This window comes from Capra hircus, chromosome 17 (genome assembly GCF_001704415.2).
Source record: "Capra hircus breed San Clemente chromosome 17, ASM170441v1, whole genome shotgun sequence".
Taxonomy (NCBI): domain Eukaryota; kingdom Metazoa; phylum Chordata; class Mammalia; order Artiodactyla; family Bovidae; genus Capra; species Capra hircus.
In genome coordinates this window covers 5,992,932-6,136,249 of record NC_030824.1, presented here as the reverse complement: position 1 = coordinate 6,136,249, position 143,318 = coordinate 5,992,932, and the positions used below count along the sequence as shown (strand labels likewise).

The window sequence follows — 143,318 nt, the reverse complement described above, 5'->3', positions numbered from 1 at the left end:
GCAGGCTGAAACTCCCCCCAAACCACATAATTCACAGTGTGTCCCTGGGTTGTCCACTGCCTCTTTGTTCAATCAATACATCTGAGCCTGCGGTCAAGACTCTTTATCTCACCATTGTGTGACCTCACCTCGCTGAGCCTCAGTTTCCTCATCTGTAAAATGAGGATGACAATAATACCGCTTTCATAGCTCTTCCAGAATTTATTGAGTAAATAAGTAAGGCCCTCTTATTCCTGTTGACGCTCTCCTCCACTCCGCCCCCTCTCCATCCCCTCAGCCCAGGAGACCCCCTGTCTGTCTACCCAGAGGCCCGGCTCTGCTGGTATTTGGGGTTGTGCAGGGAAAATAGCTAAAGCCACAGCTGAAACCAGCAAGATATAGTCTCTGTGACCTTGGACAAGACACTGGCCCTCTCTGGGTCTCAGTTTCTCCATCTATGGAAGACAAGAGCTGTACTATACAAAGTGAGAGACAGCTGTGCCCGGTGCATCTGTGAAGTGCCAACTGTGTGCTCCACACTTCACCTGCATCCCAGCAACCCTAGGGGGCTTCCCAGCATCAGCAGCAGCCGCATTGTACAAGAAGAGAGGCTCAGAGAGGTGGGGCGATGTGTCCATGGTCACACAGCCAGGAGTAGGGGTTCTGGGCTTGAAGCCCCACACTTTCCTGTCTGAGGAGCTTGGGCCCCTGGGAAAGCAGGGCTAACTCTGGAGGGGCTTCGTCTTGCCCTCCTTCCCAGTGCCCACTGGGAGGTGCACCCTGGAGAAGCAGCCGCCACCCTGCCTCCACCAGGCTCAGCACAAAGCAGGGGCGGAAATGAGATGGAAAAACACAGGAGAGCTGGCCTGGGAGGGGAGGGTGCTCAGGAGCTGGTGCTGGCTCTCTGGGGCTGCAGCACAAAGAGCTGAAACAAGATTCCATTCCTTTGAGCGTGTGAGGACCTACTGTGTGCCTGGCACTGAGCGGGGCCAGAGGGTGGGTGGGAGAATTAGGAGCCATCCCCGCCCCAGAGAGCTCACTCTCCGTCACACAAGCCCTCCAAAGCATCACTTACATAGGACGCTCACCGTGTCCCTTCACTCTCACCACCATGGAGCTACGGGTCCTGTTATCACCCCCAAGGAATGTGTCTGGAAAATGAAGCCCAGAGAAGGAAAATGATTTGTCCAAGGTCACACAGCTAGTCTATGTGGAAGTAGAGAATTACAATTCTTTCCTTTGAATTATACAATTTATTATCAGGTATTGACCTTTTAAAGACAAAACAATCCTTTTGGTCTCCAAACATATTTAGTTTTCTATTTATTAATGTGGCCTCATTAATCTTTCTCTCTCACTAGTGTTTGCTTAGTATAACTTTCAAATTTTTTAATAAAAAATACATACGTGTACTTATATTTAGACGTGTCTTACGTGATTTATCTAATCTGGATAAAAGTTTTTAAACTCTCATAGCAAGCCCATTTAAGTTAAGTATAAGTGAGTATTTTTATATTCATTTATTTCTACTATATTTTTATATACTTGTATTTATTTCTACTGGTTTTTTCTATTTGTGCTTATGTCACTCTGAACAAAAGGAGAAGTCTTCAAGTCTGATTGCTGTCTTTCTACCCCATGCATTACTTCTGTCTGGTAGTTCACTTCTAACTATTTTTTTTAACTCCAAATTTGAAAAATAGTGTTATTTCATTTGGTGAGCACTTCATTTCTGTTCACCAGTCTTCACTGAACATCCCAACATCTCAGACTTTTATTCTGAGATCATTGCCCCTTTAACTACCTCAGTTTTGTCTTGAAGAATCATCTTTACTCTTTTCACTGTTATTTGAATAACACATTCAGGCGTACAGTTCTACACAGACCTTTTGAATCTTAGCACATGAAGGTGTTTCAGTTCCTTTTGGGTCTACTTTCGCTGGTTGTTTTTATGGAGTAAGAACAGCTCTTTCTCATCACTCCCTGTGTTTTTCTTGAGACACACCTGGATGTAGCTCTACATGGATTTTTAAAGTGAATAAAAATTTTTATTCACATGCTAGGGTTTTCATCTGCCTGTCTGAGGCTGATACTTTTTGTCAAATCCAGGAAGTGCTCAGCTGTAATTACTTCCAATGTTTCCTTTCTCCCATTGTCTCCATTTTCTCCTTGGAATAAAATTGGAAGATGAGCAAAGCTTCCCCCCTTCTGTGTTTCATATTGTTTAACCTCTTTATTTGAACATTCCATTTCTTTGTATACTGAATTGGGAAAAATATGCCAGACCTAATTTTCATTTCTATGTTTCTTTCTTGACCTATCTCTAATCTTCTGCTATAGCTCATTAAAGGAGTTTTAAATTTTAACTTCTGTATTTTTCACTTCTAGCAGTTCCAGTTGTTTCCTTTAACAATCTGTCTGGCCTTTTCTGATCCCTGGGGTATCTAACTAGACAGGAGAACATAGGTGAGTTTTCAAGGTAAAGAAATTTGACCGTGTTTCTATAAGCTGTTGTAGTCCTTTTATATGGCACAGATTTGTGTCCTGGGAGTGGGGTGTGTCTGTGTGTGAGCTTGTGCGGTGCGATTGTGCATGTGTATTTGTGTCTTTCCCCTATATTCCTTTTACAGAGCAAAATTGCAAGTGCCATCTTTCTGTAAAATGTCCTATCGCCATTGCTTCTCGGGTATTTGCATTGGGTATACTGCGACGTCATTCTGAGGCTAACCACCCCATCTGGGGATTGGTATCTACCACCTGGTGCATACGTTTCAATCCACAGTCAGTGTCTGTTCCTGCCAGGACTTAGCTATAAGCCCCCTGGGGCCCCAACATTAGTCCAGTCTAATCCACTTTCCAATTTTCCTCCTGGGGAATCTGCCCCATGGTCATCAGCAGTTTGTGTCTCCCCTGTCGACAGACAGAACAGTTCTTGGCATTTTGCGTCTGAGGGTGCAAAAGGAGTGTGTGCAGATTGAGCCCATCGCTTACAGTCCATGGACCAAGGAGGCCCCCTCAAACCAACACAGTAGCATAGCCGCTCATCAGTTCCAGTCATCTTACAAATCTGAAGAATGGTCTTTCTGAAGGGCATTGACATATCCTACTTTAAGTCAATCTTCATATTTCCACCCTGATTTACATAGGGCCGTGCCCCGTCTGGGCATCCTTCCAGGAGGCCAGTTTTCCATTGCCTTCTGGCCTGACCACATGGCCAAGCTATTGGTCACCACCCATGCCTCAGTGAAAAACCCAAACATAGGGGCAAACAGATGCAAATTATAGCCCCATGGAGCTAATTTATTTTTAACTTCTTTGATCAGAGTGATGGTTTTTCAAATAGGACACTGTTCACCTTGGAACTGTCATCCGACAGTTAATCTGATCTTTGTTGGTTGATCAAGAGCTATTTATAGGGCACTGTCCCGAGTGGCAGTAGACTCAGTGGCTCCTCACGTGATCCCAGAGTCTGTCTGGGGACAATGAGTGCGCTTGCCCACAGACACAATGCACAAGTCTGTGCGGCTCCCTAACAGCATATTCCTGTGCAAGCCATTGCTATTTTATTAGGGAACTCATCTGGGTGGTTCCTTCTGTTAGAGGGTCCCTTTTCCATCACCTGAAATACTATGGTATTTTGGGTTTCGAGGTTATTTAATGTCCATCAGTTGTAGGACAGAGTTAATTAATGTCTGAGAATGAAAGAATAATTGTTCCTCATGTACAAATTTTCTGGTCAGTGATCCCAGCAGTGATCACTGGGAGGGAATCACAGGGTTTTGCTGTAAACCCCAGTGTCTATACTCTCATGGGTCTATTCCATCTGTACCAACACGTCAACTTCCATTTTATACTCTGTAGCCTCTGATGTCTTACTGCTTCCCATTTAGCAGTTAGGATTGCTTGAAGGGTGTATTTATGTGCCCTTTTTTATAATGCCACGCAGGGGAAACACTCTCTAGTCAGACCCAGTGTCCATCACCATAATATATTCAGGTAAAACAGATGTGGCCACTTCACACACAGCCTGCATAAAACATTCCAGTTTTCATCCAGTTTTCTATCTTAATCCTATTAATTCATGCAGTTCTATTATTTTCTCAGTTTAATTATAGGCTTCGTGAGGTCCTGTGTCACTCACAGGTTTGGGTGCTGCATAGTACATGAAGTTCGTTTGTCAAGGAGCCCGAGAAACTTCCCTTCCTCCCTCCCAGTCATCCCACCCACTGACGTGCATAAGGCTTTGGGTCCCTGAGCGGAGGCTTGAGCCAAGATACACTGGCCACTTTGTCAGTCTTTATCTAGGTAACTAGGTAAGTCTGCTCCACTGTCATCCCAGCTGACCCCCCCGGTGGGTTTCTCATTGTAATCTTTGCCTCCTGGCTTTTAAAATTACTCTGCACTGGGTTAAATAGAGTGGAAAGACATGTTTGAGAACCCATGTCCCCTTGGTCCACTCATCCTTTGATGGTGTTCCATTAACACTTTCGTTTAAATCCCTTTAATGCCTGCTTTATTCATCCCATTCTCAAACACCATGCAGAGATTTCCTTTCTGCAGGGATTTGTGCCTTGATTTTCCTTTCTGCTTCTTGCTATTTTTTTAGTCTATTTCTTAATTAGCATCTATAAGACTTATAAGGGGAAACAGACAGAAACATCTAACAAGTCATTTTGGGCTGTTGTTTGATTTGACAGCAGTTAGGTTACACGGCATGCCAATGCAAAAGGGGCGCTTTAATCACAGCGCTTACCATGCCCTGAGTAAGGGTTAAAGTTGCGATTGCCATAAAGCCGGGGCAGCACGGCGTGTGTGCAGAGCACTTCAGCTGCTTCATCTGAGGTGCACCGCTTGGCGTTTATAGGGGGAGTCAGACAGCCTTTGTCCTCAGGGGAAACAAACTTTCAGGGCCTTTAATCCAGCCCACAAGGCTGACTGTTCCATCGGGAATAACCTTTGGTGTGTCTGAGTCACGCATTGCCTTCTGTGATTGTTCTTTAGTGATGTGTAAGTCCTGTGTCAGACCAGACACACTCTTCCACTCTGCAGCCTTCAAAACCAAAGATGCATCCCCCGCATTAGCCCTCGCACGTTCCATTTCAGCACAGGTTTTTCAGGAAGCCGATGAAAACCCAAGAAGGAAACCGCTTCAGCCTCCACCCCCTGGTGTCAGTGGGTTCTTGGTGTTGCCATCTTCCTCACCAGGCTGACCTTTTTGATGACCAGAGGTCGCCTCTCCCAGCCCACAGCTGAGCTTCGTCAGCACCAAGACCTGACCCCAGCACTTTGTTTCAATTCAGTTTTAGCTATCACAGGTAGCAGTAACCCCAGGGACTGCATACTTAACTGTTTTCTTATTCTACAATTCCTATACATCCACTGAGGCCCAAACCCCAGGAGCTGGGTATATCATCTCTAAACTCTGTTCTTTACTTTTGAGTAGGAGACGGCAGCACAGCTGCTACTTCATACCGTGAAAGACCTAGTGGCCGCCCAAGGATCAAACGATCCTCACTGCCTCACCCACCCTCTCATCCTTTCTCTTTCCAAACCGCATGTCTCAGTGAGTCAGGGCCTTGTAGTAGATCCCTCATTTTTGACACAAAATGCTGTTTCCTCCCTTTTCTGGGCATACAGTAATACGAATCTGATGTTCACCACACTACTTGGAGTTAGCATCAGATCCCACAGTGGGGGACAGAGTCCCCGACAAGACGGTCCTTTCATCGGAAACCATATGCAATTTGGGGATTCCTAGCTGTTAGGGGAAGCACACTGATTGAAACCGCCCACCCTGGCCAGGCACCATAGTAACTATTTGCATAAGTTGTTTTATGACAGGAGATCCTGATAAGGAATACGCAACTAATAAGCCACCACCAACCGGAAGAGTTCAGGAAAGGTCGAAAGGAGACACCACGTGTCTATCCACTTCCCAGCATCCCTCTCGCTAGCATCCATCTTGGCTGAGTGATGCGTGCACCACCAGGGAAGACTCTGAATTAGAGTAATTGACCAAAGACCACCTGGAAACTAATCCCATCACCATAAAACCCCAGACTGCAAGCCACGCAGCAGAGCAGTTCTGCTGGGTTCCCTTAGCTGGTGCTCTCCACCCGGGTGACCTTTCCCAATAAAATCTCTTGCTTTGTCAGCAGATGTGTCTCCTCAGACAATTCATTTCTGAGTGTTAGACAAGAGCCCAATTTCAGGCCCTGGAAGGGGTCCCCCTTCCTGCAACATAGCCACCCACACTTCTGATGGACTAGCTATATATTTAGGGGTTCCCACAACCCCTGGGGTGCAATAATCCCTGTGAAATAATTCCTACAGTTAAGGGAAGCACTCTCTTTACACTTAGAGTTTTATTATAAAGGATACACACAGGTGAGGTCGAAGAGGGTTCTGGATGCAGAGCGTTTATGCCCCTTCCTGTGGAGTCCTAACACATCCACCTCCTGCCATGTCTATGTGTTCACCATCTTCGAAATTCCACTGATCCCAGGTGTCCAGAGATTTTATTGGTGTTTTATTAGGATGTTTTATTATGTAGGCTTATGGACAGGGACTTCCGTGTAGCTCAAATGGTAAACAGTCTACCTGCAATGCAGGAGATCCGGGTTCAATCCCTGGATCGACAAGATCCCCTGGAGAAGGGAATGGCAACCCACTCCAGTATTCTTGTCTGAAGAATCCCATGGACAGACAGAGAAGCCTGGAGGGCTACAGTCCGTGGAGTCTCAAAGGGTCAGACTCGACTGAATGTGCCAGATTATGTGGGCACGATTAATCAAGTCATTGGCCAAGTGAAGTCAAACTCCAGCCCACTTCCCTCTGCCTGGAGGTCAGTTTGGCTTGAAGTTAAAACCATCTAATCCTGCAGCTGGCCTTTCACTCCCATCTTCCAGCCATTCAGGGATCCACAGTGAGCCACCTCTTTGGCATAACAAAGGCTATCTTAGCACACAGGAAGTTCCAGGGAATTTTGAACCTTTGTACCGGTAATCAGGGACAGAGGCCAGACACCATCTTTAGTATACTAGGGTATGTATGTCCAGATTTATTACGTTGTAAAACCTTCAGTATGTGCAGTATAGTGTATGCTGAGCACACCTTAGTAAACCAGGAAAAATGACCACTGCCATCCCGGAAAACGTTCACCGAATTCTAAAGGGGCAGAACTGCATCTCACAGTCCCCGTAACTGGGACAATAAGCACTCTGTTTCAAGGACAAATCTCCACTCTGAGCTGGCTTTTATGTTCCTCTCTTGGTATTTTGGTTGATCAGACACAAGAATCTATAACTGCATTTGGCTTTAGAGAAAAAGGGCGGCGGCGATAGGGAGTTCTGCTGAGTTGTTCAGCCAGCAAACAGGAACCCAGGGCCTATAGATTAACCCTTCAGTTCCCAGTCCTGTATACTTTCTCTGGGGCTTCTGCTTCCTTGGGACAGACTCTGAACTTCTGCTGTGAACCTGGCATATAAATTATGACTTTAATCCTTGGTCCCAATCCTCCTTGTGCGCCCGCTCAACAGGCCTGAGACTCTGGTAACCCCAGCCCTTGTTCCCCCAGATACTCTAACATTAAAGGGATGCCTTCTGAAGGGTGCATCCTTCCTGTCTCTCTCCCCATTTCCAAAGTGTTTTGTTTTGTTTTGTTTTGTTTAACATATATATATATATATGAAGCCTCAGAACTGATCTTCCCCATCTCAGCCAGGGCACTTGGGCAGCCTTCCAACCCATGCATCATACCCAGTTCTGGAGGAATCTGAGAAAGGAGAACCCTCCAGGGCTAAATGGGGGGGGGGGGGACTTTTAACTCCAACTTTCACCAACTAAGGTCTAGTATTTTCCTTTAGAAAATGTTGCCAAGAATAGGAAATGCCATTCTGGTATGGAAAATCAAGTCTCCCATCACTCATGCCACCCCTGGTTTCTGTGTGCTGGGTGCAAAACATGGTTCACAGATCTCCTTCAGGGACTGAGAGCATCAGGGTGGGCACTGGGCTCCTTTCCCTGGGAGGGGGAAGGGGAACTCAGCAGCTGGACAGGAGCCTTGCCATTCACGCATGTCCCTGTCACACCTGCCAAGGGAGATAGGGTCTGCGGCTCCTTTGGAAGCTTTAGCAAGTGACAAGTCAAGGGAGTGGTTTAAAGCCCATGCAAATATAAAATGAGGAAAAGCCTGACTTGAGGATCCTTTTGTTTCATGGCTCCTGTGTGAGATGTGTGACATCTTAATAGAATTTAATTGTCCTGCAGGGGTGTTGAAAGTTTTACCCACAAAATAAAAAGAGAGACTGCTATATTACGAAGATCACTTTCCCCCCTGCCTAGATGCAAGAAACCCTTCATCTCTAGATCACAGATTCCCAGTGGTGCTTGGTGAGACCCTGGCCGTGTGCTATCATAAAGGCTCCACCGAGATTCCAAGAGCAGTTGCCCAGTAGGTTCCATAGGAGGCATCCAAGAACCTTAGGCAGCACCTCAAGAGGGAAAAGACACAGAGGGACAGAAGGAAGACACAAAGAGTAGCCAGGCCATGGGAAAAAAGAGGGGGGTGATGGGTTCCAAAGTCTCCAGTCTGTGCTCCTTCCAGGTGGGGAGGGGGGAAGATGTTGGCATAAGGCTGCAATGAGAACGGCAGGGGCATCTGCCTCAGTGTCTGCAGAGAGGAACAGGAACTTCCTGCCTCTTTTGCAGGTTTTGTGGTATTCTCCATCAGTTGACGTGTGACCAAACACTTCACCAGAGCAGCTGGTGAGAGGCAGAGACGAGGAGTCAGGTCTGACGTGGATCAGCAGGAGTGGACTGCAGGGTCCCGGCACAGAGAGGAGGCTCGGAGACCTCTTCTTTCTCATGCTGAGACAGGGATTAGTGTTTACTTTTCATCAGCTTCCAGAGGTTGCCTGTCCACTACTCCTCTTCTAGACAATATCAGCCAAGGATTGTCTGACCCAGAAAAGCACTTAAACAGAAGAGGGCTCACAGCGTGTGGCCCCACATCTGTAGAACATTCCAGGTGCAGTGGAAGTGGAGGGGGCAGTGGGGAGCAGGCCCAAAGTGCTGGGCAACCTCAACAGAGACATGCAGCATGACCCCAGAGTGCAGGTGGTCCTCAATATCCTCTTGTGACCGAGAAGGCGTCAACTGTTTCTCTGAAATTGTTTAGCACAGGTGTGCCCCACACCTCACTCTTCACCTCTGCTGACAGGTGAGACCCCTAACTGGGAGCTGGGGGTTGACCTTTTTCCTGTCTCTGCCCCCAGAGCCTCTTTTAGTGCCTGGCACGTGTGTGTGAGTCTCGGAAGAACTTACAAACGCATCGTCAGATGAGACCAGCAAACTACACTTTCAGGGAACCCCCAGAGGAGGGGAGACCATGTCTTCATCTTTGGGTTCTAGAGCTGCGCCATCATCCAATGTGGGTGCTCCCTAGCCAGATTTGTCTATTTATAACTAGCTAATTATAAATAAAATGAACATTCAGTCCATCTATCACACCAGCCACGTCTCAGGTGCCTTAGAAGTTATGTGCTAGCAACCGCTGTATTCAACAAGGCAGAGAGAATATTTCTATCCTCAAGGAACACTGTGTCTTCCGCAGCGGCTCTGATCTGGGCCCAGGGTCTGCTGGTTGAACTCATCTAATTCAAAGCATATCCATCACAGGTGGAATTTCAGGTTGATTATTTGCAGGTGAGTGTGGTGCTTATCTGGTGGGAATGGGGGGCGTGAGAAGTTGAGGAGGGATCCTCTCTCTCTCTCTCTCTTATCTGAAGACTTGCAACTGTAATCTTGGAGAAGGGCTCTGGCTCTTGGAAGCCCAGGGAAGGCTGAGAATCCAGAAAAAAAGAGGCAAGTGATGCTGAGTGAGCCAGCTTGGCCCCAGGTGGAGTAGGAGGAATGAGTGAGCCACTCTCTCTAATATAACTCGATCGCTTCAGTCGGTCTCTATAAAGAATGGCTTGTGGAGCACAGGTGTGACTCCAGGAGCAAAGGTGGAGGCTGAGGCTCCATGTAGGAAATGAGTCTCAACTGAGGAAGAAGGGTGTAAAATCAGAAAGAAAAGTAAACCACGGAGGGGCTTGTTTGGTGTTTTCCCTATTTCAGCAACTTAATAGGAAGAGGTTGAAATTAAAAGATGCTTACTCCTTGGAAGAAAAGTTATGACCAACCTAGATAGCATATTTAAAAGCAGAGACATTACTTTGCCTACTAAGGTCCATCTAGTCAAGGCTATGGTTTTTCCAGTAGTCATGTATGGATGTGAGAGTTGGACTGTGAAGAAAGCTGAGCGCCGAAGAATTGATGCTTTTGAACTGTGATCTTGGAGAAGACTCCTGAGAGTCCCTTGGACTGCAAGGAGATCCAGTCAGTCCATTCTGAAGGAGATCAGCCCTGGGATTTCTTTGGAAGAAATGATGCTAAAGCTGAAACTCCAGTACTTTGGCCACCTCGTGTGAAGAGTTGATTCATTGGAAAAGACTTTGATGCTGGGAAGGATTGGGGGCAGGATGAGATGGCTGGATGGCATCACTGACTCGATGGACGTGAATCTGAGTGGACTCCGGGAGTTGGTGATGGACAGTGAGGACTGGTGTGCTGTGATTCATGTGGTCGCAAAGAGTCGGACGCGACTGAGCGACTGAACTGACTGACTGAACTGATTATGTCTACAGGCCTCGAGGGTGTTTGTAATCACCTTTTCCTGCTTTGTTCTTGAAGATAATCATTTCCAAGAGACCAATTCTTGCTGCCTTTGCCACTGCCAGACACCAAAGCCTTTGCTTACGTTTGCTTGGCATCTCTTGGGAATAAAGCACAAGCATTACTGGTCGGGCTTTGGGGGTTGAGCTGGGATGAGGCCTTCTGGTGGGACATGACTCCCTCGCCAACACTGGAACCTAGAGACACAGTCCCTCGTGTGCGCTCCAGGTGCTGGGGGAGAAGCAGACGCCCTTCCTCTGCACGTGCAGGTCTCGCGGCAGCCCCTCCACTGGGGGGCTCAGGTTTCCTGTCCTCAGGTTTCCTCCCAGTTTGAGGGGGCTGCCCCCAGGGGTGGGGAAGTTAGAGATGACGTCCCCCCAGCTCCCTCCACAGGCTCCCAGGTCCTCCCACAGAGCTGAGGGGGAGCACACTCTGGAGCACCTTTCTCGCCTCCACTCCTCACCTACATCCCGAATCCTGGGGCCAGCCGCCCCTCGAGCCCCTCCACAGCCAGCAGGAATTCTCCAGGACGGTGTGAATGACTGCGGGGTCGACTGCACACCCCTGTCCTCACAGTCCTGCTGACCTGGTCCCCTGGGAGTGACCTGCCCCAGGACAGCGCCTCTGGGCAGCAGGGCTGAGGGTCACGGCTCTTCTCAGAAGCCCCTGCTCCAGCCAGACAGTGCCTGCTCCTGCCCCGCTACACCCCAGCCCGGCTGGCCCTGCCACCTTCCCCCAGGCTGGCCCCGGTCCCTGCCTCCCCATCCCCAGTCCTTCCAAGGCTCTGGGACTGACCCTGGCCAGGACTGGGGATATTTATGTGACCAACACCTGCTGGAGGACAACCCTGTTGCATCGCTTGCAGACCAAGAGAATTTGGACAAGTTAGTTTACCTGTAATTTTGTGTTCATCCCCTGTAAGGGGCTAGAAAACTTACAGGGTTGTTGTGAGGACTAAGTATGTCCCAAGTAACTAGGGTTGTCGCCCCAGGCATAGGATGTGTGAGTCATCCATGGAACTGGCCTCTGTTCTCTTCGAGGGGGCCCATCCATCACACACTCCCTAATCTGTGACAGGTGCTCCCTGTGTTTGGGCGGATTGGTTCATCAGTCCATTGATTGACTGGGGAGGGTGGCAGGATACTCACGATCATGCCTCCAACGTTCCCATACGGTGGAGAACAGTATGGCTGGTGGAGGTTGTTGCGGAAAAGGACCTTGAGGCAGAGGAGGAAGAGAAGGCATGGAGGGAGCCAGGAGGAAGGCAGCGTCATGACCAGAAACCCCGTGGAGATGTGGCTGCCTGTTGGTGGCGCCGGTGAGACAGAGAGGGCACCTGGTCATAGTTACAGAGTTTGAGGGCTGGAAAGAGGGCCCTAGAGATTCTAGACCCCTCTCCCTCATTGCAGAGGTGAAGCCATCAAAGTCCTGGGATAGATGGGGACAGAAAGGGGCCCCGAAGTGGGGCTACATAATTCCCCGATTGCTGAACCTGACGGCGGACTTTCAGCTCTCCTTTCCTGTGCCCACCCCACGCCCCTGACACCACTGCTGCCCTTGGGCTCTAGAACACTACTTTGCTGACAGCGAAGACTGAATGAGAGGGCAACAGTCTGCATGTCATTTACTTATTACTCTTTTCACCGTTTCCTTTTCTCTCTTTTTCGAATCCATAAAGCTTTTCTAGGTAGCTCTTCCCTGTCCCCTCCCCATTCCCTCTTTTTATTGAGTCTCATCCAGGAGGACCTGGTCTCATCCAGGTACCTGAGGTCATGGGATCGTCTATAAAATCTGAACAGTCTCCCCTGCAGTCCCCCTCCTCCACTTCCTTAGCATTACCCTGGCTCTTGATTCTGCCCCACCACCCACCACCCTGTCTGCATCAACTCAATCGTGCTGAGCAACCCAGACTGCCCCCTGCTCCTAGGGCAGGAGGCAGGGCTGGGAGTCAGAAAGACTGGGCCCACCCAGCTGGAGCTACCCCACTCCCACCTCCCACCCCAGTGGAGTCTGGCTTTGCCCTGCCCCTCCCACCGCCACCCACCCATGGGTATATAGTTCTGTCCTGGGTGCCTCTGACGTGTGCCATTGTCTTCTCTCCAGCTGTCAAGAAGCTCTCTCCTTGTCTGCTAGGATGAAGGAAAGAGATAAAGTGGAAGAGGAAATGGGAGTGGGAAGCAAGCAAACTGCAGAGGGAAAGGCAGATAAGGCACCTGGGCTCCGCTGCCTCCTTTCTTCCTGGCACTTTTAGAAGAACCAGCAAAACCAAGAAGCACCCTGGGTAGCCAGTATTTCACACAAAGGAGACACAAGAGGATGGTCGAAGTCCACGCAGACAAACGAAGGGTGCCCTGAGAACATCTTCCTGGACACGACAACCCACTCCACATAAACTTTTAAGGTTGCTGGGCCACACCCTCCAGGGGCTCCTGCGTTTGGAGGGCTGTAGGTTCCTGCAAAGCCGCCCGTGCCCAACTCCAGGCTGCGTTGTTCACATCATACATGTTTGGAAGAGTCTCCCAGGGTTTACTGGCCATCTTGGTAGTACGGGACCCAACTCTCCTACTCCAAACCCCTCTAATGCCAACAGGGGGCGCATCCCCCACTCAGCAGTTGAGTGCTAGATCCACTGAAACTGGCTATGATGAGATAGCGTGGGATGACCCTGACCCTCCCCCTCCTTCAGGCCTCCTGGGAAAATGATGAAGACAGAGACAGAGCCACCTGGGGTCCCTTCTCATGCAAGCAGGGCAGCTCATCTGGGCCAGTTTTGAACCCTGCCCATGCTTAGTAGTCCTGGCATCAAGACTGCCCCCAGGATCCACACACAGCTTGGAGGGAGCCAGGCCCTGGGCGCCCCCCACCCCCACCCAGCCTCTGCAGAGCCCTGTGAGGGGCCCAAGTCCCCTCAAAGCACCATTTTTCAGGCTGAGCTTCGACCAATTTGTCACATGTATGTAAAAACAAAACAAAAAATTGAAGCAAACTCAATGCCATTCTCATTTGAGATAGGGTAAGGGGGCAGAATACAAATTGCTTATGTTTCTTTAATTTCCAAATTCATAAGTAAAGAAACCCATATTTCATTCTATGTTAAAGAGCAGTGTTTTCTGTTACCTTTTTGCATTGGAGTATTTAGGCCATAAACCTTATTGGTTTTTGTTTTTTTTTTTTTAACCACTGCATAATCTTTTTAAAAAATTGCAAAACAGAGGCAAGCAAGACTGATGGGGAATGTTAAGCAAAAGATTATTGGGGAGGAAAACGTAAGTTAAGAATTAACTTTCCACCGTGTGGGTCTCCCGATGAGCCGGGTGAGTAGGGCTGGAAGGACGGGGTTATTTACCACGCCCACCCTCCTCAGAGCGCCCAGACGGAGGGACCCAGCCTTTCTTTTCATCCTGGAGCCCACAGCCTCCCCTTTCCTCCGCATCACTTACTCTGTTTCATAGGACCAGTCACTTGAACACTGCCTGGCCAAACGCCCAGGTTAAATCACTGCTCAGAGAACATCTCTCCGCTACTAGACAACATGTTTAGTAAAGAGCAACAAGCAGGCCCCAGTGCCCTGGGGATGTGAACCCTGGAGGAGCCAGGGCCCAGGTCTGACTAGCCCCCTGGGTCCCGCACACTGACCAGAGCGCCCACCCACCTCTCCACTGAGTCCAGCACCTGCATGTGTGGGGCAGGTTCTGGGGCGACACCTGCGAAGGAAGGTCCATGACCCAGAGGACTCATCCTGAAACTCAGAGGGGATGGAGCTTCCAGTGTCTGGAAGCTTAAATGAGACACGTGAGGTGAAGGAAGGAGGGCCGCCTCCCTATGCCTCCTGAGTCAGCTGTTTCGTGCCCGTTTTCTTCCCTGATATGATCCGTATGGGTTCAGCATTAGTTTCCTATATATGTTTTATATTTAACCCTTTTAATATCAAGCAAAATCGAGCCCCTGCTGGGTTTATTTGGCAAACATTTGTATGTAAAATAACACACAAGTATAGAAAAAGCACCCTCACCAAAGGGAGGGCTCAGTGGACTGTGATGAGCACTCCACTCTGGGGACTGAAGTCACTGTCGGACTCTTTGCAACACCATGGACTGTAGCCTACCTTCTCCAGGCAAGAGTACTGGAGTGGGTTGCCATTTCCTTCTCCAGTGGATCTCGCCGACCCAGGGATCGAACACGGGTCTCCCGCATTGTAGGCAGGCACTTTATTGTCTGAGCCACCAGGGAAGCTTCCCACTCCGGGAAGTAGTCGCATGTTCCTCTGTAAAAGCCCAGGTGCTTCTGACAAGCTCCTCTCACAGCTTCCTAACCCTGACCTCAGACATCCACAGCAGAAGTCCCAAAGGCATTGGATTCTCCCAACCCTCCAGCTCCCTCCACTACTTTCCAGGTGTGCTGCCACACTAATTTTGAGCTAACTGTGTGTAAATCATTGTGCTTGCAGTATGCACGGATAACTGATTTTCATTCTTATAACCTGATAAGTTAGTGACTCCTCTTCTTCCCTTCTTCAGAGGGCTGCCAGGATTCTGGGGATATCCTGTATACTGAACTCGGTGTTGGACAGATGGGCTTATATTTCCAAGAAACCATAAAGTTCTGCACTTACGGTTTGGGTACCTTGGCAAAACCACAACGAGATACCACACCTCACACCTGTTAGAATGGCCATTATCAAGGAGACAAGAAACAATAAGCATTGACAAGGATGCAGAGGAAAGGGAATTCATGTACACTGTTGGTAGGATTATAAATTGGTGCAGCCACTATTGAAACAGTACGGAGTTTCCTCAAAAGATAAAAAAATAAGAGTTACCATATGACCCGGCAATGCTATTTCTGGATATACTAACTGGAAAAGATATATACACCCTCATGTTCATTGTAGCATCACTGACAAGATATGGAAGCAACCTAAGGGTCTATTGATGGGCGACAAAGACACGTGATATACACATATAATTCAGCCGTTAAAAAAAAAAAGAATAAATGAAATCTTGCCATTTGTGACAACATGGATATACCTCGAAGGCATTATGCTAAGTGAAATAAGTATGACAGAGAAATATGGCAACAGTCTCGTTTACATGTGGAATCTAAGCAAATAAAACAACAGGCTTGTTGGTACAGAGAACAGATTAGTGGTTGCCAGAGGTGGGCAGTGGGAAGAGTTGAATAAATACGGGTGAAGGGGATCAGAAAGCACGAACTTTTCCAGTTATAAACTAAGTAAATCACGGGCGTACAAAGTACATCATGGTGACTGTAGCTAATAATACTGTATTGTGTATTTGAAAGTTGCCTAGGAGAACAGATCTTAAAAGCTGTCATCAGAGAAAGTTTTTTCCTCGTTAGCATGTCATATGATGGGTGTTAACTCGTCATTGTGGTGAGCATTTCACAATGTGTATACAAATAGTGAATGATTATGTGGTACACCCAAAAGCTAGTGGTATATATGAGTCACATTTCAGTTAAAGAGAATAAATGCTTAAAAAATATTTGGGTACCTTATATAAATTGTCATCAATTGAAAAACAATTGAAACGCAAAAAAAAGTTTTTCCACAAAACAGACTTAAGGCCCAGGTGGCTACCTCCGATTTCTACCAAACATTTAAGGTAGAAATTGATGCCCATCTCCTAACACACTCTTCCAGAGAGAACAGATATAGAGAGAACACACCTGACATTCGCTTTATCCAACCAGGAGAATACTCTCTCACCCCAGCAATAGACATAAGAGAACAAGGAAATTACAGGCCAAACTGTCCTGAATGTTGATGTCAAAATCCAAAGTTAAATATTAGCCATCTGAATCTGGAGGCATTTAGAAAGGAAGGAAGCTGGGATTTTCTGGCAGGATTTCCGTCAGTTGATGTGGACAGGACCACTGGGTGTTTGGATGCTGCCTGGGGGAGTGAAGGGACAATGCCATCGGGTTAGAGGAATGAGCCTTTAGTGACAGGGGTGAGGAAGGCCTGGGTCATCCTCAGAGACAGTCTTGGGGTGGAGTCTCCAGGCTATGGCTATGGAAGGTCCCTCTGGGAGGACACAGTCTCCCATGTCACTGCAGGGTCGAAGGATGGATGAGGAGCTTGCACGGGCTGGATTGTGATGAGGAAGGATGAGCAGGGAGGGTGAGCCCTCAGACCCGGTGCAGCCACGGACCCTCCCTGGCCAGGCCGTAAACCGAGGATGCTCAGACAAGTGCTCGCATCAGTAGTCGCGAGACAGTGGGGCCTACCAGCTTCACCCACTAAACCACCAAGCGCAGTGCAGCAGGCCGCTTTGCTCATGAATCAGCACCAGCTGCGCATCCAGGGCTGAATGGAGGCCAAGCTGCTTCGTTACAGACGTGCCATGCGGGGCACTTGGCTTGGAGAGGTGGGGCTCTGAGGCAAGCCGACCACTAGGCAGATCACCAGGAGGGGCTCTCTTTGAGGTGGCTGATGTGTGAAAATGCTGGGGGAAGAGGGCCACATGGGATGGGACCCCCGATCCTTCAAGGAACTTCTTTCCAGACTATTGGACGGCTTTGGGGTCAGGGATCAACACATTAAGGAGGGTCAAGCTGGGTCAGACATGCGCCATCCTGTTGGCTAAGACCCCTTTTGTCCTTGGAGCAACCGTGGGGCAGGAGGATTGGAGGGCTGGAGGGGGAGTGGAGTCCTGGGCTTTGGGGTCCAGGGCACCATCTAGAGGATTTAGGGGTTCAGAGATTTCTGTCCCCAAGGAACCAGCTACATTCGTGTCCCACATCCATCTGTCATCAGCTTTGAGACTCAAAGTCACTAAAAATCTGGACATTTTAGTGCCATGTATATATGGATCCCAGTACCTGCCCTGAGAGTTTCCCCCTCACCCCCACGGCTGATGTGGGGATCACAGGAGATAATAACAGACATTCACAAGTTGAAAAGCATCACACCCATAACCTCCCCCCATCCCCTGCCCTGTGGCACCCAAGAGGCTGTACTTCTACGTTTCTTGCTTATGTCCCAGGCGTTTAACCTTTGAAAACTTCTGGAGAAGGGAACAGCTACCCACTCCAGTATTCTGGCCTGGAGAATTCCATGGACTGTACAGTCCGTAGGGTTGCAAAGAGTTGGACATGACTGAGCATATACCCTCTTGTTTGCTAAGACCCCTCTTGTCCTCGGAGCAACCATGGGGCAGGAGGACTGGGAAGGGCTGGAAGGAATGGAGTCCTGCGCTCAGGGATCCAGCGCACCATCTAGAGGATTTAGGGGTTCAGAGATTTCTATCCCCGGGGAACCAACTCCATTCATTGTCCCACACCCATCTGTCATCAGCTTTGAGACGAGACTCCAGGGAAGTCACTTGAAATCTGGACATTTTAATGCCATGTACCATAATGTACGGCTCACAGCACCTGCCGTGAGCACCTGTGAAGGACCAGTCATTCTTCTTCAGGGTCTACCTGACGTTTTATATCAAGCTTCATCATGTAATAGTACTAATAAGTGGGTCCTATTAACATTTCTGTATCAGAGAACAGGGGACTGAGGACAGAGAGGTTAAGTAACTTTCTCAGGTTCACGAAGCTTCTGGTATGATTTGAGCCCAGACCCTCAGGCACCAGCCCCAACGCTCTCAGTCACTGTGGTGGGCGCCGTTTCTATTAATGTATTATCTCACTGAATAAAGCCACGTCCCCATGCAGTCAGCCGGCTGGCTGTCTTAAGTGCACACCACACGGCTGCACCGCTCTCCCCAAGCCCAGCTTTGATTCAGTTGACCTCCCTGCACAACTGGTGATCAAAGAAAAGAGAAGTGGGACCTGGGGACAGACTGACACTCCTCCATCGTCTTCTCCTAGCAACGCAGCAATAGTTTGTCTCAAGGTTTGTTCTGTTGTCCATGAGCATGGCTCGCGCAACAAGAAAAGGAGGAGTATAAGGGATTCAAACACAGAAAGCAGATGAATACCATGTGTGGTCAAGATGATCTGTTGGCCACTCCCAGCAGTGGTTCAGACACCTTAGAATCCATTTCTGGCCACACAAGAAAGAGGGTAGGGGCACAAGTGTACCACCCCCACTAACCACTCCATTGCAGGTACTGTGGAAATAACACCAGCGGCTGTTTATACAGCAGAGCCTGGAACCAGGTGGAGGGAGGATTGGGTACCACTGAGGTTGGTGCCCACTCAGAACCAGTTCAACCACTGCCTGCCCTCAACCAGGCCTTAGTCCAGGCTGCTCAAATGACTGGTCAGATTCTAGTCAGTGTGCCCCTTGGAGGCCTGTTAGACCTCATCTGTTAAAGCCACCAAGGCACCAGCTCAGGAGACCCTTTTCCCAGCTAATGAATATTCATTCCTCATTAAAAGCTGTCAGTTAAAGTGAAGCTAATTCTTTGCTAATCTGTCATATGGATGTTTGGTTTGAAATGTACTGGGTTCTAAGCTATTAGGGAGTTATGCTGATTACTGACTATTCAGAGTATTTGATAGAGCGCCAGGAAAGCATTTATAGGATGAAGATGCTGGGGGAAGAGAGAAACAGATTGAACACCCCTGATGGTCAGAGGGGCCCTTTCATTGGGACAAAGTGTGTAATTTGGGGTCAGGGATTTAAATGTAGAGTCAGGAGACTGGGTCAGACATGTACCATTTTCCTGTCTTGGGCACCTCTTCCAAGTCATCAACTGTCTCCCTGCAGCAACCTTGGAGCAGGTGCAGGAGGGTGTGGGAGAGGAGGCAGAGAAACTCTTGGGTCAGTGGTCCAGGGCACGAGCTGGTGGTCTCGGGTGTTCAGGGATCTGTGTCCCAAGGTGGCCAGCTACATTCATGTGTAGGATTCATTACTCATCAGTGTTATGTCAAGTCACTTAATCCCTCAATTTCTGTGCCCTGCATCATAAAATGTGGGTTACAGCCCTTTCACTGCCCACCCCACAGTGCGATGTAGAGTTCACAGGAGATAACAGGCTTTGCCCATGAACTATAGTGTCTCACCATGTGAAGGCTGATAACCTCTCCTGACTCACAGTCATTCCTCTCTGGAGGAACCACTGCTGTATTTCTTATTCTTTCGGGCTAGGAATATTTTGAATACTTCTGTAGTGCTTAGGAAGTACTGATAATTTTTCTTCAGGCTTTATCTGTATTCACTTAAAATTAGTCTCATAATAGCAGTAAGTAGGCCCTACTAAGGAGAAGGCGATGGCACCCCACTCCAGTACTCTTGCCTGGCAAACCCCATGGACGGAGGAGCCTGGTAGGCTGCAGTCCATGGGATCGCAAAGAGTTGGACACAACTGAGCGACTTCCCTTTCACTTTTCACTTTCATGCATTGGAGAAGGAAATGGTAACCCAGTCCAGTGTTCTTGCCTGGAGAATCCCAGGGATGGGGGAGCCTGGTGGGCTGCCATCTATGGGGTCACACAGAGTCGGACATGACTGAAGTGACTTAGCAGCAGCAGCAGCAGACCCTACTAACACTTTCCTATCACAGAACAAGAAATGAGAACAAGAGGGTCCACATAACCTTCCCAGGTTCACGTGACGCCTGGTATTTGAACCCAGACCATCAGGTACCAGCCCCCACGCCCTCAGTCACTGTGCTGTGCGCCCTTTCTATATTATCTCATCTGAATAAAGTCATGTTCCAGTGCGATCGGTGCTGAATAGTCTGGAGTGTATTAACTGCACGCCACATTGTAACATTCCTCTCCCGAGCTGCAGCTTTGATTCAGCTGACTCCCCTAGGCAGCTGGCGATCAAGGGGAACAGAAGTGGGACCTGGGAATGAATTGATATTTCCCCATGGTCTTCTCCCAGGACTATGTCAATAGTTCTGCTTTGAACGTATTTTCCAGGATTGTGGCCCGGTTAACCAAAAGAAAAGGACCACAAGGGATTCAGACACTGGATGCACAAGAATATCATGTGCGGTCAAGATGGTCTATTCACCATTCCCAGCCGTGGTTCAGACACATCAGAATTCACTTCTGGCCAAACCACAGGTAGGGGCAGACATGTGCCACCCCCACTAACCACTCCATTGAAGGTACTGTGGGCGTAACACCAGTGAATAGGTCCAAGAGTAAAAAGGCTGTAGTGGATACAGCAGAGCCTGGATCTGGGTGAGCGAGGACTGGGCAGAGATGGTGCCCACTCAAAACCAGTTCAGCCACTGCCCGCCCTCAACCAGGCCTTAGTCCAGGCTTTAGTCAGTGAGGCGCTGTGGCCCACAGACTTCATTCATTAAGCCCCCCAAACACCACCAGCCCAGGAGATCCCGTTCCCAGCTAGTGAGGAGCCACTGCTCCTCGTCCAGGTTTGGTCAGTTGAAGATGATGCGAATTCTCTGTGCAACTGTCGTGTGGGCAGTCGGTTTAGAATGTCCTGGGTTCTGAGCCAGTTTGAGTCAAGCAGGTTACTGGTCATTCAGGGTGGTCACCTGACCACCAGGAAGTCTCATTGCAAAGCAGCAGTGGACAGAATCATGTGCTGAGAGGGGCGGGGCAAGATGCATGTTCTGATCTCCCGGTCCATCAGGGGTCTTCATCTGAGGGAAAGGCAGTGTATTTGGGCTCAGGGATTGAGTCAGGAGTTGGGCTGAGTTTTGAGCCATTCTCCTGGGCCAGGCACCTCCTCTGGGTACCAGCTGTCTCCCTGCAGCATCCTTAGGCAGGAGGATGTGGGAAGGGAGTGAGGAGAGCTCTTGGTTTGTGTATCCAGGGCAGGATCTCATGTCCAAGGGTTCAGGAATCTCCATCCCCAGGGAATCCTCTCCCTGTCTTGCTTCAGACCCATCACTCATGAGTGTTGTGACTCTGGGCAAGTTACTCAGTCTCTCTAAATTTCAGTCTCCTGAACTGTAAAATATGGGTCACAGCCCCTACTCTGCCCGCCCCATATTGTTGATTCCGAGAAATAACAGATTCTCACCACTACTGACAGCTGAGTATTGAAATTTCCAACTATTATCATTAAAGAGTTTCTTGTCAGTTTGCTTTATGTATTTTGGAGCTATCTTGTTCAGTGCAAAAAAGGGAACTGTTTCCTCCTTGAAAAATGGACACTTTGTCACTATAAAATGTCCTTATTTGTCTCTAGAAAAAATTGTCCCAAACTTTGTTTGAAATAATGAAGCCAGTCAGACTCTCTCTTTTTTAATATTTGCTTGGTACACGTTTTCTCATCCTTTTGTTCTCAGTTCCTTTGTATCTTGAATTTAAAGTTCAGCTCTAGGTAGCACATAGTAAGATCAGAACTTTTTATCCATTCTGCCAGTGTCTGCCTATTAATTGAACTATGCAAACCATATACATTTTGTTTAATCTCTAGTCACGTAGCACTGAAATCTGTCACTTCGCCGTCTGTTTTCTGTAGGAGTTGCATCTTTTTGTTCTCCCATCCCTCCGGTACTGCTTTCTTTTGTGGTTATTTTCTAGGGGACCAATTTAATCCCCATGTTGTTTCTTTTACTATAGATTCTGGACTATAGTCTTAGTGGTTTCTCTGGGGACAATTAACATCTTAATTTATAAAATCCTTATTTGGATTAACACCAAATTAATTTCAGCGATTCACGGAGACTTGGCTCATCTGTGGATCTGTTCCATTACCCTCCTGTATGCTGTTATTGTTGTAGTCATTATCCACTTTATACTTTTTGTGTTCAGGAACATAGATTTACAATATTCTTATAGTGTCCTTTTTAGCCAGATAGAATAAAATAGTACATGGTTTATATGGACTTTCCTCATAGCTCAATTGGTAAAGAATCCACCTGCAGTGTAGGAGACCCCAGTTCGATTCCCAGGTCAGGAGGATCCCCTGGAGAAGGGATAGGCTACCCACTCCAGTATTCTGCCCTGAAGAATTCCTCGGACTGTTTATGTATAGCCCATGGGGTCACAAAGAGTCGGAAACGACTGAGTGACTTTCACTTTCACTTTCTACGTTTGTCCTATATACATCTTACGTACTTACATTTACACATTTGCCTTTTCAGCATAAAGGACTCCACATTTCTAATAGGTAGCAATGGATTCTCGCAGGTTTTATTCATCGGTAATGTCTAATGTCTCCATCACTGAAGGGCGTCTCTACTAGAGAGTTCTCGGTTGACATTCAGTGACTTCTAGCAGTGGTCTGTTTTGTTTTTTTGACTGCACGGCATGTGACTTGCTGGATCTCGGTTTCCCAGCCAGCGATTGAACCCCAGGCCCTCGGGCAGTGAAAGTGCGAGTCCTAACCATTGGACTGCCAGAGAATTCCTTCTTCCGACGCTTTTAATACACCATCCCACTGACGCTAATAAAAAGCGGCCCTTACACTTAGTGGGAGGCTTTGCACGCAATCTGCCCCTTCTTTGTTGTTGCTTTCATGATTCTTTGTCTTTGGCCTTGAATTATTTTATTATGATGCAAGCTTATTCATCGTATGAGGACTTCCCTCATAGCTCAGTTGGTAAAGAATCCAGCTGCCATGCAGAAGACCCCAGTTCAATTCCTGGGTCGGGAACATCCGCTGGAGAAGGGATAGGCTACCCACTCCAGTATTCTTGGGCTTCCCCTGTGGCTCAGCTGGTAAAGAATCTGCTTGCAATGCAGGAGACCTGGGTACGATTCTTGTGTTGGGAAGATTTTGATTCCCTGGAGAAGGGAAAGCCTACCCACTCCAGTATTCTAGCCTGGAGAATACTCACAAAGAGTCAGAGACAACTAAGCAAGTTTCACTTTCACTTTGGGCTTCCCTGATAGCTCAGTTGGTAAAGAATTTGCCTGGAGTACAGGGGACCCAGGTTCAATCCCTGGGTTGGGAAGATCCCCTGGAGAAGGAGAAGGAAATGGCCACCCATACCAGTATTCTTGCTTGGAAAATCCTATGGACCGAGGAAGAGGAGCCTGGCGGGCTACAGTCCATGAGGTCACAAGAGTTGGGTACAAGTTAGTGACTAAACCACCAAGCTTATTCAACTTGATGTTTGTCAGACTTCCTGAATACTGTGATTGTGTTTTCCATTAAATTTGGTGAGATTTTGGCTGGTACTTCACATGGCCTCCCTTTCTCTCTCTTGTGTCTTTTAGGAACTCTCTTTATGCACGTGGTAGCATGCAGGTCTAATTAGGCTCTGTTCATTTATCTTCCCTATCCCCCTGCCTTTTTTATTTAAAAAAAAAAAAAAAAAAAAGACTTCATCAGACTGGAACTCAGGTATCCCGATGTCTTCAAATTTGCTGATTCTGTCTTCCTCCTATTGAAATCTGTTCAGCCCTATTGTGGGTTTGTGTCCCCACCCCCAGTTAGGTATTAGTTCCTTATTTGGAAAGAAGGTCTCAAGTTTGGAAACACAGACACAGAGAAGCCCACATGATATTGAAGGCAGAGATTAGAACTATGCAACTGGAAGGCAAAGGAAACCGTGGAGTTCCAGAAGATGCCAAACACGAGAAAGCAAGGAACTCATTTTCTAGTTTTTCATAGGGAGCTGAGCCCAGCCTATAGCTTGACTCCAGATTTCCAGCCTCCAGAAGAGTGAAACAGTAAATTTCTATTGTTTTAAGCTATGTGGTTTGTAGTGATTTGTTACAGCAGCTCTGAGAAAGTAATGGAAGCCCCTCCGGTGAAATTTGCAGTTACTTCTACCCTTTTCAACTCCAGATATTCCATTTGGTTCTCTTGTATAAGTTTATCTCCTTTATTGCTATTCTGTACTTCAAAGAATATAATTTTCATACTACCGTTCACTTTTTAAAGTATCATTTCTTTTGATTCTTTGAACGTACTTAAATTATGTCCATAGCAGCAGTATTTACAATAGACAAGACATGGAAACAACCAGGTGAGTGAGGGTACAGAGCAGAACAGAAGGGGGTCCCCCAGAAATCTTGCACCCAGAGCAGGTCAGCCCCCACATATACTGACAGGGAGGAGGAGGAGGAGAGCGGGGTGCAGGCCGTGGAGCAGGTGCTTAAGAGGTGTGCCCCTGGAGACTCCAGCAGGGGGCTGCCCCAAGCCTCTCTTATTCTGAGGCACCCATGGGGGAAGGAGTCCCTACATTCACATATTTCCCTTGTTCCCGACAGTCTCAGCCCTGGACAATGTTTCTGGCAGGACAATGGCCCGTCTAAAGATGTCCATATTCTAATCTTTAAATTCTACCCACATGTTGCCTTATATGTTTGGGAAAGAGAATCAAGGTTGCAGACAAAGTTAGGCCGGTAATCAGCTAACATGAAAATACGGAGAATATCCTGGATTATCCAAGTAGTCCCAGCATCATCACAAGGGTCATTAAAAGTGGAAGTGGGAGGCCAAAGAGCCAGGGTCGGTGCAATATGAGAATCACTCCACTGAACACTGCAGGCTTTGAAGCTGGAGGTGGGGCCAGGAGGTAAGGAGTGCAGACAACCTATAGGAAATGGAGTGGAGGAAACAAGACTCCTGGAGCAGGAAAGGAATGCAGCCCTGCGGACACGTTAAGTTTAGCCTGGCTAGGCCTGCGCCAGACCTTTCACTCAGAGTCAGGAGGTTCGTTATTCTGAGATTATATATTGTTATTGCTACTTACAGCTTCCCAGGTACAGAATTTGCCCTGCAGGATGTGCAAGAAACACAGGTTCAATCCCTGGGTTGGGAAGATTCCCCTGGAGGAGGAAATGGCAACCCACTCCAGTACTTTTGCCTGGAGAATCCTATGAACAGAGGAGCCTGTTGGGCTACAGTCCATGGATCTCAAAGAGTTGAACACAGCTAAGCGGACACACACACACACACGCACGCACGCACGCACGCACGCACGCGCACACACACACACACGCCAAATTCATTCCTAAAAGACCTTTAATTGGTCTGCCAAAGCAGAGACATTACTTTGCCGACTAAGGTCTGTCTAGTCAAGGCTATGGCTTTTCCTGTGGTCATGTATGGATGTGAGAGTTGGACTGTGAAGAAGGCTGAGCGCTGAAGAATGGATGCATTTGAACTGTGGTGTTGGAGAAGACTCTTGAGAGTCCCTTGGACTGCAAGGAGATCCAACCAGTCCATTCTGAAGGAGATCAACCCTGGGATTTCTTTGGAAGGAATGATGCTAAAGCTGAAGCTCCAGTACTTTGGACACCTCATGCGAAGAGTTGACTCATTAGAAAAGACTCTGATGCTGGGAGGGATTGGGGGCAGGAGGAGAAGGGGACAACCCAGGATGAGATGGCTGGATGGCATCACCGACTCCATGGACGTGAGTCTGAGTGAACTCCAGGAGATGGTGATGGACAGGGAGGCCTGGCGTGCTGCGATTCATGGGGTCGCAAAGAGTCGGACACGATTGAGCGATGGAAATGAACTGAACTGAACTGAACACCTGCTCAGTAACATGAAACTTAGGTAGTACTGTGATATATTGGAGAAAGTTTATCTGTTAGGCCTTTGGAATAATACAGCTTTCCTCTAGAAATATTTGATACCCAGTTTCTTTCATCTGATTTTATAAAGGACTAGTAGGCTGGAGAAGGCAATGGCACCCCACTCCAGTACTCTTGCCTGGCAAATCCCATGGACGGAGGAGCCTGGTGGGCTGCAGTCCATGGAGTCACGAAGAGTCGGACATGACTGAGTGACTTTCCTTTCACTTTTCACTTTCATGCATTGGAGAAGGAAATGGCAACCCCACTCCAGTGTTCTTGCCTGGAGAATCCCAGGGACGGGGGAGCCTGGTGGGCTGCCATCTATGGGGTCACACAGAGTCGGACATGACTGAAGTGACTTAGCAGCAGCAGCAGTAGGCTAATAAAATCAGATGGTGTCCTGGTCACAATATTTCTATTAATCTTAGAAAAGCAATAATTTTTTTCTAATCAGTAGATTAAGAAGCCTAAGACCAGCATATATTTTTAATAACAAGACTGAATTCAATGATTTTAACATGAATACCTTTATTGAGTCACATTTTAAATTTATAAGTCTAGAAATTATAGTGTTACAAATGATATTTGTATTGCATTTATAGGAAACATTCAGAAAGTTATTACTTTGAATTTGTTCCTTCCAAGTGATTTCTGTAGATCTCTAGAAACCTGCTACCATAAATGTATTATCATAAATCAAATTCTAGTTTTAGAAGAGAATATGTTATCTTTAATCATGGAGACCATATCCTATATTTATCATTATTGGCAATATAGCTAGGTAGGACATTACCTGGACTGAAGTATATTTAAATAACTTGTTTTCATTTTCTTATAAGACTGTTTCAAACCTAAATGAATAACCTATAATCAAAGCAATTATATTATTTTTAAGCATATCCTTGTGGATATATTAAAAGCCAGTGTATTCTCCCTAACCACCCCACCTCAAAAAAATATATATATATACCACTCCATTTAGGAGTATAGGAAAATAAAAGTTTCACATACTGTCTCAAGTATATTTAAAGGTAGATTTGAATGGAGAGAGAAAAAATGTCTGCTTTCAGGAAAAACATGACAACTTTAAACAGCTTATCTTCTGATGATGGTACAGCTATCATAATAACATCACATTTAGAACATGCAGAAGAGAATGAATTAAACAAATGCTAACAAAGCCCTTAATTGACCTTAAAAATGACAAAATGTTATGTTCCTGAGCTTCCAACTTTTAAATCCATATTACAGCTCCACCAAAAAAAAAAAATTGATTCTTACATGGTTACAAAGAATAAACTGTTTCACATATAGGTTATTTCTTCCTTACAGAATATTAAACATAAATTCCCATTTAATTTTGCCACTGTTAAATCTTCTCTGTCCTTAAGGAAAAGGTTGTTTCAAAAATAAAGTAGGTATGGTTTTTCCAAGTATAATTTACTTGTTCATAGACATATTCTCCATGTGACTAATTCCCAACCTTTACAATTATAGCAGCTTTACTTGGAGTAGAGGATTCAGACACATTGAATCATAAAGTCTTTGTAACACATTTGAGTGGTAAATTGTGAGTCAAAACCTTCATTGTCAGTTCTCCCACCTGGAGAAGAGAAGCCTCATGTTTAAGTTAGTGATCCTGTTGAAAATAGCTTAACATCTCTGAATCTCATCCATGTCAAGAATGGTTTTAAATTCTGATCATGCATCTGGAAAAAATATTTCAGATGTACAGATACAAAATGAGAAGATAAATGTATAAATTATGTTTTTCAGCATCCCATTGTGCTTTCTTCTGTAGGTTAAAGGTAAAAGAGAGATTTTGACAGAGATTCGTGTGGTTGTTGATGAAGACTCTGGCCCACCAAGTAAGCCAGTTTATGGGCATAATGGCAAGGAGCAGGAACTCGGATGATACCCTTTAGGAGAAAGAAAAAAAAACATTTTTTTTTAACCTTTATGTTTACTTCCCCAAAGTTTCAATTTTTTTTTATAGATATCCAAGTGTCAAAAAGTAGATTCAATTTTGTGCAGTTTCACAGACGTGAAGGAAAATCAGTATCAAAAAATTCCACAGCCACTGTGGAAAACAGTATGGAGGTTCCTTAAAAGCAAAAATAGAGTTAGCATACGATCCAGCAATCCCACCCCTGGGTGCATATCCAGGAAAGAAGAAAGCTTTAACTCAGAAACATGCATGAACCCCAACAGCACTGTTTATAACAGCCAAGACGCAGAAGCCACCTGTGTGTGTGTCAGCAGACGAATGGACAAAGTCGCGGTGTGTTTCTCCGATTGAACACTCACTCAGCCGTAAAGAGTGAAATGAGGCCATTTGTGGCCACGGGGATGAACCTAGAGACTATCATGCTACCTGAAGTAAGCCAGAAACAAACATTACGCTGTATCACTTATATGTAAAATCTAAAAAAGCAGGGTACAAATTAACTTATTTACCTAGCAGAAATGGACAGAAAACAAATCCGTGGATACCAAAGGAGAAAGGGCAGGGGAGAGGGTTAAATTAGGAGTCTGAGATTAACAGATACACACTACCAAACTGAAGAAGAAAAAAAACAAAAACTTACCGAAAAATTGTAGTACATGTGGCAGAGTCTGTAAGTGAGACCCTGTACTGCATCCGGGCTCAAGTAAAGTGTGTCGTGGATGACGTTATAATGAGTGGGGGTGACAGTACCAGTACCTTCTCGCACAGACTGACTCACAATGAAAAAATCATACCTAGAATTATAGAACGTGTCGGTCTCACGCTTATTTTAGAAGAAAAATGATGCAGCAAAGCTAGTCTCTGGAGTAACATTAATTTATAGAAGTCCATTCTACCGAGCTTCCTGTGTATTTAGAAGCCTGGCTAACTGCTGAGTGGTGACTTGCTAAAGCACATCTGCAAAAGACAGGGAAATCATCGACGTGATTAATAACACTCACGAGATCCACACTCAAAAGCATATGTGCTGATGCCTAGAGGCAGCACGCTTCAAAATAGCACGTTAGACGTGGTCATGGGGAATGTGATTCAGGGAAAAATAGAAGTTACCTGTCTTTCAAGTCACCAGAATAGATTCAAACGCCCTAAATTACGTAAGTGGTAAGGTTAACCGGTTTCCTGTTGGTGCTGAATGTTCATATCATCTTATGCTGTGTGTCACATTTATCCTATTCTCCACTGGGTGTGTTTTCTTCAGTCCTTTCCTTCCTTCTACCAGAAGGATCAATGTTTCTGCCTTTCTTCAAATTGTGTTCATTTCTCCCTCTCTACTGGTATGAACGTCCTGTTTATTTCTCGCTGTGCGTTTTGCATAACTTTCTTATTTGCATAATTTCTTGAGACATTCAAAGTGAACCAGAAGCTCTAGCATTTCTGCCTAACACCTGAGTCATCTTAGAATGATCGGTATATCTGTCTGGTTTTTAAATTCTGAGAAACAAAATGAAGACCAAAAAAAACTTAACCATCTAACACACAAATCATTTTTAACCCTCTTTAGGCCAATTCTTCCTTTCTCATCCAAATCATTCAAACCTTGAAAATTTCTTACTATTTAAATAAAAGGGAACCTTTGAAATAAAGAAAGGGGGCTTACCATTCTGTCCTGGTCACCTTTAGGTCAATAACTGTTCCTGGGGATGGATTGTTAAGTCTCCCTCCATCCTTTTCAATAAAAAATCTGGTATTTATTCTTTTCTTGACCACGATGAAAGTTAGTCTGACCCTTAAAAGATTACGATCACTTGTCACTACTTGCTCTGTGTTATCTCAGAAGCATTCAGAATGTCAAAAACAGCCCACACTTAGGAGCCAATAAAGGGAGACGGCAGCCAGCTTTCTGCCCACCCGTTTGACTGTCTTAGCTCCACTAGCCTTATGCAGTCAGTATAGGAGGAGGTCTCGACTCATAGCCATTCAGGTCCTAGGGGAAGGGTCCTTTGCTCCCAAGGTCAGAATTATTTGTACTGTCTATGCTGGGCACCAGGCTTCACGGACAAGCAGATGGGGTCAGAGAAGAGAACTGTGAGAAAGCCTCAGCCCTGGTCTGTGCAAAAACTCCAGGATTGAGAAGCTGGATGAGTACAAACTACTGACAGGCTGTATTCATGGGTGCTAAAAGCCCTCCTCCATCAAGGTTTGGCAGGAGATTAGATGAGAAAGATTCATGGGTTCCCATGTGGGGAAACCACCTGCTATTCAGGGCTTCTAGGGGAAAGGTATGTTCTCTCCCCAACCACCCACTGAAGGCTGCTGTGTCCAGCTCTCCAATTCACACACCACAATGGTTACAGATACTCCTCCCCGCCCCTTGCCCCCCCAAACTAAAATGCAAGACTTATGAAGTCTGCCCTTCACGATGTATATACCTACTTTTGTCCTCTGTAAGCGTTCTCTAAGTAGGTCTCCATCTGTTTTACTTCTTGGTCTATGAGTGCTTGAAGCTGTCCGTCTCCCACTCCATCTCGATACACAATGATAGAATGTGGCGGAGATGAATTTTGCTCACACCAGAGCTTCAGGGCAGCTGAAAGGAAGTCAGAAACCCATATAAATGAACCATGACTTTTAGAACAAAGTGGCCACTATTTCTGACACCGTCTGGATTCTTCTGTCAATACGGCGGCTTTCAGGACACTGCTAAAGTCCTCCGTCTAGTCCAGACTCAACAAGAGTATGGACATTTTGAGCCAGATCGTTCTTTGTGAAGGTCAGAGGCAGAAAGTATTGCTGTCCCATGCATGTAAGACATTTGACAGCCTCCCCAAACCTCTATCCACTAGACTAGATGCCAATAGCACCTCTGTGCCCCTGTGAAAACCAAAAGCGTCTTCACTCATTGCCAGATGTCCCTGAGCTGGGAGTTGGTGGGGAGGGGGGGTGGGGGGCGGTGCAGGGGAGGGGCTGGGCACAAAATCTCCACCCAATATAGACTCAGGCCCTCCAACCTCCACCAGACACTGACTATACAAGCAGGTCGTCAGCCCCTTGACAAGCTCCTGCCCCGATTGCTGGATGATACACTCAGAGAACCACCTGTTTGGAGAAAAATAAACCATTAGCTTGGAAAACAAGATTAATTCAGAATCAAAATGATGAAGTTAATCTATGCACGCCACCCACACCCCCCCCCCACCGATAAATTCACTGTCAGTAGCTGAGGATCCAACTGAAGATCCATGTGTTCGTGCCCCTGCAGTGATCCAAGTATTGGTCTCTCCCATATTGTAGGCATTTTGTAACATTTTGAATGCAAACAAATAGTAAGAGAGAATGGAAACAGCCATTAACATTAGCTACAAGTTATACATGCTTTGAATACATATGGCTCCGACTGTTGCAGCTCCTGGGAAATCCACTAGGTACAAACCCTGGGTTTTTCTGGAGACTCCTCCTCATATTTCATAGGTCACGAGTCATCCTTATGAATCGATTAAACAGCAGTTCATCCATATGAATCTGCTTGGAGGGAACAGTTTTCTTCAAAACAGCAATAGATACCGTGACTAGTGCTCAGCGTATTAAGGACAATCACCTCTTTGCCTCGCATGTCTATCCCCTTACTACACTTTTGAACACTTCAGAGTCTTGGGATGGCCTGGTAAACGGTCATGACATGTGTTTGCCTCATCATCTGAATGTGCACTCAGCGGATGGGGTGAGGCATTCCGGCTCTACATTTTCACTGCCTTCTCAGGATTTGCATGTAGCAAATGCTTGCAAGGCCCCGAGAGCCCTGCCAAGACCACCATCTGACCCTCAGGGCTGCCTGTGCTCATGCGGGCATTGTCTTAAGCGGCCACATTTGCCACCGTTGTTACGCAGCAAAAGAGAATGGCCAGAAGCTTCCACACAGAACGTTCTGGGAGCCTAACTTTGCCAGAAGGTCAGGAAAGCCCATTGCTAACCTATCCATAGATCTTGCCAGCAGTGTGCATGAGGGCCATCTCTCTCATCTGGCCTCCCCACTAAGCACTCCCAGAGATTTAACTCACCGCGTCAGGTCTGGATCGATGCTTGCCACAAATCCTGCGACCGACTTCCGCCGACGTTCAATATCGTGGAAACAATCGATACCGATGAACATTGCATTCTGCAACTTAAGTTTTAAACAGGGTAGAAGATTGAGTTAGAACAGAACACAAAGCAAATTTACAATTTAAATAGGACCTTAACAAATTCTGCCAAAGATGGATGAAAGGAAGAGAAGCCAACAGAATCCCCTCGTACTCCTATGTCCACCTTCCAGAGGGCACCTCCCAGCTTGCAGTTCATCTGCAGAGCAATTTTGGTAGCTATGGTCACCGGCGTCTTAGGTCTGTCCAAGGTCCGTTTCAACACGCACTGGCTTGGAATTGGGTAATTGATGCACAGGTATCTTTTTATGCCATCGTAAATTTCCTTGTTGTCAGTGGGCAGCAGGCAAAGGACCTTGAAAGGAAGCAAACGTGAAACTCCCCAAGATGCAAGGACACGATGACGCCAGAAATGGATGCTGTGTTGAGGAAGCTACGTAGGCGGATCACTGACAAAGTAGAGCCTGTTTAAGCAGATACCTGAGTGCATGAGCGTAAAGGGTCTAGAGTCACACTTCATCCAACAATTGTTAGTGTGAACATACGGAAGAGACAGGCTGTGAGGTATTATTTGGAAATACGCATCAGTCCCTTAAACCTACTTAAACACTTTTATGCTGGTCATTTGATTTCCAGGAGTTTATCATGAAGTTGACATAGTGGGTTAAGAACATGGACTGTACTATACCATCATCAGGACAGTCACCATCGACAGATGACCACTATGTGTGGGGCACTCACCAAGCATTTTACTTGATTTGGTTAATTATCTCAACAGTCTACTTAGAAATACTATTATCCCCATTTTACCCTCCCCCCAACACCAGCAAACAAATCTGGGGAGTTGTTATGGAAATTGCCTGATTTACAAGGTTCCAAACTCTCACCAGGACCTCTAATAGGATACTAAGCAGTTAGGAAGGGAGGTTCCTGCTTGACTTGTTTCTGACTAATGGGAAAAAATCATCAATATATTCTTTTCAACATAATGATACTTACAGAAGTTTTTGGCCAACATTATCAGGTTAGGGCAATTCTTTTCTCATTGTAGATTTAGCAAGTTTTTCTTTTTACATGAAAGGGTGACGTGAAAGTGGCTCAGTCCTGTCCGACTCTTTGCAACCCCATGGACTGTACAGCCCAGTTCTCCAGGCCAGAATACTGGAGTGGGTTGCCATTTCCTCCTCCAGGGCATCTTCCCGACCCAGGGATTGAACCCACATCTTCTTCATCTCCTGCACTGGCAGGTGGATTCTTTACCACTGAGCCACCTGGGAAACCCATGTACATACCTGTAGCTGCTGTGAATAGTGACCCATGTGTATGTATACACATACATTACATATATAATGAAAAGGAAAGAATGGTTATATGTAGGTAGATACAGAGGGCTTCCCAGGTGGCACTACTGGTAAAGAGCCTGCCTGCCAATGCAGGAGGCTTTAGAGATGCAGCTTAAGCCCCAGGTAGGGAAGATCCGCTGCAGGAAGGCACGGCAATCCACTCCTGTCTTCTTGCCAGGAGAATCCTCATGGACAGAGGAGCCTGGTGGGCTACAGTCCATCAGGTCACAAAGAGTCGGACATGACTGAAGAGACTTAGCACAGCGCAACACAGGTAGGTCTAGAGAGGGGAAAAGAATGTTTATAGAAATGTGATAAAATTTACCGAGTGGGAAACCTGAATGATGGTTGTAAAGAGAGCTGTACCTTCCTGTAAGTCTGAAAATATGAAAAGCAAAAAGGTTTCAAAACCTCACGAAAATAGTGGAGGTTTTACACTGGATTGATGTGCACTCATTTTTAAAGCAGAAAAATGATAAAAGATCCTCTATTTAAAACAATGGGCACTGTGTTCACAGTTGGCATTTTTACTGCCAATATTGGATTTTGAGGAATAGGTGGTATTATGTATTAATATAAGCTGATTACTTTATTCTTTTTGCCTTGAATTATAAACTCAATAGTAGATTTCTTTTCCCTCCTAATTTAAAAAATCTATAGTTTAAATGTGCTTTTATTTCCTGTATATCTGCCTTACTCCTCCAACTCACACGTTTATAGGAATTAAATTATTTATTATTCAAACACTTATGCTTCCTCATCATGACCTGTTTAAAACAGTGATCTATAATCTTTTGTCTGCACACGCCATAAGGAAAATATTCCCAAACTATGTGAGTACTTATGAACTCTTCTAGTATCACCACCAATTCACTTCAACATTTGGGAAGTTAACATGTACTTTTAGATATAAATATGTGGCTTGATGTCTTCCCATCACATTCAGTGGATTACTTTACACAGACTGGTTCTGGCCCCCCACCCACCCAGTGCCACACAGACTTTGAAATTTGTGAGCCACGTGGCTTCACCCCTGCTTATACACATGAATTCCCCTCTGTTTTGAGTCTAGGGAGACTTCTGTTTATGCCTAAAGATATTTTGCACATAATTTCCAGTTGCTGTTTCATCAGTCATTCCAGTTGTTTGGAGTGTAGGATTATAGGCATGCTCTCCCCACCATCTGAAACAAAAAAATACCTTAAAATATTTAAGGGGCACCTTGAATAAGAGATATTGTTCCAAAAAGCAAAGCCAGGATAAATGGGTAAAAGTGGGACACGTTCCCATTGAAGATACAGATAAGCTTTCTTAAAAGACATCCCCACAATTAGAAAGGCAGTCTCTCCCTTTCCAGGCAGATGCTCAGTGGACAAAGTCATGTCATGAGTTGGGATGCAGACCCACCACCATGGCCTCTTCAATGCCCATTCTAACATGTGAGTCTTTGCTGAGTCCCACCAGAGGCTTCCCTGCCCTACCGGAGAAGAATTAAGCATGGTGTTCAATCACAGTGACAGGAAGCAAGCACACAAGACTTAAGAACAGGATTTCAAAAGTAAGACATTTCATTTGAGTGTGATAATGGCTCACAGAAAGCAGCCACCGTGTATGTGTGCTAAGTCGCTTCAGTTGTGTCTGACTCTTTGTGACTCTATGGAATGTAGCTCTGTCCATGGGATTCTCCAGCAAGAATACTGAAGTGGGTTCCTATTTCCTACTCAAGGGGATCTTCCCACCCCAGGGATCGAACCTGAGCCCCTTCTATCTCCTGCATTAGCAGGCACGTTCTTTACCACTAGCATGGTGACTCACAGAAGGTAGTATTCAGTGTAGCCTAAAAGGTTCCCTGGTAGAAGCTGAAAGGAGAGAGAAGTCTAGGCTCTGTGGATAAGACAATAAGAAGAATAGCCTGGTTTTGTGATCAAGAAACAAAAGATCCCTTTTAAGAGCATTTTGGATGACAAAGGAACAATGTGAGAGGAGTTTGAACAAAGCACCCAAAGGAAGGAAGGAAAAAGAAGTAACTTTAGTAATTTAGGCACAACGCTTGTTCACAGTTTGGTCTAAGACACTGGATGGGGAAAAGGAAAGATCCCAAGAGAAATACCAGACAAAAGAAAGAACACTTACTGGAAAAGACCAGATCATAGACTTTGCAGGTTATAGCTGGAGAGAGAAATAGTACACGTGACTACCATAATCCATATTACTTAATATTTTTATGGTGTTTTTCAGTTTGAGACTTAAAAATTAACTCTTAAGTCCTCAAGCCTGAAAGAATGAGCATAACACAGTGACATTAGGTAGTAGTTAAAACCCCAAAGTCTGTATTGAGCTACATTACAGGGGTAAATTTCTATTTTTTGGCCGATCTGGGAAACCAATGGCAACATCTCAATTCAAAGATATTAATACATACAAAGGCAGCTCACTCACTAAGGAGGGGGCACACATCACAGAAACACTTACCATCTGTGTTTTTTGTGAAGCATGTTTTTCTAAGGTTCTTATGTAAGATTGGACTGTATCAGCTGCTTCAAGCCTAGAAAATAAGTATTTCATATTTCAAAAATAATGAACAGTGAAACATGTAACATTTTATACGCCAATGACACATGATACAAAACAAGATAAGCATTTCAGCTGAAAGTTTTTAAGGCAAAACCAAGTTCAGTTTTTGGAAATAAGACTGGAAACTAGTTTTTACCATCTCCCCCACTCCTCGTCTTGCTAATTCTCGTGTCTTCAAGATGAAGCCCAATAGCCAGAAATCTACAGATCCCAAGGGTCTGATATTAATACATGCAGGCTGGAGCAGACTTCACTTTTTTGCTCACACACATTTTAGAGTTTAGACAACATGTCAGAGTCCTACAGTTTCAGAAGTCTTTCCCCTTTCAGATTGTCAGCAACCAGTTTTGAAATCACAGATAATTTCTGCTCTACTTACAGTTTTGCATTTCTGACAGTTATGCCCATTCTGGGTGTCACTCTCTGTAGATTCTGCTGCAAGGTCAGGGCTGTTTCATAATTTCCCTTAGTATAGACTATCAGCCAATGATCCAGTGACACTGCTCTAAGTAATGGCACCTCCCTTGTGTTTTTTGACCAGTCTGCTTTATGGTTGTCAAACTGGAAGAGAATTCCAAGCCATGGTATAAAATTCATTAAAAAAGAAAAACTGACATCATCTATATTTCCTATTGAAACATTATCATTTTAAACTTCAGTGATGATAGGATAAGTTTATTATAACTAATATAAAATCTGACATGTTTTCAAACATGTTTGCTAAAAAAGTAACCGCCACCCTCCCCCCCGCCCCGCCCCGCTTCCCCCATCCCTATAAGACAGAGTTATAAGAACTTGGACAGAGTTCAAGTTTTAAACGTGAGATTCTCATTCATTAGTTGATCCTTGAAAGCTCCAAAACATTATATTCTAAACAAACGTCCATTAAAATCAAGAAATCAACAAGCCACTTGCTTTCTGCTGTCATTATGACGCTTATTCAAAATGCTGAGGGATAAGGACAGGTAACGCCAGACTGCATAAGACAAATATTCCAACTGCACGGGCTGGGACTTCCCTTGTGGTCCAGTGGTTAGGACTCTGTGCTCCCAATGCCAGGGGCTCAGGTTCAATTCCAGGTCAGGGAACTAGATTTTTCATGCTGCAACTAAGATCCAGTACAGCCAAATAAAAATTGTTAAAGTATATGGATCTATGAAATCACAAACAGTTGAGATGAGAATATTGGGAGTATTAAACATTGACTTAAAAAAGCAGTCTCAAGGAAATCTTTGTCCATTGTAGACTTCAGCAGCTGATCTAAAGTATTAGCTATTTTTCCTCAAGATATAGGTTAGTAACACTGGAGTTCTACCATCGGTAATTCTGGGTTATTTTGATTTTAGATATTTAAGGATATTGTGACTCTTTAAGGATACATTTGGTAGATTATTTTGCCACGAGAGAATGTATACAACACTATTAATAACAAAGGTATAATATGTAACACGAGTTTACTATATGCCAAGCATGTTACATGCATTTTTATTGAATGTTGACTTGTCCTCTCATAGAGAAAGGACAGGTAGTCTGGAAAGAGTTATTGACACGACCAAGTTAGTCCCTCTTTGGGTTGTTAGTAATTTGACCCAACTCTGACATGACAATTCTGAAGCTCTTACCACCCTTCTTCCTTGGTGAATTCTTACATCTTGCAGAGTTCTTCCAGAAAGGGACAAAAACCCCTCCTCGAGTTCCAAATTCCAGTCTCGAAGCTCCTTCTGCACAGTATTATTTCTGAAAGAAAAGACATTTCCACGTGACCAAACCCAAGAAAATAAGCAAAGACAATTATCCATTTGCAAAACACAAGTCAGTATTTCTCTCATCTAAAGATCCTCATTGCTTGTCCTTTGTGTCAAGATGCTACCAATAAATTCCCTAAACTCAGCAATAGTCTTGTCTTTGTTCTCACATTTGTGCGGGCACTCAGAATCTATTTCAGTCTTACCCTCGCAATGACAGAAGAAAACTAGTTGCCCTTCCCTCCCCCGTCTCCTCCCAAATATAATTTTCTTTCCAATCATCACTTTTTAATTGAAGAAATCTGAGATGCCAAGTGATCCACTCAGGTCTTTACTTCATACTCCCAGACAGAAAAGTAGCACTTACTCCACTCGGCTTGTGGGATCTTAGCTCTTCAACCAGGGGTCGAACCTGTGTCCTCAGCAGTGAAAGCAGAGTCCTAACCACTGGATCAGCACGGAATTCCCAAGCACTTACTTTCTTAAAGAGTCCATAAACGTCAGCAGCTTATGCTGCCTTCTATCAGGATCCATCCTCGTGTGGGTGGACAAGTCTCCCATCATTCTGGAGTCTTTACGCATGTCATCCGTTAAGCCTTTAAAAAAAAAAAAATCTGAAAGATAACATGCTCAACAAGCAAGGATAGATTTGTATTAGAGGAGACTTAACTGTTGTGTCCGGAAGGAGGAGGAAATCAGAGAGCACACAGGTCTGGGTCATGTGGAATCTTATGAAAAAGCCTGTAAAGTAATATTGGTGACTTTAAAGAAGGGGTGTCTTTTATGAAGATGGGATAAATCCACAGTACCTGTCAGGTGGCACAGCTCAGGAACCAGCATGATAGGCTGATGAGGTGTGTCCTGTCGGCTCTTTTTCCATTTGCCTTTGGTGATCAAAAGTGGCTGATTTAAGGTAGTGACCACTGTGCCGTACCGCTGTCAGACAGAAGAACAAACGCTGGCATGACTATTAGCAAAACCTTAGTAACGACACATAAATAGGTGCAAAGGTATATTTTCGGATCACAATTGGAGGCCCAGAGGTGTAGCGATACAGTTTCCCCAAGTTCAAGAAAGCACCAAAAATATTCTAAATGTTCTCTTGATGTGATGTCCCAGGGATCACTGATGGCCAAGAAGAGTAGGACACCCACCAAACATAATGGAATTATCATGCTACCCTTTTAATATAGACGTAGACAGGTGAGAGCCTCTCGGAATATGTATTTCTCACCACAGTAACGCCTTGAAACTTTCTAACACACATTGAGAACTTTCAAGAGGATTCCCATTAGTAAAGCAATAGGAAACAAAAAAGCCCTGGCCACTTTTTAGAGTGGCAGTTATACATCTATGCCCAGCATTCCTCCTTGTTTATTTGCCCTAAATCCTTAGCCCTGCTTCCAGTAAGGAAGTTCAGTTCAGTTCGGTTGCTCAGTCGTGTCCGACTCTTTGCGACCCCATGAATCGCAGCACGCCAGGCCTCCCTGTCCATCACCAACTCCTGGAGTTCACTCAGACTCATGTCCATCGAGTCAGTGAGGCCATCCAACCATTTCATCCTCTGTTGCCCCCTTCCCCTCCTGCCCTCAATCCCTCCCAGCATCAGAGTCTTTTCCAGTGAGTCAACTCTTTGCATGAGGTGGCCAAAGAACTGGAGTTTCAGCTTCAGCATCAGTCCTTCCAATGAATATTCAGGACTGATCTCCTTTAGGATGGACTGGTTGGATCTCCTTGCAGTCCAAGGGACTCTCTAGAGTCTTCTCCAGCACCACAGTTCAAAAGCATCAATTCTTTACCGCTCAGCTTTCTTCATAGTCCAACTCTCACATCCATACATGACCACTGGAAAAACTATAGCCTTGACTAGACGGACCTTTGTTGGCAAAGTAATGTCTCTGCTTTTGAATATGCTATCTAGGTTGGTCATAACTTTCCTTCCAAGGAGTAAGCATCTTTTGATTTCATGGCCAATAAGGAAAGGCATCTGCTAAGACATCACATACAGAAGTTCGTATCCCTAAGGCAGCAAATTCTTGTACAACAGGGCGCCTGTACTCTAAACCCAAAGTGGAGATTCTTCATAGATTTTGTTCTTAAGCTGCTTGTTAGCAAGGTCCTCATCAGTAATAAGCTAGCCACATGAATTGTGGTATCATCTGGCACTTAAAGGCTTCCCTGATAGCTCAGTTGGTAGAGAATCCGCCTGCAATGCAGGAGACCCTGGTTCGATTCCTGGGTCAGGAAGATCCCCTGGAGAAGGGATAGGCTACCCACTCCAGTATTCTTGGGCTTCCCTTGTGGCTCAGCTGGTACAGAATCTGCCTGCAGTGCAGGAGACCTGGGTTTGATCCCTGTGTTGGGAAGATCCCCTGGAGAAGGGCAAGGCTACCCACTCTGTATTCTGGCCTGGAGAATTCCATAGACTGTATAGTCCATGGGGTCGCAGAGTCGGACACAACCAAGTGACTTTCACTTTCACTCACTGGCATTTAAGCTTCTGGGAACTTCAAAAGGAGCTTGTTCCCAAAATGAAAACTCCAGGCTGTACACCCTGTGACTCCAGACTCATCAACAGGCCCAGAGAGCATGCTTTAACTTACCCACTTTGGCAGAGAAATGATATTGAGCTCATCACATTTGTTCATGGAAGAGAACTGTTCACTGAGTTAGGTTCAGGCTATAGGACTGAATTTTAACAGGTATGACCGGAAGTAGCACGCCAGCCTACAACTTTCAGCCTAAGGGACCTAAGGGCCAGTAAGCTGCTTCCACCTCTCTAATATCACAACCTTGGAGTCCACTTGTTAGGATGGCAGAGCCACAAAATGGTAACAGATGGGATTCAAAGAGCCAGAAGTATTCAAGCCAGAAGTAAACCTTTTAAAATGAACTCACTGATATTTCAGTTTGCAACTCCATAGTGCCTGTCTCATCCCAGAACAGTCCCCAAACCAGCTCCTCCCACAGACTTCCCCTATTTCAGTAAATAAAGCCACCCTCCACTTACTTCCTCAGATAAAGCCCAAAGGGTTACCTTTCAGTCGTCCCTTTCCACCACTTATCACATCCAAGCCTTCGCTATGTCCTCTCCATACTTCTCCCACTCTACTCCAGACCAACCACCATTTAAGTCAACTGACTTAACCTCACGGGTTTCCCTTCCTCCATTTTTACCCCCATGCAGCCCATTCTCTGTACCTTAGATGAGACATCTTACAAATATCTGCATAAGTTGACTGGACGATAACATCCAATTTCTCTCAAGAAGACTCCACCCTTGTTTGGGCTCTGGATACGCCATGCCCATCCTGAAAATAGTGTCTTTATACCATCTCTTTTCTTTCATCTACACCCAGCTTGCTCCTTGCTGACACTGGGTATCAGCTTCTCGAGGAGCTTTTGAAGAGTATGCAAACCAAGTAGCCACCGGACTCTCTCCATAATGCCACCCAATTTTAGTTGTCTCCATAGCCCTTGTAACTGTTAGAATAGCTTTCTTCTTTCATCACCTTTCTGTCCACAATGAGAATGCAAGTCCTTTGAGAGCTGAGAACTCAACTGTCTTACTAATGTATACCCAAGATATACAATAGGCATCCACTAAATGCTTTAGGGATTGAAATGAACAGCCAAGTGTGAAACAGAAATGAAGATGTCATAATAACCACCCCTTGAAGGGAGGTCAGAGGTCTATGTACCTACAAATTCCAAGCAGCTTTGGGCCCCAATATAATGCAGGCTTTTTAAGTGTCAATGTGTAACTTTTAAAAATCTATCCATTTATAAGTTCTTTCTATTTGTCACCTATATCTACCATTCCTTTAATTATCTTTCTTTTATGAGCCAAAACTAGAAAAAGTCAAAGACTGGCCTCAGTTTTTGTCTTTGTGAGCACTCAAATTAAAAATAGAGGAATCCGTGAATTAAGAGATTTAACACATAACAGGCATCGTTTCAGATTGCAGCTGGTCATTCTTTTTTGAACCAAGTTGTGTAGGGCTGAAGCTCCTCCGTAACGTTCTCATTTCTGAAGCTCTACCATATTTTATATTTTCTACCTAACAGCTCATCTACGTATTTAAAACTACCATAGCCACATCTAAAACTGACAGGGAGGGCCATCTAGGAGCCATTCTCTAATTATGTGACTTTACCCGATACAGAAGGCACTGGGATACTCGCATGATCGACATAAGCCAAGCTACAATGCCCCAAAGGGAGAATATATACAAACATATGCATATGTATATCTAAATAAGACTTGAGACATCTACTTAACTATATAAGGAAAAAATTTTAAGACGAATGTGTTTAAAGCTAATTTCATACCTCCTTATAGTAGTCTACAAAGGAGATCTCACTGCCATCTGATTTGGTAAATGTAGAGCTGGGAGACATCTCCCAAATAATATCATCCACTCTGTAGGTTCTGTTATTATACCTGCAGAATAATCATGGAATATATGGTATTATTCCTGACTTCAGCGCATGGAACCATGTAAAAAAGAAGTGGTTTAAAATCCTACTCCACTTGTAGGATGTATCAGCTTTGTTAAGATTAATTCATATAACATGCAATTCACCCATATAAGTGTGAAATCTAGTGATTTTTAGCATATTCACAGTCATGCATCCATTAACGCAATTTTAGAATATTTTCATCAACCAAAGAAGAAACACCTTAACTATGAGCTTAACTATACTTGACTATGAGCTTATAGTCAAGTATAGTTAAGCTCAACTCTACTTAACTATAAGTCACCCCCTTTTTCCACCCAGACCTTAAACCACTACTAGTTTACCTCCTGCCCCTACGTGTTTGCCTACTCATCACATTTCATATAAGTTGAATTATATAATATGAGATCTTCCCTGACTGGGTTTCTTCAGGGTTCAGTCACACTGTAGCATGTATTGCTACCTCCTTGTTTTTACTGACAAATAATATGCCATTGTATAGACATACCACATTTGTGTTTATCCATTTCCCAGGTGATGAACATCTGGGTTGTTTACACTCAATCTGTTGTGAATAGTGGTGTTGTAGATATTCATATACCATCTTTGGTGGACATGGTTTTATTTCTACTCTAGGAGTAGAATTGCTGGGTCATATGGTAATGCTGTATTTAACACACTGAGGAAATGACAGGCTCTTCAGCGAGGCCATACCAAACATATGATGGTTGGTTCCAATTCTTCCACATCCTTGCCAACACTTGTTAACATCTTCCTTTTTCAACTTTAGCTAACCTAGTTAGATAGGAAGTAGCATTTCATTGTGGTTTGAATTTGCATTTCCCTGATAGCAAATGATGTTGAGCACCTTTTCATGTGATTATTGGCCATTTATATATTCTAGGTGGAGAAATGTCTATTCAGACTCTTTGCTCATATTTTAAAGTCAAGTTTCTTTTAATTATTGAGTTGTAAATATTCTTTATGCATCTAGACACAAATTATTTACTACATGAGATTTGCAAATATTTCCCCATTCGCCAGTTGTCTGTTCACCTTTATGACAGTGTTCTTTAAGAACATTTTGTGTTTGGTTAAGTCCAATTTGTTTTTTTGGCATCACTTGTGCTTTTGGTGACTTTTCTGATAAGGTTTTTGCATAACTCAAAGTCAAATAATTTACTCATGTTTTCTTCCAAAATTTTTACTTAGGTCTATTTTGAGTTAATTTTTTAGTAAATTTGAATTAATTTTGTATATCCTATGATGAAGAGGCAGGTAAATATACAGCTATCCCAGTAATAGTTGTTGAAGACTATTCCTTTCTTGACTGAATTGTCCCCATACCCTTGTCAAAAAGTCAACTGACTTTAATAGTGAGGGTTAAACGCATGGATTCCTTATTCTGTTTCACTGACTTTTATGTATATCCTCACACCAGCATCACACTGTCTTGATTACTGTAGCTTCATAATAAGGTTTGAAATTAGGAAGTGTGAGTCTTCCAACTCTGGTCTTCTTAAGATTGGTTTTACACTTACTTAGTCAAAATGTCCTCTTATCAATTTAAGATTTCTGGTGTAGAGGGAGATTAAAAATAAAAACTTCCTTCAAATGGGAATTTGCTAGATTATAATTGAGCACAAATTTTTAAAAATAGCTATAGGCAAAGAGAATGGAAAATAAATTTGGAAGAAGCATACATACCCTCATGTGCAAAAAGGGTTCAGAGCCAATGACCGAATTAGCAGTAGGACATACAAGGACTGCAGAGTTTACAATTGACTTCTTACATACTTACATACTTCTATGCTGTATAACTCCATGAGAAAAAGTATCTAATGATTCTTACCATTTTCATGCTATTTCTGCTTCTGAAGGTCAACATTTAATCATTTTAAAATCCTAGGAACTTCTCTAATGAAAAAAAGTAAAAGTGATTGCATAGGTTTTCAAAAAGCAGACTTACTTTGTAAGAACAGACGACCCAACTAATTTTCTAAGAATTTTCTCTTTGGCATCTTCTCCTCTGGTTTTTTCACGAGTGTGTGATATTAAATCATAAGCAGTTTCCATTCGGAGCAGTTTATGGCTCACATCAGCACAGAGTGTAAGACCAGTTTCATATGGAAGAATAGAAGTAACATAGCCAGGCCATATTTCCAACCTGCAAACAAGTTAGGTGTGGGTGTCAAGATCCCAGCTCCGGACATAAAGCCAAGTGGTAGGGGACCTAAACTCACTGCCTAAAACGCATATTGATGGTGTCAGTTTTAGTCTCTTATTTTTAATAATCACTGATCCTTTGAAGGACCTTCAAATAGAGACTTTTACCGGATGTGCTAGTTAGAAGTAATACATCTTCATTAAATCATTTTTATTACCACTTACAGCCTTAAACTATTATATATACTCATATGAGAATATATGATATATAATATGTAAATTATATACACATATACCAATGAAGAATTGATGCTTTTGAACTGTGGTGCTGGAGAAGACTCTTGAGAGTCCCTTGGACTGCAAGGAGATCCAACCAGTCCATTCTAAAGGAGATTAGTCCTGGGTGTTCTTTGGAAGGACTGATGCTGAAAAGAAACTCCAGTACTTTGACCACCTCATGCGAAGAGTTGACTCATTGGAAAAGACCCTGATGCTGGGAGGGATTGGGGGGCAGGAGGAGAAGGGGACGACAGAGGATGAGATGGCTGGATGGCATCACCGACTCGATGGACGTGAGTTTGAGTGAACTCTGAGAGATGGTGATGGACAGTGAGGCCTGGCGTGCTGCAATTCATGGGGTCACAAAGAGTCGGACACGACTCAGCGACTGAACTGAACTGATACCAATAAGTAATAGACGCACATAGAGGCAAGTGTTGGACTGACTATAATTTCAGAGAAATTATCCGAGTTTCAGATGATTGATTTCCTAAGGTTTATACAATAACTGACCATCTGAAAAGTTTATGCTTATCATGCTAGGAATTTTTAGGGTAAATAAATTAAGTTTAAATTATAAATTCAGTTGTAACTTAGTTGTTCACAGTCATTGGATAGTATTTAAAAAGATCACTTGTAAATCATACACCAGTTCAGATGAGCAACTTTCTCAGACGTTTCTGTGATTATGTCTACAGAATGTGAAACTTTGCACTTCATAGACCACTTCATACATACCTATACTCGTTGAACTCAGTCTTCTTATTTTTATTGTAATAGTTGCGACCAATTTGGTCCAAATCCATCTTCTGCAACATTCTAGAAATGTAAGAATAGGTTTTGTTGAAAGTGCAGTGAATATTAGTAGGCATTTGTTAACACACATAAGAATTGGAAGCGTAGCTTTTGTTGAAAGTATTAGTAAGCATTTGTTAACACACATAAGGATGCATTAGAGAGGGAAATGATCTGTCAGTGGTTTTCTTTATACTAACAACATAAAATACCTGATAATGACTATTAATGACAAGTAAATTATTAATACATTGCTGAGGTGAATACTGAAGTTAATTTAATGTCAAATTTTCTCTTTCATAATATAAAACAGTATAACATGGAAAGGCCATCAGTATGTCCTTCATTCCTAGAAATGGATCAAAACATCTTTTGCAGTCTATGTGTTCCAAGTTTTAATTTTGACTATTTATTCATTATAATGAGTCTAGAACAGAAAACAAGTACATTTTCTCTAGAAAGAAATAAGCATGGATATACATAGTTGATGTCTATTACCTCTTCTAGACAGGCCCCCGACAGGGAAAGTAGAGGTGGGCAGGAAGTGGAATACTGAAGAAACCCATGGAATTTGCACATGCCTCGCTAAAGCTCCAGTGTCATTTCATCTCAGAAGATCCCTCACCCTCTCATAATGTGGGACTTGTCAAGAACACAACGCTAGAAGCACATGGCTGTTTCAGCATCACTGACGCAGAGTAGTGTGTGTCAACTGCATCCGAAGGAAACCCTCTTAGATACCTTCTAAAGAGAATGTTGTAATAGCGGAGGCAGTCTGGAGAAGTGGTCTGGAGTTCTCTGGAGAGCTCGAAGGTTATCTTCACAGGTTCATTTTTCAGCTTGCTGACCACTTCCTTTTTCTGAGAGGAAGGGAAAAAAAAAATTCCCTTAGTTCTTCTAAGGAAAGTAAGCTCCACCATGTGATAGATCAAATTGTCACTTGGCTGCCCAGCACAGCACAAGGGCAAAGAGCAGTCTCTCCCACAGAAAGGCAGACGCAGGCAAAAAATGGGATGGACAAGACCAAAGAGAAGGGTCAGAATTAAATGTGCAAGTCAAAACTTTCATTTAAGCAAGTTCCTATGTGACCCTTTACTGGAGAAGTTTCTAGGATAAAACAGTAAGTCCCTCTCCTAATGTTTTTTTTTTTTTTCCTGTTTAAGAAAAAAAAAAGGGAAGAGGGGATTTTAAAAATTGTTGCTGCTGTTAAATTGCCCAGTTTTATCTGACTCTTATGCAACCCCATGGACTCCAGCCCTCCAGGGCTCCTCTGTCGATGGGGTTTCCCAGGAAAGAATACTGGAGTGGGCTGCCGTTATTCAGCTTCAGTATCAGCACTTGAAACATATTGTGCCATCAAAAAAGGTAAAAGTTATATCTTACCTTTATGTCAAATAAATTCAGTTTAGGCAGTAAAGATGAGACCCTAGAGAGTGTCAGTGAAAATTAAACATGGTTTGTGGGTTAGTTACAAGTCCTATGGGCAAGGAGTGTTCAGGATTTCTCCACAGACTGTTGCGCAGGAATGGTGAGAGTTTGGCTACTCCAGAGTGACAAATGGGAGAGAAGAACAAGGTGGAATACTACTAGAGATGTAGCGGAGAAAAGCAGGAAGACGCAGAATGCTACTTAACTGTTTCCCCTAGCGAGTGAGGTAACAGCAAAGAGTTTCCGTCGTATATACAACGATTTCCCAGTAACTTTTCCAGTTCAGAGAGTAAAGCTTCCCGTTTGCTTCCATCCTCTATGTCTGGCGTGTAGATGACGTTGTACTTGTATAAATGCCTCTGAGAGTGAGACTTGAGCCGGACATGATTCGATAACAGCATTACCGGCCTACCTTGCGTGCCTGGGAAAATGGAATCACGTGGCAGTCATGAGACAGTCCGGCTGATCAGACCCCAAACAGACGATCTGGACACCACGATACTGAGAGCCAGAGTTAGATCCAACAAGGGAGGTGGTCAGCAAACGACATAAGCAGTTATATACGCCCGGCATCCAGAAGTCCTCACGTGAGTTTAGGTGACCCCTTATCCAAGCCCACACTTAGGAAGTTCAAGGAGAGAGGTATTTAACAGAGGTATTTAAATACAGGTACTTAACAAATATATTTCTATATTTAACAGAAATATCAAAAGAAAACCTCTGCAGCACAAATGTCCCAAAAGCTGGGGTTTGGGGGAGGGGAGCCGCTGTACATAATACTGTTTTTTCGGGGGGGGAGGGATGCAGTTTATTGATCAGTATGTCTGAGCACAACCAAAGAACTGGGTCATTCTATCTTAGTGTCTATAAAAGGAAGAGAGGAAAATGAGTACCTCCAAGACTCTTAAGTAAGTCTTAATTTCTGCAAAAGTGAATGTTATTATAAAATTGTAAGAAGGTGAGAGGGTACCTCCACTTAAAGTGATGGTATAAAGCATCAGAGACACTTAAACAACTCCATAAAACTGTATTGTTAATGGCCAGCATACCTTTTGTCGACTCTCTTACGTGGACCAAATTCTGCCGAGTATTTACCACAAAGTCTTGAAAATCTCTACCAACATCCCTCCTCTTCCTCAGCAAGGATCCCTGTGATCCAGATGCCTGTTGAAGTTCTTCTATGTACAAACAAGCATAACAGTTGTTAATTTACACAAAAAGGGAAATGGAACTAGAAAGGACAATATTACACCCCAGCTATTAAGATTTTTTTGAGGTAGAAAAGAGAGCAAAGGAACCAAACATTACTTAGCAATGGGTCATCAGAAAAGAGGGCTTCCCTGGTGGCGCAGTGGTAGAGAATTCGCCTGCCAATGCAGGAGACCCAGGTTCAATCCCTGGGTCAGGAAGATTCCCTGGAGAAGGAAATGGCAACTGCTCTAATATTCTTGCCTGGAGAATCCCATGGAGAGAGGAGCCTGGTGGGTTATAGTCCATGTGATTACAAAGAGCCGGACACGACTAAGCGACTAACACTGTCATGTACTAAACATTCTCTGCCCTTCACCGAATCTTTCTTCTTCCCTCTTTTTACCTGAAGGCTGAGACGTCGCTTCTGCTCCTGCTGGTGGTCCAGCCTCAGCCACGTGTCTAACACCTGTCAATGACTGGAGTCTAGGCTGGATTTGACGAGGTTGCTGAGCCTGTATGTTTTGGGGAGATAGAGTAATGTTATCCATATGTTCAACCATCATCCAAAAGTTATCATGTGCCTGCCATGTGCCATAATTCATGTATCAGGGCATAAAGCAAAGGAACTTCCTTGAAAAGCTCATATTCCAGTGACAGAAAATAAATCAACAATTAACTTACAAAGCATGAATATGATAATTGCTGGGGAAATGAAAAAAAGTAGGAGGAAGCCAAGTATGAAAAATCCTGGAAAGGTGGGGTGTGAAGAAGGCTGGTTGCCTTGACTCATGGGGGACAGAGCCTCAGCGAGAAGTTGACCCTGCAACAAAGACTTGGAGGCAGCGAGTTAACAAACCACACAAACCTCAGGTGGAAGAAAAAGCAAAGCTCCTAAGGAAGAAAAGCTCAAGGAAGAGCGAGACGAACAAGGAAAGGAGAAGCAGGAGGACTCAGAGGGGCAGTGGAAGGGTGGCCAACTAAAGGCATTTGCCTCCGACTCAAACAGGAGCCCTTACAGGGTGTGGGCTGAACGTGAACCCAAGATACTTGGTTCGATGCTGGGAAAAGACTGAGGGCGAGACCAGGGCAAAAGCAAGATGAGTTAGGAGGCTGTTCATGGGGTCCAGCCAGGGATGCTGGTGGTTTGGTCCAGAGGGTAGTAATAGGGTGAAAATGATCAAAGACTGGATTTTTTTTGTAAGTCGGGGGGGACAGCAGTACTTCCTGGTGGTTTCTGTGAAGGGTTTGAGGTCAAGAGAGGATACATCCGAAGGTTTCAGCCTCAACAACTTGAAGAAGGGGACTTCATCAAGTGAAGTAGTTAGGAATTGTCTGGGAGGGCAAATCAAGAATGTAGGACATCCACGGGGATGTTCCTTTGTGCAGGAGAAGGGTCTGGCTGGAGATATAAACATGGGAACTTGTCCACTTACAGCCATGATACGGATAAGATGACCAAGGGTGTGAGCACACAGACCACAGAGAAGAGGCCCAAGGATTAGGTCCTGGGCATTTCAACAGCACAGGAGGAGAATCCAACCAAGGGAAGCTTACAGCAGTGGCTAGTGAAGTCAGCAGAAAGCCAAGGGTGTGTGGTGACGGGACCACCACACAAGAAGGAGATGACCAAGGAGAGAAGAGGGCTTGACGATTCCAAGTATAAGCGATAGGCAAGACCATGGAGGACTGACCCGGAGAACTGACAAAGTAGAGGATACTAGGAAAGCCTGACCAGAGCCTTTTCAGCAGAGGGATGGGGGAGACCCCTGACCGGAGTGAAGAAACAAGACGGAAATAAGGGCTGGCGTTCGGAGTAGACACCAGACTTCTTTGATGAGAAGCAAAGAGAAAGAAAGTTAACTATGGGGAAAGTGGAATCCGGGAGAGGATTGTTGTTGGTGGGAGTCAGCTCAGCCGGCTGTGGGCAGATGGGAATGACCTAGGACTCAGGAGATAAGAAAGGAGAACCGCAAAAGAGATTCAGGGGATGGAGAGTTGGCTAAGGGACCTCAGGCAGGAGCAGAGCCAGTGCCCTGGGGTCTCGGGTGAGGGGCCAAGGCCAGGATGTGGAGATTCAGTGAAGACAGAACTGAAGTTCTGCTTGGGTGCCGTATTTGTCTCAGGGACATAGAAGCGGATGTTGGAGGCTGAAAATGAAGACAGAGGAGGAGCCAGAGGAGGGATGGAGCAGGCAGCAGTGGGGGAGGATATGAGATCAACAGTCCTGGAGGAGAAAGAATGGGACCGCTAGGGTCATGGGACTGCCGGGCCAGCACCAGGATCAATCAGAGGTTGTAAAAGCCAGACCCACCCCACCTCTCCTCAGCACACAAAGAGGATAGGGGATAAGAGAAGACCGAAATGCCTCGAGACAGCAGGGATACTGGGTTTTAAACAAAACAGAAAATTCTGTCCAACTCAATCTGTTCACACGCTTGAATAAAATCTCCCGCTCTGAGGTCACTCCCCAAAGAGGAGTCACCGGCTGAGGCCAAGGGATCTGAGTGCACTTCCATCCACTCAGGGTTGGAAGAAAGCCTGTGTGCACCTGTGAAGACACACATAAGAAAGGGAAGCAAGCAGTGGAGACAAAGCCTGCCCACACGGGCAGCCCAGCCGTGGAGTCCAACTCTTCTCGTGAGCTTCTGTCTGTTCTCTCTCTCGGCAGAAGCGAACTCCATAGCAGGAGAGGAGCTATACCGGCTGAGCAACCAATCTCCCTCTTTTCTGGAAAGGCAGCATTTTTACATAAAGGGAACAATGCGAGGGAGCTCACCGCCGCCGTGCCGCGTCTCACTAAGTCAGCGAAACTCAGTGGTGGGTCGGTCCTGGGCACTGGAGGCACTGGGCGACCCCTCACCGCCTCGGGCTGAGCGGGCTCTGGGGGTGGTGTGTCCCGCCGTCTTCCTCGGGCGTGAACTCTGGCCCTGCCGGTCATTGCTGTCCTGAATCCGATGGCCCTGAAGGAGAGGCCCTTAAAGAACGCAATTATGTTAGACACCTCTGCACTGTTGCCTGGGAATTTTTTTTTTTTAATGGTAAGCGTCTGGTTACTAATTACATGATTGCCAACCACACCAACAAAACGGACTGCCGCTAAATTAGTCAGAGGAGTGTCCCGTAATAAGAGACAGGGGACCTGGGAAGATACTCATGGCAGTTTAAGAAGATTGTTCATTGTGAGTCTTTTCTTCACATGGATTCACGAGACATTATGGTCAAAGTGCTTGCTGGCATTAGCCAGGTGTGTCCTGAGTTCTTACCTACGAGGCATCCCCACAGCACAGTGAGGAGCCCAAATGTCCCCTAGACTTTTAACACACTCACACACTCATACGTACCCTTACCACACACACACACACACGCACACACACACACACACGCACACACACACACACGCCCTTAAACTGCGACTCCACCTGTCTCCGGTCTCAGCCCTCTGGACTCGGCCCGCACAGCTCACCTCCCGTCTCTCCTCCTCTGGGATTAGGAAGATCTGTGTGATGCTCCCACAGTTCTGCGCCCTCGGGTCCCTCTCCTCCAGCCCCACGGTGTCCGAACACCGATTTCTGCGGGGTTAGAGGTGCAGACCTCCTTTCCAAAAGAGTTATCCCTTCCTAGGACACAGCCCTGCTCCCCGAAAGCAGTCACCAAGCAAAGGTGGGACCAGAGAGAGGACAGGCCTGGCCGCCTTGCAGGATGCGCCTCACTGCCCCCACCAGCAGGGCCCACCCCGATTTCAATTTCAACCCTGCTGCCCCGCCCCTTCCGGCGCCGCCTCCATCGGGGCCCAAGTGCAGCTGACTCTGAGTCGCCCCTGGCGAAGCTGAGCGGTGCTCTGAGTGGCTCTGAGTGTCGGTGGGAGGGGTTGAGCGGCTGCTCTGCCTGCCCTCGGGCCCACCTGATCCTGCCTCTCAGCCATTCACCGATTAACCTGCCAGGTGACTTTACCAAATGAGGTGCACTTGAAACTCCAGAAACTGAGGTCCTTGGCATTTAATTGTTTTTGTCCTTAAGCTGCTAAGTCATGTCTGACTGTTCTGTGACAACCCCATGGACTGCAGCCTGGCCAGTTACAGCCCAACCCTCTGTCCATGGGATTCCCAAGCAAGAATACCAGAGTGGGTTGCCCTTTCCTTCTTCAGGGAATATCCCCAATCCAGGGATTGAACCCACATCTCCTGCTTGGCAGGCAGATTCTTTACCACTCAGCCACCTGGGAAGCCCTTAGCACTTAATACTTGAACTAAATCCCTGATGTTGCCAATGTAGCCAAGTTGTAGCTGCTGTGACCTTCTTTGGACTCTTAATGTTGGCTCCTCCCTAATCATCTCCTTGGCACACACGTCCCTACAAGAGGATTTGAAGTGATTTGTAAGCCAAGTATTGGAGGTCGTTTTTGCAGATGATATTTGTCGTATTCTGCCTGCAATGCAGGAGACGCAGGTTCTATCACTGGGTTGGGAAGATCCCCCCAGAGGAGGAAACAGCAACCCACCCCTATTCTTGCCTAGGAACTCCCATAGACGGCCTGGCAGGCTACAGCCCATGGGGTCGCAGAGTTGGACGCGACTGAGCACATGTGTTCATTGTTTCCAGGTTTTGTCGTTCTCTGGCTTTGCCACTTAAAGTAAAAGAGGAAAAGTGAAGTGAAAGTCGCTCAGTCGTGTCTGACTCTTTGCGACCCCATGGACTATACAGTTCATGGAATTCTCCAGGCCAGAATACTGGAGTGGGTGGCCTTTCCCTTCTCCAGGGGATCTTCCCGACCCGGGGATCGAACCCAGGTGTCCCGCATTGCAGGCAGATTCTTTACCAGCTGAGCCACGAGGGAACAAATTTTTTTAATCATGAAATCTTTATTTTAATATTTTCATAGTTGCATTGTTCTGCGTTTAATTCCTTGATGTACACACTGAATACCCATTTTAATTATGAGAAAGTTACTGACACCTGAATAACCCTCACCTTACTCACTGCTTTGAAATTCCATTGTTATCCAACAGAAACCTGTGCGCACACTCAGCTCTAAATCTAAACGCAAGTCTGCACTGTCCAGGGGGCTCCAGTAACAATATTTTGTTTGCTGTATCTTGAAATGATCCTAAAGATTAAAAAAGCTCAAAAATTTCTGGCTGTTCTTTGAAACGTATTTTTTCAAATGAACTTCAGAATGCTTGCAATGAGTTCTAGACTGTAACAAACTCTGTCATCCTGTTAATTTGAGGTTGTATTGAATTTAGATGTTGATTTAGTTCTCCCAAGTTGCAGAGTCCTCACTAAGATTTCCCTGGAATATCCGTGCGTCCAGGCTTCCCAGGTGGCTCAGTGGTAAAGAATCAGCTTACCAATGTAGCGGATGCAGGAGACGCGGGTTTGATCCCTGGGTCGGGAAGATCCCCTGGAGAAGGAAATAGCAACTCACTCCAGAATTCCTGCCTGGGAAATGCCATGGACAGAGGACCCTGGCGAGATGTAGCCCAAGGGGTTGTAAAAGAGTCGGACACGCCTGAGCAACTGACACTTCCACTGTTTTCAGGCACCTCACGTTAATGAATTTAGCTCTTTTCTAAGGAAGATGCTAGAGTCTGGGCTCCTTGACATCACTCCTTGATAAGCACCTGGGCTTCCCTGGTGGCTCAGAGCTTAAAGCGTCTGCCTGGAATTCGGGAGACCTGGGTTCGATCCCTGGGTCGGGAAGATCCCCTGGAGAAGGAAATGGCACCCCACTCCAGTACTCTTGCCTGGAGCATCCCCTGGAGGGAGGAGTCTGGTAGGCTACAGCCCACAGAGTCACAAAGAGTCGGACACGACTGAGCGACTTCACTTCACTTCACTTTGCTGTCTAGGGCTGGAATCCTGTTCTTCCCCATCCTGAGTCCCCATCTGGGTGCACAGATGGGGGTGCCTGCAGTGGCTGAGGGCTTGGCAATGAGCCGTCTGTTTCCATCCTGAGTCCCCTCGTGGCTCATGGCAGGAGGGCAGCTGCCGTGACTGATGGTAGCAACATCTTTTGTTTACTGATACGGCAGTAAAGGATTTTCATCCGCAAGGGAAATAAGGAGACCGAAGCTGAGATTGACACAGCAGTGGAAGTGCGGAGCCTTAACCACTGCACTCCCGGGGAAGTCCCAAGAAATCACTTAGCCTTAACTAGAATGTTCAGTTCAGTTCAGTTCGACCCCATGGACTGCAGCACCCCAGGCCTCCCTGTCCATCACCAACTCCCAGAGTTTAGATTGATGAAGACTGAAGATCAATCAGAAACAGATACCAAGGAGTGTGGGACTTGAGATACAAATTAGATCCACACTAGATCTGCCAGTTCCTGAAACAAGTGGGACAGAGCTGGAAGCAGCCCCTAAGCCTCCTAGCCCAATGGGATGGCCTTTTGTTGGAGGAGTGGGATGAGAAAGCCAGGGCAGTCATTACTAATTGATTACTGTGCTCTTCCCAGCCAGACCCGGATGTGGCCCCAGATTTTCTTAAACAGAGCTCCAGAATTCCAGAACCAACCAACTGGAGGTGGACATCAAGATGAAGCCTGACCCAACAAAAGTATAACTCAAACAGATGCGTACACCCTATGTTCATAACAGCACCATTCACAAGAGCCATGACATGGAAACAGCCCAAACGCCCACTGACAGCTAAGTGGATAAAGAAAATGGATATACATATATACATTGAGGTCACTGCAGATGGTGACTGCAGCCATGAAATTAAAAGACACTTACTCCTTGGAAGGAAAGTTATGACCAACCTAAACAGCATATTGAAAAGCAGAGATATTACTTTGCCAACAAAGGTCCATCTAGTCAAGGCTATGGTTTTTCCAGTGGTCATGTATGGATGTGAGAGTTGGACTGTGAAGAAAGCTGAATGCTGAAAAATTGATGCTTTTGAACTGTGGTGTTGGAGAAGACTCTTGAGAGTCCCTTGGACTGCAAGGAGATCCAACCAGTCCATCCTAAAGGAGATCAGTCCTGGGTGTTCATTGGAAGGACTGATGCTGAAGCTGAAACTCCAGTACTTTGGCCACCTCATGAGAAGAGTTGACTCATTGGAAAAGACTCTGATGCTGGGAGGGATTGGGGGCAGGAGGAGAAGGGGACGACAGAGGATGAGATGGCTGGATGGCATCACCAACTCCATAGACGTGAATCTGAGTGAACTCTGGGAGCTGGTGATGGACAGGGAGGCCTGGCGTGCTGTGATTCGTGGGGTTGCAAACAGTCGGACACGACTGAGCAACTGAACTGAACTGAACTGACATACACTGAAATACTACTCAGCCACAAAAAAGAACGAATAATGTCATTTACAGCTACATGGATGGCCCTGCTGCCGCTAAGTCGCTTCAGTCGTGTCCGACTCTGTGGGACCCCATAGACGGCAGCCGTAGAGATTACCATACTATGTGAAGTAAATGAGAAAGAGAAAAACAAATACGGCATGGTATCACTTATATGTTAAATCTAAAATAGGACACGGAAGAAAGTGAAAGTGTTAGTCGCTCAGTTGTGCCCCACTCTTTTGCGACCCCATGGACTGCAGCCCGCCAGGCTCCTCCGTCCATGGGATTTCCCAGGCAAGAATACTGGAGCGGGTTGCCATTTCTCCAGGGGATCTCCCTGACCCAGGGATCGAACCCGCGTCTCCTGCCTCTCCTGCACTGGCAGGTGGATTCCTTACCACTGAGCCATCTATACAGAACAGAAACAGACACAGGCAGAGAGAACAGACTCATGGTGGCCAGGGGGTGAGGAGGCGGGGGAAGGACAGACGGGGAGTTTGGGATTAGCAGATGCAAACTGCTATACAGAGTGGAAACAACAGGGTCCTACTGTACAGCACCGGGAGCTATATCCAATATCCTGTAGCTGTAATGGAAAAGAAGAGCAAAAAGAATATGTATGTATAACTGAATCACTTTGCTGCACAGCACAAATTAATGCATTGTAAGTCAGCTATACTAAAGTAAAAAAACAAGTTTAAAGAAGCTATAACCGAGAATGTTGGAAAAACTAATATACATATGTAAGCATTTTCTTTATTCATTCGTCTGCCAATGGAGACATAAATTGCTTCCATGGATTAGCTGTAGTAATTGATGCTGCTATGAAAATGGGTGTACAAATATCTTTGAGATCTTGCTTTCAATTCCTTTAGGTATACACCCAGAAGTGAAGTTGCTGGTAATTCTAAGTTTTTTGGTAACCACCACAGTGTTCCTTAGTGGCTGCAGCATTTTAAGTTCCCACCACCTGTGTACAAAGTTAACAATTCCTCCACATCCTCACCAACACTTGTCTTTTGTCTCTTTGATAGCAACCCTTGTGATGGATGTGAGGTGGCACCTCATTGTAGTCTTCTGATTGTGTTTGCTAACGATTAGTAACGCTGAGCATCCCTTCACGTTTGTTGGCCACCTGTATATACTTTGGAAATCATGTCTATTCAACTCCTTTGCACGTTTTTAATTGTAACGTTAGTTTTCTGTTGTTGAATTCTGAGTTCCTTATAGATCCTTCCATTGTTCCTGTACATCCTGAATATTAACTCCTCATGTTGTTGTTTACTCGCTAAGTCGTGTCCAACTCTTTGCAACCCTATGGACAGTAATTCTCCAGGCTCCTCAGTCCAAAGGATTCTCCAGGCAAGAATAACTGAAGCGAGTTGCCATTTCCTTCTCCAGGAACTCTTCCCAACCCAAATGTCGAACTCGAGTCTCCTGCATTGGCAGCCAGATTCTTTACCACTGAGCCACCGGGAAGCCCAACCCCTTATGAATGATTTTCAAATATATTCTCTCATCCTCTCAGTTGCCTTTCTTTTTTTAAACTCTGTGTATTGTGTCCTTTGATGCACTTTTAATTTTGATGTAGTCCACTTATATATTTTTATTCTGTTGCCTGTGCTTCTGGTGTCACATCCAGGAAATCGCTGCTAAACTTTGAGGACCTACTTGATAGCACAGGAGACTCTATTTAATGTTGTGTGGCAGTCTGGGTGGGAGGGAGTTTGGGGGAGAATGGATCTAGGCACACGTATGACGGAGTCCCTTTGCTGTTCACCTGAAACTATCACAACAGTGTTTGTAAATCGGCTATACTCCAGTACGAGTAAAAATTTCAATAAAAATAAATAAATACATTAAAAAAGGGGGAAAAAAGAGAAAGCATTGCCAAACCCACTGTCATGTAGCTTTTGCCCTGTTTTGTTCAAGTTTTATAGATTTTGCTCGTATGTTTACATATTTGATCAGTTTTGAATTAATTTTTGTATATGGCATAAAGTGAGGATCCAACTTTATAATTCTATGAATATTTATGGCCTTTCTTCCTGTGTCTCCCGCAACCTTGGCCATTACACAAGCTTTCCACTCACTGCCCATGTGGATGCCTCCACCGAAGCCCCTGTCTGCACCTGGAATACAGAGCCACGAGGTGGCGCTGTTGTCTCCTGTGAATATTGGTGACGATAACTCTATATCAGCATAATTATGGACTGGGCTTCCCTGATAGCTCAGTTGGTAAAGAATCTGCCTGCAATGCAGGAGATCCCAGTTCTATTTCTGGCTCGGGAAGATCCGCTGGAGAAAGGATAGGCTACCCACTCCAGTATTCTTGGGGTTCCCCTGTGGCTCCGCTGATAAAGAATCTGCCAGCAATGCGGGAGACTTGGGTTTGATACCTGGATTGGGACGATCCCCTGGAGAAGGGAGAGACTACCCGCTCCAGTGTTCTGGCCTGGAGAATTCCATGAACTGTATAGTCCATGGGGTCGCAAAGAGTCAGACATGACAGAGTGACTTTCACTTACAATTATAGAATGTGCTGCAATGCAGGAGACCCAAGTTCGATCCTTGGGTCAGGAAGATCCCCTGGAGAAAGGAATGGCTACCTGCTCCAGTATTCTTGCCTGGAGAATTCCATGGACAGAGGAGCCTGGCGAGCTACAGTTCATGGGGTCGTAAAAAGTCAGACAATGACCGAGACTGAACGACAAGCACAAACAAGGCCTTTCCATAGGCCTTCGCATCACTTGGTCCTCTCAGTGACCCGCAGAAGGAGGTGGTAGGTCACAGAGAGGCGAAGTTGCTGAGCCAAAGTCACAGAGCTAGGAAGTATCAGAGACAAGATTCGATTCCATAAGCCAGAGGCAGAAGATTTCTGCAGTGAAATTGTTGGTGTACCAACACCAGCTATCCCTGCCTGGGGAAAGGCTATTTTTTTTTTTCCCTTTTTTCCTGAAATTAGATGCTTCCTACCCTTTAGGTGTTAAAAGATGGTTTTTCTTCTATGGAATATGGAGACAGTAGATTCGTGGTGGCTTTTTGTGTCCTTAGTAACCAAAATTAAACATTCCTGGAAATTCCCTAGAGGTCCAGTGGTACGGTAAAAGTGCAGCGCAGGGGTAAAGGGATTTAATAGATGGATACACACACATATTCTTTTTCAGATCCTTTTTCATTACAGGTTATTAGCATTTACTTTAGATATTTATTTTTAAATTTTTAAATTATAGTTTATTTACAATATGATGTTAGTTTCAAGTGTATAGCATGGTGACTGAGTTACACATACATATGCAATCTGGTTTTTTTTTTTTTTTTTTTCAGATTCTTTTCCATCTATGTGGAAAGAAAATAGGCCTTTTTGAATCAGGAGTTTGTGACGAACCGCAGCAAGGTGCTTGCATGGCATTAGGACATTTGAAAAAATTAAAATATGTGCCAGTGGTTGGGGTTCTGTGCCTCCACTGTGGGGGGGGCACAGGTTCAATTCCTGGTCAGGGAACTAGGATACCACATGGACAGTGCACAGCCTAAATTAATTACTTACTTAAATTAATTAATCCTGTAGGTAGATATTTGTGGCCTCCACAATATCACTATAGGATTCCTCTTCTAAATACAAGTAAAATTGCTTTTGTACAACACCACCCATATGTACAAATGTAAGACCATCTTCCCGGGAATAATTGTGCAGTCTGAGTTTAATTTCCATACGTTTTGCTTTCCTGATTTCACAGGGTCAGAGTCACTTCTTTAAGCCTCCCCAAATCACATTAAGTGGATCTTTTAAGGCCCATGTCGCTTCCCCAAACTGTCTCTTGTAATTCAAAATTTAGTTCTTGAGAGAATGCTTCCAGCCCCAAAATTCTTAAGAACTCCCTAGTTCCTATGAGATAATGGGAGGTGGACTCACTAAAAGAGGGCATCCAGGTGTCGGTGATGTGAGCCCCTGGTAAGTGGTTCTTTTGGTTTTTGTGTGTTTGTTTTGCCGACCTGCCTCTTCGCAGCACTCAGCACTACAGCAGAAGCTAGTGGGTCCCCAAGAACCACAAGCTGCTGTGGGGGGAGAGGGACCTGAATACCTGGAACACCCCCTCCCCCACCAGAACACCCCCGTAGTGACCTGGGGACCAACAGTGACCCTGTGTTTGCAGGCACGATTGCCCCTCCCTTAAGTCAGGACCCAGGGGCACATCCAAGCAGAGCCCCCTTGTTGCCAGCACACAGCCCAGTGACACCAAGGCAAGGCTGCGCTGAGATGTAGGCTCTGGCCTTTACTGTTGGTGACCCTGATTCTGCCAAAGGCACAGTGAGAAGCAGCCCTGTCGCTAGGGTCCCCTCGTCACCTGCCCAGGCTTTGTTGGACACAGGACTGTTGGGTCATCACCCAGCTCACTTTCCTCTGGTTCGGGATCCACACTCCCAGGGTCTAAGCAGCAAAAGCTGACCTAAAGAACAGCTTGCTCAAGAAGCAGCCAGAGCTCAGCTTCCTGCATCCTGGACCTTGCCTCTGGTCTGTCTAACACAAACTTATCTCCCTCCAGGAAACTGGAATCCCAAGATCTCAAAGAGTGTGTGAAGAGAAGGAGGGAGGCAGAATAAGGCGGAGCAGAAGACACCTAATGCCCAGATCTTGGTTTTAAAAGCCACACTGCAAACAAAGAAACCAGGCCTTCCTAGAGAAGCAACTGATTCACAAGGAGGCAAGATTCACAAAACAGGCCAGTACTTCCAATTCCTGCTGAGATCTTACCCCATCATTTTTTATTATTATCCTTATTACTTTATATTTTGTGAAAAGGTAACATATGTTTATAATAACTTTTTTTAAAGCACGCTGCTGGAAAGAGTCCACAGTTCAGAGTAAGTCTCCCTTCCCTTATGTCAGTGAAGGGAACAAGACCCATCAGCAGAGAGAACGGAGCCACACACAGCGAGAGAAAATCCATCAGCCTCACACAGCCAGAGATACTGCTGTTTGGCTTGCCCTTATTCTCTATCAAATCCACCCCTCCACCCCCCACCCCTGTATCTTTCCATCAGCTTAAGTGACTCAGAGCGAGTGTCATTTCTCTCCCAAGAGCCTTGACTGAGATCTGCTTTAGCAGCTCGATACCATAATTGTATCACTTTGCTAAATTAATGATCCTGTGTACACCAAGAATCTCCATAAACACGATGTCATTTGATTCTCATCCTCACAGGTGCACTGGGCGATGAATAGACAAGTAAAATTAACACCTGCCCCATTTTATAGATGAGAAGACAGACTTGGAGAATCAGGAAGGATGTGCAGAAGGCCGTGACTGTGAAGCAGGAACCAGGCTTCCTGGAACCGCCGGGAACACTCTCCACTCCCTCCCATCCTCTCCAGGCCCCACTCATAGGCACGTACTCTGACTGAAGACTTAAAGATAAAAGCTGTACCGATAAAACTCTTAGGAGAAGACATGGGGCAAATAGGCATAATCCTGGTTTTGGATATGGTTTCTTAGATATGGCATCAAAATCACAAGTAATAAAAAATACATAAATTGGACTTCAAAAAAAGTTAAAACTTAAAAAAAAAAACATTTTTGCACTATCTTACTAGGCCACTGTCAAGAAAGAAAAAAGCCTACATAATGGGAGAAAATATTTTCAAATTATATGTGTTATAAGAGTCTAGTATCCAGAATACAGAAAGAATTCATGCATCTCACCAACAAAAAGACAATTCAGTTTAAAATGAGCAAAAGACTAGAATAAAATTTCTCCAGAAAAGTTTTACAAATGGCTTACAGGCATATGAAAAGATGTACAACATCATTAGTCATTAAGAAAATGCAAATCAAAATCACAATCAGATATCACTTCACACCCATTGAGATGACTTTAAGTTTTGAAAAGGAAAATAGTTTTGGCAAGGATGTGAAAAGAACTGAAATCCTCGCACACTGCTGGTAGTAATATGAACTGGTACAGTCGCTATGGAAAATAATATGGAGGCTTCTCAAAACATTAAGCATAGAATGGCCATATGACCGATGTCTTTGTCAGCCTGGACTGTTAAAATACCATAGACTGGTTGGCTTATAAACAACAGAGATTTATTTCTCACAGTTCTGAAGGCTAGAAAGTCCACAGTCAAGACACTGACAAATCCAGTGTCTGACAAGAGCTACTTCCTGATTTCTAGATGGCTATCTTCTTGCTGTATTTTCATATGGTGGAAGAGACCAGAAAGCTCTTCAGGATCTCTTATAAGGGCACTAATCCCATTCACGAGGGATCCATCCCCCTGACCTAATCACCTCCCAAAGGCCCCACCTCCAAATACTGTCTCATTGGGGATTAGGTATCAACATGTAAATCTGAAGAGAACATAAACTCTTAACCTGTAGCACCCAGAAATTATACTTCTAGGTATCAAATATGCAAGTTTGTCCACATAAAATCTTCTACGCCAATGTGTACAGCTCTATTCATAGAAGCACTCTATTTATAACAGCCAAGAGGTAGAAACCATCCAGATGTACAGCAATTAATGAATGGAGAAACATACCCACCCATGGGTGGGTCCACACAACGGAATATTCTTAAGTCATAAAAAGGAAAGAAGTACTATGTGCTGTAACATGGATGAACCTCAAAAATACTGCGGTATGTCAAGGAAGCTGGATATAAGGGCTACACATCGGCTCGTTTAATTTAATGAAATCTCCAGAACAGGCAGACTCATCAGTACAAAAAGCAGATGCATGGTTGCCGAAAGTTGTGGGGAAGGGGGAAATGGGGAGAGGCTGCTTAATGGGTACAGGGTTTCCTTTTGAGGTGAAGAAGTGTTCTGGAACTAGACAGTGGTGATGGCCTCAGCACATTGGGAGGAGATGCCACTGGACTGTCCAGTTTAAACTAGTCACAATGGTGAATGTTATGTGAATATTACCACAGTAGATTTAAAAGGCTTGCTGGTGGAGAGAATGTGGGATGAGAAAGTAAGAAGAAAATCAAGGCTCTCTTGGGCTTTTTTAAGGCGTTATGGACTGGAGGAGCCTTATGCACGGACTGTGTGACGGTCTCCACCACACCCATTCTCTTCTTTGTCTAGGCATGCTCATTCCCACCCCAGGGCCTTTGCACCTGCTTTCCCACGTGCCTGGAATGATTGCAATCTGCATTTATTGACAGAGAGAGATGTTCATTTTCTAAGTGGAAAAGTAGGTCAGCTTTTTTTCGATTCATGTTCATAGAAACAGATGAACACATTCCACGGAATAATTTTATGAGCACAATGTTTTCAACTGCAAGTAATAGAAAACTCTGGGTCAGTGGCTTCACAATGAGGCCACGCCATTGTACCAGTAATCAGTGTACTGCTTTTCAATTCCAGATTCATTCTTCCATAATAAATGGAACTGTTCAGGGATCTCTGGCCATAAGCCACAGAAGCTGCCTTTGGCTAACTTAAGCAAAAGGCAATAAACTGGAGGAAAAATGGGTTTTCCCAGAGTCCAACGGGGGCTTCTCGGTAATAGTCAGGACTGCGTTAACGTTGTCTCATTTATACTAAGCACGATGCTGAGTTTTCTCCGTAGAGGGCGCTAAAGGGACACTGCAGGAGGAACAGGCCTTCCTCACTGGTTCTGGCATTTGAACAAGGGGTCAGCTGCACAGGTATGAGACAAAGCCTAGGTAGCAGTGAGTCAGATGGTAGGATTCTCAGACCCTGCTTTTGGGCTTTGGGACCCAGGAAAGATTTCCTGCTCTATCTCAGAGGGATTGCGACTCAACAAGCTGACCTTCGGTGCCAGCGCCCCTAGTGGTGAGTGGTCTAACTGCAGCAGAGAGAGCCAAGCTCAGGGTCCAAGTTCAGTCGGTTCAGTCGCTCAGTCGTGTCCGACTCTTTCCGACCCCATGAATTGCAGCATGCCAGGCCTCCCTGTCCATCATCAGCTCCCGGGGTTCACTCAAACTCACGTCCATCGAGTCAGTGATGCCATTCAGCCATCTCATCCTTTGTCATCCCCTTCTCCTCCTGTCCCCCAATCCCTCCCAGCATCAGGGTCTTTTCCAATGAGTCAACTCTTCACATGAGGTGGCCAAAGTACTGGAGTTTCAGCTTCAGCATCAGTCCTTCCAAAGAACACCCAGGACTGATCTCCTTTAGAATGGACTGGTTGAATCTCCTTGCAGTTCAAGGGACTCTCAAGAGTCTTCTCCAACATCACAGTTCAAAAGCATCAATTCTTTGGTGCTCAGCTTTCTTCACAGTCCAACTCTCACATCCATACAGGACCACAGGAAAAACCATAGCCTTGACTAGACGGACCTTTGTTGGCAAAGTAATGTCTCTGCTTTTGAATATGCTGTCTAGGTTGGTCATAACTTTCCTTCCAAGGAGTAAGCGTCAATTAATTAATTAATTTCATGGCTGCAATCACCATCTGCAGTGATTTTGGAGCCCCCAAAAATAAAAAACTGAGTCCGGGTCCAAAAACCTGAGCAAATCCAGGTCCCATAGATGCCCATCTTCCTGTTGCCACTAAAGCAAGCTTCACCAAATCCTTCCTTTTGGAAGAAAAGCTCCAGGTTTTCAAGGAAGGATCAGTACAAGTCACCTTCCCATGCTCTGAGCTTGGTAGGAGAAGGAAAACTTGCCAAGTGGTGCTGGTGGCAAAGAACCTGCCTGCCAGTGCAGGGGACCTAAGGGGTCCCATCGCTGGGTTGGGAAGACCCCCTGGAGGAGGGCACAACAGCCCGCTCCAGTATTCTTGCCTGGAGGATCCCATGGACAGAGGAGCCCAGCAGGTACAGTCCATGGGGTTGCCAAGAGCTGGACACGACTGAAGCATGTCAACACACACACATGCGCGAGACAGAAGGAAAACCACGGGTTTTAGGAAACACACACCAACGTGGGGCTTGGGAGCCCTACTTTTCTAAAGTAACTCCATCATCTTAGGGGCACAGTCAAGAAAAGAACCCCTGGATCAGTCTCTTGGACCCTGAGGTCAGGATTCTGACTGCTGTTCACTTGGTTGTTAGGTATTTTTGCTAACAAGCAACTGTTCCCTATTCTCTGGGTTCCAAGGGGACCCACCACACCTGCCTGGAGATGGTGGGGCAGTAGGACTGTGAAAGAGGCTGCCCTCCCCCAGCAGGGGGCAGGCGTGTGACCCAGGCCAGACCAATCAGACGCTCCCTTTCTGCAACAGGACCTCAAATAGATGGAGTTCCTATCACCTGAGTGGTGGTGCCCTCAACACCCTGTCTCTGTCAGATGATTGTTCAAGTCTCTCTTGCTGGCCTTCCAGCGCTGCCGTGGTTTCACCCTGTTTCTGAGTACTCCAGCCTCCCTTGGACTCTGGGAATGCCTGTCATCCTTCCAGTCTGTTCCGTTTTGCAAAGTTAGCCAAAGTCAGCACCTGTGGCTTATGGCCAAAGGCCCCCCTGACACTGACAAACGGGAAAGAGGGGACTCTGGATCCACGGCTGGATATACTGGAGTGGAGCTGGAATACTGGAATACCGGAGTGGGCTGCCATTCCCTTCTCCAGGGGATCTTCCCAACCTCTGGTTGGAACCTGTGTCTCTTATGTCTCCTGCATTGGCAGGCGGGTTCTTTACCACTAGCGCCACCCGGGAAGCCCGTCATCGGCGACTTCATGGAGGATTCAGTCTTTTTGCTGGTGGAGGGTGTGAAATATTTATTATGAGCACTACCAAAATGTGACAGAGACACAAAGCGATCGAGTCGATGCCCCTGGGGAAATGGCACAGACCGACGTGCCACAAACTTTCCATTTATAAAAAGCAAAACCCGCAATGGTAAAGTGCAGTAAAGAAAAGCACTATAAAAAGAGGTATGCCTACAGTAGTCGTAGTAGTAATAATAATAGCAATAGTATGCAGCCCAGCTATCCTTTGTGGCTGCCGGCCCTTTATCCCTAGATGTGTGTTAAGTGCTTTACATTCAGGACTTCCTTTAAGTTTCATATCATTCCTATGAGGTGATCAAACTATATCCATTTTAAAGAGGAGAAAACAGGCTAGGAGACTGTCGGTAGTAGCCCCCCCAAGCCCGCCCCCCACCGCCACATCCGAACCTGGCAGACAGCAGAGAGTGAACAAGTGATGATGTCTTTCCCGGCCCCACGGAAGAAGGGTGGGCATGGAAGTGGTCGTGGTGGTGGGTTTCCCCTGGGGAGGGAGGTGCCGGCGCCGGCTCCTCGGGACGCGCGGGACCGAGGGTGTGTGTCGGGCGGGGAGGAGCCTCTGGGAGGACCTGGGCGGCCCGGCGCGGCTCCCGGGAGGGTGGGGCGGCCGCGGCGGGGCCTGACGTCTGGCGCCCGGACCGTCACTCGGCGCTCGCCCCGCCCCGCCGCGGCTGCAGCAGGCGAGTGGAGCGCCCGGGAGCCGCCGCCGCCACCCGGACTCGGATCGCCGCGCGCGCAGCCATGGCTTCGGGGCTGGCGGGTAAGGGGGCGCAGGGTGCGGGGCGGGGGGAAGGCAGCTCCGCAGCGCGGCCCCCAGCCCTGGGCTGAGCGGCCGCCCTCTCGTCTCACCCACAGAGGCGGAGACCCGGCAGAGGCTGCTGCGCACGGTCAAGAAGGAGGTGAGTGCCGGGCGGAGGCGGGCGGCGCGACCCCCGGGGAGGGGGCCGCCGCAGCCACCCCCAGGGAAGCGTCTCCAAAGGCCGCGTGGCCAGCTGAGGTGGGGGGCCCACCTGGGTGGGGGCTAACCTCGCGCAGGGCTAGAAGCAGGTGAGTTTGGGGGTGGGAGTAGGGGGTAGGGGGCCCTGGGTGTTTTTATGCTGTGTACAGGAGCAACTGCTGCGTGAGGGCCCTCCAGGTTGGGGGAGGGGCCTACCTGGATGTGTCTCGGTAGGACCCCCTCTTGTGGAAGAGCAGGTGGGTGGGTCTCATTAAGGTGAGAAACGCACCTGGGGCGGGGTGGGGGTTGCTGCTGTCGGGGCTTGTTGAGTCGGGGAGGCCTGGATGGGGCTGCAGGCAGTGGACCAGACTTCCGGAAGGGGGGGGATTCACTTTGGGAAAATAAAGCTTCCTACACACACCCCTCCCCTAAATTCAGTCCTTGGAGCCACCCCGAGGAGCCAGGGGACCCCCTCCCTGAGAGTCCCAGGCCAGTGGGTTAAGTCCACTGGTAGGCATGTGTGCCTGCTCTCCTGGCAGTCAGGGTCCCCGGACCCCCACCCAGCCCGACTCTGGCAGGAAGGTGAGAATTAGTCAGGGTTCAGCTGCCCCTCTGACCCTTCACTCTCCCTGGGGTTAGCCCAGCCTAGCCTTCAGAGTTAATAGTTCATGACTTCTCACAGAGCAAGAGAATCTATAGTGATGGGTGCCTAGGGAAGCATTTGGACACCTGGACTCTGTGTCTGTGTGTGTGTGTGCGCAAACATGCCTGTGTGGACTCTGTGTCTGTGTGTGTGTGGCTGTGTGTGGCTCTGTGTCTGTGTGTGTGTGTGTGTACACGCACATGCCTGTGTGAGTGAGGATGTGTAGCTGTATGTGTATCTGAGCACATCCACACATCTCCCTGGAGATATCTAAGTGTGTCTCTGTGTGTCCGTGCATCTGCGTGTTTATCTGTTTTTCTGATTATGATGTGTATCTGTGTGATGCAGGAATCTGTGAATGAGTGAGCCAGTGGCTGTGTCTGTGCGTGTGACATGGGATGGCATGAATCTCTGTGTGGATGAGTGAGGCTGCGGCCGTGTGTGTGTCCATGCCCCCATGTCACCCTGCATCCCACCACCTGGGACCCCGTCACTGCCGAGCATGCCTCACCTCTGCGTTCTGAGCGCTCAGCTCTCGGTGGAGGGGGCTGGCCTGGTCCTGTGCCTCCGGGTGTGTTGAGGGTGTTGGTATCTGGGGGCAGTGCTGACCACCAAAAAGGCCCTCCCCGCACGGTGGCAGCCAGCCAGCCGCCAAGGGCAGTCTCAGCGCTGGGACCTGTTGCTGCCCCTCCCCCCCGGAGAGCGTGGGTGTGTGTCTGTGTGTGTCTCCGTGTGTGGCACGTCCCGCTGTTGCTGAAAGAATCCACTCCAGGCTGATTGCACATTCTAGTGTCTCTGAATAAGGAGACATACACATGAAATCCCTCAGAAAGGCCCAGAACTTTTACGCTCACAGAGACCCCTGTGGGGACCTGAAGAGAGCTCTGTCTAGACCCTCTTTCCATCGAAAGCTACACGTTCGGATGACTGTTTCAGGCGAGAATGGATGTAGACCGCCCCCTCCAAAAGCCTTCAGAGTAAAACCCTGCAATTTTTGTGTTCGTTGTTTCATTAAACCCAGATGTTCTGTGTGCTCTCCATGTATTTTCACCCAGAATGGCTGTGTTTGTAAGGACATGGTTCCACTGAGGGTCGGGGACTGGGGTGGGGGGCGTGGGGGCACGGCTACAAGCAGAAGAGATTGTGAGCACGTTGGAGGGAGTGATTTCTGCTCTGGGCAGGCCTCCAGCTGAGCCCTAAACCCAGCTCTGCCTCCAGCTCCCTCAATGCCCTTGCGAGTTCCTTCCCCTCTCGAGGACTCAGTTTCTCCATGTCTGGAGGAGGAAGCATTGGTCTGGTGTCCTTGGAGGTCCCATCCATGTCAGTCTGCTTTGGGCTATTGGCCAGGTTGTGGGGGACACTTTCCCCCTGGTGATCGAAGGCTGCATTTTCTCTTGTGAGCCGCTGAGTTTGGCGATTGGGATGAGCTTTCTGCCTGACTGGAGGCCAAGGCCATCTGGTCTAAGGGACCTCTTGGCCTCCCGCTCGTTGCCTGGGCAGGGGTGGGTGGGGGTGCAGAGGCAGACCTTGCCAAGTTTGGTCAAGAACTCAAGTATCCATTGACCCTGAAGTGCAATCAGAGGGCAGGACTTCGCGAGCTGATGGCTGATTCTAAATTTTGCATTTCTCGAGGCTCATCATTATGGTAATTAGTGCTTCCACTTCCTGGAGGCTACTCTAAGCTGTATCCTGTGTGCACAGTAATTTTATGAAGTCAGTGAGGTTTTCCCCATTTTACAGACACAGAAACTGAGGCTCACAGAGGAGGAGTGAGATCCTCACGAACGCATAGCCCAAAAGGGACAGACCCTCCCAAGCCTGGCCTGGCATCAGAGCCAGGTTTTTACCCCCTAAATCACAAACATGCCCATTCACGTCTACATGGCACCACAATCTCAGTGTGTGTGGGTGCTATAATTTCCATTTTATAGATGAGAAAACTGGGCCAGAGAGAGGGAGCAAGAGAGGGAGGGGCACAGAACCAGTAAAGGGGAACAGTTTTCTGTCTCTGAGCCCCCTGTTCAGCATGGGTACACCCTGCCAAGGGTATGGAGACAAATCCAGCCACACACACGCCCCTCCAAAGTAGACCTCCTCTCTCCTTCCTCTGACCACCTCCTCGGGGAGCATCTCCAATGGGAGGGCAAAGGGGAGCTCTTTGCTTAGAAAACTAGGAGTCAAGTCTTCCTTCCCTTCACCCTCTGGGTTCAAAGCCACATCCCTGCCTGTCACAGCCTTGCCCAGAGGTGCCTCCCATCCTTCTTTCTGGAACGGGGCAACTTAACAGCAAGTTTCTGTAGATAAGCCAGGCGGGTCTGCAAGCTTTTGTGTGAGCCACTGAAGCCACAAAGGCTGGCAGAGGCTGTGGGGCTGGAAGCTCTGTCGAGTGCTGACTCGGCCGCGCTCTGCGGATCCCACGGTGAACTAGATCGGCTGAGTCCTCTCGGGGCTGACACTCTAGTATGGTGGACAGACCCTGACAGACATCCTGGGGGGTAATGTAATTAAAGGGGTAATTGCAGGCTGTTGCACCAAGGTCTAGAGGAGAAGCAAGCATCACTTGGCATTACAAGAGCATGTATCCAGATGTAATTGCATGCAGGTGGCTCAGGAAGGCTTCCTGGAGGAAGTGGTGTTTAAGAAGCTGTGTGAAGGATAAGTAGGCTTTTTAGGTGAAGGTATGAGGTGGTGAGAGATAGCAGAAAAACGATTCCTGGCAGAGGGAACTGCACACACCAAGACTTTGTAGCTGGAGGGAGAACCACAAACTTGGAGGAATGGGCGGGGGGAGGTGGGAGGGGGGACTCGGAAATGGCTGGAGTGCAGAGGGCTGCACGCAGAGGGGGCAGACCATGTGGTCCTATCTTAAAGGCAAGAGGAAAGGAGTGGGGAGGACATGAGGAATATGGAAAGAAGAGGGTGGAGCTGAAACTGATTGCTCGTCAGTTGTGCAATCTTGGACAAGAATCTGTCTTTACCTTCACATGTGTCTGGATTCTAGTTTATTCGTAATGGGGATGAAAATTACTCACCTGTCAGTATAAACCATGTGAAAACACCCACCATGTTAGCCTGAGCTTCTCCAGGACAGGAATCTTTTTTTTTTTTTTTAACTGTCTCCCTCCCCAGGGACAGCTGGGGACAGGATGGCCTCAGCATGATTTCCTCCAGTCAAATCCAGCCACTCTCTCCTGGCTCCTTCCTGGCTCCCTTAGCCCTCCCCTCCTTGCCCCTCCCCGCCTCCACCCCTTTAATTTTGTTTTGGTTCCCAGAGCAGCAGGGACTGGCTTCCCGTTGCCATGACGACTACCATTAAAGGAGCCAGCCACGTGACACGGGTTGATAACGGAAGCGAAGTGACTAACTGCGTTGTTTTCCTGCCTCTTGGCTGGGCCTGCTTGGCCTCTTAACTGGAGGGGAGAAGGCAGGGGCTTGTGGGTCTGCAGAGAGACCCCGGGAAAGAGTCTGGGGATGAGAGGAAGCCACGTTTAGCTCTGCTTCCTGGAGCTGGTGCGAGGGCTGTTCCTGGGGGGCCATCGTCACAGCGGCTGAGCCGGGCTTGTTTGGGGAGCTGAACCTCCCCACCCCTGAGTGGACGATCAGGGCAGGAGGGTGAGACGTGCTGAGAAGGTTGGAGGAAGTCAAGAAGGAAAACAGGGATGTTAGCAACAGGACTCTGCGGTGGTGTCCCTCTAACCCAGGGGCTCTTGAGGAAGGAGGAAGGACAGTTTTGCCTTCCAGGTAGGATTGCCAGATAGCACACAGGTCACACAGTTAAATTCAAATTTAAGATAAACAATGAATAGTCTTTTGGAGTAAATATGCATTGCTAAATCTGGCAGCCTTACCCCCCACCCACTGGGACTTTTGGCAACATCTGGAGACGTCTTCGGTTGTCAGAGCTGGAGATGCTCTGGCATCTAGTGGGGAGAGACCGGAAATGGTGCTCAACATCCTGAAAGCACAGCACAGCCCCCGTCATGAGGAAGTTTCCAGGTCAAATAGCACAGCTGGGCTGAGTGGTCCCTAGATGCTTACCTCCTTCACCCCTCATGACAGACAGCCCTAACAGGGAGACTTACCACCTGCTCTGCTGGATACAAGAGGAACTGGAGGCACGGAGATGGTCACACGGCTGGCGGGTGGAGAAGCCAGGATTCAGATCCCGCTTTGCCAGGATCTGGAGGGCGGCCTCATGGCCCCTCATTCCCAGAGGGCAGAGGTTGGGAACCACAAGCTTCAGCAGAGTCCCTAGAAGCCAGCTGGGGGTTCCAATGTGTGTAGGGGAAGGAGATGAGTCAGGAGAGGTCCATGCGTCACAGCCTGTGCAGCGCTGTGAATGCTTGGCTGCAGCGTCTGCCCCCTCAGAGAGTGGGGAGCTCTGGAAGATTTGTGAGCAGGGGAGGGTCTTGCTTGGAGTTGTACCTCAGGAGACTTCAACAGGCAGCAAGGGCCGAGACGGACCTTTTCTGGCAGTTCTTAGAAGGAAACTTCCTCTCTCCTTTTCACAAACATTTCTTGAGCATCTACTAGGTGCCAGGCACTGTTGCAGGAAGGTTGAGAAACGAACAAAAACAACATCCCTGCTCACATGCTCTTGAGAAGCTGTGCTCAGTCATGGCCGACTCTGTGTGACCCCATGGACTGTAGCCCACCAGGCTCCTGTGTGCATGGGATTCTCCAGGCAAGAATACTGGAGTGGGTGGCCATGCCCTCCTCCAGGGGATCTTCCCGACCCAGGGATCAAACCTGCGTTTCCTGCATTGGCGGATGTGTTCTTTGCCACTAGCACCACCTGGGAAGCTCTGTTGTGAAGTTTAATAAATACATAATAAATAGGTATTAGAAGCAGCGGGAGCTGGGAGGAAGATAAAGCAGGAAAGGCGGTGGAGCGTGGTGGGAAGCGGGCTCCAGAGGTGACCCTCAAGGGCGGCTTCTCTGACGGGGTGACGTTGAGCAGAGTCCTGCCGGGCAGACATCCGTGGCAAGGGTGTCCCTGACAGAGGGAACAGCAAGCACAAAGGCCTTGAGAGGGGATCAGCGAATCGCCAGGAGGCCAGCGAATCGCCAGGAGGCCAGCGAGGCTGCAGCAGAGTGAAAAAGAACGGAGGAGGAGGAGATGGAACAGGCGGCCGGTCGTGCAGGGCCTGTGGCCCTCGGAAGCTTGGGCTTTTACGCTGAGTGAGATGGAAGCTGGTGTGGGTGGGGGGCGGGGAGGCGTTGATCACGAGAGGAGTGTGAATTCACCTACGCGTGCCTGCCAGATGGGTAGTACTTGGAGGGACAAATGAGGATTCAAAGTGGTTAGGCAAGAGAGGAAACTCCCATCTTATATTTTCTGAGCTTTCCATTCTTGGGCCGGAAATCACAGCCCCACACTCCCCCGCCGGGCCAAGTGCAGGTTCCAAAAATGCTGGCCCGATGGAAGGGATGACAGCAGGAACACTGGGTGGGATATTCTGGGGGCGCTCCGATGCTAGCAGGGTTGACTCAAATCAGTTCATGTGTGTTGTGTTCTCAGGCTTAAGACGGCAGAAGTGCTCATGAATGATGCAACCATGTCTGCACGTGGCCCGGTTGGTGCTTGTTTTCGTGTATCTGGCAATGCGGCTTCCTGGAGCTTTTGATAGTGGTGGGCTTGGGGACAACGTGACAGGGGTGTTGGGAGGGATGCTGGCGTTCCTGCTTAAGTGTAGTCTGCCTGGGTCCCCCTGCAGTAACCTCCTGGGGGCCTCAGGAGAGGGTGCTGGTTGGCACGTGGGAAAAGGCATTTCTGCCTCCTCGCCACGTTGGGCCCACAGTGGTTGGCTGCGGACCCCAGGATGGGAGGTGAAGACACCCGAGTCCTTGTTCCCACGCTGACCCTAACAGTCTGTGGCCTCCTACCAGGCCCCTTCTCCCTGTCTCGTTCTTCTGCTTTCTAAGCGGATTCTAAGAACCTCCAGCCATCTGATTTGGCCGGCATCACTTTCCGAGAGCCAAGTCTCCCCCGTGTTTTCTCTACTCTGAATTTGCCAAGTCTGTATTTAAGACTTATTAAAAAAAAACTTAGTAGCTGATAAGACTTTTAGGGAGCTTTCACTCAAGGAAAACAAGGGCTGACTAAAGCCATTCTAATGGAAGAAAGATTTTAAAAAGAAAAAAAAAGAACAGCATTTACTGGGCATTTTATATGAGTGACCTCACTTAAGGATCTCAGTGCCCCCTGAAGTGGATAAAATGTTTTCCCTAACAGAGACAGATACTGGGGCACAAAAGATGACAAGTACCTTGCCTGCAGTCATGGAGATTGTCAGTGGTACAGCTTGGGAGTCTGGCTCCAGTATCCTGCTCTGTATCACTGCGGAGCCCAAACCCACATGTGGTTGTGAGCGACACCGGAAGTGTGTAGCTGGGGATAAGGCCAAGCTTTGAATGCAGACAGCCTCGAGTTCAGGTCACAGCCGTGCCCTTTAGGGGCTGCGGGAACCTCTCGGACTTGAGTTTCCTCGTGTATCAGTCCGCTGGGGCGTCACCCACCGCTCTCTTGTGCTATCACCGGAGGGTTCTTTGTGGAGGGACCAGGCACAGTGCTTGACTCACCCACTAAAGAGTGAGATAGATCCCAGTTCAGCGTGAGAAGGACATTTTGCTGCCCTTTCTGGTCACACTGAACTTGCAGGTGCCCTCAGCGTGGGATCGTGCCCTTCTTGGGTCAGCCTGGGGCTACGGGGGTGAGGGGCAGGGCCAGGGCCACAGGAGGGGTGCTGTGGATGGGGAAGGGGCCTGTTTGGGGATCCAGAGGGACTGAGCCCCGTGAGTAGGAGTCCGGGAAGCTGAGTCTTGACTGATGGCATCACCATCCTGGGGTGGGCAGCTGGAGCGTCCCTCTGTGTCTGGACGCTCCTCGGTCCCCAGTGGAGGTAATCCCTCTGTCTCAGGAGGTCGGAAACCCTCGTGAGCCTGCCGGTCCTGCTGCTTAGGCACTGTGGGCCCCTGGGTGAGGCGGCTAGGAGGGCTGGACTCCAGTGGGCGTGGGTGGCATGTTTTCCTTTCTTTTAGTGGTGCAAGAAGATAGGAGATGAATAGGTTTTGCTTGGAGGTTTATTTGGTGATTTTTCTTTGCAAAATCTTGAAGGAATTCAGTGTCTGGGTGTTTTGTAAAGGACAGTGACAGGACCTTTTGCAGTAGACCTCCATACAAAAATCCTCCTGAAGCCCCAGGAGATCAAGGGGCTTGGTGATACTTGCAGTGTTCAGTGAATTCTCCTCTAATTATTATTTAGTGCCTTAGGTTGAAATAGAAAATTAGAATTGGAGCAGCTATTATTTTTCTTTTTTTAAAAAAAAGAAATAAAGACATCTTTACCACTACCATTTATTAAACACTACATGCTTAGCTCTGGCTCATTTAATCCACAAAGCAGTCTTCCTCTAGGGTAGGTACAGACTGCAGCTCCACTTTACTGATGAAGAAACTGAAGCTCAGAGAGGTTAAGAACCCAGACTAAGTAAGGGCACCCAGCTGCGAAGCAGCACAGCTGGGAATTTCAGCCAGCCCCACCCATTTCAAGTTGGATCATAACTTGCTAACAAAACTAGTTAAGGAAATAAATAAACCTACAAATATAAAACAGAAAGGGAAAGAGAGGCTAAGAAGTGGATATATTGGTGCAAGGGTTTGGGAAGCTGTGGAGTGACCCGCTTTAGATACGGCTGTATGCAGGGGTTCCAATGACGTCATGTCTCCATCTCTCTGCGCTGCTTTTTCTCTGTGTAAGCCTTATGCCCTGTCTGTCTCTATGGGGAGGTCGAGTGTTGCTCAGCCGCTCTCAGGGCCCAATCTGCCAGCTTGGCATCAACAGAAGCCAAGCTTCCCCTTCCCTGTGGTTCTAGCGGAAGTCTCAGGATTCGATCTCACGGGACCAACTGGGTCGTGTGCTCTTTTTGCGCCAATGGCCGCAGTATGGATTTCTCCGACTGGTCGAGCCTGGGAGGGCAAAGTGTGGAGTCAGCCCCGTGAGAGTAAAGGAGGGGGCCCAGAGGAGAGTCGAGGCGAAACGTCCAGACAGGGAGGTGGATCTCCGGCCGGGAAACCGCAGGCGTCCACCTCCACAGCCGGAGGGCGCCGCATTTGGAGCTCAGCCCCTCACGGTGGAAGCGGCCTCTCTGATGCTCCGTGCCTGGCTGTGATCCCGGCGCTGCCTGGTGACCTACTGTGTGCAGGTGTCTGTCCAGTCAGAGATTTCTACTCTGGGGTGTGCAAACCCCGAAACTGTATGAACACTCTGTACTTGCCATACGGAGAGGGTATCCTCCCTTCTCCTCAGGACCCGTAAAGGGTCCACAGCCCAAACACTCCAGTACGGTAGGTGTTCTTCACTGTGGTTTTAAATAAATCTTTCACCAAGTTTATAAAAGAAACACCCTGCAAGGTGCTGGGATACAAAGATAACTACAGTACAGTCCCCCATCCTCCACACGCTCAGAAATGAAATGGTGTCTCCTAATTTCTAACCCAGTGAGTCTTCTAATAATAATAACAACCCCTAATAGTAATCATAGTGAGCACTTATTGGGCACCTACTGTATTCCAGACTGGCACTGTCCAGTGTGAACGACTAGTCCCATGTGCCTCTTTACATTTAAATCAAGTAACATTAAATTTAAAATACTGTTCCTCAGCCTCACTGGGTACCTTTTGTACTCAGTAGCCCCACATGGCAACTATACTGTATTGGACAACGCAGGGATGGAGCATGTCCAGAAAGTTCTATCATGTTCTAGACAGCATGCTAAGTGCTTTATATCCATTGATGTATGTAATCTTTAAAAAATCCTTAATGAACAGGACCTACCCCTGAGGCAGGGATGTTGTTGTTGAGTCACTAAGTCACATCCAACTCTTTGCGACCCCATGGACTGCAGCAGGCCAGGCTCCTCTGTCCTCCGTCTTCAGAGTTTGCTCAAATTCATGTCCACTGACTCAGTGATGCTATCTAACCATCTCATGCTCTGCCGCCTCTTTCTCCCTTTGCCTTCAGTCTTTCCCAGCATCGAGGTCTTTTCCATTGAGTGGACTCTTCACATCAGGTGGATAAAGTACTGGAGCTTCAGCTTCAGCATCAGTCCTTCCAATGATATTATGCAGGGTTGATTTCCTTTAGGATTGACTGGTTTGATCTTGCTGTCCAAGGGACTGTCAAGAGTCTTCTCCAGCACCACAGCCTGAAGGCATCGATTTTTTGGCACTCAGCCTTCTTTATGGCCCAGGGCTTACATCCGTACATGACCCCTGGAAAAGCCATAGCTTTGACTATTTAGGTCCTGTTTATCATCCCATTTTACAGATGAGTAAACCAAAGCACAGAGGAAGTGAAGTGACTTGCCCAAGGTCACAGAGGTGGTAAAAACCAGGATTCTAAGCCAGCCCTTAAACACAGTATCTCACTGCTTTTCCTCCTAAGGTTTGCTGGAGGTGGCTGGTCCATTTTCTGGTCCACACGGTGTGTGAGCCATCTGGGAATTCCATTTCTTACTTTCCTGTGGCCCCTACACTCCAGAATTTCAGGCTGCCTTCCAGACAATCTCAGCACCGTCTGGAGTCTGTGTGCAGCTTCCTCATCCACGAGGCCCGAGGGTCTGCAGAAACAGGGAGTGTTGCCAGGGGAGCCGCCACACGCAGTGGGCAGAGCACCCGGGAGAAAGCTGGCAGGGGTCCAGGGTGTGAGCTCAGGATGTGAAACACTAGGGCCCTTTCCCCTGGGGACGGGAGGCAGTTGGGCAGCTGTCTTTAAGGCTCCTCCATCTCCATCATTGACTGGGTATAGGAGTATTGGCTGAAAGGACATTTCCCCAAGGTGCCCCCTGGCAAGTGCTCTTAGCATCAGGCACTGGGGGAGGCTTCTTGTCAGGCACTGGGGGGCACCCATGCAGGGCTTCCGGTTGGTGGGAACCCCATTCTCAGCCCCAGAACACCTCTCCTTCCTGGCTAGCTGGCTGGCCAGTCCTCCGACTCTTGGGAAAGAATGTAGGTTTCCTATTTATATGCACTATTTATAGCACACCAGTAAACCATTAACTGGGGCCGGGCTGGCAGCAGGCCGGGAGAGGCGTCTGCTTCTCCTGCAAGCCCCAAAGCCACCTTTAGGGTCGTTAAGAGAGGAACCCCTCCCTGAGTCTGAAGACTCGCATGCGACCGTCTCATCATCTGTTTGTCTGCTCACTCCCATCACACGGATGGGCTGGCAGAAGGATACCCCTGGGGCTTTGCCTTCCTTACCTGTGGATGTGGCAGGCAGGATGGGAGGATGTGGGCGGGGAGGGTGAGGCAGGTCAGTCCCGGAACTGCAGGTGAGAGAGAGTCCAGAAAAGGAAGCCTTGATCCATTCCCCGTGGTCGCCAAGGTGCTAGCTGAGGTCTTCAGACCCCAGCTCTGCGAGACCCCGATGGCTCCCTGTGGCCCATGCAGACTGAGGGTGCGGAGGAGTGCCTTAGCATGTCTGCCCAAAAGCTGGAACCCCTGCCAACATCCTCCATGAGCAGCAGAGTGAGGGAAAGACATTTTTTAAAAAAACAGACTTTATTTTTAAAAGCAGTTTTAGGTTCACTGTAAAAATTAAGTGGAAAGTACAGAGATTTCCCTTATATCCCCCACCCCCACTTCCCTTGTGGGCTTCCCTTGTGACTCAGCTGGTAAAAAATCCGCCTGCAATATGGGAGACCTGGGTTTGATCCCTGGATTGGGAAGATCCCCTGGAGAATGGATAGGCTGCCCAGTCCAGTATTCTGGCCTGGAAAATTCTATGGGCTCTATAGTCCATGGGGTTGCAAAGAGTCGGACACGACTGAGCAACTTTCAGTTTCCCCACCCCCACACACGGACAGTCTCCCCTATTATGGACCCTCCACCACCAAAGTGGGACATTTGTTAACAATGGATGAACCTACACGAACACAACATTGTCACCCCGAGTTCAGAGTTACATTAGGCTTCCCTCTTGGTGATGTACATTCTGTGGGTCTGGACCAATGCGTAAGGACAGGTATGCACCATTAGAGTATCACACAGAATACTCTCGTGCATGCGAGCTAAGTCTCTTCAGTCGTGTCCAGCTCTGCGACCCTTTGGACTGCAGCCCGCCAGGCTCTTCTCTGCCTATAGGATGCTCCAGGCAAGACTACTGGAGTGGGTTGCCATGCCCTCCTCCGGGGCATCTTCCCAACCCAGGGATCGAACCCCACGTCTCTTATGTCTCTTGCACTGGCCGATGGGTTCTTCACCACTGAGCCACCTGGGAAGAATACTCTCAGTACCGTAAAAACTGTCCGTGCCCTGCCTGCTCCTCTCTCTCTCTCCTCTCAATCCCTGGCAACCGCCGATCCTCTTACTGTCTCCATAGTCTTGCCTTTTCCTTCTGCGGCTGCTAAGTCACTTCGGTCGTGTCCGACTCTGTGCGACCCCATGGACTGCAGCCCATCAGGCTCCCTCGTCCCTGGGATTCTCCAGGCAAGAACACTGGAGTGGGTTGCCATTTCCTTCTCCAATGCATTAAAGTGAAAAGCGAAAGGGAAGTCACTCAGTCGCGTCCGACTCTTCGCGACCCCACAGATGGCAGCCCACCAGGCTCCCCCGTCCCTGGGACTCTCCAGGCAAGAACACTGGAGTGGGTTGCCATTTCCTTCTCCAATGCATTAAAGTGAAAAGCGAAAGGGAAGTCGCTCAGTCGCGTCTGACTCTTCGCGACCCCATGGACTGCAGCCCACCAGGCTCCTCCGCCCATGGGATTCTCCAGGCAAGAGCACTGGAGTGGGGCGCCATCGCCTTCTCCGAGAATGTCCTACAGGTGGAGTCATACCGCGTGTTGCCTTTTCAGATTGGCTTCCTTCATTTACTAATAAGCATTTCAGCCTGGATGTTTCTTTTCATGACTGTGATTCACCTTGGGGAACCGATGAGGGGCAGAGCGAGGGAACTAGGAGGTAAGCTGGGAGAGGTGAGCGATGGAAGATGAAAGATGACAGCTGAGGCAGAGGTGGAGCTGGCAGGCGCTGCTGGACCGCGGCTGTGCCAGTGACGCTGGGCTGCACCGGGCTGAGGGAGCAGGTGCCTTGTCCAGCTGGCTGCTGGGGTCCCCACCGTGACCTGGGACTGCAGGGCAGGAGACCTTGGACTCAGATCCCAGCCTCTTCACAGGCCTAACGATCTTTGTCCCTCCCAGGTCCACCACTTCCTTGGGGAAAATGAGAATAATAACAATAATACCTGCATTATTGTGAATCTCTGGGCTAACCTTCATAAAGCGCCTACCCAGCGTGCAGGAAGCATCTGTATGTATCTGTCGAACGAATGAATGCGTCTATTGCATGCCAGGCTCGGTACAGGCCAGACAGTCATGGGTTTGAATCTCTGCCCTGCCGTTTGAAAACCTTGGGCTCTTGGGAAGTCGTTTAGTCTCAGCGAGACTCAGTTTCCTCATCTGTAACATGGGGAAAGTGATTGTGCCCATTTTTCCGAATTACCACAAGGACTGGATGAGATAAACAGTGCCAGGCTCAGTGAGGCCCTTATAAGTAAGTGCTGGTTGTTCTTACATAAAACAGATGCGTGCAGCACCTGCTGTGTGGCTGCCTCTATGTTCAGTGCTCTGTGCTGAGTTGTCTAAGTGTTTATGTGTATTTTGGATATTAACCCCTTATCAGTCATATCATTTGCATATATTTTCTCCCACTCTGTTTAGATTGTCTTTTTTGTCTTGTCGATGGTTTCCCTTGCTGTACAAAAAGCTTTTAAGTTTAATTAGGCCCCATTTGTTTATTTTTGCTTTTATTTCTTTTGCCTTCAGAGGCAGAGCCAAGAGATACTGCTATGGAACGTATTATCTTATGCCCGTGAGGCAATACCAACACAAATAGTAATGTAACACTAATATGAATAGAACTCGCTGTACGGATGGGAATGCTGAGGCTCAGAGAAGGGACACGGTTTGCCCAAGATCACAGGTGTGTTAGCTGGGATCTGAATCCTGGAAGTTCAATTCCAGAGTTCATGGCTGGGCCGTGGGTGTTATTCTGTGTGTGTGTACTCAGTCGTGTCTGACTGTTTGCGACCGCTGTGGCCCACCAGGCTCCTCTGTCCATGGAGTTTCCCAGGCAAGAATACTGGAGTGGCTTGCCCTTGCCTCCTCTGGGGGATCTTCCCAACCCAGGAATCGAACCTGCCTCTCTTGCGTCTCCTGCACTGACAGGCGGGTTCTTTACCTGGAACAGGTGGGGGTGGGGAGAGCATCACAGCAACCTGAGGGCATCTCAGGAAGGAGTGAGAAGCTCACATCACCTGATTCCAAGTCTGAGCATCTAGCTGGTTTTCCAGAGCTGGAGATGGAGGTAGGAAGTAGGGTGTCAGGTGGAGAGGACTATGGAAGCCAAGGTCAGCTGGTGGGAGTCACGTTAGTCAGCCGGAAGGAGTGCTTGTGTGCCTGGGAAGGGACAGGATTTGGCTGGAAAGGAAGGTGGGGGCCACATGGAAGCGGTCACGATTTGCAGGGCGGTCCCATCCAGGTCCAGCCCCCACGTCTGTGTCTGTGCTTTGGAGCTTCCCAAAATATTCCTGTCCCCTCCCCATCCCCCACTGATCAGGCCGGTTCCAGCCCCTCCCACCTCTCACCTCCTGCGTGCCTTGCCCATAACAAGTTGAAAAATGCAGAGCTGCCAGCTATTTCCGTGCAGTGCTTTTCCCTGCCACACCGTCCGTACATCTGTTCCTTCTTTGAGCTCCAGGCCGCCTCTGTGGGGGCAGCAGCAGAAGGAAGCTTTTCCCCTCTGCTTTCCAGTTGGTGAATCTGAAACCCAGAGTTCATTTCTACTTGTACTTCAGAACTTGAGCATCACCTCCTCCAGGAAGCCCTCCCTGATCTCCCCACCTCCCCAGTTTCCTTGCTATTTGTTCTCATAGAACCAAGTTTTTTCACTGCAGAGATTGGTCTCACTTCACACTGGTTGGTGTGATTTAGTTAACGTCTTTCCACTCAGCTGGACTGTGACCTCCATGAGGACAGAGACTGAATCTGCTCGCTGCCTGATGCCAGATGCCTAGGAGGTGCCCTATGAATGTTGAGTGAACGAGTGCGTTTTGGTTCATGTGATCTGTGCGGGGAAGGCAGGTGTCAGCGGAATGTGGAAGAGGCGCACTTATCCCTGCTTGGGATATGGAGAGTCCAGGAAGGCTCCCAGGAGGAGGGGACACCTGAGCTGAAGCCCAAGTTGCAGTTAGCAAGCTGGAGTGTGCATGGAGGGGCGTCTGGCAGAAGGCACCACGTGGGCAAACCGTGGAGGTGAGCCCATCGGGTGGCCTTTGGGGACCCACATCCAGGAGTCAGTTGTTCCAGGCAGGATTTACAGTGTCTGCATCTTGCTCTCAGCATCCGGAGAGCCTGCAGAGGGGCCCAGCCCATCCACCACTCACCCCCTGACCCCAGTCATCCTTGAGGGGGCCTCTGTGTCACTCCCCTCTTCTCCCCACTTTCCCCACATGCTGAGAGTTATTTTTAAAACCACCTCGAAGGCCCTCTAGGCATCCTAATTTAGCGGTCCTCTCCACTGTGAGTTTCTTGCAGAGTTAAGAGTCAGGCTGCTTGGGGGCCTTCATCTCAGAAGCTGATGCTGCCTCAGCATTAGTCACCCGCCTGCATGGCCAGGCACCAACCCCCTGAGACCCCAGCTGGGGTGGGAATGCTCCTCGCTGTCCTCCGAGGAGCAGGTGGCAGCTCCGGGGGTGTTTATTTAGGCCTCCTATGGGCCACAGGCACTGCCCTGGGTGCTGTAAACCGGGGGTCCCTGTTTGTGGACGGCTCTTGAGCTGAGAGGGCTTTCTACATTACAAAGAGCTGTAAAAACAAGAGACTCATTTAGACCATAGGTGGCTGAAAAGAGGTTTGCCAGATTTAGCAAATGAAAATTCAGAACGCCCAATTCAATTTGGATTTCAGGGAAAGATTAACGTTTTAGTAAAAACATGCACCATGTACTCTTTAGGACATACTTATGCTAAATATACATTTATCCGAAACTTACATTTCACTGGGGAGCCTGTGTTTTACGTGGCAGCCTTGTCCCAAAGCCTGAAACATTTGCTGTCTGACTCATTACACAAGAGCAAACACGATCCATCAAAAGGGCTTAGGACACTGCCTGGAACCCAGTTCCATAAGCACTGGATACTGGTATTAGTGTTAATATAATCAGAGTGATCACCAAATATATATCGAACTGCTTGTCCAGTCACTGTCCTAGGGGCTCAAGGTTTACTTGAGCAGGTAAATCCACAGATGTGTAGTGACGATCAGGCCCTGATAAGTTCTAAGGTGCCACATACGACACTCTGTTTTAGGGCAGTTCTGAGCTCTGTGCCTGTTTTGTCTTTGGAATCTCCCCATAGCCCTGGAAGGTGATGCAAAACATCATCCCCATTTCCCAGGTGAGGAAACTGAGGCCTAGGATTCCCCCAGCTAACAGCAGAGCTGGCGTTTGACCGCAGCCTGGTGGCTCCAAGCCCATGTTCTTACGTCACTAAAGTGCCTCCCTTTACACCGTGGCAGCTGTGTGCTGGGTCCCACTTAAGGCCCCTGCCTGTATCTTCCACAGCCCTTAACGACAGTCCTGCATACTGGGCCAAGTGATTCCCACCAGGCGCTTGGAGGCGGTGGACACAGCACAGCAAGGGGAGGCAGGGAGGAGGAGCAGGTGATCTGAAGCCTGGCAGGGCTCCAGGTGGGCAGCGTGAGAGTACCTGGGTGTGGGCAGGTGGCAGGTGTGAGGAGGAGAGAGGCAGGATGGCCTGGGGGTGCCCCCCCAGGAGCCCCCCTTCCAGCTGTGCAGACTGGCCCGGATTTCCCTGCCTCCCTTCAGAGATGAATCCTCCTTTTATGCTGTTTAAATATTTGCAGGTGGAGGGAGGTTGGGGTGAAGGAGGGCGGGGCATTTTTCTGAGTGGTTGCAGGGTGAGGCCGGAGAAGCAGGGGCAGCTGCTCCAGGCCTGACGTGGGGGAGGGGTGGGGCCAGGCCACAGCCAGAGCAAGTTGAGGTTGCTCGCCCGAACAGAGCTGAAAGGGCCTCCTAGTTCCTGCACGTTCGCTGAGTAACTAACCCTCATGAAAATCCACTCCAGGCCAGGCAGTGAACCTGACCATCACTGTTATCTCAAGAGTCACTGCTGTTTGTAGAATCCCTATATGTGCTAGGCACTGTGTCCACGATCTCATTCAAGCCTCACGTTGGCCCTGTGAGGTGGGGGTGCTAAGACCCCCCACACACACCGTTTTCCAGATGGAGAAGCTTGTCCAGTGTCAGGCGGGCAGTGAGTGGCCAAGGGCTTGGCCCCAGGTCAGTGACTCCACCTCCCGAGCTCTTAGCCTCTCTTACCTGCCTCCCGACATCAGATCTGAGAAGCTGGTTCCAAAAGGAGCAAGCTCCCCATCGTTGGAGGAATGCAAGCTGACGTTGGAGGACTCCTGAGAATGGAAATGGAGACGGATTGCAGCTTCCTGACCACTGTGACCTTTGAGGTCCCCCCCGCCTCTGGAGGGTCCCCACAGTGGTTAACAGAGTCACATCCGGGTGAGCCAGGTCTTCTGACTCCTAGTTCAACGCCTCTTTCCAGCCCCAAGTTGGGAGACACCGAGGAGTCCCGCCTCACAGATTTCTCAGCACCTGACCCACGACTGGGCAAGGCTGGAGGCAGGGCTCCAGGACAGGCTGTCAGGCAGACCTGGGTTCAAGTCCTGGCTGTGTGACCTTCAGGCAGGTCGTATAAACTCTCCATGCCTCACTTCATCCATCTTTAAAGTAGGGGATAATAATGGTCTATTGAACTCCGGGAGTTGGTGATGGACAGGGAGGCTTGGCGTGCTGCGATTCATGGTGTCGCAAAGAGTCGGACATGACTGAGCAACTGAACTGAACTGAACTGATTAAATCAGACTTTCTATACAGCTCACCTGGCACTTAGTAGGTACTGTTAGTAAATATTCTCTTTATAACAAAAGCAGAATAATAAAACAAAAGGAAAATAACAAAAGCATTTGCTTCACAATGGCCTCTGGCTTCTGCAGAGAGGGACAAAGTATTATTAGAACAAAGGCCCTGGGTCTGTCCAGGCACTCCCCTAGGGGCTCAAGGTTTCCTTGGGAGAGATGAACACTGAACAGGTTCACATAGTGATGATCCACAGATCCACAGATGTGTAGTGATGATCAGGCCCTGGGTCTGAATCCTGTCGCCTCTTCATGGCCCGGGTCAGATTAGCTAATTCTGTGTGTGTGTATCAGTTTCCCCATCTATATATAAAATGGGAATAACTTGGGAAATGGCCTCCTTAAGGTTGTGTTTACAAAAACAGTCCCCAGAACATAGCAAGCGCCCCCCCAAAAAGTGAGAGTATGCTTTAGTGCCATAAAGCTCCTACTGTGTGTTGGCCCAGGCTGCCCCTTCACCAGCAATGTCCCATTTAATCCCCAGTGCAGCCCTGCAGGGTGACAGGTTCCACTTCACAGTTGAGGACGCTGAAGTGGCAACAGGGGGGTGACCTGACCGTGCCCACACAGGACACTGGTGGCTGAGCCGGGGTGGGAACACGGGTTTGTGCGGCTCCAGAACAGCGCCAACCACAGCCACAGCCTCCGTGCCGCCAAGACAGGGCATGACTCCTGGGCCCGGGCTTGGGAAGTCACACTGCATGCCAGGATGCCACCCTGCCACCCGCACTGTCTCCACACCACCCCGTGGTCCTTCTGAGCTGTCTCCTTCCAAAGTGGACCACACTCAAGACCATGTCTGGCAGCCTGAGAGGAGGAAGGTGGTTAAGAGTTTGAGAGGCTCTCTGTGGCTGCCAGGCCCTCTTCCCCCGCCCACAGTGCTGGTCAGTCCTCGGGGATGGTCTCCCCCAACTCATGCAGGAGTGGGCAGCAGCTTCTTTCTTCGCACCGCAAGACCATGCCCCCTTCTGCAGAATTCTAAGTGGCCTTCTTGGGCAGGCTCCCACGGCATTGCCTTTTCATTTCCTCCCTGGCCTCCAGCTGTCGGCCTGCTATTAACTTCAGGGGAGACGCTCTAGCCCACAGCTGGGAGCCAGCGGAAGTGGGGAGGGGTCTTTACTCACCAGAACCCCTCCTTCAGGCTGAGAACACCTCGGTGCTGCGTTCTCCCCTCCAGCCCCCCTGCCCTGGATCCATGCCCAGGGGTCCTCCCTGCAGCCAGCTTCCTGACTGTGTGACCTCAAGACCTGAGTTTCAGGATCCACAGCTGTAAGCAGTCTTCTCTGCTCTGCAGATTTTGAACTTGAGACAGGGCATGTGTGCAGTCAGGGTGCCAATAGGAAGCAGATGGCTCCCCCAAACCGAGGACATTAAGATGAATTTAATAAAAGGCTGTTGACTACGACGAGGGAAGGATGCTGAGAGACCGCAGGAAGCATGCAGCACTCTGTGATATTAACATTGGGGAGCCAGGAGCCACCACTGCCCCCAGCCTGACCAGGGTGTGAGAAAGGCATTCCCAGAAGGAGCTTGCTGTGTGGGGAGGGTCCCTGGACACAGCCGTGACTGCCGCATCTCCTCCTTGAGGATTTGGGGACAGTTCCCTGTTTTATATCCTCCCCTACCCTTCCCTACTCTCTCTCACCCTCCATCTCCATCTCCTTAGCTCCTCTGTGCAGTCTGAGCGTGAAGAAGATCGCTTGGGGGTCTTGATATCCGCCCCGGGGTTTCTGATTCAGTAGGTCCAGGGTGAGGCCGAGCGTTTGTATCTGTAACCAGTTCTCAGCTGGCACTGGTGCCTCTCGGCCCCTCCTGGAGCAGCTCTGCCAGTCCCCACTGCATGTGCCTGGTGCCTCTCTTAGGGTCTGGCTCTTAGGACTAAGGGCCCCTCCAGCCCAGGACTGTCTGACTACATCCCCTCGGCTTTCCCTACCTTGAGCTCAGTACCCAAGGGCTGATTCTCCTGCCTTCTGCCCAGATGAGTTCCCTTGCGTTTATATCATTTGCAGCTTGTCCCTGGAGATTGCTGTCCAGACGCGTTGATGGGAGGTCAGTGCTAAGATGGAGGTCAGGATGCAGGAAGTTTACGGGGGCCTGCTCTTGGGGTCAGCTCCAGGGGAGATGAGGAGGAGCAGCGGGAATGGGTGGAGGGAGAAGTTGGGCCCCGAGCTGGCCTCCGCGGAAGCCCCTGGCAGCCCCCACCATCCCCGTGGGGAACTGGGAGTGCCCCTGTGACCTGTCCCGTGTGAGGGCAAGGATGCCGGATCTTCACAGCCACATCATTCCCTGTATGGCAACCCACCCCTGACCTTGGGAAGGAGCCAGACTTTGGAGGGGCTATCTGTGCATCTGAAGTGACCCTGTTCTGAGGGGCCAGCAGCTCTCCCAGCCTCCAGTCCTCATGGGATCCAAGTGGTGCCTTGTGGCAGCTGCCACATCATCAGAACCTTCTCACGGCCCACCCCTCTCCCCGCCCTCCTCTCTCTGTCCCTGAGGCCCATGGCCCCTGCACTCCACACTCTTCCTTCCTCTCCAGCCCCAAACCAGAAAGCCCTCTAGCTAGCACTCAAGTGCACAGAGCAACCCCCCCCTAGTTTTTCGCCCCCAGAGCAAAACACCTGCCCGTGGTTTTGCCACCAGCGGACCTCTGAATCTTCATTTTGCTTGGCCAGGCCCTCCTGCAGCTCCAAGAAGTAAAAGCACCCCCCACCAAGGCCCCACCCCGCTTGCACTTCATCGGTATTACCTGCCAAGCGCCATGGGTCGGGATGCTCCAGGCCTTCTGGAGAGAGAGGAAGATGGCAGAGGTGTGAGTTTGTTCAGGCTGACATAGCAGGGTACCACACGATTGGCAGCTTGAACAGCAGGAATGCGTTTCCTCACACTTCTGGCGGCTGGAAGTCCAAGATCAAGGTGTTGGCAGGATGGGTTCCTTCCGAGGGCCTCGCGGGAAGGGTCTGTGTCGGGTGTCCCCCACCGGCTGCCGATGACAGTCTGCTCCCTGTATATTCACGTGCTCTTCCTCTGTGACCGTCCGTGTTCAAATTTCCTCTTCGTGTAAGGACCCCAGATGATAACAGATTCGGGCTCTCTCTGAATGTCCTGATTTCCACTTAATCACTCTGTAAAGATCTCATCTCCAAATACCGTCACGTTCTGAGGAACTGAGGATAGGATTTCAAGATACGTATTTGGTGGGGGCCCAGGGAGGGCCACAGCTGAGCCTGTAATATTAGGGGAGGTGACAGTTTAGAGGATTGGGAAGAAGGTGACAAGGAAAGGGAAGGGAAAGAGTTTAAGGCATCCTGAGCAGGTATTTGAGGTCAGAGGGGGAAACCACAGCCCTGAGGGGCAGTGCCAGGCTCAGGGCACCTCCTAGTTGATGGCCGAACCAGAAGTCAAAGCTGAGGGATTTTTCACGTGTCCTCAGGAAGCTCAGAGCTTCCTTTTGTGGAGGGAGCCGATGGGCCTGGTCGTCTCTGCACTCACCGTGGCGGAGGAGGCAGCGGGCAGCAGGGTTCCCGCGTCAGAGCCCCTCCAGAGGGTGACCGGCAGATGGCCACCTCCGCGGAACAGGAGGGCGTCGGCAGGAGGGCTGTGACCTGCTTAGAGGGCAGCCAGCCCTCTCTCTGGAAGGAGCTGGGGCCTGCCGTGGCGTGGGGCAGACAGGCTTCGACCCTCCCTGCCACCCTGCCCTTCCCCCGCAAGAGCTGTCCTGCTGCTAAAAGAAACACACCAGGCCCGCAGAGCCGAGTGTTCTTGTGCTCAGTCGGAGAGCTGCAAAAACACGCCCCTCTTGTGTGTTTCTCCTTTGCTCTCAGCTGTCCCCCACACAGTAATCTGACACCAGACGTGTGGGTTTTCCACACAGCAATTCTCTGACACTACCTGAGTGTCCTATAGTTAACTCAGTTCTGACACCATCTACCCAGGGTGGCATCAGATCCTACAGGTTAAGGGCCCAGTCCCATAATACTGACCCCCATCCCCCGATTTCAGGCACTGATCACAAATTTCAGGCTATTCCTTGTACTTCTGGCAGACTGGCTGTAGATCAGGGTTCCCAGCTCCTAACCCCATCATAGTGCAAGTTTGGGTTTCACTGGATGAATTTTGGAGGACCCTGAACTGCCCTTTGCAAAGGAGTGTGCTCCCTCCTCCATCTCAGTTTCCTCCCCTACGCAAGGCGAGGGTGTTACCATGCCGTTCTTCTGCTGATCCAGAGAGGCGAGGCAGGTAGGAGAGAGCTTTGGAAGCAGTGATACACGCAGGAACTATAATTCTGGCTCTTTCTGTCCACCTGCTTGCAACCCTCCTTTACACACCGTGCAGGCTCCCCTTGGTGGCCGTGTTTCCCCGGCGAGGTTAATTTTGGTTTTCTTTTTGTTTTGGTTTTATCTGTATGACGGCTTGTTGTAGAAGGAGCGCAGCCGCTGGCATGAGGTAAACCTGGATCCGAGCCCTGAACCCGCTCCTCACCAGCTGTGTGACCCGGGGCGGGTTACTCTACCTCTCTGTGCCTTTGCTTGCTCCAGGGATCAGTACGCTGTTGCTCTATGTACCCACGACTGTAGTGACTGGAGAATCCCCTGGACAGAGTCCGTGGGGTCGCAAAGAGTCAGGCACGGCTGAGCATGTTTCGCATAGTAACAAGAAAGCTTTTTTTTTTTTCCCCCCAACTAAAATATTCTACCCAAGCAGAAAGTCATGATCCTTCAAGTTGTTCATTAGTCAAACACAACTTTACTGAGCACCTGCTGTGTGCTGGAGACACGGTTGTAAATCAGGGAGACATGGAGTGCTTACCCTCGTGGGATTCCCAGCTTGGCAAGGGGGACAGGCGCTAACAAAATCGGCATAAATCTGATGGGTGTTACAAAAGCAGCCACCGTAAGGACCTCAGGCAAGGAGGTTTAACCGAAACAGCTGATGTTTCCGCCAGGATCGGAATTAGCAGTGAAGGAGGCCAAAGGCGAGCCTCTAGGCAGGGCAGTGCCTGAGGAAATACAGCTAGCAGATGGAGGGGCTGGAGGAGGCAATGGCACCCCACTCCAGTACTCTTGCCTGGAAAATCCCATGGACAGAGAAGCCTGGTGGGCTGCGGTCCATGGTGTCGCTAAGAGTCGGACACACCTGAGTGACTTCACTTTCACTTTTCACTTTCATGCATTGGAGAAGGAAATGGCAACCCACTCCAGTGTTCTTGCCTGGAGAATCCCAGGGACGGGGGAGCCTGGTGGGCTGCCGTTTATGGGGTCACGCAGAGTTGGACAGGACTGAAGCGACTTAGCAGCAGCAGCAGCAGCTGGAGGGGCTGGAGCCAAGGTGAGAAACTCTGGTACAGGTTGGAATTCCAGCTCTGCTCCTTCCTAGCCATGTGGCCTTGGGTGGCCTAGCTCATCTTCCTGAGCTTGGTTTCCCCATTTGTTAACGGGACCAGTTCCTCAGGCTTGGTTAGCTAGGGTTCAGGCTTTGAAATGCCGCTGGCAGAGCCCGGCTTGGAGCTTGCTGGGCCAGGAGGTTGGGAGCTGTTCACAAGGCAGGTGCTGACTTGGTTGTGTAAGGGCGGAGGTGGCGTACCAGCTTGGGTGGGCACTGCCACGTGATTTTCCAGAGAACACGGCTGAGGATGCTTTGAGTTCTGTCTTCTTCTCCAGGAGGCAACCAGAAGGAAGGGAAAGGAAGGGTGCTGGGAGCCTGACACTGCACCCAGATCTGTGCTTGGATGGGCTGGCCGGGATGAGTCTGGGTGGCCCTCGGGGCAGCCAGAAAGGGGGCCCATTGATGGGGGTGGATTCCAGACTCCCACGTCAAGCCCTGCTGACGTTCAATCTGGGACCAGGCTTTGATACCATCTCTTCCCACCTCCTCAAGGTGGGAAAACTGATGACCCAGAGGGGAGAAACATTTTGCTTAAAGTACTACAATGACTCTGGGCCCAAGAATCCAGCAAAGCAGAATGGGCGTCCAGGCCACCAGAGGGTCACCTCCGTGAGCAGAGGCATGACTGCACTTTCAGTGTCGTGTCCCCTGTGCCTGGCCCCTCACGGGTACTCAGTGAGCATTGATCGACTGAGGGATGTAGTGTGGAGAGCACACAGCCTGGGGACTCAGACCCATCTTGAAATCTGTCTCCACTCTGGCCCAGGTCTGCCTTTCTGGGTGAATTTCTACATGTTGCTGAGCTCAGTTTCCCAAAATAAGACCACAGGTCCAGCTGGTACAGGTACCTGAGCAGGGATTTGATCTACCGGATCTCAGGGCTGATATTTCATATTGTACCCCCCCCCAATTTTTTATATATACTCATTTCATTCATTCATTCATCCACTCAGAAAATATTTGTGGAGACCTACTATGTACCAGGCCCTGTTCTAGGCTCCGTGGATATAGCGGTGAACAAGGCAGACCCCCTCTCCTCCAGGAACTTGTATTCTGGAAGTTGGAGACAGACAGTGAGCAAAGAAATAGTACAGGAAGTACCCTGAAGGAACTATAACGGGATGGAAGAAGTTGGAGGCGGGGTGCCTTAGGTTACGTAGATGGGGAAGGAGATGACGCTTCATGTGCCATCTCAAAAGAAGCCCACTCTGCAGAGAGCCTGAAAAAGAATTCATCTCAGGGTGAAGTGTGGGGGCAGCAGGAGCCACAGGCCTCAGCCCTGCAGAAAACACGGGGAATGCGAGGAGGGAACACAGTTACTGAAACGTCCCAAGCAACCCGAGAGCGCCGCTCGGGGGGGCGGGGACAGCGCAGCCGCCTGCGGTGCCCGCTCCCCAGGTAGAGTGGGGTCTCACCCTCCAGCGCCTCTGCCTTCCAGGTGAAGCAGATCATGGAGGAGGCCGTCACACGCAAGTTCGTCCATGAGGACAGCAGCCACATCATCTCCTTCTGCGGTGAGTCGGTGGCCCCGGGAGGCCTTGAAAAGCGGCTTTCTCTTTGTGGGCTGCCCCGGAGCCGTGGCAGCTTTCTTTGAGCAGAGGTCCCCAAAGGTCATGCTTTCGCCACTTCGTAACTGCAAAGTGTTTTTCAGATTCCAAAGGGACTCCACTAGGGAGTTTTGAAATAGGGAAAAGATTAGAGAAGAGATTAGAAATGACATTTGTGCTCCGGGAGGACTTCCTGGTGGCTCAGAGGGTAAAGCGTCTGCCCGCAGTGCGGAAGACCCGGGTTCAATCCCTGGGTCAGGAAGATCCCCTGGAGAAGGAAATGGCAACCCACTCCAGCATTCTTGCCTGGAAAATCCCATGAACAGGGGAACCTCGTAGGCTACAGTCCATGGGGTCACAAGGAGTTGGACACGACTGAGCGACTTCACAGGAAGGGGTAATCACGGTCGACGCCGAGAGATGCATCCCCTCCCGCAGGCTCCGTTCACAGCGACCCCACCCCAGGCGACCAGGGGGCTCGCCTCTGAGGGATGGGCTCCGCGTCCTTTCCTTAGCCAGGTAGAGAGACAGGATGGATGGGGACTTCAAGGAATCAAGAAGCGTGGACACTTCCCGGGGGATCGCTCCCAGCTGGCTCAGCAAAGCAGGCAGGCCCGGGGCTCAGAGTGTGACTCAGCCCTCTCCCTCTCCTTGAACCTGTGAGGCCCCCGCTGCCAGGTGCTCACTGCACCTTCACAATGGCTAGAGCCACGGGCCCTGCGTGTCCCTGAAGTCAGGATTCAGCACATACACAGGGTGTATGTATATGTGGGAGTGTTTCTTCCTCCCCGAAGACCTTTCAGCCTCATGATTGTGGAGTGTCTCTCCACGAAGGACAAGCTATCATGCCCCTCTCACGGTCTTGGCTCCACGGAGGGGCCCATCAGCTTCCGTCCAGGTGGCTGGGGACACTGCCCATGGGCCCGCAGCCATCTGAGCACACACCACAACCTGGGAAACCACAGATGTCAGTTCTGCTCTCTGGCTGCCCAGCTCTGCTCAAACCCCGTCTCTGCCACTCCTTTGCTGGGTGACCTTGGGCAAGATCTTATTTTTTTAGGGGATATATCTTTAAGTACATAAATATAAATGAAAGTGAAAGTTGCTCGGTCGTGTCTGACTCTTTGCCACCCCATGGGCTATGCAGTCCACGGAGTTCTTTCTCCAGGCCAGGATTTCCCTTCCTGTGATTACCCCTTCCTGTGAAGTCGCTCAGTCGTGTCCAACTCCTTGTGACCCCATGGACTGTAGCCTACGAGGTTCCCCTGTTCATGGGATTTTCCAGGCAAGAATGCTGGAGTGGGTTGCCGTTTCCTTCTCCAGGGGATCTTCCCGACCCAGGGATTGAACCCGGGTCTTCCGCACTGCGGGCAGACGCTTTACCCTCTGAGCCACCAGGAAGTCCTCCCGGAGCACAAACGTCATTTCTAATCTCTTCTCTAATCTTTTCCCTATTTCAAAACTCCCTAGTGGAGTCCCTTTGGAATCTGAAAAACACTTTGCAGTCAGCCTTTCCCTTCCCCAGGGGGTCTTCCCAACCCAGGGATGGAACCCAGGTCTCCCACATTGCAGACGGATTCTTTACTGGCTGAGCCACAAGGGAAGCCCCCCCAAAAAAATGTATATATATATGTACACATACATAAATTATATATTTGGCCACACTGCTTTGCTTGTAGGATCTTAGTTCCCTGAGCAGGGATTTTGAACCTGGGCCCATGACAGTGAAAGCACTGGTTCCTGGACCACCAGGGATTCCCCGAAAAATATTTTATGTATGTAAAAATACATATATACACATGCCCATATACACACATATGTATATGGAAATATATATCTCCATCACTTCATGGGAAATAGATGAGGAAACAGTGGAAACAATGTCAGACTTTATTTTTTGGGGCTCCAAAATCTCTGCAGATGGTGATTGCAGCCATGAAATTAAAAGACGCTTACTCCTTGGAAGGAAAGTTATGACCAACCTAGATGGCATATTAAAAAGCAGAAACATTACTTTGCCAACAAAGGTCCGTCTAGTCAAGGCTATGGTTTTTCCAGTAGTCTTGTATGGATGTGAGAGTCGGACTGTGAAGAAAGCTGAGCACTGAAGAATTGATGCTTTTGAACTGTGGTGTTGGAGAAGACTCTTGAGAGTCCCTTGGACTGCAAGGAGATCCAACCAGTCCATTCTAAAGGAAATCAGTCCTGGGTGTTCATTGGAAGAACTGATGCTGAAGCTGAAACCCCAGTACTTTGGCCACCTCATGTGAAGAGTTGATTCATTGGAAAAGACCCTGATGCTAGGAGGGATTGGGGGCAGGAGGAGAAGGGGACAACAGAGGATGAGATGGTTGGATGGTATCACCAACTCGGTGGACATGAGTTTGGGTAAACTCCGGGAATTGGTGATGAACAGGGAGGCCTGGCATGCTGTGACTCATGGGATCACAAAGAGTTGGACACGACTGAGCAACTGAACTGAGCTGATATATAAATATAGATACAGATCCCTGGCTGTCTTTTTTCTCCTGGACATTGTTATTTGCAAAAAACTTAATATGCATGTCTGTTTCAGGGCTTGCTAGCATACCTACCAATTAAAGACTTAGAAGATCAAGACCTAGAAGATTTTAGCAAGTGATAAAAATCATAAAAATTCTCTAACTCCGATCAAAGTTTAGGGGTGAGAGAAACATGCTGGCATTAAACGAGGCCTGAAGGCTGTCCCTGAGGTTTCCTTTGTCCATTGTTCCTTATGAGCCATTGTCAGAAAAAAAATGGAACAATGTCTACCAAGCTGAACTAGATCATGAATTTAATCAATGTAAGCAAATGAAAAGTCCTAGATATGTAAGCAAAATCGAAGCTATTTTAAAGATCATCACCCAGGATATTTTAATTCGATGGGCAGATTAGGCAGTATGTGAACAGTCTTTTAAAGCCAAGTCATTGCTGACAGCAACAGCAAGAACAGGACAAGCAATCACCCCAAAACTTCTCAGCATTTCTCCTTACGCATGGCATGGCCTTGCCAGGCTCTTAACCCTGCACGTGCTGGTATCCTCCTCTGTGAAACGATAGTAACTAGAACACTGGCCCCATGAGTTTCACTGCAGGGATTAGGGGAGGTGAACCTTAACACTGGTCTGACACCCAGCAGGTGCCCAGTAAGAGTAAGGAGTAGCTCTTAATAAGCTCACAGTTTCCCATAGACATGGATTATGCTCCTAGTGCATACCAGAGTGAGTTCCTAGGCTGCTGTGTAAGACAGACAGTCAGAAGATAAAGGCTGCTGAGGGACTTCCCTGGTGGTCCAGTGGCTGAGATGCCACGCTCCCAACGGAGGGCACCCAGGATTGATCCGCGGTCAGGGAACTGGATCCCTCATGCCACAGCTAAGCGTCCACACGTCGCAACTGAAGATCCCGGTACAACCAAATAAATACATATTTATTTTTAAATTAAAAAAAGCTAAGGCTGCTGAAAGTATCAGATATGTAAGATAGAGGCCATCAGAATGGTGTGCACAGGGCCTGTTTCTTAGAAGGGAACAGTGAGGGGCAGAAAGGGAAAGTTATTTGCCTGAGGTCACACAGCAAGTTAGTGGTAGAACCCAGGCTACATCCCGGGTCTCTTGTTTGAGGAGGGCTGGACAGAGCCTCCAGGGGAGACACAGAAATTGGGAGATTATGACTGAAACCTCTCTTCAAAGGGCCTTGGTGGAGGCATAGATGTTGTAAGCACACCTTGGGCTCAGACGTGGGTATGAATCCCGGCTCCATCACTTATTTGCTGGGTGGCCCTGGCAATTCAGTTCACCTCTGGGAGCCTCAGTTTCTACATCTGGAAAACGGGGATGGTTTTCCTTTCTGCCTGGCCATGGAAGAGATTGAATGTTAGTTGTTACTGAAGGCACAGTAATGACATCAGTGTGGTTCTTTTGAAATAAAGCTAGGCAGTCGCGCAGTCCCGACTCGCCTCCCTCAGCGAGAGGAGTAATAGCTAACCTTCATGAAGTGCACACACGTGCCAGGCTCTGAGCAAAGCATTTTCCATGCATTTTTCCCCATCTTATCCTGACAGCAACCTTATGAGGTTACTGTTCATACTATCCCGTTTTACAGATGAGGAAACTGAGACATGCGGAGGGGAAGTGATTCCCCTCACCCCGTCACACAGCTGGTTAGTGGCCAGGAGAAGATGTGAACAGAGGTGCTCTGACCCAGGGCAGCAAGCGTGGGTTCACCACCAAGCCCTCTTGCTCCCTTTTGAGGGGCTGGACGGTGGAGAGGCGTACAAGCTTTTCACTATGATGCGATCATAGTGATGCTATCATGAAATTTGTGACTTTGGGGGCCCCAGACCTTCAAGGCACCTGTGTGTGACCAAGAAGGCCCAGAACCAGGCTGGGCATGGGGGGGGGGTCATGGGCAGGGCCTGCTGACCGCGGTGTCCCTGCAGCGGCCGTGGAGGCCTGCGTCCTGCACGGGCTGCGGAGGCGGGCGGCTGGCTTCCTGCGCAGCAACAAAATCGCAGCTCTCTTCATGAAAGTGGGCAAGAGCTTCCCGCCGGCCGAGGAGCTGAGCCGCAAGGTGCAGGACCTGGAGCAACTGATTGAGAGCGCGTGAGTGCTGAGCGCGCGGTGTGGGCTGGGGCGCCCCAGTGGGCAGCCGGTGCTCCTCCCTGGGCTCCGCAAGAGCCTGTGCCTCCCAGCACCCTCTCCACTCTCCATTCTGCTCCTCAAAGCTGCCAGGGCCTTTCGTGCCCCAGGGCCTTTGCACACGCTGTACCCTCCACCCAGTTCACACCCCTCACCTTCCGTGGTGGTGCCCTTGTCATCCCCAGGGATGGCAACGTCCTCTAACTAGTAGTAAATTCTAACCCTCGCCCCATTTTCTCTTTTGTATCACTCTGCTTATTATCTTCCCAATTGTTATTACCACCTATAATTTGTCATTCATTCATTTACTGTTAACCTGACTGTTATCGGTCTCCCCCACTGGCCTCTGAATTCCTTGGGGATAGGCAGCTGCACATGTGCTGCTTCCCATTCGGTCACCAGTGTCTGGGACAGCACCCAGCACCCGGGAAATGCCCAGGAAACGATTGTTGAATGAGTAAGTGCCTACTGAGCCAGGCCTGTGCCAAATGCAGGCCGATCAAAGTTTAATATAACCACATGGCCTCCATCGGCATGGATCTGATGCTCTAACCACGTGGCCTCCATCTGCGTGGATCTGATGCTCACGGTGAAGCGGCCATTTATAGGGGCATTGTCTTAGTGGCTCATGGCCTGAAAATGCGTAAATGAGTGCCTCCCACCAGAACCACCCCGAGTCCCTGCACAACCAAGCCCCCAACCTGGAGCCTGGTCAGGGGTGGCGAATAGGTTTCATCCCTAGTTGGTGCTGGTGGCTGTGAGGTGGAGAGCTGTGAGGTGGAGAGCTCTGGCTGTAAGGCCAGAGCTCATTGCTTTTACAAGAGCCCAGAGACCAGCAGAGAACTGTCTTGTGGAAAGTTCTGGAGCTGTGAGTGGGCTTTGTGGGAAAGAGTGCATGGACTGATTAGCCACATGTGTTATGGGCAAGAGAAGGGAGAGACAGACAGGCATACCATGAGTCTGCCCTCGCTGCTGTGAGTGGCCGCTCCGCTTCACTGGGAGAGAAATGGCCCTTTCCTTGCCCTTCAGACTCTGCCAGCCCAGGGCTGCTGGCCAGAACTGCACGATGGGCAGCACTCTGGACTTGGCATTGCCAGTTCCCTTTCGGAATCTGACTCTTCAGCCACCTGGTCTTTAGTCCCTCTGCTAAATTCCCAGGTGTCTGCTGATAGCTTCTTAAAGGGGTGGATTTCCATGGACCTTCCATAACATTGGGAGCAAGTTTGTAATGGAGAAATGAGAGATGTCCATTCCAGGGGCCCATTCACTCATTTTTGCAATCAGTCTTTTACGGACTTATTTACTGAGCCCCCATACACACCAGGCACTCTGCTGGGCCCTAGAGATACAGGCGTGAAACAGGGCCAAAGCTTGCCAAGTGGTAGACTCTCGGTGTTTTATTTAAAAAGCAGTTGAATTGCATAATCCATGCCTTTGAAGTCCCATTGTGGAGGGGAAGACAGAGAAGTGAGCCAGAAGTTAAGCTGCAGAGATCCAGGGAACACAGAGGAGGGGCCCCTCCCAGCTTCAGCTGGCGCATGAGGGCTTCCTGTCGGAGGGGGTGCCCTCCCTGAGACCTCAAGAGTGAGTAGAGTTCAACCAGATAATAGAGTGGGGAGGGAAGCCAGAAAGAAGCAGCAGCTCACAGAAAGTCCTCAGATGAAAGCTTGGCAGCTTCAGGGATCTGCAGAGATCTCTGGCGGGATCCTGGGGTCAGAGGCAGGGAGTGGAAAGGAGGTGGCTGGAGCGGTGGACAGGGGCAAGGTTGTGGAGCACCCTGCTTGTCGTGTTATAAAGCTTGCTTCTCCAGAGCAATGGTGGAGCCTCCAAAATGAGGGAAGAATCCAAGACTCTTCTTGGTCAGCACTCCTTTCCAGCTGGGAGAGAGAAAGTAAGAGACAGAGAGATTTCAGTATGAGAATCTGGCTCACCCATCACCAGTGTATGAAAGGGTCAGTTTTACCCCGTCTTCACACTCGCTGGGTGTTGTTATTTTTCCAACTCTTTTCCCATTCTCCAGGAGCAGTGTGGGCTCCTGCTGTTGTTCTAATTGCCGTTATTCCATTTCTTAGAGGAGTTGGACACTTTCCTATTTGCATATTGATCCTGTTGGATTTCCTCTGTTGCGAGTATCTGTTCTCTTTGTTTGCTGGTCTCAAAGGCGAAATCAGATCCAGGGCCTCCAGGAGAATGTGCGCAAGCTGCCAAAACTGCCCAACCTGTCCCCGCTTGCCATCAAGCACCTGTGGATCCGCACAGCCTTGTTTGAGAAGGTCCTGGACAAAATTGTTCATTACCTTGTGGAAAACAGCAGGTGAGTGGAAAAAACACATTTGGGTGCACTCTGCTTCCACCTGCTGGCGATCTTGGAAATTGCGCCCTCGCTCACAGAGCTGCTTTCTTTTTGCCCTCTTGATATATACACTGGATTTGAAAGTGACTAATAAGGACCTTCTGGTTGTTTGACTCTAAACTAACCAAGCTTAGAACCTTGGGACGACTTAGGTGCTTAATAGCAATGCAGGATCTTCAGAATTGGGGTGGGGTGTAAGGATCTTGCAGTCTTAAGAGATGTTTCTTTTCCCGTGAGTTAAGCCCACAGTCCATTCACTGTGTGACCCTAGGGGAGTCATTTAGCTTCTCTGTGCCCCTGCTGTGTCTTCTGGTGAATGGGGCAGGATGGGAATCGCTGCCACTCTGGAGAAGAGGCGAGAAAAGGAGTTAGTGAGTACACAGCATTTTGGAAAGGCCTAGGGGTATTTTTTACATTTTCTCTCCTAGCTCAGATTGGCCTGGTATAGAGGTTTTATGGGGTCGCACAGTGTCGGACACGACTGAAGTGACTTAGCAGCAGCAGCAGAGGTTTTATAGTGTGAGTCCTCTTGGCATGCATTCATCTGTGGATCTGTTTACTCATCCACTAAATAATTAATGAGCATTTACGATGCCAGGCACTAACCTAGATGTTGAGGATACACTGGTCTTGCCTGTCATGTTAAAGAACTTGGATATGATGAAGAGAGCAGTGAGGAGCTCCTGGCAGATCTATGATCTGAGAGTCCTCACGGCCAGCACTCCTTTCGTTTGCCCGTTTGCTAGGAAAATATGTGTGAACGTGCAGAGCAAAGCGCTTCCCCTCACGAAGCTCGCATTTAGCAGGGAGAACAGGCCCACAGTAATCGTGCTAATCTGTGATGAGTGTTGCCAGGACGGATGATGGGTGGCGATTAGTTTCCTCTGGGTCATCAGGGAAAGTGTCCTGGAAGATGGGACAGTCAAACTTCAATTTGAAGGGCGTGTTAACCAGCAGAAGTTACCCAGCAGAAGGGTGTGGGGAAGAGTGTTCCCAGCGGAGGGAACAGCAGGCACAAAGGCCCGGAGGCTGGAGAGGAACTGAAAGAAATTCAGGCTCCAGAGCTCCAGTTAACCTCTTCACCTTCTAGTAATTTATAGCACCTGTCTGCCCCCTGCCTTGCTGCGGGTCGAGGGTCTATGTAGTTACTGCCTTTGGCACATGAGCTTGAGTTTTCCTGCTGAAAACATTGGTCACGTTTATTTAGTGGTTTATTCGAGTAGCTTATTTATTTATTTATTAGTTTATTAGGGTTTCCAAGGTGGCTTAGATAGTAAAGAATCTGCCTGCAAGGCTGGAGACCCGAGTTCAATCCCCTGATCAGGAAGATCCCCTGGAGAAAGAAATGCCTGCCCTCTCCAGTATTCCTGCCTGGGGGATTCCATGGACAGAGAGCCTGGCGGGCCCCAGTCCATGAGGTCACAAAGAGCTGGACATGGCTGAGCATCTAAGACACAGAGTAGCAATACCAATGCACTGTTTCTTCATTAAACAGTTTGGATTTTAGATCCGCACGGAATTGAAACAGTAGTACAGAGAATTCTTGCCTACCCTAAGTGTTAACATCGTGCATAACCATAGTACAAGTCTCAAAACCAAGAAATTGCCATTGGCATAGTACGTTAACCAAACTCACTGTTTTTTTTTTTTTTGCTATATAATTCTATGAAACTTTAATACATGCCTAGTTTCATAAAACCCAACACCACACTCAGGCTACAGAATACTATACCAAAGAACCCATCACCCTGAAGAGACTCCCTGGGGTTGCCCTCTAAGTCACATCTTGCTCCCATCTATGCCTGCGATTTTTAAGGCATTATTTCCAGGTTATGGTCACATAACTGTGCTGATTTGGGAAACAGAAGCTGAGCTGTGGACTGGAAAGTGTCTCTAAGTATTAGCTTCAGATCTGACACCAAAATGTATAAACTTGACGTTGAGCATGTCCAGGGCATGTCATTCTGCCGCAGTCAGTGTTCTGGATAACTGAAGATTTCTTTGGGGTGATATTACAATCATGTTGCCGTATTTAGTGAGAACCTCTCCTGATGTCAGAACTTAATACATGTAGTTGGACATTTATTCCTCCCAGCAGCCCTGGGTGGGTGAGTTCTGTCTTTCTTCCCGTTTTATAGCTAAGGACACTGAAGCTCAGAGAGGGTAGTCACCTGTCTAGGGACACACAGGGAGGGAGGAGCCAGGCTGGGCTCCCAGTTAGTATGTCCAACTCTAGATTCTGGGCTCTCCACCCCCTGCTGTTGAACGAGAAGAAGAGCTGAACTGGCTGATGTAGCCTACATCTACCTGCTGTGTGGCCTTAGGCAAGTCACTTACCTTCTCTGGGCCTGAGATCCCTCAGGAGTCAAGACAAGGTCCTTTCCATTCTGGAGTTCTGTTTCTAGACTATATGAACTTGCAAAGAATTTGAGGCCAGGACACAACAATGCTGGATGGCATCACGGACTCGATGCAAGTGAGTCTCAGTGAACTCCGGGAGATGGTGATGGACAAGGAGGCCTGGCATGCTGCGATTCATGGGATCGCAAAGAGTCGGACACGACTGAGTGACTGATCTGATCTGATCTGGTGACAAAGACGGTAAATAATCCATCTGCAATACAGGAGACCCTGGTTCAAAAAGATCCCCTGGAGAAGGGAATGACTCCCCGCTCCAGTATTCTTGCCTGGAGAATCCTATGGACAGAGGAGCCTGACAGTCCATGGGGTCCCAAAGAGTCGGACACACACACATTAACTCAAACGAACAAAAACGGAAACCATTCAGCACAAACACCGTACTGACAGCATTGCATTGCTATTTGGAGAGTCGGAGGCCAGGAGGCATTTCTGAGCATGTCAGGCCAGCATCATCTGCACTGGTTACCCAGACGGGAAGGCCTGTTAGTACAGCTTTTGGGGACACACCACAGCTAAAATGTGTTTTATTGCCTCGATAACATTAGAAGGGCAGACGTCATCTGAGCCTCTAAGTGACTTCCTGTCTGAGATGGAAAATGCAAGAGAACCAGACAGATTCAGCCAGGCCTCAACAGCCTTCTAAATGATTGTTGCTGTTATTATCATTAAGGCTCTTCCATAGCCTTTGTATTAGGCAGTTACAGCCAAGTGCCGTGCTAAGTGCCTGACACCTGTTATCGCTCTCGAACGTCCTTAGGCAGCCCATAATATTATCATTATGCCCATTTTACAGATGGGGCAGTTGAGGCTCAGAGCAGTAACTAGGTGACCAGAGGGACATTGAACCCAGTTTGTCGGCTCTCAACCATCAGGCTGTAGTTGGCTGTGCGCCCTCTGCTGGTCACCATCCAACCCTGCATGTCCTTTCCTCTCTTGCTAGTAAGTATTACGAGAAGGAAGCTCTCCTGATGGACCCGGTGGATGGCCCCATCCTTGCGTCTTTGCTGGGTAAGTGGCCCAGCCAGTGCTCTGAGCCTCATCTGAATCTCGGTCTCGGCTCCAGGGGGCATCTCCGCAGGGCCTGTCTCGCCCCCTCCAGCCTCCCACCTTCAAAACTGCTCCCTGCCTCTCGCTTTCAGGCTCCCGTGCTGGTCCCTGTTTGGCAGGAGCCTGGGGTACCCTAGCTGCTGGAGGGGCGGGTGGGGAACTAAGTGGTCCTTCTGGTGGGAAAAGGGAAGGAGGACTCTCCGGGGCGATGGGCTCCCAGCCCTGTCTGCTCCGCAGTGGGGCCCTGCGCCCTGGAGTACACCAAGATGAAGACGTCCGACCACTTCTGGACGGACCCCTCGGCCGATGAGCTCGTCCAGAGGCACCGCATCCACAGCTCGCACCTGAGGCAGGACTCGCCCACCAAGCGCCCGGCCCTCTGCGTGAGTGGGAGGGACGGTGGGGCTCCAGGGCGGGGGCAGTCCGGCTGAGTTCTGGACTGGGCATGGAGGTAGGGAGTGGACTGGGGCCTTGAAGGTCGCTTCAGGCCTCACCCGCCACCTCGGCTCACGTTGCCAGATCCAGAAAAGGCATTCGAGCAGCAGCATGGACGACCGGCCCTCCCTCTCTGCCCGTGACTATGTGGAGTCCCTGCATCAGAACTCCCGTGCCACCCTGCTCTACGGCAAGAACAACGTGCTGGTCCAGCCGGTGAGAGGCCCCATCTCGGGCCCAGGGCTTCCACTGCGGGTCTGGCTCCAGGTTACAGAGGAGGGGAGTCCCTGGGGCCCCAGGTTGCTCATCCATCTATCCATCCATCCACTCACTGATCTGCCTGTTCATTCATCTGCCAATATCTCTATCTCTCCATCTGTTCACCCGCAGGGCGGTATGTCCTTCCATTCAATCACCCATCCCTTCATCTGTCAGTATCCCACCCAGCTAGCCGGCAACTCTCTTCCAGCCTCTGTATTCACCCATCCCTCTGTTCATGCATCCGTTGACCATTTTTTAGCCATCTGCCTGTATTTATATCCACCCAGCCACCTATCCATTCATCCATCCATCTATCCACCATTACGTCCATGCGTAAATCCATCCATCCTTCTACCCGTCATCAACTCCACCCATCAATCATCCATCCACCCATCTTTAACCTCCATCTGTCCATCTGTCCATTTGTTTTCCAGTCCATCTACCCACTGCCTGTCCACCCCGCTGTCTTATCTATCATCCTCCCTTGTCATCACTCACTCCCTCAGTTCCCTCATCTGTGCTGAACCTGCTCTGCACGGGGTGCTTAGGATATCAAGGGGGACGTCTTCACAGCCAGTATTTATGGAGTGCAGATACTGGTGTGTATGTAGGAAGGAAGCAGCCTTCCTATGTACACAGCCACTTTTCCAATCAGATCACAGTCTATCATCTTTTCGAAGACATTTTAAAAAGCCCCCATAGTCTGCGTGTGGAGTAAAAACCATTACACAGAACCTCATTGAGGGGTCAACAATATAAACGTCTGTAACTGAGTCTGCACGAGATTGGGCAAGAATGACTATGTCACAGTTGTAAGATAACTGCTGATTATAAGAGGCATCCCCACTTCAGGTGCATTAAAATGTGAAAAAACAATTGTGCGCCTTAGAATCGATGAAATATGGTAAGGATGCTGCCTCCCGGGGTTGCAATGTGGTTGAGATGATACTGATGGAGCAGAGCCAGGCTCGGCACACCCTTAGTGCTCAGTAAATGTTGGTTGTCTGTCTCCACATGTTTTCGGGGTGGGTCTGCAGGGAGGAGGGCTGCCACTTACATGTGAGTCTTGGAGCTCCCCTCCACCGCACCCCACTTGGGATAAAGCAGAGCAAGTGCGAAGCTCAGCAGATGAATTGGGAAGGCGGAGGATGGAGCTGCTGGGCGGGGAGCATGGAGCGGGTATCTGGGGAGGGGCTTCTGGGTAACATCTGTGGGATGGGGCATGGAGCTCAGCTGCACTCTTTCTCCCTTAAGACTGGCCACAGTGATGGCAGACAAATGCCTTCTGTTTTGGAAAAGGTATTGTTGAAAGGGCAGAGCTCCATTCCTTGTTCTAAAGACCACCACCCTTTGCATTAGGGCCCTGGGTAGAGGGGGTGGCTTTCACAGCTGGACCCTGTAGAACCAAACCCATCCTGGTGGTTGGTTGCAGAAGGCTTTGTTTTGCACAGCCACCTGGAGGGAGGGTCAGGGTCTTCCCAGCGGACATGGCCTTGGAGGGAATGAGCCAGCCTCGTGTGTGTGTCTCTGGTTGTGTGCCCGCGAGTCTCATAGGCCAGGGCTTGTGTCCACTGTGGCTCTGGCACCACGACCAGGCCTGAGTCCTCCTTTTTCTGCAGAGAGATGACATGGAGGCTGTGCCGGGTTACCTGTCCCTGCACCAGACGGCTGATGTCATGACCTTGAAGTGGACGCCCAACCAGCTGATGAACGGGTCTGTGGGGGACCTGGACTATGAGAAGAGGTAAGTCCCTCCCTTCCCCTTAACACAGGGACGATTGCGCCCTGTCCCTTGTGCCCCGCCCCTGGCCCTGATCTGTCCGGTTGTTATGGGCATGTGGCCCAGCCTCCCTGCAGCTGTGGCCTCATGAGTAATTCATGGGATCTGAGAACCAACTGGAAGAGTCTTAGGGGATGGGAATTAGGCAGTGCCTTGAGCAAACACCACAGGGAGAGAGAAATACTCACAAAGATCTTGTAAGCCCAGAAATGGCAATACTCCCCGGTCTCCAGCCCCGTTACCCATCACCCAATGCAAAAAAGGAAGCTGGAGGTGTTGGTTGTGAGCATCTCGTCCAGGGCTCCTGGATGCCCTGTGAGTTATAAGGCCCAACAAAGGCCTTGGAGTCATGCTCCTGAGACACCTGGTGGCCGAGGATTCTATTATTATTGCACATGTTCTTGACTTCCTCAAAACTTTTGCTTATGGGGAATTTCTAACATAAAGGGCTTCCCTGATAGCTCAGCCGGTGAAGAATCCGCCTGCAATGCGGGACACCTGGGTTCGATCCCTGGGTTGGGAAGATCCCCTGGAGAAGGGAAAGGCTACCCACTCCAGTATTCTGACCTGGAGAATTCCATGGACTATGGGGTCACAAAGAGTCCTACATGACCGAGCGACTTTCCACTTTTTCACTTTCTAACATAAAAGTAGAAAGAATTCAAGTACCCATGACACAGTCCTAACAACCTTCCCCTCACCCTCCTCTGCCCTGCGTATTGTCCTGCAGTAGCAAACAGACGTCATAGGATTATAGGATTTTATCTAGAAGTTCATATACATACTTGTAAACATAAATGTAAATATATGTATGTGTATATACATATGTGTGTTTATGTACATATGTATGTATGCGTGTGTGTGTGTATATATATATAGAATAAGGACTTTCTTCCAGGGCCGTAAACACAGCACGGTTACTGTGTGATGTTAAGCCTCAGTGCGATTACCGCCAGGCTTTGGTGTGATTAATATCATTCTCTAAGCTGATCACTTCCTGAGCAGAGGTTACCATCTGTCCTCAGAGAGGGTCATTGGGAGGTACAGTCAGTCCTCAGCTGGGCCAGATCATTCAACTCCAGCCAGCCACCTGAGTTTCTGATGGAGAAATCCTCTAGGAGCCAGGAAACACTCTTGCCCTTGAACCTTATCTCACCTTATTCATCTGAAACCTCAATATCAGACCTATGACCTCCCAGCTGAGTTCAGATTGCACGGAGCCCTGAATCTCCTTCTTAGAGCATTTACAAATTGTAATAAATCTGTCCCTACTTGTATTCTGACTGTCCCACCCTTTGGATCTCAGTTCTATGAAGGCAAGGAATCTGTCTTGCTCACATCTTCTCTCCAGCGTCTGCTGGTGACAGAAAACCAAACTCAAGCTGCCTGAAGCATTAGCTCAAATAAACGAGAAAAATCCAGGGGTGGTGGCTTCAGGCGTGGCTGGATCCAGGGACTCAAGCGAGGAGTCCCTGACCTCTTTCCGTCTCTTGGCTCTACTTCCCTGACTGTTGACTCTGTTCACAGATGGGCTCTTCTTGCGCAGGGCCCTCTCTATCTCCAGACTTCTGTCTGCCTTACCACTACTCTCCAAGCAGAAAGAAGCCCTTCTTCCCCAGAGAGTTCTCACATAGATCTAATAATTGAGTCTCACTGGTTCTGCTTGGGTCAGGGTCCGGAACAGTGTCATATGACGGTCAGCCAAGCCAGGGTCAGGGGCCCATTCCTGGAGTCCTGAAGGGGGAGGGTAGGAGAGGTCAGCCTCAGCCACATGGACTGGGGTTAAAGAAATGTGTGTGTAGGGGGAGCGTTGGAAAACTGGGATACTGGAGCCAGAAGAAGGGGAGATAGAGTCTGGGAAGCCTGGGGACATGGGTGTTGGGGGTTAGGTGGTCCTGGTGAGGAGGTCGGAGGAGCCTGTGGGTGGGGCTTCCCCATGACGAGTGGGACAGGCATCCGGCAAGCCTGGCCCTCCCGCCCCTTGCAGCGTATACTGGGACTACGCCATGACCATCCGCCTGGAGGAGATTGTCTACCTGCACTGCCACCAGCAAGGTAGGGCCCGCGGGTAGACACGGGGCTTCTTCCCCACCCCCTTCTCACCTCTGCAGCCTCAGACGAGCGACCTCACCTCTCTGAGCCAATGGGATCGTAACAGTATCTGCTCAGGGATTGTTGTGAGGGTCAAGTGACATTTGTTAAGGGCTCAGCGTCAAAGCCGTGTGTCAGGCGCGGTCCTCACTATTCACGTGCCTGCTGTTTAATTGTTGCTACAGCCCAGTGCTAGGGGCACCGTTGTTCCCATCTCAGAGCCGAGGAAGCAGCATGGCACACAGACAGCCTTTCTAAGCTCCCCAGTCTGGTCCCAAATCCAGGCCTTTGTCCCTCCAAGATCAGTGTTCTGAAAATCGAAGATTTATAACTGGAGTTTATAGCTCAAAGAAGGTATATTCTGAATAAGCCAAAGGCCATCCTGCTTTAGAAAGCAAGGAATCTGCGCTTCACCAAGGCACAGAAGACAGTGGTTTCAGCCTATTTAATGAAACACCTGGGTTCAAATCCGGGCTCTGCTACTCACCAGCTGTGTGACCTTGGGCAAGTGACATAACCTCTCTGGGCCTCAGTTTTATCATTTGCAAAACAGGCAATAATAGATATGCCTCACAGGGCTGTTTTGAGTATTACAATAAGACAGTGCCTTTAATGTGCTGTGTATGTATATAGTAAGTGCTTAAGGCATGTAACGCATGCTAGCAAGAGTCAGTTATGCCCTGCAGAGGGATCTATCTGACGGCCTCCATACAGAGATAGGCCAGGTCAACCTGTTGGGGGTGCTTGAGGGGGGCATCATCTTCCTTTGTCAGGTGGCTGCAGGGAGGCCACCCACCTTCATCTTGGCCTTGGCCTTGGCCTCTCATTCTCCAGTCGATGGCCATGGCGGGTAGGATGAGGGAGACTCAGAGGAGGTGAAAACTGCCCCGACCTTCTGCCCGGGCCTTTCCCAGAGCCTCGGAGCAGACCCCGGGTCTGGCTGGGAACGTCTCGGGGGGAGGGGGCATCCCCACGCCTCATCGTGACTTCCTGCCGGGTCTCCTCTGGCTGGGTCGCGGCGGCAGTGGACAGCGGCGGGACGGTGGTGCTGGTCAGCCAGGACGGGATCCAGAGGCCGCCCTTCCGCTTCCCCAAGGGAGGGCACCTCCTGCAGCTCCTCTCGTGCCTGGAGAACGGGCTGCTCCCCCACGGGCAGCTGGACCCGCCGCTCTGGTCTCAGCGGGGGAAGGTGAGTGATCTTGGGGGCCCAGGGAGGCAGGGCTGGGGGTTAGCTGTGGGGAGTGGCCCTTCTTGCCTTCAGGCCCTTGTGTGTCTGCGTGGGCTCGGGCACGCCCCACAGGGACCCCTGGGCTGTGCGGGTTGCGGGACGGGTGTGTCCCAGGGCCAGACGTTGGGGTGTGCTCTTTCAGGGCAAAGTATTCCCCAAACTGCGCAAGCGAAGCCCCCAGGGTTCATCTGAGTCCACGTCTTCAGATAAGGAAGACGACGAGGCCACGGATTACGTGTTCAGGATCATCTATCCTGGCATGCAGTCTGAACTCGGTAAGCTGCCCTGGCCCTTGGCCCAGGGAATCAATCTGTTTAGCTGGTCCTGAAATTGACTTCAGCTGCGTGGGACAAGAGGCCAAGAGATGTGAATTCTGGGGTTAGTAGGGGGACTTGGAATCAGGAAATTGGGGTATCGGCAGCCTAGATTTTCCCCCAAATGAATGACCACTCTCTACTTGGCTAACTTAGGTGTCCCTGGGTGTGAGGTGGCATGGGGTAGCAGCTGTGACATGGGCTCTGGAATCCTGGTTGAACTTGGGCAAATCCCATCACCCCTCTGTGCCTTGGTTTCCTCATCTGTAAAATGGGGATGTTCATAGCACCTATTTCACAGGACTCTCACGAGAATCAAATGAGATAAAGTACTTGGCACAGAAAGAACACTCAAATGCTATTATGTGTTTGTTACTGTTATTTTTTTTTTACTTCAACAGATTGTTGTAAGGATTCAGTGAGATAATAAGCTGGTCGTCGTAGAGCCCATAGAATGAGGCCTCGCATACTGTAGGCCCTCAGGTAGTTGTCAAGACAGCAGAGGGGGTGATTCCCTGGCCGTCCAGTGGTTAGGACTCTGCTTTTTCTCTGCCAAGGGAGCGGGCTCAATCCCTGGTTGGGGAACTAAGATCCAGCAAGTCATGCAGCACAACCAAAAAAATTAATAAAAGACAGCAGAGAGGAAGGTCAACCCCAGACACTGGGACACGAGGTTATAACGTGTGTCCTGCTGTTTGCATGGTGCCTGCTATGAAGCAGATGCTTAGTGAATGGAAACTGCGGTTACTACAAAGATCATCAATTCCAGAGGGCTGTGGCGGCGATTAAATGAGTTAATATTTGAAAAATTCTCAGAAGGAAGCCTGGCATTTGTTAGGCCCTGTATGCGTGTCTGTTAAACAGGTGAGTAATAAGTTACAGCTTGTTTCTGTAAACCTCATTTTATCTAACCCTCTGTGGCCCTGTTGTTCCTATCTAATGGATAATGGCTCCGAGATTCCCTTTGTTTAAGTGACCACAGCGGGACGGTGAGGACGTTTTTAAAGCAGACGTCCTCCCTGGCGAGGTTGGACTCACCGTGCCAGGCCTCTGGATGCTTTCGCTCGCACCCAGCGCTGTCAGAGCTGGGGTGTGGGGCAGGCTTGGTGGTAAGGCCTTGGGTTAGCCTGTGTCTCTATGTGTGTTCCTTATGGCCCGTTAGAAGCAAAGCCTCACATTCTGTGTCATTAAGAGCCATAGAGCATCCTGACGTGTATCCCTACATCTGTTCCCGCCCAGGACCAAGGGCTGGAGCTGCCCCAGCCTCTGTGTGGTACCACGTTCCCCCAGAGAGCTGATTCATCCGAGGGGCCAGGTGCCCTGCGGCTGCCTTCCCTGGCAGCTCGCTCTACGGGGACCCATCCAACAAATGATTTGTAGGCTCTTGCTGGGAGCCAGGCTGGGTGCTCAATGTCTCTCCTCTTTGGGGAACATCCACGTTAGCCTGTCGTGGCCCTGCGTGTGCCAGGGGAACAGATGCTAGCTGCGCCCACTCACACCCTCTCTGTGTGCAGCTCCACTGCCATCTGCCAGCCTTAGTGTCTCCTTGCCTAAGGGTTTCTCCAGCCACCAGGGTTCCTTCTGCCCGTGGGTGGGGTGGACTACAATCAGTGCCTCCCTGGAGCAGTCAGCGACTGGAAGGAGCTGTGTATAAATGCGCCAGCTCCCTCACCCCTCGAGGGAGACCATTCTGAAACGTGTGTTCTGCTCGTGTCTGAGAGACCCCTCACGAGATCAAGTGCCAGTTGTCCGTAACGGCAACGTACATGGTGACTAACTCGCCACTCTCCTCACCCTTCTCCTCCTGGGTCCCTTTATCTCTCCCTACCTGTGCTTCTTGGAAGCACCTCCCAACTTGCACCTAAATCCGTGTCTGCCTTGTCACCAAGTCAGTGTGTTTAAAAAAGAGTTTCTCAATCTTAGCACTACTGCCATTTCGGATGGAATAATTCTTTGCAGTGGGGGCTGTCCTATGCCCTATAGGATGTGTATTAAAAATCAAACATCACTTTGCCAACAAAAGTCTGTATAGTCAAGGCTATGGCCCTTCCAGCAGTCACGTACAAATGTGAGAGCTGTACCATAAAGAAGGCTGAGCACCGAAGAATTAATACTTTTGAACTGTGGTGCTAGAAAAGACTCTTGAGAGTCCCTTGAACAGCAAGGAGATCAAACCAGTCAATCTCAAAGGAAATCAACCCTTAATACTCATTGGAAGGACTGATGATGAAGCTCCAATACCTTGGCCACCTGATGCAAAGAGCCAACACATTGGAAAAGACCCTGATGCTGGGAAAGATGGAAGGCAAGAGGAGAAGGGGGCAGCAGAGGATGAGATGGTTGGATGGCATCACCGACTCAATGGAAATGAACTTGGGCAAACTTCGGGAGATGGTGAGGGTCAGGGAGACCTGGAGTGCTGCAGTCCATAGGGTCACAGAGTCGGACACGACTTGGTGATGGAACAACAAGAAAAATTCTTCATGGTGGGGGCTGTCCTTTGCACTGTAGGATTCTGAGCAGCTTCCCCGGTCTCCGCTGACTGGATGCCAAGTAGTGAATCCGTCCCCACCACCAGCACCACACTGTGGCAGCCAGAAATGTCTGCACGCATCGCCAAGTGTCCCTTGGAAGGCCAGCAGCACCCCAGTTGAGACCTGCTGGTCTAGGGCAAGGACGGTTTAGGGAATCAACAGCCAACAGGAGAAGAGCTGAGAGGGTATGAATAGGATCTCGGGGTCTGATCCTCTGGGTTGGAATCCCAGCTTCACTACTTATTAGCTGGGTGGTCTTAGGCATGCTGCTTAAACTTACTGTGCCTCAGTATTCCAATCTGTAAAAGGGGATAATGGTAGGACTTGAGCTCAGAAACTGATAGCTGTTGTTAGTGGGAAGAGAAGGGACTTTAGCCAAAACGACAGGTTATCCCAGTGACGACCTGGTGAGGCTTTGGGTGAGTAAGCTGTCTTGTTGTTCTGAGCCTCTGTTTTCTCTCATGCAAAATAGGAGATGAAACACATCCCTTACAGTAGGGGTCCCCACCCTCTGGGATCCAGTGCCTGATGGTCTGAGGTGGAGCTGATGCAATAATAATAGAAATAAAATCCACAATAAATGTCATGCACCTGAATCATGCCCAAGCCATCCACCCCAACCCCAGTCCATGGAAGAGTTGTCTTCCCCAAATCCAGTCTCTGGAGCTGAAAAGGTTGGAGACCACTGCCTTACAGGCTCATCAGGAATGAGGCAGTTCCCTGAATAGTATGGCACCCAGCACATAGTAGGCACTTTCTAGATGTCAGCATTCTTTCTTCCTCTGATCAAACACAAGCCAAGGGTACTGTGTGGAGCAGGACAGGGGAAAGGCTCAAGCCCGGGGGAACTGGTTCCTCTGCCTTTTCAGCGTCCTGTTCCACCCCCCGCAGACCTTCCATTTCATTGGTGTTTTTATTTTTGTCTCTTAAGTTGCTTCCAGCCCCCTGGGCGGCACTCCCCGCATCTCCGCGGGCCCTGCCTGGATGGTGGTTCCTGCAGGCCGGTCCATGTTAGTGGTGGCCAGGGGCAGCCAGTGGGCGCAAGCCAGACGGGACACGACCCTCCCCACGTCACGCCTGAAGCCGCAGTCCCTCAGTAATGTCCGGGCTCCCCTCCCGCCTGGGACTGGGCGCCGGCCACCTCTGCCATGTTGTCATTTGAGTCCTGGTCCCCAGGGGGAGATGGAGGCAGGGAAGATTGATGCCTTGCACTGTCTTGCCTTTGTGCTACAAAATGCAGCTTGGGGTGTTGTGGGCTCAGCAGCAGAGGGGCCCACTGATGATGTCTGCAGGGTGCGAGAGGCTGGAGCTGGGGGGATGCTTGCCATACATGGGCAGATCTCCTGGTCGGTGCTCCCGGAGGTTGACTGAGAACTGATGTTTTCAAGAATGTTTTCAAGAACATTTTATAGGGGCTGACTGGTCTTTCTTGGCCAGTTCATTGGTGAGTCTGCTACAAAGCCACTTTTGATGGCCCCCAGAACCTCATTCTGTTAGCGGCTTTCTGTTCTGTCCGTGGGTGCGGCAGATGCTGTCAGCAGGAGCTGGGATGACTGGTGGGGCCAGGTCCACAGCTCCTCATCTCCTTAGAGCCCAAGGGGGCCAGGTATTACCAGCCATCCTTGAGAAGGCGCTGCTCATCAGGCAAATGTGTACCCCTCTTAAGTTCCTAAAGCAGGGCTTGGCAAACTAAGGCCAAAAGCCGAATCCTCTGTATCACTCATGAACTAAGATTGGTGTTGATGTTTTTAAATAACTGAAAAAAAAAGGAAGAATATTTTGTGACATGTGAAAATGGTATGAAATTCACATTATAATGTGCACGAATGAAACTTTATTAGAACATAACCCATGCTCATTTGTTTGCAATTTTTTTGGCTACTTTTGTTCTATGACGGCAGAGTAGAATGGTTATGATAGTGACCCAAAGTCTTGCAAACCCACAAATATTGTCTACCTGGCCCTTTATAGGAGATAGCCAGCAAGTCCTGTCCTAGAGAAAATAACTTTCTTGCACCAAGAGGCCAGGAAATTAACCATAGAAACGGTAATGCCTGGGGCACCCATATGTTTGTTCTGCAGCGTTGCAAATGCTGTGGCTTCTGTGGAGCCGGGAAAGATAACAATATGGGAAACAATGAATGGTATATCCTTGGGAGCAACTGATCAGGAACCACCAGTGTCCAAGAGTTAGGAGACCATTTGTGCCCCTTGGCTCTCAGACACGGCTGCTACCTCAGAACTTTTTGAAAGACAGACTCGAGGGCTGTATCGCCAGGAGACTTTAATTCAGTAGGTCAGGCATATGGGTGGGATACAGGCATATGGCTTTTAAACAAGCACCCCACATGGTTCTGGGGGAGTTGCCTCTGTTTGAGGCTCTCTTGGTAGAGCAGCCATAGGAGCAGGACCATGGACAGTGCAGGCATCTTCATCAGTGGGGACTCCTCTGGGTCCCCTTGCTACTGAGTGTCCTGCCTCCCCTGCTGAGTCAGGCTCCCTCACATCTCACCACCAGGGCTCCCCATGAGACCTACCTCTGGGGACTTGAGGCCATGGGTCCTCCCCAGGATTCCCCAGCAGGCTCCCCTTCCTTCCTGCCAGCCTCCCGTGAGGACAACTAAATGACAACATGGTGTGGGTTGGCCTGCTGCTCTGCGATCGGACCTGTCTACTTGGCTCTGGTCTCTTTCTGTCTCTTCAACTGCCATCAGCTCTTCCCATCACCTCGGGGACCCGAAATCGTGGTGGTGGCTTTCATTGGCTTGGATGGGCTCAAGGACCTGGGTCAGACAGTGGTTGAGGTCGCTGTTTCCTGCTGGGACACTCAGGGTCTTTCCCCTGTCCCTGTGCTGGTGTAGGGGTGAGCTGCTTGCTTTGGGGGGAAGTTTTTGTGTCCCTCGGAAGCTTTACCGGGGCTCTTCCTCTGCCCTTTCTACCACCACAGTTCCCCAGGACCTAATGGATGTCTCTGTGAGCAACCTGCCATCCCTGTGGCAACCCAGCCCCCGGCAGCCCTGTTCCTCCTGTTCGCAGAGTGGCTCAGCTGATGGTGGCTCAACCAACAGCTGCAACCATGAGAGGTATGAGGGGCTTGGGCTGTGGACGGAAGAAACGCAAGCACTGACTGGGGGTGTGCAGGCACCCGCTTCTTGTCCTGCGCTGGATTCAGGGGAGTTAACATAGGCTATAGAAGCATCCAGGGCTTCCCTGGTGGCTCAGCAGTGAACAGCCCATCGGTCAATGCAGGAGATGTGGGTTCGATCCCTGGGTGGGTGAGATCCCCTGGAGAAAGAAATGGCATCCCACTCCAGTATTCCTGCCTGGGAAATCCCACGGACAGAGGAGCCTGGCGGGGCTACAGTCTATGGGGTCGCAGAGTCAGACATGACTGAGCAACTAAGCAATGACAACAGCAACATAAAATCATTCAGATCTCGGTTAAATCCTAGCCTTGTAAAGTCCTAGCTTCCTTATATATATCAGTCAGGATCAACAAGGTACTGTCGCTGTAACAAACAGTCCTAAAATCTCAGTGATTTATTACAACAAAAAAGTACTTATCATGCATGCTGAGTGTCTACCATGCATCAGCAGGGGTCTTTGCTTTTTCTATGTTCACGGCCCTGGCAGATGGAGTCACCACCATCTTGAATATTGCAAATCCCAGTGACTAAGGGAAATGCTTTCTTTATTTAGCTGTCTTAGGGACAAATCAAATAATGGTTTAAAAGTGGCCAGCTTGTGTACCAGGCACATGGTGATATTCAGTAAATGACACTTCTTAAATTTGTTGCACAAAGTTAAATCCTTGATCTCACTCCTTGTCTGCAGACCTCTGTCTTCTCAGGACTACTCAGCCCATTCATGAGACTGGTCATATTTCCCACTGACCCAGCCTGGCCTGGCCTGGGAGAGTGGAATCCTTTTTTCCTTGCTGGGCCTCTGTCCCAGCGCATGGCCCATTCTTGAGCCGTAGGAATATAAGTGGGGGCCAATATCAAATCTGTGAAGCCACAGAACTCCTGGCTCTCAGTGTGTGGTCTGTGGACCAGCAGCATCATCACCTGAGCGGATTCTCTGCCCCTCACCCCAGAAATGCTGAAGCTGAATCTGCATTTAACACATCACCTAGGGTCCCAAGACGGCGTGTGTGCTTTTAAGCTTGAGAAGCACTGAAATGACTAGAGATCCTCACATTTTAATATCCATCAGAATCACCTTGGGGATCACAGACTGCTTCCTTGACCACTTCCTGGAGATCCTGATTGGGTAGATCTGTGCAGGGCCTAGGAATCCACATGCTGGAGAAACCCCAAGTGATTCTGTGACTGATGGTCCACGGACCATTGACAAATGCTGTTCTAACCCAGTACCCCCCCTCACAGCATCTGCTTCCACAGCTGCAGTGATGGGGAACTCGCCACCTTACAGATAGCCAGGGCCACTCTAGGGGGCAGCGATCGGTATGATGCTGCCCTTCTGTAACCTGAGGATGCCTGAGCCTCACCAGCCTGAGGGCACAAAGAGGGTGACTTGAATGGTTAATGCCTCCACGTGCATGCCTGGAGGACTTCAGCCATGCCTCCTTCCCAGTCTCCCTGGGCTTTTAATGGGTGCAACATTCTTCTACTCTGTTCTCTCCAAGAATGTACCACACTCCCTTCAGCAGTCCCGTTTCCCCATCAGTTCTGAGGCCATATTCCTCTCTCCTCTTTTACCCAAAACAGCCCCCTGCCCTCAAATTCCCGTGCAAGGATAATCTCTGAGGCATTACCTGCTTTGCAATTAGCCAGACTCTGAATCCCAGACTGGCTCCTCTTGGGTTCAGCTGGATCACTTTAGAAGTCAGAACATTTTCTGCTGGTGATGGAAACCCACTTCCAACTGGTGCAAATGAAAAAGAAAACGTACTAATAGAACTGAGACATCCAGCAGCATGGGGGCTTCAGGCATGGCTGGATCCAGATGCTCCACACAGGAATGTGTTTCTTGAGCTCTCAGCTCTGCTTATCTCTAGGACGGTTTCATTCTCAGGCAGGCCCTTCCTATGCAGCAGGAAAAATGGACCCTAGCAGCTGCTGCTCTGTATCCCACTGGCTTAGGAACCCAAGTAAAGAAGAGTGTCATTTTTCTAGTAGTTCAACAAAAATCCCAGGGTTGATTCTCACTGGCCCAGGTTGAATCATGTGACCTCCCCTCTGACCCAATCACTGTGACTCCAAGCTGAGTCATGTACATGGGTAGAATCAGCTCCACCCAAAGCGTAAGAACAGAATTGAGGAAGAGGAAGCTTCCAAGAAGAAGGGGCAGTGATGCTACACAGGTGGAAACAACAGTTCCCCTGGTCTCTCTGACTGGCTGCTTTTTATCTGCTCCCCAGAGATAACGAGTTATGCTCCTGTCCAGCAAGCCCGGGCCATGTATGGATCTGTACTAAGTGTCTTCCTTTTGCTCCATCCGCAGGGCCCCCTTGAAGCTTCTCTGTGACAATATGAAGTACCAGATCCTTTCCAGAGCCTTCTATGGATGTGCGTATTGGCCTTATTTGCCGTTTTTGTCTCCAGGGAGCATTTATTCAGTGCCTACTGCGTATCAGCAGTATCCGGGAAATGAGCCTGGCTCTGCGCCTCCGTTTCCTAGGTGTCTCGTGTTGGTTAAGTTACATTAACCTCCCTGAGCCTCAATTTCCTCTTTTACGGACCGAACATAAAATTTCTCCCTTGGTTCTAAGAGAGGGCAGTGAACAATGGGGCTCCTTGCTGGAAGGAGCAAGGTTTAATTACCATTGCATCTCTATTTCCCACCTTAGAGGGTGTGTTTTCAGGATTAAACAGAAACGTACATAAAGCACCTGACATTGCTTGAGGCTGGTGCTCAATAGATGTCAGTCTTCTCTTCCTATAGGCAGGAGCAGAAGAGGAAGATGGCCTAATGCCTTCCCAAGAACTTAAAAACTAAATTAATAACACAAGTGCTCTGATGATTTCCAGTTGACAGATGAGGAAACTGAGGCAAAGGGACTCGCCCAAGGTCACACAGCAAATAAACCAGCAGAGCTGGAACTCTCAAACCCAGGCCTGTGAAGGCTCTGTTTTTTCCACTCTCCTATTTTGATTCTTAGCAAGTTTTATTTCCCCCACCTCACAGCCCAGTTGGGGAAGATAAAACATGTGTATATTTTAAGGAAATCTAGAAACGTGTTTCTACATCCTGCGTGGGCCTGTCAAAAAATAGTGCCGGTCGTATCAGCCTGGAACGAGCTCATGGAGAAAGCGTGACCTCCCCAAGGTCAGGCTTTTTGCCTGTTCTGTTACCGTCCATCCACAGTGCCTGATGCAGGGCCTGGCGTGGAGGAGGCTCTGGGCAAGTATTTATGAAACCACAGTGGAGGAGCTTCCTGGTAGAAGGGGTGGGAGTCAAGGTGGGCTTGATGCCCTCACGTGATGTGGCTCCTCCCTGATGGTGGTTGAGAGCCCAGGTTCTGGAGCAGATGGTCTGCGTTCATATCCCAACTCCACACCTAGCACCGTGACCTGGGCAAGTGACACATGCAGACTGTGCCTCAGTGTCCGCATCTGTAAGATGGGCATAGTAAGAGGACCTGCTTCATAGGGTTGTAGTGAGAATCAACTAATCATCGTCATTAGCCCCATTGTTGGTGGGTTGAGTCCTCAGGCTCCAGGTGGCCCAGGGTCTTCTCTGGGACTTAAGGATGAATTGGGGGTCGGGAATAACCAGAAGGAAAGAGCACGGTCAAAGCAAACACAGGCTAGTGTTCGCTGAATCCTACATGTGAGCCAGGTGCTGTGCCCTCCAGGCACCCAGGGTGGAGCAGATGAAGGGTGGCACGTTGGCGGGTAACCCTCTAAGAGTGCAGGGCCATCTTTGAAAGCAAACCAGTGCCTTCAGCATCTCGCCTGCTACTGACCTCAGGGCCTTCTTTATCCAGCTGCAATGTGAACAAGTCCCCTCCTCTCCCATTCTCTCTCTCTCAGTATTCATTGGAGGCACCCCGAGGCACAGTGAGCCCGCAGAGTCACTTGCCCCTCCCTGCCTCCAGCTTGTGAATTAAATGCCTTGGTTTCCGGCCCGAGAGGAGCGGGCATCACCTCAATTGAGACTGAGAAAGGTGACGTGACTTCCCCAGGGTCGCAGGGCCATGAAGCAGTTGAGCCAGCAAGTAATTTCGCCCCTCTGAGCCTCACCTTCCTCAACCTGGAAAAGGGGGATGATGAGAATTCGCTGGTCACAAGGGTTCAGGCAGATTACGAGGAGGACAGTACTTTGGAGACTTTGTGAGACAAGGCTGGGGTGCTACGTGGTGGGAAGTGACACTCTCCCTCCCTCCCCACAGGGCTTGCCTACTGCAGACACCTGTCTACCGTGAGGACCCACCTGTCAGCCCTGGTCAATCACATGATCGTGTCCCCTGACTTGCCCTGTGATGCTGGACAGGGGCTGACAGCCAGGATCTGGGAGCAGTACCTTCAGGACAGCACAGTAAGGCTTGGCCTGGCTCGGCCTGCTGTGGGGTAGAGGCTTTGGGGGACAGAGACTATGGGGACCTCTTAGCATTCTTCAAAGAATGAAGAACCAACTGTACATATTTTTTAAGTTTTAAAATATCATGTCTCTGCTACACCCCCCCCCCAGTTCTGATCCCCTAAATTAATGACTAATGTCAGTTTGGTGTAGACTTTGCTATACATTTCCTATACTTAAACATTCACAGCTATGTCTATATAGATATAGCTGAAATTCATTTTTTAATGAGGTGACATTACGTTTGCATTTTGAGTGATCAACTTACTTTTATATGAAGGACATCTTTCAGATCTCTAGGTGAAATACTGCATGTTAGACCTTAGCCCCTCATATATGTGTGGACCATAATTTAATCAAATCTTCTTCTAATGATGGACATCTAGGCTGTTCCTGTTTCTTTTCTTTTTTAAAATTATTTCAGCAGTGCTATAGTCAACATCTTTATAAGCACATACCTTTCTGTACTAGTTTTCTTATTTCAAGGGTAGATTCTTAGAAATAAAGCTGTTTGATGTCCGTTTTAAATTTAAATGGATATGACAGCTTACCTTTCTCGAAAAGTTATAGTGTTCATAATCTCTGGCAGTCTGTGAGCATGATTGCACGTTTCCTGAGGGATGCAAAAGATTTATCAACTTCTGGGCCCCACTCCAGCTTTACTGATTGAGCACTTCTAAGAGTGGACCCCAAGAATTTATATTTTGGGAATTTCCTGCAGAATTCCCTGGTAGACCAATGGTTAGGACTACATGCTTTCATTGCTGAGGTCCCAGATTCAATCCCTAGTTAGGGAACTAAGATCTCTCAGGCCATGCGTTGCAGCCAAAAAAAAAAAAAAAAGAGAGAGAAAGAAAAGAAAGTTCCCCAAATGCTCCTAGAGATCTCCCCAGTTTGGGAAGCACTATCCTAAGGACAAATTGGCTGTAATAATAAATAGTCAAAATGGATCTCTTTCATCTAACGCTTCTGCAGTCGTTGGCTGCGTTGTTGTATCCGGGCTGCAGTAACACCGTAGTCCCTGCTGTTTTAGTTGCTTGACCCTATAGAGGTGTATTTCTTACTCATTTATTAATAACAGCAATTGGGGGTTTCCTAGGGTTTTGCTTTTTCAAATATGATGCCACGATGGACATCTGTGTTCATCATTGCTTGTTCACAGCATGAGCACTGAGGGTCTGAGAGGTGGGCCCACTGGGCCACAGAGCCCATGCCCTAGTTTCGTGTTGACCAAATCTTTGCCTCCCCCCACCCACCAGAGTTACGAGGAGCAGGAGCTGCTGCGTCTCATCTACTACGGGGGCATCCAGCCGGAGATCCGCAAAGCCGTGTGGCCCTTCCTCCTGGGCCACTACCAGTTCGGGATGACAGAAACAGAGAGGAAGGAGGTAGGTTACCCCAGGGGGCAGTGGGGTCCTTGGCAACAGGATGAGCCAGGTACATGGGGCTGGGGGAGCTCTAGTCCCCTGGTGGACCAGGGGGACAGGTAGATAAGGGGGAGCCAGGATGGGTGAGGGCAGTGCCGTCCAATAAATGCAGCACAAGCCACAGATGCCATTTTTTCAAATCGCTTTTTTGAGATAATGATAGACTCGCATGCGCTTGTAAGAAATCATGCAGAGCCATCTCCTTCACCCAACTTCCCACAATGGTAACTTCTTGCAAAACTATAATACAATTTATCATAAGCAGGATATTGACATCAACATGGATATACGCTGGCAGTTAAAGTCCATATTTTATTGCGTTTGTTTTTGTTGTTGTCTATACTAAATATGTATATATTTTTAATTGAGATATAGTTTATTTACAACATTATGTTAGTTTCAGCTGTTTAACATAGTGATTCAAAATTTTTATAAATTAGGGATTTCCCTGGTGGTGCAGTGGTTAAGACTCTGTGTTTCCCATGCAGGGAGCATGGGTTCAATCCCTGGTCTGGGAACTAAGATCCATATGGCATGCAACACAGCTGAAAAATAAGATTAAAAAAAAACAATTGTGTTAACCTAACTGATTAACATTGGAGAAGGAAATGGCAACCCACTCCAGTGTTCTTGCCTGGAGAATCCCAGGGACAGCAGAGCCTGGTGGGCTGCCGACTATGGGATCGCACAGAGTCAGACACGACTGAAGCCACTTAGCAGGAGCAGCAGCAGCAGCAGCAGCAGCACCAGCAACTGATTAACATAGTGCCTGACATGTAGTAGACATTCAATAAATATTTTACTCAGTCCAGACATCGGGACTTAACAATTAAAAAATGTTTTTATAAATTGCAATCCATTTACAGTCATTATAAAATATTGGGTATGTTCTGTGTGCTGTGTAATATTTCCTCATACACACACACACACACATATATATATAATGTAAATATATATATGTCAGCCTTGATCAAACTTCCCACATTACTCGTGCTCTCATGTGTGTGTCTATCTAGTTCACGGTTTTATCACACGAGTGGGTTTGTGTATCACCACCACAGTCAACATGCTGAACGTTTTCTGGTGCTGCCGTGGTACTCGTGTCCTTTTATGGCCACACCACCTCCCTCCCGCTCACTCCCATCCCTGACCCCTGGCAACCACTGATCTACTCTCTCCGGCTGACCGTGCATCTACCCTGGCAGGTGGACGAGCAGATTCATGCCTGTTATGCACAGACCATGTCCGAGTGGCTGGGCTGTGAGGCGATCGTGAGACAGAGGGAGCGGGAGTCCCACGCGGCCGCCCTGGCCAAATGCTCGTCGGGGGCCAGCCTGGACAGCCACCTGCACCGGATGATGCACCGGGACTCCACCATCAGCAACGAGGTGATGGGCTGCTCCCCTAGGGGAGCCAGGTGGAGGGTAAAGGCTGGGGTCTGCTTCATGGAGCTGCTGAAGGAAGGACAAGGGCTGGGTGTCTTAGCACAGACCTGACTCCAAACTCCAGCCCCTTCATTTCTTAGCTCTGGGGCTCAGGCAAAGCAGCTTCACTTCTATGCTGCAGTTACCTCATCTATGAAACGGAAATGACCATTTGTATAGGGGAGATTTGTGTGCAGCTCCAACAAGATAGTGTATATAAACCATCCAGTGCAGCATTAGACCTTCACTCATTCAGCAAATGCTGTTGAGTACCTACCATGTGCCGGGTACTGTCAGGAATGTCCTGGAATGTCAGGAATGCTCCAGTGAACAGGTCAGACACATCTGTCCTGGTGAAGTCCCAAGTTTAGCAGCCAAAAGCCGGAGGTGAAAAGAAAATCAGTTCCCTTCACCAATGATGTATCAGTCATCAATTGCCACCCTAAAACTGTGTAACAAACAACCCCCAAAAGTCAGTGACATCCGACAATAACTGTTTCTTTTTCACTCCTGAGTCTGTGGTAAGCTGAAGCTCAGTTGAAAGGTTTGTTGTTCTTTGTCGGGTTCATGCATGTTCGGGGTGACTCAGCCCTGCCCCTCACGTCCATCCTCCAGCCGACTAGCCTGGCTACCTTCTCACAGTGAAAGCAGATCTTTACAAGAAAAAGCAGAAATGTGCAAGCATTTTCTATGCGTCTGCCCTGTTGAGTTTGCCAACATCCCACTGGCTGCAGCAGGTCCCATGGCCTAGCTTAGCTTCAGAGGGGACAGAAACTAGAAGCTACAGGACTAAAAGCATGTGTACAGGAAAGGAGCAGAGAATGGCCATTAATACAGCCAGTCCTTTGAGTTCGAAGTCTCGCGTGCAGAGCATTTAGAAGTGGCATTCTCTGGTTGCAGGTGGGAGGTGGGGGTCCTGTGGTTTGTGTAGCCTCCAAAGGGGCTCTAGGCAGGAGAGATGAGCCCCCCGCCACCCAGTTTTATTTGACAGATGGGAAGTGGAGGCCTTGAGAGGGGACTTGCTCATGTCAGGAATAGAGACAAGACCACACTTTCTGACTCCCAGCCTAGCACTCCATCCTGAGCTCAGCGCAGGGACCCTGAGCCTAGATGCAGCCTCACCTGAGCTCCTTCCTGCCCCCTTTCCTCTCAGTCCTCCCAGAGCTGCAGTTCCGGCCGCCAGAACATCCGCCTGCAGAGCGACTCCAGCAGCAGCACACAGGTGACCTTCCAGAGCCCCTGCCCCCCTGTCTACCCATCCGCCTCCCTCCAGCCCAGAATAATGGGATCAGAAGTCCCTCATCTTCAGGTCACTTAAGATTTCTGTTTTAGCCTTTTATACTTCCATTAAAAATTGAAGTTTTGCCTGCACAAGTAATTCATGAATCTCGTCTGCCTATTAAAAAAATATCGCAGAGAAAACTAAATTTGGTTTTGCCCATCCCTGATCCCCACATGCCCTCCCTAGAAATAACATTGCCATCTTCTCTGAATATACTTTGTTTTCTAGTTTTGACTTTGGAGTTAGGAAAGTGTTTTGTTTTGTTTTAACATGACTGAAAGCAATTTAATTGAAATTAAATCTTTTTAAAACCAGAAGCACATGAAATTAATAGTAAATCAAGTGGGTACTATAACCACACCAAAGAAATACTTCAAGTGACCTTGTGACATGATCTTATACAGTCTGCATTGATGGGATATGGCCTAAAGACACAAATAACCACAAATAAATCTTGGATATATATCCTGGAGACTTTTCCATAATATTTCATATTCATCTAAGTGTTCTTGAAAATTGATCCATCATGGTTAATTACACGGATACTTTTTAAGCCTGTTCCTTTAATTAGTTAACTTAAGAAATTTTTATACGCATGATTTTGTGTGATGAAAGGTTTTCTTCCTCAGAGCCAACTGCAATGCTCCCTGTTTCTTTCTGGATTTTTCTATGCCCGTTCCTGCATACAGAGTACTTTTAAATTTTCTACAAATGGGAGAATATGTCCCACCTTGTTCTGCCTCCATCTTTTTACCGACTGTGTAGTGTCCCCGGCATGCACGTTCCATATCTGAACCAGCCCCCTGTGGATGGCCGTTCAGCTTGGAGCTGGAAGCAGCACCATGACAGACATCCTAACTCATCTGTCTTTGTGCACCTTGTCTGCAGGTCTTTGAGTCTGTGGACGAGGCGGAGCAGGTGGAGGCAGAAGGCAGGCTGGAAGAGAAACCGACCAAGATCCCCAACGGGAACCTGGTGAATGGCACCTGCTCCCCAGACTCAGGCCATCCCTCCTCCCACAACTTCTCCTCGGGCCTCTCGGAGCACTCAGAACCCAGCCTGAGCACGGAAGACAGCGTCATGGATGCCCAGCGCACCGCCCCCCTGGTGCTTCGACCCAGGGACAGCAGCATGGATGACGGGCAGAGCAGTGAGGCCACCACCTCCCGGGACGAGGCCACTCGTGAGGAGCTGGCCGTGCAGGACAGCCTGGAGAGTGACCTCCTGGCCAACGAGAGCATGGACGAGTTCATGTCCATCACTGGCAGCCTGGACGTGGCTCTGCCCGAAAAGGAGGGCCCCGCAATGGAAGGCTGGAGAGGCAGCGAGGCGGAAAAGCAGAGCCAGGTGGACAGTGAGGACAACCTCTCAGAGGAGCCTGAGATGGAGAGTCTCTTCCCCGCACTTGCTTCTCTGGCCGTGACTACCTCGGCCAACAGCGAGGCGTCCCCCGTCTCTTCCAGCGGCGTCACCTACTCCGTAAGTCACCAGGATTCTCCTCCACTCCATTTTCTGCAGCCACGGGAGGGTGGCAAGCCTCTGTTATCCAGAACCACTTCTGTTTCATTGCCTTTTCCCCATCATGGAGGGTTCACTGTAGAAACCCATTTGGAAGAGAAGATAATTTAATACTTAAAGAACACAGGCTTTGCAGACAAACAGTGCTGGGTTCAAATCCAAGCTTAGGCACATCTTGGTTTACACTCATGTCCAGTATCTCTTAAATATTTTACTTTCTTGCCATAAAAACCCAGAGGAAAGAATGTCAACTGAAAAGGTTTTCTGAGCCAAGGATCATGTACCTGTTTTATTTGGGGGGCTTCCCTGGTGGCTCAGACAGTAGACTCTGCCTGCAATGCAGGAGACCCAGGTTCAATCCCTGAATTGGGAACATCCCCTGGAGAAGGGAATGGCTACCCACTTCAGTATTCTTGCCTGGAGAATCCCATGGACAGAGGAGCCTGGTGGGCTACAGTCCATGGGGTCGCAGAGTTGGACACAACTCGGCGATTTCACTTTCTTTCTTTTTTAACTGTTTTGGCCTTGCAGCATGGCTTGGTGATCTTAGTTCCCTCACCAGGGACCAAACTCATGCCCCATGCAGTGGAAGTGAGGAGTTATAACCATTGAATCACTAGGGAAGTCCCTACATCCATTTTCTTTCAAAGAATTTGTCATTTCTGTAGCAAAGAGTCAGTCAGACTAGGTTGGATCCAAAAACCTAAAGTTGTCTGGCCCAACTCTGCCTTTCCCCCGAAGCAGTTCAGTTCAGTTCAGTTGCTCAGTCGTGTCCGACTCTTTGCAACCCCATGAACCACAGCATGCCAGGCCTCCCTGTCCATCACCAACACCCTGAGTCCACCCAAACCCATGTCCATTGAGTTGGTGGTGCCATCCACCCATTTCATCCTCTGTTGTCCCCTTCTCTACCTGCCCTCAATCTTTCCCAGCATCAGGGTCTTTTCAAATGAGTCAGTGCTACACATCAGGTGGCCAAAGTATTGGAGTTTCAGCTTCAGCATCAGTCCTTCCAATGAATATTCAGGACTGATTTCCTTTGGGATGGACTGGTTGGATCTCCTTTCAGTCCAAGGGACTCTCAAGAGTCTTCTCCAACACCACAGTTCAAAATCATCAATTCTTCGGTGCTCACCTTTCTGTATAGTCCAACTCTCACATCCATACATGACCACTGGAAAAACCATAGCCTTGACTAGACAGACCTTTGTTGGCAATGTAATATCTCTGCTTTTCAATATGCTGTCTAGGTTGGTCATAACTTTCCTTCCAAGGAGTAAGCGTCTTTTAATTTCATGGCTGCAGTCACCATCTGGAGTGATTTTGGAGCCCAAAAAAATGAAGTCAGCTACTGTTTCCACTGTTTCCCCATCTATTTGCCATGAAGTGATGGGACCAGATGCCGTGATCTTCGTTTTCTGAATGTTGAGCTTTAGGCCAACTTTTTCACTCTACTCTTTCATTTTCATTAAGAGTCTTTTTAGTTCCTCTTCGCTTTCTGCCATAAAGGTGGTATCATCTGCATATCTGAGGTTATTGATATTTCTCCCGGCAATCTTGATTCCAGCTTGTGCTTCCTCCAGCCCAGCGTTTCTCATGATGTACTCTGCACATAATTAAATGAGCAGGGTGACAATATACAGCCTTGACGTACTCCTTTTCCTATTGGAACCAGTCTGTTGTTCCATGTCCAGTTCTAACTGTTGCTTCCTGACCTGCATATAGGTTTCTCAAGAGGCAGGTCAGGTGGTCTGGTATTCCCATCTGTCTCAGAATTTTCCACAGTTTATTGTGATCCACACAGTCAAAGGCTTTGGCATAGTCAAGAAAGCAGAAATAGATGTTTTTCTGGACCTCTCTTGCTTTTTCCATGATCCAGAAGATGTTGGCAATTTGATCTCTGGTTCCTCTGCCTTTTCTAAAACCAGTTTGAACATCTCAAGTTCACTGTTCATGTATTACTGAAGACTGGCTTGGAGAATTTTAAGCATTATTTTACTAGTGTGTGAGATGAGTGCAATTGTGCGGTAGTTTGACCATTCTTTGACATTGCCTTTCTTTGGGATTGGAATGAAAACTGACCTTTTCCAGTCCCGTGGGCACTGCTGAGTTTTCCAAATTTGCTGGCATATTGAGTGCAGCACTTTCACAGCATCATCTTTCAGGATTTGAAATAGCTCAACTGGAATTTCATCACCCGAGGCAGTAGTAATGACTTATTCCGCCCAAATTATCTGGTGTTTACCCTCATGTCTGTAAATAATATACTTGTATTGCTACTGCTTGATATTTTTTTGCTTTTCTTCAGTTTTAGATATTGCCTGTTGACTCCCCATTATGGAGGAAGAGGTTTCATTCTTCTTCCTTCCCTACCTGCACACCCTTACCACACAAGTGAAACCATCCCACTCCCCATCCATCCACTATAGTCACAATACTTTTAGTTAAATGATTGATCTTTGTTTATATCATTATAGCAATATAATGCATATTAAATTGCATGTTTTCCTGCAAAAAATTTTGTTTTTCCTAAAAGTGTTTTCATTTGTTTTTTTAATTGGTTTGTTACATTTATGCTGCTGCTACTGCTGCTAAGTTGCTTCAGTCGTGTCCGACTCTGTGCGACCCCATAGACAGCAGCCCACCAGGCTCCCCCATCCCTGGGATTCTCTAGGCAAGAACACTGGAGTAGGTTGCCATTTCCTTCTCCAATGCATGAAAGTGAAAAGTCAAAGTGAAGTCGCTCGGTCATGTCCGACTCTTCGCAACCCCATGGACTGCAGGCTACCAGGCTCCTCATCCATGGGATTTTCCAGGCAAGAGTACTGGAGTGGGGTGCCATTGCCTTCTCCATGTTACATGTATATTGTAGCATATATATATATATATATATATATATATATATACACACACACATATACATATATATATATATCTTGATCTTACTTTCTTCTTATATAAAATGAGGATAATAATTCTATATACCTCATAGGATTGTGAGAAAAAAGTGAAGAGAATTTTCACCAGACAAAATGAAAGAGGCCTTCTCAGGAAACAGCATCAACAAAAAATAAAGTCAGACATCAGACTGGTCCAGATAGAGGAAGTTTTCTCAGTGATGGCAGGACAGGGCTAGGAGGAGGAGGAGAGAGAGAGACTCTGTGGAAGAGTGCCCCTCTGAGGAGCTGGGGTGTAACTGTTCTTTCCTCCCCTGTGAGGAGCTGGGGTGGAACAGTTCTTTCCCTCCCCTGTGAGGAGCTGGGGTGTGACTGTTCTTTCCCTCCCCTGGAGGAGCTGGGGTATAAAAGTTCTTTCCCTCCCCTGTGAGGGGCTGGGGTGTGACTGTTCTTTCCCTCCCCTGTGAGAAGCTGGGGTGTGACTGTTCTTTCCTCCCCTCTGAAGAGCTGGGGTGTGACTCTTCTTTCCCTCCCCTGTGAGGAGCTGGGGTGTGACTGTTCTTTCCCTCTCCTGTGAGGAGCTGGGGTATAAAAGTTCTTTCCCTCCCTTGTGAGGAGCTGTGGTATAAAAGTTCTTTCCCTCCTCTGTGAGGAGCTGGGGTGTGACTCTTCTTTCCCTCCCCTGTGAGGAGCTGGGGTGTGACTGTTCTTTCCCTCCCCTGTGAGGAGCGGGGTGTGACTCTTCTTTCCCTCCCCTGTGAGGAGCTGGGGTGTGACTGTTCTTCCTCCCCTCTGAGGAGCTGGGTGTGACTGTTCTTTCCCTCCCCTGTGAGGAGCTGGGGTGTGACTCTTCTTTCCTCCCCTCTGAGGAGCTGGGTGTGACTGTTCTTTCCCTCCCCTGTGAGGAGCTGGGGTGTGACTGTTCTTTCCCTCCCCTGTGAGGAGCTGGGGTGTGACTGTTCTTCCTCCCCTCTGAGGAGCTGGGGTGTGACTGTTCTTTCCTCCCCTGTGAGGAGCTGGGTGTGACTGTTCTTTCCCTCCCCTGTGAGGAGCTGGGGTGTGACTGTTCTTCCTCCCCTCTGAGGAGCTGGGGTGTGACTGTTCTTTCCTCCCCTGTGAGGAGCTGGGTGTGACTGTTCTTTCCCTCCCCTGTGAGGAGCTGGGGTGTGACTGTTCTTCCTCCCCTCTGAGGAGCTGGGGTGTGACTGTTCTTCCTCCCCTCTGAGGAGCTGGGGTGTGACTGTTCTTTCCTCCCCTGAGGAGCTGGGTGTGACTGTTCTTTCCCTCCCCTCCTGGGGGCCCGCAGCCAGAGCTCCTGGACCTGTACACGGTGAACCTGCACCGCATCGAGAAGGACGTGCAGAGGTGTGACCGCAACTACTGGTACTTCACGCCCGCCAACCTGGAGAAGCTGCGGAACATCATGTGCAGGTGGCCGGGGCGGGGGGCGGGGCTGTCGGGGACCGGGGGCGGGGCCGTTGGCGCGGGGGCGGGGCTGTCTGTCGGAGATGGGTAATGGGTGGCGCAGGTGCGGGCGCTGGGGAGCGCACGCAATGGAGTGAGGCCCCCTGGATTCAAATCCTTTCTCTGCTGTTCATTATAAGGTGTGTGACTCGGCGCATGTCACTTAATTCTCTGTGCTTTATTCCCGTTATTTGTGAACTGCGATAATGATAGTAGCTTTTCCATATGATTAGTTTGAGAATTCAGTGATAAATACATATATAGTGGACAGAGCATACAGTGAATGCTCAGTAAACAGTAGTCATGATTATTAAGAAGCAGATGAGAATGCCAGGCAGAGGGAACAGCTCAGGCAGAAACACAGGCGCGTGAATGTGTGCTTTGTTTGTACAGAGGTAAGTACCTCAGTGCAGCGGGAAGGGAAGAAGTCCTGAGAAGTGTGAGACTGTGAAGGGGGATTGGGAGGAAGCAATAGGTGCCTGGCAACCCCAGTGAAGGAGCCTGGACATTGCCCGGTGAGGCAGTGAAGAGCCTATAAAGGTTCCTGAGCTTTAAGAAGGTCATCCTGGTGGCTGCGTAGGCTGCTTGAAGAGAGTGAGACAGGATGGGAGAATAGGCGGGTGGTTGAGGAAGTTGATCCAGGTGAGAGATGAGGGCCAAAGCAGGGTGAGAGGAAAGAAGGAGTGGGTTTGGAGAGGCAGACTGTGGGCGCCATCACCGGCCATCCTGTGTGTCTCTTGCAGCTACATCTGGCAGCACATTGAGGTCGGCTATGTCCAGGGCATGTGTGACCTCCTGGCCCCACTGCTGGTCATCCTGGATGATGGTGAGTGTACCCTCCCTGCCCTCAGCCTGGGGATGTGGCTTCCTTCTCATGACAGAGAAGAAAGGATAACCTCACTTTCCAACCCCATAAACTGAGGCAGTGCCAGGGTTCAGAAGACCTGTCCAGTGAACACATCAAGGTCTTGGTGAAATAAAAAGTTCTTTTATTCTACATTGACCAACACTTATTTCCAGGTGCCTGACACCCATCTAAGCTCTTGCTAGCCACTGGTTATATAAACATGAATGAAAACAAAGGAAATCTCAGGCCCAGATGGCTTCACTGGTGAATGCTACCAAACACTTTATAAAAAATGAATACCAACACTTCATAAACTCTTCTAAAACATAGAAGAGGAGGGAACGCTTCTCAACTCATCCTATGGTGCAGTCCTTATATGAGGCCCTATTGGTACCCAGATAGCAATACCAGACAAAGACATTACAAGAAAAGAAAATCACAGACCAATATCCTTTATGAAATCAAGGTAAAAATCCTCAAGAAAACACTAGCAAACTGAATCCATCAAGATATTAAAAGGATTATATATTGTGATCAAATGGGATTTATCCCAGGAATGCAAGGCTGACTCAATATATGAAATTCAATCAGTGCAATTCACTACATTCATGGAATAAAGGAGGAAGGTCACATGATCATGTCATCAGACAAAATTCAACAGCCTTTCATAAAAAAAAAAAATTCGGCAAACTCAGAACAAAAGAGAACTTACTCAACATGATAAAAGACATCTCTGAAAAACCCACAACTAATACTCAGTGATGAAATTCTGAATCAGTTCAGTTCAGTCACTCATTTGTGTCCAACTCTTTGTGACCCCATGAACCGCAGCACGCCAGGCCTCTCTGTCCATCACCAACTCCCGGAGTCCACCCAAACCCATGTCCATTGAGTCGGTGATGCCATCCAACCATCTCATCCTCTATTGTCCCCTTCTCCTCCTGCCCTCAATCTTTCCCAGTGTCAGGGTCTTTTCAAATGAATCAGCTCTTTGCATCAGGTGGCCAAAGTATTGAAGTTTCAGCTTCAACATCAGTCCTTCCAATGAACACCCAGGACTGATCTCCTTTAGGATGGACTGGTTGGATTTCCTTGCAGTCCAAGGGACTTGCAAGAGTCCTCTCCAACACCACAGTTCAAAAGCATCAATTCTTTGGCGCTCAGCTTTCTTTATAGTCCAACTCTCATATCCATACATGCGCACTGGAAAAACCATAGCCTTGACTAGACGGACCTTTGTTGACAAAGTGATGTCAACAAAATTCTGAATACCTCTCACCTAAGATCAAGAGTATGACAAAGATGTCCACTTCTGCCACAAAAGGCTCTATCCTGAACAATTACTGAAGAAAAAGGAATAAAGACATCCAGATTGGAAAGGAAATAAAACCATCTATATTTGCAGATGGCATGATCTTGCATACAGAAAATCCTAAGGAGTCAAAAAAGTATTAGAACTAATAAGTTCAGCAAGGTTGTAGGATATAGGACTTATACAGAAGTCACTTATATTTCTATACTATTGCAACGAACAATCTAAAAATGAGAACAGAAAAGCAATTCCATCTGCAGTAGCCTCTAGAAGAGTAAAATATTTATGAATAAATTTAACAGAAGTACAAGATTTGTACGCCAAAAACTTTAAAATGTTGCTGAATGTAGTGAGCCCGAAACACAAAAATTGAGTCATTTTTCTTCCAGTGAGCATGTGATTCTTAATTGATCTGAGATTGCAAATAGACAAACAGATCCCCCAAAAGGAAACAAAGCAAAAAAGAAAAAAGACCATAAAATTGGATTCTTTGTTATTTCTCACCCAACGGAGAACAGACTTTCATTATACACCCAACAGAACTCACCAGATAGTTAACTATAAAAGCAAATCCCCAACCATTGCTATCGCCAAGTCAGATTAATTTGTTGAAGGTATACAAACTGGAAATAAAAACAAGTATATAATATCAATAGAAAAAAAAAAAAAGAACTAGAGGGCTAGAAAAGTTCAAGCTCTGTTGCCACCCAAAACTCACTTCAGAAACCAAGGAAAGATGTGCAGGCAAGTGGACTTAATTTGTCTCCACTGGATTAATCCCCTCAAACAGCTCAGTGGATGACCTTCAGAACCGATAAAATGTAATTTTAAAAAGGTTACATGACTCTCACATACAAATAAAGTGAACAAAGATTTTATTCAGTGTATTAATGAGGAAACCAGTAAGGTACGAAAACTGGCTTCAGGAACATTTGAGAAGCTGGGCACATTAGCAACATCATGGTAAGGTTGCTTCCAGAAAGGGTAAATCTGTAGAGACAGAAAATAGACTCATGGTTGACAGGCACTGTGAGGAGAGGAAAATAGGTGATGCCTGCTGATATGTAGTGTCTTTTGGGGGTGATGAAAATGTCCCGAGATTAGATAGAGATGATGGTTTGCAACTCTGACTATTCTAAAACCACTGAATTGTGTTGGATTGGCCAAGAATTTTGCCCGGATTTTTCTGTAATGTCATACAGAACATTGTACAGAAAAACCCAAGCAAACTTTTTGGCCAACCCAGTACATTTAAAAGAGTGAATTTTAAGAGTGAATTCGCACGGTGGGCAAGCCTCAATAAAGCTGTTTAAAAATGAGAAGTGTAACTCCCAACTCTTAGAGCTGAGCATAGTGACTTCTTTCCAGAAAGTTCCCTGCAGAAGAGGGTGGGAGGTGAAAGAGAAGCCCTGCAGTGGAGAAGACACCTCCTCTGGCAGGTGGCCAAGGTCATCCGCCGTCCTCAGTCACATCAAAACTATACCCCCTTGATGTGATATGATGCAAGCGGCACCGTACCCACGTGGTCTTTCTCACAATAACCCATAACCCCAATCTTATCATGAGAAAAACACCAGACAAATTCCAATAGAGACGCATCCCGTAGGACACCTGGCCTGCACTCTTCATAACCATCAGGGTCACCAACAACAAAGAAGGTCTGAGTCACAGCTATAGCCAAGAGGAGCTGAAGGAGAGATGACAGCTGTATATAATGTAGTTCTTAGATGAGTTCTTGGAACGGCAAAGGCCAAAAGGTAAAAAAACTATGGGCTTGAGTTAATTATGTATCATCAGTAGGTCATTAACTGTAACAAATGTACCTATTCATGGGAGTTGTCAGTAATGGGGGGAACTAGGTGTGAGGTATATGGAAACTCTACACTCTTTTCAGTTTTTCTGTAAATCTAAACTGTTCTGAAAAATAAAGAAAATGAACAAGATTCTGTGGTGACTTGGGTAACCTTCTCATAACTTTCTCTAAAGCTACTTGGCGTTAAGAGAAAATAGGTACTGTTTTCAAATTATTCTTTAAACACTGGGTTGAACAGTATGAAACGGATTTTTTTTTTTGGCTGTGCCATGCAGCTTGCAGGATCTTAGCAGTTCCCCAACCAGGGAGTGAATCCACACCCTCATTGGTGCAAGTGTGGAGTCCCGGCCACGGGAGCAGGGGCTGAACCCACGCCCTCAGTGGGGAAAGCGTGGAGCCCGAACCACTGGACCGCCAGGCAATTCCCAACATAGATCTTTTAAATTACTGAAGTGCTCAGAGCCTGTTTTTTTCCTTCGTATGTATAGTCACTCTCTATGTAGCATTTCCCAAAGTTATCTGACCCTACCTTTGCATAACACCTGCAAACACCCTTCCAGTATTGACAATTGTTATTTTAATGCAGTGGTTCTCAGACATGAGAATTTCATGAGCCCCGCAGAATTTTTTTCAAGATGTTTGGGACCAAATATTGTCAACTTTTTATTAGAGCAAATAGGGATCTTTAAAACAGAGCATTTGCTGTCACCATTGTTTCCTAAAGAAAGGATGCTCTATTTCAACACCTCTCGGGTGGGAAGTACATAATGAAAGATTGGCGAGCATCCCTTGAAATGGTGCGCATCCGTATGCTCCACTTCCTTACGTTTCTTATTTGCCTGTGGACTTAAAGAACTGGCTCAGACCCTCGGACCATCACTTTGGGGCCTCGGGCAGTGGCAGAGTTGACTCTTTCTCCTGTACTCTTTCCCCAGAGGCCCTCGCCTTCAGCTGCTTCACCGAGCTCATGAAGAGGATGAATCAGAACTTCCCCCACGGGGGCGCCATGGACACACACTTTGCCAACATGAGGTCGCTAATCCAGGTGTGACCTTGTGCTTCTCCATAACATAACTTATTCCAGCTCAACACGATGGACCACAGACCAACTTAATAGCCACTCCTTGTTTAAATTAACTCAGTAACTCAGTCCTACTTCACTCAGCCCAGTTGAGTTAAACTGAAAAACTCAATTCAACTTAACCTTTATTCAGTAGCTCAAGTCAACTCCACTGGGTTCGTTCTTACTGAGCATTTACTTGGCCCAGGCACTGTGGCTACAATGATGAACAAGACACGGTCCTTGCCCTTAACAGGACATTGAGGGTCTTGGTCCTTTTCTGCAGAGAAATGGTGGTGGTTTTGTCGCCAAGTAGTGTCCAACTCTTTGCGACCTCACGGACTGTAGCCCGCCAGGCTCCACTATCCATGGGATTTCCCAGGCAAGACTACCGGAGTGGGTTGCCATTTCCTCCTCCAGACTGCAAAGAAATATTTGAGTATATTTCTCTCTCTCTCTTTCTGTCACACACACACACACGTGCAGAGCTTTATTGAGATAAATTCATATATTGTAAAATTTGCTTTTAAAAAATGTTTGATTCATTGGTTTTTAGAATAGTCACAGGTGTGAAATCATCATCACTATCTAATTTCAGAACACTTTCATCACCCTGAAAAAGAATCTCTATCCCCTGAGCTTCCCTGATGGCTCAGTGGTAGAGAATCCACCTACCAACATAGGAGACGCAGGTTTGATCCCTGGGTTCGGAAGATCCCCTGGAGAAGGAAATCAGCTGGTAAAGAATCCGCCTGCAATGCGGGAGACCTGGGTTCGATCCCTGGGTTGGAATGATCCCCTGGAGAAGGGAATGGCTACCCACTCCAGTATTCTTACTGGGAGAATCCCATGAACTATATAGTCCATGGGGTCGCAGAGTTGAATACAACTGAGTGAGTTTCACTTCCCAGTATTCTTGCCTGGGAAGTCCCATAGACGGAGAAGCCTGGCGGGTCCATTCAATCGCCAAAGAGTTAGACATGACTTAGAAGCTAAACAACGACAAACACCAGCACCACTGACAGCAACCCCTCTCCCCTGCTCCTGGCGGCCACTAGCCTACCTTCTGTCTCTGTAGATTTACCTGTTCTGGACGTTTCACGTAAACAGAGTCACACAATATGTGGCTTTTTGTGTCTGGCTTTTTCCCCTTAGCATAATGTTGACAAGGTCTGTCCCTGTTGTAGCATGTATCGATACGTCATTCCTTCTACTGCTGAATATTCCATTGCATGGACAGACCAATTTTGTGTACCCATTTGTCCTCTGATGGATACTTGGGTTGTTTACACCTTTTGGCTATTATGAAGAACGCCGTTGTGTACTTTCATGTGTAAGTCTCTATGTGGACGTAGGTTTTCATTTTTGTTGGGGATATACCTACAAGTAAAACGGCAGCTGCACCATATTACATTCCCACCAGCAACACACGAGGGTTCCAGTTTCTCGACATCCTCCCAGCCCTTTGTTGTCTGTCATTTTTATTATAGCCACCCTAGTGGGCATGAAATAGTAGCTCATTATGGCATTTTCCTAATTACTAATGATGGTAAGCATGGTTCCTGTGCATATTGGTTATTTGCATATCTTCTTTAGAGGAAGACTGGCTTAGGTTGCGTCAGACTGACTTCCACTTCAGATTCTTTGGCCATTTTTAAACTCCACCCGGTTGTTAAGGGCTGTGTGGTGTCTGGTATGGGGACGTAGCATCAATGATTCGACTGTCCCCCCGGCCCAGCCTTTGCCGGGGAGGCTGATGCCTTTCTTTCTTCCTCTGACAGATCCTGGACTCAGAGCTCTTTGAGTTGATGCATCAGAACGGGGACTACACTCATTTCTACTTCTGCTACCGCTGGTTCCTGCTGGATTTCAAGCGAGGTACACACTTCCAACTGGGACCTTGTCCCAGACTCTTTGTAGCAGAATCCCAGGGGGACAAGATACCACAGCAGTGAGGCTGGGAAGTGTTGGGGCCAAGCCACTGGACGAGTAACACCTATTTGTTGAGTTCTGACTACAATTTACCTACCTTATCTTGCAGAGACGCTGTGTAGTAGGTGTTGTCACAATACCCATTTTACAGATGAGGAAACTAAGGCTGAGAAGAGCTAAATTCAGACCTAGCCATAATAGAGCCAGGATCTGAGCCCCCATCTGTCTACCCAAGCCCAGTTCCCTACCATTCTGTTAAGTGGCTTATCAGAGGCCAAGAACTCTGAAGCCTGTGGAGTATCTTTCCCATGTGATTGAGAAATGATGTCTGATACAGTGCATTGCTATCATACCAATTTGGGATAATGCTGGTAATAATATTTAACCTCTATGCATACATATGTGCGCAATTGTCCAGTCATGTCCAACTCTCTGCTACCCCAGGGACTGTAGCCCACCAGGCTCCTCTGTCCATGGGATTTTCCCAGCAAGAATACTGGAGTGGGGTGCCATTTCCTCCTCTAGGGGATTTTCCTGACCCAGGGATCCAACCCGGGTCTCCTGAGTCTCCTGCACTGGCAGACTGATTCTTTATCACTGAGCCACCTGGGAATCCCCTAACCTGTATAAAAGTGTTTATTAAGGGCCAGGCACTGTGCTGAGCCATTTCCTCAGCCCTTTACTTTTAAAAAATATTTATTTCTGTATCTGTTTATATAACTGTTTTGAGTCTTAGTTGCGACACGTGGGATCTTTTGTTGCAGTGCACAGGCTCCTCATTGCAGTGGAAAGGCTTGTGGGATCTTAGTTCCCCAAACAGGGGTTGAATCTGTGTCCCCTGCATCGCAAAGCAGACGCCTAACCACTGGACCACAAGGAAAGTCTCTTCAGTCCTTTATTACTACTGGTATCACACCATGCGAAGTTCCCTGGTGACTCAGTGGTAAAGAATCTGCCTATCGATGCTGGAGACTCAGGTCTGATTCCTGGGTCGGGAAGATTCCCCTGGAGAAAGAGCTGGCAACCTCCGCCACCAACATCACCACGCTTACAGATGTGGAAAAGGAAGGGCTCGTGGAGGGGAAGTAACTGGCCCAAGGTCACCTTGCTCATAAGCGATGGAGCCAGGATTCAGGCTGATTTTTATTGGACACAGGAAGCCTTACTCGTCATCCTTACTCTGTTGTCTCTCTTTACTAGACCCAGAAGCAGCAGCCGACTCTGCCTGGGTGCAGGGGGAAGGGGAGGTACCCCACGGGTGCTCGAGGAGCTGGAGGGTGCAGGCAGAGAGCAGGACACCGGCCCAGGGTCAGGGCAGGGACAGGTCAAGGAAAACTAAATCTGCACATGCGCGGCTCCTCCACTCACAGGGTATTGGAGCTGGAAACATGCAACCCCCCTAGTGTGCCCAGCCTATTCCACAGAAAGGGGAAACTGAGGCTGCTGTCAAATGATGGTGCCCAGGTCTCCCGCGTCCTGGCCTGAGCTCTGTCTGCTGCCCCGGGACAGAAGCACAGAGCATGGCTGGCCTGGGCCCCTTCTCGAGGGAGGGCAGCGCTGTGAGCTCCGTGGGTGACTCTCCCCGGGCATGTGTGTCTGTTGGTGTCTTGGCAGAACTCATCTATGACGACGTCTTCTCCGTCTGGGAGACCATCTGGGCAGCCAAACACGTCTCATCCGCCCACTACGTCCTGTTCATCGCACTGGCGCTGGTGGAGGTCTACCGTGACATCATCTTGGAGAACAACATGGATTTCACAGACATCATCAAATTTTTTAACGGTACCCACGTAATCAGGGTCTCATCCGAAGGGGGCAGGCTTCTGGAGGGCCCCTTCCTGGGTCCTGGAGAGGGATGGATGGAGAGTCCCTGAGATTGATTCAAGATGAAGGGGACGGAGGAGGCTTCTGCCCACCTCCGGTGGCTATTTCCCAGTGGATGAGTTGACATCTTGTAATGCTGAGTGCTCCACGTGTGTTTCTCTCAGGGATCTGGCCGAAGGGGCCTAGGTGTTGACATCAGGCTCAGGGGTCAATCTTGTCTCTGCTGGGAGCGAGCTGTGCCATAGACATGTCACTTCCCCTCTCTCTAAACATCTGCTTCCTCACCTGGGAACAGGACGGAGGGTGTCTGCTTCAGAGGGTTGACTTGTGGAGGGAAAGCAGACACAGGAAGGTGGCATGAAAAAGGCACAGTCTTGCCACCCGGGAGGTGTGTGACCTTGGGCAAGTGACTTCACATCTCCGGGCTTCAGATTCCTTGGGAATAAAATGGTGCTGACACCTCCATCACGGAGATGTCAGGAGGATTAAATGAGACCACAGGGATGTCAGGCCCATCAGTCACGTGGCACTTGGCTCACAACTGTTGCTTTGAATAGAAGCTGGTAAAAAAAAAAAAAAAAGAAGCTGTTGCTATTATCACTATTAAAACATCTTCTTAAACTAAAGAAGGTTTTGGATAAAGCAAAAAAAAGAAAAAAGCCACCAGTGATGACCTTACACTGGAAACATTGTTAGTTATTATTATTAATATATTTTATATGTAAATAATATATAATAATTAAAATTATTATTATTAGAAAAAATTTGAAAGATAGTACAGAGAGTTTCCTGTACCTGTAATGCAGCAGCTGCTAATGTTAACATGTTACCTGATCCTCATACATGTATCATCACAACAAAGAAATTAATGCTGATATAGTACTATCAACTAAACTAGGCTTACTTGATTTCACTTGGTTTTTAACCAATGTCCTTTTTCTGCTCTAGGATCCAACCCAGAAAACCATGTTGCACTTAACAGGTTCATTTAAAAATGTTTATTTTTTCATTCAGTCTTTTCCAAACTTATGTATATGGTGGCTAAGCTATAGAGAATCTACCTGCCAATGCAGAAGACACCCAGAGACAATCCCTGGGTCGGGAAGATCCCCTCAAGAAGGAAATGGCAACCCACTCCAGTATTCTTGCCTGGGAAATCCCATGGACAGAGAAGCCTAGTGGGCTGCAGTCCATGGGGTTGCAAAGAGTTGGACACGACTTAGCGACTAAACAACAACCATCACAGAATCCAGTTGCATCTAGGCTTTTTTCCACTTGATATCTTTAAAACCATTTTCCATATAATAATTTTTGAGAAAGCAGAATATACCTCAAGCACCTGTTCATAACTTACCGAACCATCCTTTCTAGTTTAACATCTACATTGGTTTTGGTTTGAGGTTGTAACTGAAAACTCAAAGCAATTCATATCTTAGCATGGAGGTTCTCAAACTTTCTTAGTTCATAGCGCCTCTAGCGTCTCTGTGAAATTTTCATGGCATCCCAGACTATTCAGTGACTATTGAGTAATTAAGTCCAAACCACCTAATAAGTATATCTATCCTAACAACTTAGTAGCCATTTGAAAAAATAGCACATGGAAGTCAAAAGAAAGTAATATATTCTATACGCGCGTCTGAGTGAACTCCGGAAGTTGGTGATGGACAGGGAGGCCTGGCGTGCTGCGATTCATGGGGTCGCAAAGAGTCGGACACGACTGAGCGACTGAACTGAACTGAACTGAACTGAACTGATATTTAAACAAGTAGTTTCTAATGGGTGTGCTCACCTGTTGGACTTTGCCCAACTGCTCAGATTTTGGAACCAGTTTGAACTCACCGCCTTCACTTCCTTTTCCACAGTGATTTTACATGATACTTTTATCATGGCGACTGCTTGCTGAAAACTTGGTTTTTTGGCAAAGCTTTAAAGCCATTGATAGGAGCGCAAATTGCAAACTCAGTCACTCCCATTAGCAGTTTATGCGGTGTTCAACACATGTGGAGGATCGCTGTATTTCCCCCCAAACTGCCATGAGTTCACAGTGGTACTCTCGGCACCCGATTTGGGAACCATGGTCTTAGTGTCTTTCTCTCCTACCGGGTGATTTCTTTATGACAAATGTCTAAATTTAGGATTATTATTTTTCAAAGAGCTGATCACTGAGTGTTATTCCTGACAAAATGGCTATTTGTGCTTTCTCCCCTCCCCTTCCCATCTCCTCCTGTTGCTTCCTTTCCTCTCTGCTTTGAAGCATCCACCGTGTGCCCAACATTGCTTTCTTAAAAGGTGCCCAGTCATTGTGTCTGTAGGAGGATGTGAGAAGACCGAACATTTTTTTAAACACACACAGACACACAGTTTTTAAACAAACACACTTCATCCCGTTTGATCTCACAGTAACATCGTGAAGTAGGTACTGTTACGGTTCCCATTTCACAGATGAGGAAACTGAGGTCTGGAGTCACAGGCCGTCCCCAAAGTCTGTGCTTCCAGAGCCACTCTGGGGGTGATGCCAGTTGATGATGGGGATGGGGGTGCCCCAGAGACCTCTCAGGGTCTCTGCTGGAAGTGTGGCCCAAGGATAGACAAAGAGAAGGCTCATGTGATTCTGCCTTCCGCTCTTGCAGAGATGGCCGAGCGACACAACACAAAACAGGTCCTGAAGCTGGCCCGGGACCTCGTGTACAAGGTGCAGACCCTGATTGAGAACAAGTGAGGGCCGCGTCACCGCCCGCCCACCCGCCTGTCCCGCCTGCTTCTCCTCCCAGCCGCCCGGGGAGCGAGGTCCTGACGTCTGTTCCCGAGCATGGACTTCTGTGCAAAGAGAAAGCACCCCAACTTTGGCCGCTGGGCAGGTGGGGTGGAGGGGTTGCCCCTTCGGTTCAGCCTTACGTTTTCTTGTTTGACCAAAGATCGCCCAAGCCTGGGATTTTTCCCTGGCGGGAGTTGGGGGTTGTTGGTGGGCAGAGGAGCATCTCTGTTCGTGGTCTCCAGAATGGTCTCCTCCCCTTTCCCTCCCATCCCTCCAAGCTGTCTTGTCTGATGAGACTTGGGTTGGGAACTTTTCGGAAACGGGTATAGGAGAGGTCTGTGGGGCTGCCTCTGAGCTCTGAAGGGGGCTTTGGAGATGTTCCCGAGTGTGGCTGGGAGCAGATCACTGCTCTGCTGCTCAATTCTTCTATGAAGGATGCTGCCCTGTGCCCTCAACCCTGTCGGGGGTTGAGCAGCATCTCTGGCCTCTCCCTGCTAGATGCCAGTAGCGCCCTCCGCCCCCCGGGCCCCACCCCCCCCCCCCACCTTATGACATCCAGAACTTCTCCAGGCATTGCCAGGTAGCCCCCCGTTTGAGAGCCACTGGCTTGGAGGAGGGACTGCAAGTGTTTCTCCCTTCCCACTTTCTTTGTATCTGAGCCACCTGTGTCCTGAGACTCCCCCACTCAGAAAAGGCACATGGGGTCCTCTGCACATCTCTCCTGGGAGCGGGGATTTCAGTTGTGTTTTCTCATCTTTTCCTCCTCACCCTGGCCCTGGGAGAGACTTTTTTCTTCTTTCAACAAAAGGCTGTGAGAAGGGTCTATAAGCTTGAGACAGGCCTCTTTATGGTCCTGCTCAGAGCCCTTGCTCCGGGCAGGGCAGAGCCCACATCCCCTTCCTCTCATCCTAGGGAGGACCTCGCCTCTCCTTCCTACATTGGGTCCGGAGTTCCAGAAGCTTGGAAGGTGTGTGTTGGTGCAAGCCACTTGTTCAAGGAGGCTGGCATTTCCTTAAGTGCCCTTGCTTACTCAGGACAAAGGGAAGAGAGGAGGACAGAGGTTGGCCAGGGTAGGGTGTGGCGGGTATTCTCCTTGGGGAAAAAAAAATGAGCTAATGAACTGGCATCCAGGTCACAGCCCAGCCTGGAAATGGTCCCCTCCATGTCTTCACACAAAGGGTCACCAACCCCCTAAACAGACCCTAGGTGAGCTAGTTTACCCTGCCTACATGTCCTCCCGAGAGAGCAATCGTGCCAGCCCTTCTCTGCTTCAGAGAATGCACCAGAGTCAGGAGAAACAGAGAGAGTCCCAGAAGGATTCTCTTCCCAAGAATGGCAGGTAGGATTTTGGAGAGGAGACTCAAGCACATTGAAACCTTGACAGAGGGGCCGCATCAGTCCTCCCATCCTGAGCAAACCAGGCCTGGAGTGCTTGTGAAGCCACTTCCCTTGGACCCAGCACTTTCGGCTGCATCAGAACTTCCTCCCAAGTGGGGTGTCCTGGGTGGGATGGATGAGAGATGGACCTCGCTTCCGAAGAGCGCTCTGTGCAAGTTTCTTCTCCCCGCTCTGGCCCTCTGCCTTCCCGAGACGGGTGATCATGTATGAAATTTCCCTCTAGATAAGAGTTTTATTTTGCCATTCAACTCTTCACTACAGAGGATGTTATTTTAGCAGGACCCAGGTCCTAGACCTTCCGATTCGTATTTATTTTTTGACAGACTGGTCTGAAAGTACAGCACAAGATGTCTTCTCTGCCTTCTCTCATGGTGTTCCAGAGAACGTCGTGGTTGTGATTTGAAACAATGCTTATTTATTTGGCTTACTGTGTGTGTTTGGGTCTCTGTACGTTGTGTGTGTGTCCTTGTGTCCCCGAATCAAATGCGTGGGAGTCGTTTTATCTATGGAGTGCTCACCTTTTCTCAGTGTTGCCAACATATCTTATTACTGTTTACTGAAGAGTCGTGTCTATATAGAGAGAAAATATATATAAACAGAATTGTGTGAACCTGGGTTATTTCTTGCCTCTGTGTTTGGGGATTTTCTCTTTGATTTGAAAGAAAGAAATGTTTGCTGCTGAAGAGTGCGTCCTCATACCCCAGTTGACCCAGACCCGGAGAGGGACAGATTCTCACGCTAGCTGCCTGGTCTGTCCCCAGAGAGTTCAAGGCTGGTGAAACTGGTCTCATCCTCTGTATCAGTTAGTTGTTACAAGTGACGCTGTGTAACAAACCATGCCAAATCTTAGTGGTTTCAGACAGCCATTTATTTAGCTTGTGATGATTCGTTCTTAACATTTATTTATTCATTCATGTATGTGCAGCGCTGGGACCTTCCGTTGCGGTGCTGCACCCTTCTTTAGCTGCAGCCTGGGGAACTCTTAGTTGCAGCATGTGGGGTCTGGTTCCCCAACTAGGGACTGAACCTGAGCCCTCTGCACGGGGAGCTCCTTGTAGCCTCGAGCACGTGGATGCTGTCTGTCACCATGCCTTCACCTGAATGATGCTGTTCCCGGTTAGGACAACATGCTGGGTTTAGGCCCCTCTGGCTGCTCCACCATTTCCCTTCTAAACCATACTCTCTTTTCTTTGCACCTCAAGCTTTCCGTTTGGCATCTGGGAGAGTCCATGGGGACAGTTGAGAAGCACTTCCGCAAAGAGTTGAGGAGGTCGCGACCATCCCACTTCAGAAGGGCCAGTGCCCATGTGTGCCATCCTGTTCCATCTTTCCCCTCCTCTCCCAGGCCTGAGGTTCCAGCAGCCTGGCAGAGAAGGGAGGTGAGGGTACTGCTAAGGGGAGGGGGAGGAACTAGTTAAAATCTCTTCTGTTTTTTCGAACAGATACTCAAGTTTGAGAGACATTAGATCCATCAATCAATGAGTCTTCTCCCCAAGTTTTATGACAGCTTCTTTCAAACCCAAGTCACCTGCCATCCCCCTTTATGATTTGCACCATATCTGTGTGCAATTGTATCTTAACTAGTTTTCTTTAAATCAACTCAGTTTAAAAAAAAAAAAACAACATTTATTTATCTCTTCATTTGGCCGTGCTTGGTCTTAGTTGCAGTACGTGGGATCCTTAGTTGCGGCATGTAGGATCTAGTTCCCTGACCAGGGATCGAACCTGGATTTCCTGCATTGGGAGCATGGAGTCCTAGCCGCTGGACCACCAGGGAGATCCCATAAATCAACTCACTTTTTAAACTTCAAGCTAAGAGCAAGTCAGGATCATTTGCATAAACAGAAGATGGTTGTAGAAATGAATACCACTCTTTTACCAAAGTACTGTTTCCCACCAAAGGCTTTCCTGAAGCCTGCTCTCTCGCTGTTAAGAAGAGACGTAATAAGGGTCTGAGAGGTTAAAGGCATATTAGCACCAGAGGAGCTTTCCTTCTTGGAGGACTTCAAGCAGGATTGATGTGGGAATGACTTTCTCTCTGCACCAACTAAAATTACATTCTGTATCTTTGTCCACATGTTTGGGGAGTGATGACTTAGGATCCTAAGTCTGCCAGCTCCTGGCTATGTGATTTTGGACAAGTGATTTTACCTCTCTGAGCCTTGGTTTTCATTTTTGCAAACTGGTGGTAGGAATTATCCCCTTGGGTGTGGATTCCCTGGTGGCTCAGATGATAAAGAATCCATCTGCCATGCGGGAGCCCCATGGGTTTGATCCCTGGGTTGGGAAGATCCCCTGGAGAAGGGGAACAACTACCCACTCCAGTATTCTTGCCTGGAAAATTCCATGGACAGAGGAGCCTGGTTAGCTATAGTCTGTGGGGTCACATAGAGTTGGACACGACTGGGTGACTTAACACTTTTACTTTTTTGGCTGTGGATTCAGTCCTGGCCCTCTTCTTTCACTGGGACCCTCTGGCCCTAGCATCACTGGGAACGATTTCCTGGTTGAGGCCTCAGTTTCCCTGAGTTCCCATCATCGCTTGCTCAGGTTCTCAGGTGAGACTTTGAAACCTGAGAGGATACAGCTCCTGGAGAAGTGGGGAAGGAATGAGCTCTGAGCCCTCTCGGCCGTGACGGAGCCCCTTGAGAGGGGTATGGTGAGGCCGTCAGCTCCTGGCAGGAGCAAAACCCATGCCGACTCTGCAGATTGCGCTGGGTTCTGCTGACTCAGGGAAGGGTTCTCGGGGCTCTGTGCTGCTGGCTTTGAAGCCGCTGGAATCACTGAGAGCTTGAGCCCAGGACAGGTGTAGACTCTAGAGGGAGTGCAATCAGATCCTCGGAGTCAACCTAGCAGAATTCAGATGACCCTCCGAACCCTGCAGTGCCCTGGGGACTTTCCATTACATCAGGGCGTTAGGCAGGGCTCCTTGGGTATCTTCCTGGCATCCTTTACTCAGACTTGTGGAGCAAGCACAGTGGTTTCCAGCCTCTGTAGAGGCAGGGCTCCTGCAAACAAAGAGCGCCTCTTAT

At 48.4% G+C, this 143,318-nt stretch overlaps 2 protein-coding genes across 4 annotated transcripts; one reads left to right on the top strand and one right to left on the bottom strand.

The window, feature by feature from the left end:
- On the bottom strand, positions 27,527-51,834 carry PIWIL3 (piwi like RNA-mediated gene silencing 3). Its single transcript, XM_018061075.1, has 21 exons — positions 51,612-51,834; positions 50,928-51,122; positions 48,552-48,660; positions 48,007-48,135; positions 47,164-47,378; positions 46,271-46,389; positions 45,473-45,553; positions 44,259-44,456; positions 42,161-42,272; positions 38,638-38,764; positions 38,307-38,424; positions 37,706-37,820; positions 36,463-36,644; positions 35,982-36,054; positions 32,321-32,521; positions 32,086-32,189; positions 31,056-31,126; positions 30,464-30,617; positions 29,688-29,816; positions 28,671-28,824; positions 27,527-28,001 (listed from the first exon to the last, which is right to left on the bottom strand). Exons 2-21 carry the CDS (start codon positions 51,084-51,086, stop codon positions 27,885-27,887), a joined length of 2,667 nt encoding a protein of 888 aa, XP_017916564.1. The 5' UTR covers positions 51,087-51,122; positions 51,612-51,834; the 3' UTR covers positions 27,527-27,884.
- On the top strand, positions 65,806-140,896 carry SGSM1 (small G protein signaling modulator 1). 3 transcript variants are annotated; one of them, XR_001919364.1, is made up of 27 exons: positions 65,806-65,906; positions 66,002-66,045; positions 90,556-90,631; positions 95,126-95,288; positions 97,486-97,638; positions 101,039-101,106; positions 101,383-101,528; positions 101,665-101,796; positions 103,461-103,585; positions 105,609-105,676; positions 106,738-106,901; positions 107,083-107,215; positions 110,720-110,884; positions 112,736-112,871; positions 115,255-115,319; positions 117,146-117,291; positions 118,593-118,721; positions 119,966-120,148; positions 121,338-121,406; positions 122,355-122,945; positions 127,188-127,312; positions 128,089-128,171; positions 132,253-132,362; positions 134,159-134,255; positions 135,924-136,091; positions 138,764-138,991; positions 139,801-140,896. XR_001919364.1 is itself a non-coding variant. In XM_018061073.1 (26 exons), exons 1-26 carry the CDS (start codon positions 65,888-65,890, stop codon positions 138,850-138,852), a joined length of 3,447 nt encoding a protein of 1,148 aa, XP_017916562.1. In that variant the 5' UTR covers positions 65,806-65,887; the 3' UTR covers positions 138,853-140,896. The 3 variants fall into 3 exon arrangements, 2 of the variants coding, with proteins under 2 accessions (XP_017916562.1, XP_017916563.1); XM_018061073.1 differs by having other exon boundaries at positions 138,764-140,896; XM_018061074.1 differs by lacking the exon at positions 110,720-110,884 and having other exon boundaries at positions 138,764-140,896.

Bases quoted from the DNA above. Each gene is read 5' to 3' on its own strand.
- SGSM1 (XM_018061073.1), top strand. The intron at 107,216-110,719 runs GTAAGCTGCCCT...TTGTCTCTTAAG, and splicing joins TGGCATGCAGTCTGAACTCG to TTGCTTCCAGCCCCCTGGGC. The intron at 120,149-121,337 runs GTGATGGGCTGC...CTTTCCTCTCAG, and splicing joins ACTCCACCATCAGCAACGAG to TCCTCCCAGAGCTGCAGTTC.
- PIWIL3 (XM_018061075.1), bottom strand. From the start codon at position 51,086: ATGACCGGCAGGGCCAGAGTTCACGCCCGAGGAAGACGGCGGGACACA. The intron at 31,127-32,085 runs GTGAGTTAAATC...TTCTCCAAACAG, and splicing joins ATCGATCCAGACCTGACGCG to GTGGTTCTCTGAGTGTATCA. The intron at 29,817-30,463 runs GTAGGTATATAC...TAATCTTTTAAG, and splicing joins AACGCTTACAGAGGACAAAA to GGTCAGACTAACTTTCATCG.